At 51.7% G+C, this 128,934-nt stretch overlaps 2 protein-coding genes across 4 annotated transcripts in view; both read right to left on the bottom strand.

Moving 5' to 3' along the window:
* Positions 1-27,004: 27,004 nt before the first annotated feature.
* On the bottom strand, positions 27,005-93,322 carry MGAT5B (alpha-1,6-mannosylglycoprotein 6-beta-N-acetylglucosaminyltransferase B). Of its 2 annotated transcripts, none has more exons than XM_074160107.1 (17): positions 93,255-93,322; positions 86,663-86,775; positions 68,333-68,477; positions 56,820-56,932; positions 55,336-55,409; positions 53,739-53,909; positions 52,730-52,894; positions 51,897-52,066; positions 41,313-41,444; positions 40,286-40,419; positions 39,465-39,601; positions 37,666-37,821; positions 36,812-36,958; positions 35,121-35,237; positions 29,145-29,219; positions 28,356-28,630; positions 27,005-27,203 (listed from the first exon to the last, which is right to left on the bottom strand). In XM_074160107.1, exons 1-17 carry the CDS (start codon positions 93,320-93,322, stop codon positions 27,005-27,007), a joined length of 2,391 nt encoding a protein of 796 aa, XP_074016208.1. The 2 variants fall into 2 exon arrangements, with proteins under 2 accessions (XP_074016208.1, XP_074016210.1); XM_074160109.1 differs by having other exon boundaries at positions 39,471-39,601.
* A 28,536-nt stretch (positions 93,323-121,858) lies between these two features.
* The window catches only part of MFSD11 (major facilitator superfamily domain containing 11), a 17,375-nt gene continuing 10,299 nt past the window's right edge, over positions 121,859-128,934 (bottom strand). For both annotated transcript variants that reach the window (XM_074160105.1, XM_074160106.1), the window contains 4 exons: positions 126,267-126,392; positions 125,040-125,214; positions 123,898-124,033; positions 121,859-122,555 (listed from right to left, as the gene is read on the bottom strand). In XM_074160105.1, the coding sequence (XP_074016206.1) occupies positions 122,388-122,555; positions 123,898-124,033; positions 125,040-125,214; positions 126,267-126,392 (605 nt within the window). In that variant the 3' untranslated portion in view covers positions 121,859-122,387. The remainder of the gene's footprint in view (positions 122,556-123,897; positions 124,034-125,039; positions 125,215-126,266; positions 126,393-128,934) is intronic.

Below are 128,934 nucleotides of genomic sequence, written 5' to 3'. Positions count from 1 at the left end.
GATCAGTGGGAAGGGGTGCAGCAGGATGGGATCAGCAAGGTGGGATGCAGTGGGATGAGATGCAGTGGGATGAGATGCAGTGGGATGGAATGCAGCAGGATGGGATGCAGCGGGAATCAACACAGCAGAACAGGAGGAAGCGGGATGGGACACTGCAGGATGGGGCACAGGGGACAGGGAGCAGCGAGCCATGGGGCAGCAGAGAGACCGAGCGCTGGGGTCCCTCCCCAGCCCTGCTGGGAGCCCCCTCAGGAGCTGGGCCCAGGTCTCACAGCAGCCCGAGCACTAACGCTCAGCAAACAGCTTTATTCATGAGTGATGGATTTCTATTAATTAAGGAAGAACATTCCTGAGGAGCAATTAAACACCTAAGTAAGCCTCGGGTGGACAGACGGATGGGTGGTGAGCACCACAAACCCCTGCTTTACCAGGGCAAATGTCCCCTCACAGTAGAAATGGTAAAACTGAGCTAGCCAGGAAACTTGTCTTTTTTATCTTTTTTTGTTTAACAGCCCTTCTTCCTTTTGACATCTCTCCACCTTCAGAGCTTGGAAAGTCTCCCACTGCCCTCACAAAGGTCTCATGTGCGTGGCGGGGTCAGTGGGGTGATCAGTGGGGATCAGTGGCCGCTCTTGGCTGCAGAGCTGCTGGTTTGAATCAAAATCTCTTTCTATTCTTCCTATGACTTTATTCCCACTGCCTCATGCAGGAAAAGCACCCCATCCTGGGACAAGCCAGGCAAGGTGTCCACACCACGGTCAGGTTTGTCTCTCCCTTTCCCTGCTCCAGAAAAAAAAAATTTGGATCATTCTTTGCAGCATCAGGGTGGGGTTTTTTTTGAATGACCAAATAATGGAACAAACGTACGGGAGATATTTCAGCCTCCCAAACTGCTGCTGATGAAATGTATCCAGGAGACCAGGCTAATACTGGGAGTATTTTGAATAGATCAAATAATGATTGCTTTGCAAAGCCAGATTTTTACATCTCAGGCCTTGGGCAGGTAGAGTTCAAGTGCGTTTCGATAGTGTATTAATAGTGTATTAATGAAGCCCGCATACGCCACTCGCAATCTTCAAAGGCACTCTTGGTTTTGAACTGTAATTGTCCACTGAGAAATGACAAAACAAACAGCGATTACACTGGAAAAGGGATTTTAAAAAAATTATGCCAGTGGGACTGGAGCTCATAAAACAGCATTAGTGATATATACACATTAAACTGTTGCCAATTGCTGGAGAATTGAAAGCACAGAAGTGCCTTGTTTTCATGTTTTCTTTCTTTTTCCTGTTTTTATTATTAAATTTTTGCAGTGTGAGCGATGCCCAGGGATGAAGGCAGATGGTGCATCTGCAGCCAAACCCACGAGGAGCTCCCAAAACTTCCCCACGCTGAGCTGGGGGCGGGGGCTGCTCCTCTGGCATCCCTGAGCTCTCAGGAGCCACGGTCCCTGGAAATACCAAATAATTTCTCCACACCCAGGGTGCTCAATGTGGCCGCGGCACTGGGAGCTCCCTTCGAGCATCACTGCCCTTTAGGAGCAAAGCCACAGGATGTGCCCTGAAAACTGCTCCAGCCTCTCCAAAAAGATGAGAGCTTACCCCCAGAGGGGACGTTTTTATTAGCACGATGCTAATAATTCATTGTTTTTATTAGGGTGGCACCGTCCCTCTTGATGTGCGATCTGCAGAATTCTTTTCCATGAGATAATAGAACCCACGCCGGACTCTCTGTGCAGAAAACTGTTGATAACCACACAGGGCCATTTATTTTGCATGGTATTGTTAAAGTGAGAACACCAGGCAGGCAGCGGCAGCCAATTACTATCAGCTCCTACCTGCAAATAAGGAAAAATTCCCCTTCCTAGGAAGGAGAAAGAGAAGTTATGGACTGGACTCGGTGCTGCGGCAAGGCAAATAATAATAATAATAATAATAGTAATAATAATTTCTGCATCTGGAAAGATTAGGAGCTGCAGCACTCCCTGTCTGCTCCGCCGTGTTGGGTTTCCACCTTTATTTTTGGAGCATTTCTAGTTTCAGACCAGTTTCTCTTTACCTTAAGTCCACTTTTCTACTAAAAACAGAGAAGTATTTTGTTGAGAACTAACCTACTGTAATTTAAGTAGCTTGTATAAAAATGTTAAGCAGCGCATGGTTGCTGTCAGCTCTATAAAGAAGCTCTAAACCCACTGAAGCATTCGAAGGCTCTGGCTGCGGGGCTGGATCCAGCGCCTGCCAGCATCGCTACCCTCCCAAAGTGCAGGCAAGATAAATACTTCCCCGCATCGACATTTTCCACTAATTTAGTTCATTGCAAAACCAAGGAATTTGGGATGACAAAAAAATCAAAAAGCTCCTTTTTTTATTTTTCTTTTCCTGGCTGTGACTACAGTCTAAGTAATATATTAATTTTAAAACCAAAAAGAATATGAAAATTGGGAACAAAACGCTCAGCTTCCTCATTGCAGATAATACTTATCTGTTTAGGAAATCAGTTTTAAATGCATGCTTAGATAAGCTTATTTTTTCATCTGTGGCTAGCACATTTTAAATAGTTTTATTTAACTAATAAAACCCATTTTTTATGCTGGTTTTTAGGCGTCTTAAATTGAAAACCAATTTCCATCCGAATAGACCATGGCACACGATGCGAGTCCAAAATTAATAATCATCTCATAAAATAGAAATGCATCATTCCCTATATTATAACATAATGAAATGCAAACATGAAGAATTTCCATAAATGTACATTAAGCTACATAATTGCTTAAGTAACCTCACATACATAAAGTGTTTTCTTCTGTTTAGCAAAAAAAGGAGTTGTAAAAGAAGTAAACCTGCAGATCAGTGGTCACCAACCAAGAAGAATCGAGTTAAGAAAATAAAATAAAACATATAAATGAGAAACAAGATTAAAGCTGATCATTTAAACCAAGCTTTCTGCTTTGCTAATTTAAATAATGATTAAAATGGATGGCTGAAATCAATCATCCCCAAAGTCTTCAGCTTTAAATCTCCTTCCACTCCAGGAAAGGCTGGGGAAGGGTGGGGGGCAGCCCCAGCATGCTGGAGGGTGCAGTGGGATGTGGTGGGACATGGTGCGATGGTGCCAGGGGATCTGCTGTGGCTGTCAGGCTGATGCTGAACTCTCATGGGTTAAAAAACCTAAATTACAAGTGCCAAGAGCTGCTCAGGGTCATTAAATCCTTCCCGGCCCTGGCTCTGTCAAACGCCGCACACCTGGAAAGACACTTGTTCCAGTTGTTTCTGACTGCACGGGTCAAGGAAAGAAGCCGGGGATTAGGGGAGAGCTGGGGGGATTAGAGAAGAAGTGCTGTGGTGGTTGATGCTCAGTGTTGGTGCACGCCCCATGATTTCCAGGAAACTCTGGGTGGCCCAGAGCCACAGGGCGGGGAGGTGAGGTCCCACCACCCGGCAGCCACCAAATCCATCCCCTCCCACTTTTAATATGGGTAGGACAGGCAAGTTTTGTAGGAAAGCGTTAACAGGATCCTCCCACATAGGCGTCCTACCAGCCAGATGGGGCGAGAAGGGGCAGCAGACTGCCAGCCCCATGGCAGTGTCCCATCTACTAACCCAACCCGCCTCGATGGGAGACGGGAACCACCTTGCTGCTGGCATCACTGTTCGGGTACTGCAGGGAGCCTAGGGACATTCTGTGTTCACAGAGCCCCACGGCAGCACCCGCACCAGGACACCCCACCCCACAGTGATGCCACCACCTGCAGGTTTCCCACCACTGGGGAGCAGTGAGGGCTTCATATCCCTCCATACTGAGTTCCCGCGGTCCTTCATACTCCTCTCAAGGAAGTGTAGACCCTTCAGAGTGGATGGGGAGATGTCTGAGGAGATGATTTTGGATTTTAGCAGGGTCTGGAGCAGCCCGGGGGACATTCAGGGACACGGCAGTGCAGCTTCCCACAGGCTATGGCAGCATCCTGGGAAAATACTCAGGAAAAAAATACAATTCCTTCCTGCATCTCTCGCTCTGACTGGCTTCCAAAGCACACCCCCGCTCCCGAGCAAACCAGGCCATCTTTCTTTCATATGAAAGAGAGAAGCTCAGCAAGATGTAGCAATAATCTGTCGTTTTCTATTCCACTGCTCAGCGAGGAGCCTCTGGGGATGGCGGCGAAGGAAAGGGACCTCAAAATAGCAGCAGACTTTCTGTGCAGCTGGAGAAGCTTTCTGGAACAAAGCAAAACCTGGAATAGAGCAAACATTCCCCATCCCCATTCCTATCCCAAGGAAAGGGCTTGGGTGCAAGCGGCGTGGAATGCCTTATGTTTTTGTTTGGTTGGGAATAGCTAGCAGGACCTGCTAGAAGAGCTGGGAGGCTTCAAAGGAGTGTCTACCGTCATCAACCAGCTGTGACGCCCCAGGGCTGGGACTCCCCAGAGCATCTGCTTTGGAAGCTGGGTTTGCTTCTCCTCCCCTACCTACACGTTGCCCAGCCTCGTGTCTTGGCATCAATTTCTCCATCCATAGGACCTCTGGCCTTGGCAGGGGACTGCCAGTGCAGCCCTGTGGTCCCACCTGCACTTTGGACCCTCCAGCAGCTGACGGTTTGGGATTGAGACCAAAAAGGGCATTGGGTCTGAAGGAGAGGCAATCCAAGAGCATGTCACCCAGGGGCTCCCCCCAAGCCCTTGCCAGAGTGAGAAATGCTAAAAATGCCCCCGTCTCCTCTGGGAGGAGCACCTGGACACCAATGGCCAGGTTGGCTCCAGGAGATGAGCATCTGCCGTGCACGGCTGGCACAGGAGGAGCACACCAGGCTGCACCACACCAGACCCTCCCTGCCTTGGGACCGCAAGAGGGACAGGGCCACCCATCCCCACAGGAGCCACCACATCCCCACAGGGTGCTGTGCTGACCACTGGGGCAGCAGCAAAGGCACAGCCAGTTTGAAGCCCCCATTTGAAGCCCACTGCCCGCAGGTGGGACCACACTGATCTATGCCCGTCCAGTCCCCACCATCAGTCCCCCGCCATGCCTCCAAAATGAGACCTGAGCATCTGAGCTTCATACTCTTCATCAAATACTACAGGCCTTCGTCCCCTCTCCCTATTATTCTCCTGCTTCTGGAGAGAGAGGAGACGCCACAAACCAGCACAGGGAAAGCTGCTCCATAGCCAGTGCTGTGGGAGCTGCTCTCTGCTGGGGATGGGACAACAGAAGGACCAGGACAGTGTAATTCCTTCTGCTGGAACACACAGGCAGAGATTTGGTCTCTGGGAGGGACGAGAGGCACCTTTGCACCACCAGAGATGGAGCTGCCGTGATTTTTGGTTCCTGCCTGTCTTGAGCTCCGGCCACATCCCAGCTCAGGAATTTCCAGGTTCCTACCACCGCCTTGTTAAACCAAACTAGGCATAAGCTGAAAGTAAGCCGTGGCAAGGAAAGTGTTTGCAAAGCACCAGATGTCCCGAGTGAACCTTCTCTACCATAAAAAACATCAGCTCAAGGCTTTCTTTGTCTTGCCAAAAACCAAACGCTAAGGCTAAGCAAGGGCCGCACGTTGCCAAGGGGTATAAATTGGCACCTATTAGCCATCCTCAAAATAACTCTAACTTGTTTGACATAATGAGGTGATTAAATCAGCATGAGAAATTCTGCTTCTTGAAGCCAACAGGACATGGTGAGACTGCGTTTCAAATCTCAGTACAATTAGGGAAAAGATGAAGCGCGGTTTGGGGAGGGGAACATCTGCATGGGCTTCACTGAGCTCGCCATGCCATGCCAGCAGTGCCAGGCCGGGGTCAACAGGGGGTCTGCATCGACCCACAGCCCTGCCTCCTCTGTTAGTACTCTGAGGGCTGGGAAAACACAAAGATTGCCTAATACGCCTGATTTCACCCATTTTTCAGCCCTCCCAAACCCATTAGGGTATGCAAGGACACCGCTGCAATGGGTGCCAGCTCCAGTCAGCGACCTGCCACAGTCTCCCACACCTACTGCCCACGTTTTCCTGCCACCAAACTCTCGCTGTAGAAACTCAACGTGTTACAGCTGGTGTTACCACAGACAGACTTCCCCAGGACAGCCTCTGTCAGCAAAGAGCATTTCAGCAAAGAGTTTACTTTTGTTTCAGAAGACAGGGAAAAACGAGTAGGAAAAATGCTGCAGTAAATGAAAGGAGTTGGTGAAGAGCACCTGAGCAGCGTCTTGGGATGGTGTCCTCAGCTGCTGGAGCAGGAGAGCATCTCCATGCCATGATGCAGGAGAGAACCAGCCAAACACGAACACATGGATAAGAGCTCCAGAAATCAACTTTCTGCCACTGCCAGCTGACTCAAGAGCTCCCCAAGATCCCAGAGGACCTTCCAGACCCCCCAGCCCTGTGCTGCTTTGGGAGACCTTCAGGGTCTCCATGTCAGCACGGATCTGCAGAGCTCCACCAAGCCACCCACCTCCATCCCCCTGTACAGACATTTCCAGCAGATTCTCAATGACCTTCAGAAGGTTGTCTCTGCTTGGCCAGCTCTCGTCTCTGATGATTTGGTGCCTCTCCGGTTCCTGTCATGCAAATAGAGGGATGGTAAATCTTTGGCCAGCAGTAATTCACATCTAGACATCACAGGGACAGAAGATAATGAAGGTTTTTGAAATCCAATAGTCCCTAAACACTTTCAGGTGCTGCCTTTGCCTTTCTGTCTTCATGCTTCAGGGACAAATCATTCCTTACAATCTGTGTTCCCAGACCCTTTCGCCTGAACTCTGAAAAGGATTTCAGTTAGGTCTAGCGCAACGCGTGGTCATTTGTCATAAAATTATTTTTGTTCATTTATCTCCATTCTGCCTTTTCAAGTCCTTTTCTTGCGTGCTACTTCGGCCAAATTCCCAATTCCCTGAATTTATTATCACTATAAAATGGTTGCCTGCTCCACAGCATGACCTAGACGCGCACCCCACTGCGATGCTTTAGAGGCCTTCGTCTGTTCCTATGGCAACTGGAAAAAGAGGCAAGCACTGCAGCCAGCACGGGGATGGATCCTGCATGGATGCTGACACCCCTTCCCAGCTGGGAGGCTGCGAGGATGCCAGAAGAACATGGGGGGAAACGCGATGTTGGGAGGAATGGGGCAGAAACACATCTTCTGGTGTTTTCCCTTCCCTGGTAACCCCATAGCAGCTCTCTGCTGGGTCTGTGCATGACCCAGAGGACATGGCTCCACTGGGATGCTGGATGGTGCTTTGCTTTTTGAAGCTGGGGTGGGATGGAGACAACAGGCTCTCAATGGGACATGGATTTAACCATGGGGACATGGATGCCAGCCCCAGGTCACCCCGGTACCCACAGTGCTGCCCATCCATCAAGGCCCACCCAAGCCAGGGGGGTACAGGGACCTTGCACCGCACAGTGACATCCAGCCGGGTGACACAACGTCCTGTGGCCTTCTGGGCTGGGCTTGCTCTGGTTTCTTACTCTGTTTGTCCCCCAAGTAAAATACCTCACACGAACCCACTCTCTCCAAACCAACCATCTTCGCAATAAAGAGCTGCTCCTGCAAAATCTACTGCCTTTAACCTGTTGATAGACATTAACGCCTTTACTTTCATTTACTGATGTTATTCTCCTTTAATTCTTTATTAATTCCCACATCAGCCACTCCGTCAGTTGCCCGGGATCGAAGTGGAGCTGACAGGCCTGTAATTATCCAGGTCATCTCATTTATCCTTTTTAAAGGTTGGCAGAGATCTCACCTGGGAAATCAGCGGAGCAGATTCAGCTCTTGTTTTTGACACAGACACGAGTTTGGTTTTCCTCCTGCGATGGGTCCCTGCCCCCAGGCTGGGGGTCTTGCTGGAGTTGCCTAACCAGCACCTTGCTTACAGCCACAGGCACCATCCCCGTCTCCTGTAGCGTCCCAGCTTTTGTTAAAAACTGGGAAAACAGCACAGAAGGGCCCCTCATCCTCTCTGCAGCTTGCAGAGCATGAGCTGGGCTCTAGGAGTGACAATTCTCAGGTGTCACCACGATATACGCTATATTTCCTAAGCATCCCCTGGTCTGGGGTCTATTGTCACCTCCGTCACGCAGCAGGATGCTTTTCCTCCATTTCCCAGTTTGAAAACAAATGTTCAAAACTAAAGTAAGTAAAATTAAAGCAGGCAGCAGCCTTAACCCAGTTAGGGAAAACTGGGTTATTTCCTTCTGGAAGTAACAGTTCTCCCTGCACTGGGTGTTCATGGTGGTTCCTGACCCGATGTCCCCAGGGCGGGGGGGGGGGGGGGTCAGGGTGTGCCCCCTTCCCTACCCAGGGCAGTGGTGTCAGGGCCAGAAGCTGCCCCCACAAGGACTCCTGGTTGCTCTTTGGCCCAGGCTGAGCTTTTCCCCGTCAAACAAAATACCGTGAAGCTGCAAAGAAAATGAAATAGAGAGCATTTGCAGGCAGCAAACATCCATATCAGGGCTCCTCCAGCAGATAACTTATAGCCACCTATAAAAGCTACATACAGCATGTCTTTCCAAGGCCAGGCTGCTTTTAACACCCATCAAAAGACACCGAAAAAAAAAAAAGAAGCAAAGGGGGATGAACAAAAGCAGCAATGCTATGGAGAAGCGCCCTGGCTGCGTCGCAGGAGAGGCAGCCTGTTCACACACACCTATCCCCTTTGATCCCGCGCTCCTCGATTCTGATTTTTCACACTTAGAAAGGATGCTGCTTCTTCAGGCAGCGCCGTGAGCGACCGGCCGAGCCCCACGGGTTCCCGCTGCAGACGGTACAAAGCACTCGAGAGATGGATGGGAAAGAGCTTCTCCGTCTGCAGCCATGCGTTGTGGCACGCTGGCAGGGGAGATGGGCAGAAAAGCCCTCACTCGTTGCCATCTGGCACCCGGAGTCCAGGGAGCCGGGGCTGGAGGTGAAGGAGAAAATAGCTTTTCTGTTTACCCGCTTTGGAGGAAGGAGGAGGAGGCTAAATTGGGACCAAGAGCCGCTTTGCCAGCCTGGCAGGGAGCGCAGAGCCACATTTGTCACCCCTCCAAGACCTTCTCCCTGAAGGCAGATGAAAGAAATGGGGGGGTTTGGTGCTGGGATGCGCTGAGAACCAGAGCAGACATCACCAGGCTTCATCCAGTGTTGATCAAAACCCCTCTGGGAAGCAGCTTTATACCAAAGGATTTGTGTGGGATTGCTGTTCAGCGGCAGAAGGGGGTGTTACAAGCAAAGGCGCCGCAGGGAGGTTACCAGGGGATGAAAACCCACCGTGTTTTAATGCCTGAGGCTTGCTGGGGCTTGGTGGCATTTCTCCGGCTTTGTAATCCTGGTTTGTGCTTCCCAGCAGGTCACAAGCTGGAGGCCAAAGGCGTGAAACACAACGGGCAGCGTGGAGGAGGTGGCCCGATGGCGAGGGATGCTCTGCAGGGCTCGGCACGGCGGGGAAGGAGACAACAGCAAACCCCATGGCACCTTCCAACAAGGCAATGGCCTCCAAGCAAGTGTTTGTTTGCAAGTGGCAGAGCAAGTGCTGCTGTACAGCCCTGACAGAGGGAGCTCAGCACTGCTCCAGAGGCTGAAATTCAGGTCAAGGAAGGGATTCAGCCAACTATCTTCCTTCCCTCCACCTGAAGGCATGTTTGTAAGGTCCTAAGGCATGGGAAGGATCCCAGGGCAGCTCGGGGGATGTCACAGGGCTGTTCCCATCCAACACACTGAGCTCCAGATGAGCGGACCCCAGGGTGTCCACAGTGAGCTGCCAGGTGGGTGGCATTGCTCCAGCACTGCCGGCAACCTACGTCAAAGCAACATCAACGTTTCCCACCAAGACTTCTGAACATGACGTTCCTGCCTGTGCCCAGGCGACTTTGTTGTTCATCTCTTCTGGCTGCGAGATGCTCCTCTGCTCCTTTCCAACTGACCTTGGGCTCCTCTTCCTACTCGCTGCCTACCCCGTCCTTTTACCACCACCTCTCTCTTCAGCAGCACCAGGAGCCAGCAGCTGGAGCCAGCACGGACACCAGAGATGAAGGAAACCCACCGGGTCCCTCTGCCCTCCCTGGCCATGGCAGAGCCATCGGCAGGGCAGGACAGTGGGTTGTACAGCCCCAGCTCACAGCAGCTTTGCTGGTGCCACACTCCAACCTCACTCTTCAGCTTGGAGAACCACCACCCACACAGAAAGGACAAACACCAAGTTCTTTCTGAGCACGGCAGGCAGCATTTCCATGTGTCCCTACTTCTGGCACGATAAACCCTGGCACATCATAAGGAGGGAGACCACTGCTGTCAGAAAGGCTTTTAAAAAGCTTTGTTCGATACACAGGTGGTTGTTAAAAATCCCAGCGTCGATTCTCCGTGCACATCCCCACCAGCCCATCCCTCCCCGACCTCCCAAACCCGCCACTTCTCCAGCACTGGAATCCCTTTGTATGGCAGCATTTTATAGAATGCACTCAATATGAAGAAGCTATGCAGTAGAACTGACAGAAATGTCTTTTGAGCACACCTAAAGCTGCTTATTAACCAGAAAGGAGACACAAAGAGCACAAACTACTTACTGGGATATTAGGGCTGGCGTGTGCAGCCTGTGCGCAAGCCCCATCGCTGCCCGGAAAACTTCTCAGGAATTCAATAGCGCCAAGGATTTAATAGCTGCGGGGATGAAGCTGTGAAAAATAAATGGGCTTTGTTTGGTAGCTTCCTGCCACTTGTGGAAAACAGTGATTTCAAACGCTGGGAGTTTAAAGCTGGGTATTTTTTAAAATAATAATAAAAAAAAATCTAAGGAGATTTCCAGCCGACACCTGAGCTGTGAGATGAGCTTGTTCGGGAAGTGTTGGGGAAGGAGAGCAAGGCATTGGAAATGCTTGTCCATTCTTCCCTCCTGTGAGGGCATTAGGGCAAACCAAAAAGAGCCTTCAGCCTCGTGGGTTCTGCCTCGCTTCTCAGCGCTGTGCTGGGCTTGGGTGGGATATTGCTGCCAGGAGGTGAGATTTCTTGCAGGAGCAGAGGTGCGTGCGCCATGGGGTGAGCGTCAGCCCCACACCAAGGGACGGGGCAGGACAAAGTCTCTGACCCACAGCAGGCAGACTGCAAAGCCAAAGCCGCTCTCTCACCTGTGGAAACGCAGCCCAGCAGCGGGAGGAAGCATTTCCCTTATTTACAGCAGCTTCCTGGGACCCCAGGTCTGAATTGAAAGCGTTTGCTCGCTTTTCGAGAAGCTATTTACTCTACAGAGGAACGTACGGCATCTCCATAAATTTCAGCAATGTCCAGAGGGCAGCAGGATCAGAGAAAATGCCCTGACCATGAATCCATCAATCTCTTCAGGAAAGAATCAATTTTTATGTGCTTGTAGCTGTGGGGATTATTGTTGACCTTGTGAAATCATAAATAGAAGGCACTTTTGGCACAGTCCCTGCTTTCGTTTGGTTTATTTTTCTCTTCCTCTCTCCTCCACCTCCCTGTTTTTGGAAGGTAGCTGCCTGCTTTGCAGGCAGCCTGCCCACAGCAACCTCCCTTGGAAATATCCATGCATCCTTTTTTTTTTTTTTTTTTTTTTTTTTTTGCTAAAGGCAGAAGAGCACAAGCTCTTGATACTCCTGGGCTCCATCTCCTGCCAGGGGAACACACCCAGCCAGTGCTCGGGTTCACATCAGAATGGCCAGGCAGGCGAGCATGGTGCCCAGAGCCCCTGCAGGCTGTGAAACACATCCAAAGTCTCTGCTGCACTCAATTAAACTCTTACGGCTCTGCTTTTTTCACCGTGCACTCACAGGCTTCATGTTCCCAGGTCAAGCTGGGCTGTCTAGTTAAAGAGCATCAAATAAAGTGCATACGTCCATAACAAATGAGCTCAGAGTTTAAGTCATTACATTCTTAAAGACACCTTCAGCATCAAATCTGGCTCTGAGCGTGCTCTCAACCCCCTTTTATGGTCTCTCAAATCATGTGCATGCATGGGTGCTCTTCTGCAGAAGCAGCACAAACCCCCAAGAAACCATTTGAAATCTGCATCAGTAATCTAAAGGCTTTTGCAACAATCTTCCTCCTGCTCTCCCACCTCCCCAGCCTTCCCGCAGGGAGAGCTATGGGTTTCTTCCTACAGCAGGGCGGGTAGGTACTACAGCATCTCACACCAAGAGTGTCCGAGCAAACCTCCATGAAAAAAACTTGTCCTTGTCTTTGATTTGCACAATTCCACCCTGAAGCAGCATCACAGGGTGCTCTAAGAGCTGCCCCAGCCTTGGATGGGTGCCTGGTACCCCCTGGGCTACATTAGACAGACTCCGAGACTCCCCTTCTTGTTCCTTGAGAAAATTTCTTTGCCTGGTCAGCTAAGGAAACTGTAGGGATGCTTTTATATTTAGTAGATTACAAAGCTGCTAAGCTTCAAGAAGGACACAAACAAAGAATTAATACAAATCGAAAATGTTCTTTCCCCCCCCCCCCCGCCCCTGCCATGCCTTTGGGGCAGCCCTACCAGCTCGCTTCACGCAGGCTCTCTCTCGGAGCAAAGCCCCGGTTGTCAGCACCACGATGCAAGGAGCAGCCAGGCTCCTCCCGTCAGATGGACCCACTTTGCCTTATCATTAATTAACCATCTAAGGAAGCAGCAAATGTTTTTCCACATTACGCCTCGGTGGAAAAAAGTACTAACAACATATTTTAAAAGAAGCAGCTCTAATGCCCCAAAGACAGCAGCTAGATCAGGCCTCTTGCTTCTTCCCAGTTGGACAGGTTCCGGACAGGACAGCTGTGGATTTGGGGCGACACCCTCCATGCCATGAGCATCATCTGGCACCCCATTTCTCTCTCTTAGGGTGTTTTGGTGGTCAGAAGACAAGTGCTGTTCGGGCTGTCCTTGAGCAGCCCTGACATGGCTTCACGGTTCAGGAGGGTCCTACCCCAAGAGCCTTGGGGAAAGATGGTCAGGAGGGTCCTGGAGAGAATATTTCACAGCACTTCCCTTTTGCTGTTGCCTCTCAGCAGACAGAAGCAGACAGTGCTGCAAACATCTTCCTTCAGGTCCCTGCCACAGCTGCCAGTATCACCTGAGACTGGCACTTATCCTGCTTGAACCTCACCTTTCCTTCTCTTTTCTTTTCTCCCTCCATAATAAAACAGCAAATCTACCATTCCTCCACCCAGCTTTTGGCCCCAAGCACCTTTGCAGACCCCATCCTGAGCTCGGTGCTTTCTGCAAGGCAGTAATACGCTATTCCCTCATCCACATTAGTCATAAAAACAGGGCTCAGACCTTCATAGGTTTTAAAGAAAATGAGAGTGGGGTCTCACCCTCGCAAAGGACCGCACCGGTGCGGGGATGCTGCTCCCCTGCAGCCAGGCTGCCCCGCTCATGGGCAAACTGCTCTGCTGCTAAATGAAGGCAACGCAGTGCCCCGGCAGAATATGATGAAATTAATAAAGAAAATGCAAGGCAGCCAGCACGAGCAGCACTTCAATCAGGTCAGATTAAAAATTAAGTTTAAAAAATTTTTCCCAGATTCAAATCTAGTTTATCCCATTGACAATTCATGAGCAGCTCAGCTCCGGACAACAAGCAAGAAGAGAGGACAAGGGCTCTGCAGAGAATGAAGAGACCCATCTGGGCCCATGTCCTCCCTCTTCAGCACAGGACCAGGTTCTGGTGCACGTCCTGGGAGATGCTCAGTGCTGGGCTTTGTAGAGCAAACCCACCTGCGACCATCATGGCTGGTCCTCTCCCATGGGCACCATGAGCACCCCACAGCCAGGATTTAAACCCAGAATTGCCTTTTGCCAGATGCAGATCCAGATCTGGCAGGAATAGCCCTGAGCAGCACCCCAGGCTCTGCACGGGCACTGGATTGTGCTAATCCAAGAGCTCTCCCCCAGCTCATCTACCCTTGGGCATCCAAGTAGCAGAACTATCACAATTGCTCCCATAGCTCTCCCCACCTCGAGCCCCTGCAGCTGGTAGGATCCCTGGACAATCAGCAAGATTCATTGACCATCATCATTAACTCATGGCCGCTCTCAGAAAACAAGGGGAATCACAGCAAGCCAAGCCACAGGTCCCTCGGCCGACAGCCAGGAGCACAATGCCAGCCAACCCTGCTCTTTCTCCAGATGCACAGCCCGGGGTTGCCTTCCCCTTCTTCTCCGGCACCCAACCAATTAACTAAACAAACAAGGAAGCAGCAGTTCACCCAGCGCTGGCTTCTCCAGCACCTTGCTAGCAATCCTCCCTCGAATGAAGTCTAGCAGATTTCCCTGCCACTCCAGACAGCTTGAGGGATAAAAGTCAGCCTCAAAATCTGACCTATTTGCCAGCACCCATCCTAAAACACCCCCCATCTCTCCCCAGGCTGCTGGGGGCTGCCTACATGCCTGATCACCCCTGGGGCAGAGCCAGGTCCCCCTTCAGACAGCGTTTCAGCACTCTCTGCCCCTGATCCTGTTGCTCAGCTCCGTTATCTGGATGCCCACCCCATCCCTATGTATCTCCAGCTCGCCAATCACTCATGGCATCAGGGCAGCCCTTCTTCATTGGCACACACATATGCTGGGTGAGGCTGCTCCTTCCCCACACCCCCCGCGTCAGCCTGAGCTTCCCCAAAAACCAAGGACAGGCTGTTCCGCAAGGTGGCTAAGGCAGGATGTTGCTGTCACACGGAGCTGTGACCTGGGGTCCTCAGTTCTTCTTGCACGTGGAGACACGCTGCAGCCTCGCCCCGAAACACCTCTCCAGCTCCCAGGGAGCATCCCAGCAGCTTCACCGCCCCGGGATGAGCCACAAGGCTGGATCACGTTTCCCACAAAGCATCGCACCCTTACAGATCCCACAGGAACGAGGCAAGGCACAGGTTTTGTAAAACTGCTAAGGGGAAAAAAGAATGATATATATTTTACAGACCCATCTTCTGCACAGACAGGCAGCTCTTTGAAAGTCGGAGTGCCTTGTAAAATCTGGGTCAGTTTTGTGAGATTATTTTGAAGGAGTGGAAAATCATTTTGACAACCTCAAACTACCCCATTTGGGCTTTTTTTTATTATTATTATTATTCTTTCCCCCTGAACAAAGGGCCTCAGAATGACTTTTTGTCTTTATACTCTACTGAAGTTAAATCAAAGTTAAGACCCAAACAAAACGCCCCGAATGATTGGTGACAGAGCTCTGTGAACTCTCCCCGCGGAGCTGGTGGGGAGCAGCCAGGTCTCTCACCCGGACCAGCGCTGCCATAAATGATTAACTGAGTCACTTAAATCACTCCTGGTCTCACCGATGCTCCTCATTTAAGCCCAATTCCCTTATTTTTCCAGCCCCGGAGACATCATCTCGAGCGACATAGACCAGGGAGTCGTGTTCCCACCCAGGACCCACTGATGCCCTGTTTATGGGATGGGAATAAGAAAATACATTACAGAAGAGCATCCCCAGTGTGGGGATGGAGCTGGTTATACCCTGTCCTTGATGCATCCCTGTGCCCTGAGGGATGAACTTATTGCCCAACCACAGGCAGAAGCTGCCTCCAAAGCCACCCACCTTCCCATCACAGGCAGGTGGGCCAAAAGTGTTGCCCCACATGTGATGAGACCTATTTGGGGACACAAATTGAGGTGACAGCAGCATCACAGGGTGAGTACCATGGGTCTTGCTGCACCAGGATTTGCCTGCTTCAGCAGAGATCTCACCCTGACCAGCATCATCTGCTCTCCTCACCCACCACTCCTATTTCAGGAGTGACTAACCAAACACACATTGCTGTGACCTTCCCTAAATACAGCCCAAAGGGTGTAAGACGAGGCTTTGAGGAGCAGAGAGGTGGTGAAGGAGGTACAAGCCCACCCCATGGGTGGCAGATCACCCCCAGACTCTTTGGGGGGCTACAAGAGCCCTGTCTGTTTGAGGACCTGCTCCCACAGGGGGGGGCTCCCAGACTCGATTGGGCTGCACTCCCACACCAGGGTGCTGGGTGCTCCCAGGGCTCCAGCACCTTCCTGCACAGCTCATCAGGCTCTGCAGCACAAGGACTGCAATGGAGCGGGTTATAATTTCATTTCCCTTGCAAATGAGGCCCCGTTCCTTCCCCATCCCCTCATCAGCAGAGCCGTCATCTCCACCCCACTCCCCACCATCCCTCGCCGCCTACACCACTCACTTCAATTTGTTCACCCAGCCCCGACAAACAGCCATTTCCATTTTGCGAGGAGCCCTGGCTGTCGCTGTCTTGCAGACAGTTATCAGGCAGGTTTTCTTATTAATGAAGTTATGACAGTTAACTATTAATAACAACAGCAACTTGCTTTTCCAGCAGATGTGGTTCCCCGAGACCTTATCTGATGCCAGTTGCTGAAGGCCATCGCTGTATGGACATGCTGCTTAGGATGGGATGCTGCAATGGGCTAGTGCCTACGTAAAAAGGGGCTTTGTGGATGTGGGAAAAGTGCTGAGTTCTGAGATGTGGATGCAATGAGCTGGAGAACCCTGACAGGTCCCATCTCAACACTATGCTCCCCCTAAGCCCCGACTCAGCCTCACCACTCACTCCTGGCAGGGAGTATTTTATCCCCCTTTCCCAACCCTCCTGCGTGGTGGGGGTCCAACATCAGCCAGCCCCAACCCACGATCTTTGCCAAGACACTGACTGTTTTGCTATATTTAAACAGCCCTGGGAGCACTCTTGGTCTCAACAGACCCGTTCCCTAGAAAAGGTGCTTTTGAACTAAACCTGCTGCAGCAAACTAATTAAAAACAAGCCCAAAACAGTCCCAGGGAACTCAGAGCACAATTAAGACTGCAGAAAGCCCCAGAAAACAAAGACCCAGAGGTCCCAAATTCCCTCCCAGGCAGGGGATGGGTGCAGGCGCTGGGTGGGGGGCACAGGGGAGCAGCCACAGGGTCACACTACCTCCTGGAGTGGCACCTGCCTCAGTTTCCCCACTCTGGCTAATGCACAGCCTCCCACGGGGGATTCAGATCGCACTGACCTTCCAGAGAGAGCTATGCCCCGTGGCCAGGATCCTGCACCACCTTGGCTGGGAATCCTGCAGGGATAAGAGAAAGAACCATTTACAAGGGGTCCTGCTGCCCTCCCTGGACCTCTCCTCACCCTGACCCAGCCCAGCACATTGGTGTCCCCCCAGCCCACAGTCACCTTCTGCCCTGGCTGCTATCAGTACCTGGGTATTTCTGGGTGGCCCCAAGGATGGGCTTCACCTTCCCCCCCAGCCCTCCTCCCTGCAGAGGGGATCAATGCTGGTCCCGCTAGGAAAAACCAAGACAGCCAGCAGGATCCAGCCCCGCTTTCATTAATTTCTGTTGAATAATTAAACCCTGGGAAGTTAATACTTTCTGCTTAAAAACTCAGATTGCAGTGTTTGTAATTACTGTTTTATTGAAGCATTAAAAATTAAAGGGCATCCTGAGGTTACAGTTAGTGTGAGAGCTGCACTCAGCCCTGGGTTAGAGGAAACCAAGCTCTCGGGGACCAGCCCAGCAGTGAGGGGGAGGGCAAAATAGCCTCTCCATCCCTCCTCCTGCCATGGAGAGCAGGTTTTGGGGATCACCAGTTACAGAAGGAGAAACCCCCCAAACCTGGGGGTCCCAGCCACAAGCCCTGCCCAGCTCAGCCTGGTTCCTGAGACTCAGGCTGCCTATCTCAGGATGGGGGGGATCCCTGACAGCCCCTAAACCATCACACATGTCACTGCCAACACCACCCCAACCCTCCCCACGGTCACAGGGGTGGGGATACCAACTCACCAAAAGTCAGCCTCAGGTCCACCAACCATCCCTCCTTCTGCAGCCAGGCTCCAGACCAGCCTAGAGCCCCCCACCTGCAGCAGCACAGCCCAAAGCCCCTCTCTCAGCCCTTTATAGGCCCCAGCTGCTCCCACCCTCCCTGCACTGTGGGGTGGGCTTGCTGGAGGCCAGGCTGGCTCCAGGCTGCTGTGTCTGGACCCCTGGGAATAGGTAACGAGGGCAGAAAGGTGCTTTTAGGACCACAGCTTCAAGGAATCCTCATCTCCTCCCTACGTCTTGCATGCTCCCATCCCTTTGCCATCACTTCATCCCATCACAAGTGGAGATACTCAGTCTTGAAATTCACAGCCAGAGCATCCCCTGGCCCCATGGGACTGGGGCATGTCTGGGGCAGGAGGATGCTCTGATGTGGGGTGGCTTCCCAACCCCCTGGAGCAAGGGGGCACGGCCAGTGTCCCATGTCCGGCCAGGCAGCTTTGCTGCAGACAATAAATGGCTGGAAATGTTGGTGGGCATTTTCGTGTATGCAAAAAGATGAGTAGGTGAGTTGAAGAATTACCAGCTGGTGTTGAGGTGCTCATCACCCACACGTGGAGCACCCCTCTGCCAGCTGCCGGCGGGGAGATGCTGCTGGATGCAGGGGGAAGGCAGGGAGGGGACGTGGTGGGAGAAGGCAGAGCTGCTTCTGTGCTGTAGGTGTCGGGGAGGTGACCCCCCCCAGACCCCGCTAGCCCACGCATGCCAGCCCAGTCTGTGCTGGGAGCAAGGGCTGGAAGGGCATGGAGGCATCCTGGGATGTTTAAAACACTGCTGGGTGGCACAGTGAGCATGGACCATGAGAAGGGTGACAAAAGCCACCTCAGTCCCCACTGAGGACACCTCTTTCTTGCAAAGACAAGAGTCGGCCCAGGGGTGATGAGGCGTCCCTTGTTTTCCCAAAGTCCTATTTTAGGAAGGAAAACAAACATAAAACCCAAACAGGAGATGCTTTATTGGTTCTGGGTGGGGAGGAAGCGCTATTCACATCATGTCACATCACTGCTGCCAAGCCGAGAGCATCCCCTGTCCCTCCCGCTGCTCCCCCTGGCCCCACGTCCCAGTCCTGCTCTTCCCTCCCAGCCTCCACAGAATTTCTCTTGGGAGATGCTTGTGCCGCATTTCCACCCTCAGCCACTTTAATGCTTGTGTTTCTGCACAGTTCGCAGTCCCGAGTGTTGGCAGGTTGTGTGGCCGAGAGCCCAGAAATATCCATCAGTTCTTTCCCCACCAGCCTGTGCCACTCCAGTTTGGGCTGCTCGGTTCCCCAGTTTGGGGCTGCATTACTCCAGTTTGGCCCTCTGGTAACTCATTTTGGGGGATGTAGCAGGGGCTCAGCCCTGCTCTGGAGCATCTGACCAACCCAGCCATCCCATGCCACATGGACCAGCACCGTCCCCACAACCCAGGGACCAGCTCGGGCGGGATGGCCCCACAGACTCCCAAACTGGTTGCCATGGCAGCCAATTTTCAACTGTGTCATCGGTCTCCATGGCAATAAGACTTCTCCCTCCCCATCCAGGGTGGTGCGGTGTTGCTCAGGGGGTGCCACAGCAGCTCCCCCCCCAGCTTGAGAGCATTCCCTGGGTCCCCAGCAGCACCCCCCCAGTTCCCCCCAGCGGCTCTGCCCTGCAAGCAAACCAGTACAACCAGTGCAGCTCAGTACACCTGCACAGACAGCGTCTGCCTGGGTACCCGAGCAGCCGGATGGGGCACGAGCTTGGTGTGAACTCAACAAGAGACAACATCAATTTTTCTTCCTTCTGCCCCCCCTCGCCCTCATCCCTGATGGTTTCCCACCGCTGTCTGTTGTAGCTGGGGCCGCCTGGCAGGTAATTGGCTCTTTCTCAAACTGAAATAAGCAGGGCTGTAAACCATCCCTCTGGTAGGAGAAGGAGACAAGCTTTGTAAAATGACGCACGGCAGATGCAGATTAATTTTATTTTACAATCCTGTTGAGGATTTTGAGCTAGCCGCCGATACGGGTCTAAAAATACCATCGGGGTCCTCGAGTTTTTATTTTGCCTGTTCAACAACACTTACAACAAAAACACCCGACCGAAATAGCATCTACAAAACCAGACCGAGCCCCCTGGGAGCGATGAGCGATGGCAGGAGCTGGAGGTGGGGAGGTGCGAAGGCACCGGCTGCGCTGGGGGGGCGGCCGGAGGAGGATGCCGACAGCATCGCCCCTTCCTCTGCGGCAAAACACCCCTGCACTGGCGCTGACCCCCAGGATCCGCACGAGTTCTCTGGGGCTTTGGCTAAAGCTGAGCCAAGTGTAAGAAGGAGCATAATCCTGTGTTTTCTGTGCTGTTCAATACGGGCAGTAACGATCCTGGGAATTGCTGCGGCGAGTTTGTCTTCTCTGGGGCATTTAATAGAGCTTTGCCCAACCTGCTTTGATGCGTCCTGGGCTCTGGGCACCCTACATTTCCTTTGGAGACACGCTGGGAGCCAGCCCTTGGGGTGAAGCCTCTCCAAAGGGCTTCAGGGAGCAGTGGGGGGAAGCAAGGTGGGTTTGGAGCTCGGGCTGGGCTTAGTCCTGAGCTGCCACGGGGACTCCGAGGGGTCCAGAGCCCACTGGCACCGTGGGACAACAAACGTGACCAAGAGCAGTGCAGGAGGATGCTCCGTATTCCCGCCGAGATGAACCCATCATGGGAGGACACTGCTTAATTAACGTGCTCAGAAAAAAGAATAATAAGCAGATGTTTTCATTCAGGCTCTTTCTAGCATAAAACAGCAGTGGAGAAGGACAAAAAAAAGCCAATGAAATCTTCCCTCAGTTTAGTCTTCTGGTAGAAAACTGCTCAAACAGGAGCATGGCAGCCAAATTCGCCGTGTTCTTGGAAAAGCAGAGATGATGCAATCCAGTCAGTCACAAGGGGGGTCACTGGGTCACAGTGCCACCTCCCCACCTGTCACCCATCCTGGCGAGCAGCACATCAAGGGGACCATTCCCGGTCCAATTCCCCCTCCCCAGGGTGTGCCTGGGTGGCGGCGGTGGCAGCTCTGGTGCTGGGGACACCTAACTCCGTGTCCTCTGCTTTTATAATAAAGTTAAAGCAGATAGTGTGGTTGTTGCCTGGGGGGGGGAGGAGAGAGGAAGATGATTAACCACTATAATCCCAATTACTGCTTCTAATTGGGATTAATTTGTTGAGTTAATTAAGTGTGGAAATCCGTTGCCTCCCAGATTTCTTTAATGAACTTCTTGCTCCCAAGTCCAGTCCCTGCCTTGCCACATCTGGCCACAGCTGGCAGGGCAGAGGGCTGGTCGCTACTGTGTGATAATGTAGAGATTGTGGTGGCACTGCCACCAGCGGTGACAGCCAGCCGAGCTTCACTTTAGCACCCAGTTGCTGTTCTTCCTTTGGCAGAGATGGAGAGATGGCAGGATCTGGGGACAGGAACCAAGGTGGTCCGAACCTCAACACCAAACCTGCCCGAGCCTTTGCAGAGGGACAGAAATGTCGGAAGAGCCTGGGGAGATGCCCCATCCCTGGGAACATTCCAGGCCAGGTTGCACGGGGCTCTGAGCAACCTGATCAAGTTGACGATGTCCCTGCTCGTGGCAGAGGGGTTGGATCTAGGTGGCCTTTAAAGGTCCCTTCCCACCCAGACCCTTCTGTGATTCCGTGATTCACGTCTGCCCCAGGGCTGCACAGCCGGGCTCGCCTGGCTCCCCTGAGCCACACGCACGGATCGTGTCCCCGCTGCCACCGCAGCGAGACAGCCGGCACAGCTGCTGGCGCTCCCCATTATTTTTCTCAGCGCTCTCCTGAAAATTAATTAATTCAATCAATTGAATAAATAAACAATCCTCCACCCTCAACGGCACTGAGCCAGCTGTGCGCTGCATTGAGCTGCAGGAACGTCACCCGCTCCCAGGCTGACTTGCCGGGTCCCGGTCACAGCGACATGAAATCGGGGTAATCTGGGAAGGAATTGGGGCTGGCGAGTGAGGGGTTGAAATGCAGCAAAAAGTTGCACACACACCCCTGAAAGGGCTGCATTTCCATGCAGGTTGCAAAGTCTTTCCTTATTTCTTGGAGATGCTGTCAGATGCTTTGAATCCTTAGATGAAAGGAACTAAATTAGGGCAGATCGTTATTTCCCGTTTTCTGGTTTATATTTATAGAAAAGCTGGTAACGTCTGGTTGCTCGCTTTAAAAGCAAACCTCTCTCCTGTTTCCAACTGGTCTCTACTGGGAGCTGGGTTCCGGATGGTGAGAGGTGGTGGGAGCCCTCCGAGGGATGCTGAGGAGAGGGGCTGCGCACCCCGCCGGCCCCTTTCCTCCCGGCTTTCCAGTTCCAGAAGCCAGGTGTTGGGAATGACCACATTATTAATTTATTTTTGCCCCGTTGAATCCATTTCTGGTGGCACCTGCACCCAGGGACCCTGGCTGGGGGTGAAGCCCCACAGAGGCATCTAACCCCCCGCCTCCGAAACACTCCTCCCTCTCCCCCTCCTCCCAACCTTTAATTTTTCCCCTTTCCCAGAGGACCTGGATGCTGAGGGCCGGATCCTGGCTTGGCTCTGATGCTGCCCATGGGTGCTGGTGGGAAAAGCTGCATGCTCAGCAGTTTTGCTCTTGCTTTGTGGATGGGTCCTGGTATTTCTCTGCCTGCCTGGGGAATAATATTGAATGGGCCCTATCTCTCCTGAGAAAATATCGATCCAGAGTTTTAATGGCTTTCCGCTAACGAGCCACAATGAGTGTCACTGGGCATCACTGCTCAAGCTGATAAGAAAGGGAACACTCAACCCCAGAGCTTTGAAAGGGGGTTTCACCCCCCTCCCCTCCCCAAGTCCTTTCTACCAGAAAAAAGAAAAACGAAAAAGCAAGAAAAAAAAAAAAAGCAAAAGATTTCACTGCTCTTTTCACTCAATAAGTCTGAAGACAGGTTTTCAATTTGCTAACTTTCTTTATGGCTCTGGCTTTGCCAAAGGGAGGGAGAGATGAGGGAAAGGGACAGGAGATTAAATGCATTAGTTTATTTTGGGAAGTCTTTCTAAAGGGGGGAGAAAATAATAATAATACTACTAAAGAAAAAAAAAAGGAAAAGAAAAAGAAAAAGAAGCATGACACCAGGGAGACAGGACTCAATTAAAGCAAGACCTTGAAATACATGAGCCAGTAGTCCCCACCACGGGTCCATTAGACATCCCTGTCAGGCGGCATGCTTTGGTTACCGCAGGCTGTGTGGCAGCTAGATCCATCACCTGGGGAAATAACCACCGGTGCTTACATCTTCAGCAGCTCCTTGATCTAGCGATAAACCCGTTAGGGAAAATAAATGGGTTTCTCTTGCCTGGACTGTCCACATCGTGGATGCAATTTGCCATTTTACCTGGCTGCTGATAAGCAGGGGATCCGGAGGGAAAAGCCGCTTAACGATTTCCTAATAAAGCCCCAGATAAGAGCGGAGCAGTGCTATTACCTCCCTCCGGCTGTGATTTACAGCCCAGATTGCGGCTCCAGGAGCCCAGGGTGGGTGAGCCTCTGCAGGGGAAGATGCTGGTGTGGGGAGAGGCAGCCAGCCGGCAGCGGGATGCTGTGAGGAGACACCGGGGCAGGGACCACCCCCCTCTCGCCAGACCCCTCCGCTGCACTGGCAAGGGAAGGTTTTGATGCCATCAACATTAAAAACAGAGGACAAAAAACAAACCCCACCCTAACTCCAGAAAGAAATTTCTGAGTAGAATTACTAAGACAAGTGAGGCTCAGAAACAAAAATTGCCCCTGGCTCCATTTCTAGGTATGGAAAATGGATTTCCAGAACAATATCATTCTTTCGACACGCCTGTCCTGGTTTCACAGCTGCCAGAAGAGGAAAACAGGTTAAAAAAAAAACACCTTCCAGGAGGCTCCATCCGCTGCAATGCCACCAGAGATGCCATCAGATGGTCCATGTCCCCTCCCGAGCAGACTCCAGGGGATCCCCATGCACGTGCCCTGTTTCTTAAATAAACTGTCCCATCCACCCGCAGTCGGAGGGTGTAGCTAACAGCTCCTCATTTGATTTTTAATTGTTTGATTTTATTCGTAGTTTTGACACCGTTTCCCCTTCTCTACCCCTCCCAACTGGGGATTTATCCTTGGTAATTAGCTGCGGTAATTAGAATCTCATTCATATGGCAGCGCTTCAGCTTCCCTTTAAATCTTTTCCATGCTCCTACTTAATAAAATGTGAACTTAATGTATCATCCTTAGATTGCCCAGACGGAAGCATGTCCTGGCCGGGGAGACCGGAGCAAGCGCTGGAGACCTGCTTGGGCAAGAGCTCGGGAAAGCAGTGGGATGCTCCAGCCAGGGCCAGAAACAGGCAGAGAAAAAAAAACATTTCCAGATGACAAAACCTCTTCTAAGTCAGCTCCTCCAGGAGCTGCTGCTGGCCCAGCGGCTCTGTCCCTTGCTGCCACCTCTGTCTCGGGGTGCCCAGGACCAGCAAAGCTGCAGGAGCCGATACACCCTGAGCTGAACACAGCCCTGACACATGCACCCCCACAATTTGGTGCCAATTCTGCACCCAAAAGCCACTGTTAATATCCAGCATTGCTGTTACTGAACCAGCCAAGTCCCCACCTTGCCCCGACGTGGGGTTTTATAGACCAAAGCATCCCCCTGCTCCCAGCAGCTGGGGCTCCATGCGGGACAAGGCAGGAGGGGTTGCCCCGAGCACCCACACTCCGGTCCCCGTTACATCCTGCACCCACGAGCGCAATCACCGATGGGCCAAGAAGAGAGGCTTTTCCCCTGGCAGCATCCTCAGGGCGGCACCAAGTCCTGCTGATGGGGCAGAGACATGACAGGCAATACCAGAGCATTACTCAGCCCCATCACCCAAATTTACAGGCTGGCTTGAGATCCAACAAGGTTCCAGACAGATCATTATTTCCCATGACAGCGGCAAAGGTGAGTGAGCCGCCTTTTATTTCAGCTTGGAGAAAAATGCTCCTGCCAGGGGATAATTGGGACTCTCTGGGGCGGGAGGCAGGCACTGGGCTGCTGAAAGGTGAAGGCTATTTTAAAAGCAGCTGAGCAGAACCGGTGGAGAAAGCTGCCCAGGGAGCTGATGTGCAACGAGCGCTGCCTCAAGAGGCATCCTGAGCCTCTTCCTCTTTAAAGCTCACTTAGATGTCCTATAAAACCAGGTTTTATGTGGTCCTTACTACCCTGGGAAGTGAATTGTTGGTGGTTCCTGCTGGTAAATCCCCCGTGCCTCTTCTGGGCTGGCTCCTGCCCGCCCAGCACTCCCAGCAGCCAGGGCGAGCAGCACAGGAGCCTTTGCCAGGCGAAGCTTTGAGACCCAGATGAAAGGTGCCATAGAAAGGCACAAGGTATTGCTGTTCAGCTCTGCAAACAAGAGGTTTGCGCTGCTTTTATTTATACACACGCTGGCTGCAAGACACAAAAATTACTTAATCAATCCTTCCCCTTGTCTGGCGTCACAGGCAGGATGGAGGCTGCCTACACAATTTTGCACTGAAGATGACAAATTACTCTGGGATAATGGCAGCAGCTCCAGCTCCCACCTCATGCGGCACAGGATGCGGCCGGTCTCACCACGATGGGTTCGTGGGCTTGTGGGCTCATTTGAAGGGATACCCAGAGGACAGGAGCACCATGTGGTGTCCCCCTTCCCGGGGTCACAGCAGGGAGAGAGTGAGGGGAGCTGGGGGGAGAGCTGCGGTCTGCCTGATGCTGTTGCCTAGCTGAAGGAATGGGATTTTCTCCCCAAACTCAGCTGCAAGCCACCGAGCTGTGGGGAGGACAGGCTAGATGTGCCAGGGCCACGTGGCACAGCTCCAGCGAGCGGCTGGGTCACAGGGGAAACCTCACACACTCATCCTGCCATGCCACTGCTCTCCATCAGTCACCTTGAGCCAGGGAGGACAAGCTTGCCAGAGCCTGGGACCTTGCAGTGACACCACCAGGACAGGCTGCCACCTCTCCAGCCCCCCTCGCCGGCCAGGCTGGGAGCTCTTCCATGCAGGGAAGGGTTGGGAGGGAGTCTCCAGCCCGTAACTTTCCAGCCACGTGTTTTACGGGATGCGGGAGTCTCACTACAGAACGTTTCCAAGCAACAGGAGGGCTGAGCACCAACCTCACAGCAACACACTTTCAGCCTTGCTCTGGTGAGCAACGCTACGAAAACAAACCAGGTCACCCCAGCCAGCACGGGGACAGGCCAGAAGGGGAAATACTGGCAGCAGTGAAAACTCTCCTAAAGTGAGATTGAACGGCACGAAAAAAAGTTAAGGAAGCAAAGACCACGCATAGAAGATGGTTGCTTGGAGCTCGCCCCTTCCCATGGCTGCAGCATCCGGGGCGCGCAGACACGATGCTGCTTTTGGCCTCGGTCTGTGCCCACCAGTGATTCCTTTCGGCTGCTGCAGCACCTCATCCTTCCTGTCCCCTCATCCAAACCCCGAGCAGCCCCTGTGCCCCTGCTGCCGGCTCTGATGCCTCGGTCCCCAGAGGGACATACAGCTCCATGCACAGCCCAGTGGGGCGGATGGCAGCCTGGGGCTGGGGGGGGAATCGCTTCAGCCAACTCCACCCTGCCAGCAGCACCATCCCGGGGACCAGCATCCTTCCCCAGAGCCCTCCCCAGCCCCACCCCACCTCTTGTTTCCTGGGGGGGGCGTCGAGTCATCGCCAGTTCTTCCTGGGGGTACCCGTTGTGTCCATCCAACCCAGCTTTGTCTTTGGGCTTTGTCCTCCCCCAGCTCCACAGCCAAGGTGGGCAGCCCCCTCCCTAGCCCCCCAACACAGCTCTGCCCAATAACTCCCACAGAAGGACTGGGTGTTGCTTCCCCTTTAATTTACCACTTGTTAGGGGGAAGGGTTAAAAAAAAATAAATCAATAAATAAAACAACATAAGATGCTTGAAGAGGATGAAACCCCTGAAACTGCAGTCTGCTGGTGGCTTGTCCCGTTGCCAGAGGAGAGGAAGAGTGTCCCCAGCCCCTCTCTCCCCACCACCCCGTCCCAGCACCACCAGGTCCAGGTGGGTTCGGATGCGGTTGGACGATGCTCCTCGAGAAGAAAATGAAACCAAAGGTCAGGACATGGTCATTCACAGTTGACTGGTGGACGAAACAACCCCCAGAGTCTGACACCCCCGGCTCACCCGCTGGGGGGGACCTGTCCCACCTCCCTCAGCTATTGCAGAAGCTTCGAGAAAAAGCCACTCGTTGCACGTTGCGTGTCGCAAACACGGAGGTGGGGACACCAAGTCACAAGCAGTCCCTGCACAGAGCCACTTGTCCTTTGCGGTAGTCACGGCAAGGGCAGAGGCGCCGGTACTTGGTGTTGTAGCCTGCGCAGCTGAAGAGCAGCGGCTCCTTCTGGAGGTAGCACTCGTGGACGTTCTCGGCCACCGCCGGGTAGAGATGGTTCATCTCATACTCGGTGCTGTCGCAGGTGATGCTGAGCCTGGGAACAAAGACAGATGTGGGTCAGTTCAGGTGAGGAAGCTGCCTGGGGTTTCACTGAAGGGTTTTTAGTGCTGTTCTGTCCTTCCTGGGGAGGTTCCTTTGCTAAGCGTTGGGCAGGTCTCTGCTGATTGCACCAAGAACCATAAGCACTATGTTTGGCACCCCTTGGCTACACATGAATGCTTGTCACCACCCCAAGACACCATGCAGGAAGGGGTGACCCTTGCAATCCAACTCTACAGCCCAGAAGCCACCCCAACCCTTGCACGGGCCATGGATGGCTCAGGAAATCACACACAAAAATCCACCCATATCTTTTATATCCCCCCACTGACCAATAGGTCTGCCCGCTCTCCATGGACACCTCCTGCAGCAGCTAATGTCCCCTGGAAGGGCACATGAGTTCAACGGATGCCCATGTGTCCCCTGCTATCCAGAAATAGCCAGCAAAACCAGGGTGGGCATCAGCAAACGCCACGAGGAGCAGCAGAAATGGCCAGTGTGGATCTCAGCATCCCCCTCCTCCCACCTGCACCCCCGCCTGCAGATGGAGCAGCATCGCCCTCCCACCAACCCTTCTCAACCAGTGAGTCCCTGAGCCAGCTGCTTTTAAGGTCTGGAGGGGGACATGGAGAGGAGAGAGTGAAATCCAAGCCCCAGCTCTAATTTATCATATAAAAATGTCAGTGGGACTCCCATCGCCTGCCTGACCAGCGTGACAGCAATGGTAATGCTCGCATTTTAATTGCCCACAGAGCAGCACGGAGCTCGGTGGCAGATTTATACTCTATTAAAACTTCACCGCTGTGTGCTCAAAATGCAGTTTTATAGAGAAAGACATTAAAAAAGAGAGAAAGGGAGAGAGCATGGAGGAGGTGGAGAGAAACGGGGTGGGAGAGAGGTGGAAACGTGCCTGGAAAGGCTATAGGTGCCTTCTGAAGCACGAAGCTGGTCAAGGCCAACACGTGCAAGCGACGGGCTGCTTTGCAGGCAGTGCCTCTACCTACATCGCCTTGGGCATGAAGGCACCTCGATGGGATTTCAGAAGGGACAACACAAGGAAAATGGGTGCTGGGGATGGGGAGAGCAGGGGGAGCATCATCTGGCTGATGGCCACCACCACCACCTCGCCGAGAAGCTCACAACTCACTGGAGAAACACCTCCTTCTTGTTGAGGAACCTGAAGAAGGTGGGCTCACAGACCAGCCCATGCCGCCGGCACGTCTCGGTGCAGGAGTGCCGGGTCTCTGACACCCACACCTGCAGTGAGTCCACCGGTGGCCAGGCATGGGGGTCCCGGCTGGCACTGGGGGACCACACCAGGTGAGTGGCGTTGGGGGATAGGGCCAGCGGGCTCGGAGGGCTTTGCATAGCAGGACTCTTGGCCTTGGGAGGCAGAGGAGAAGACAACGTGGTGCAGAAATCCTAGTGGGAGAGAAGACAACAGGTCAGTGCCCAGTGGGACAAGGTAAGAGGGTGGAGATGGGGAAAGGAGGCTGCTGGTGGGACCAGAGGACACTTGGGCTGCTGAGTTTGCTCCTCAGCTTGAGGTCACCTGCATGCACAGATGGCATCTCCAGCTGTGGGAGATGAAGGCACTAGACCCATCTTCTTCTCCCAGTGCTGCCTTATTCTCTGCAGCAGAAAGGCCGCCACCCAGCCCCACCACCCCCAGCCACCCTCTGCCAACCCCCCCACCACCTTTGATTCATGACAAATCTCCCCCAGCCCCCATGTCCTGGTGTTCTCTGCGATTAGACCCCCACAGGGCTGGGACTCAGGGTCTCTTGCTGGGGAGTTGCACTGGGTCAGCGGTTGTTTGCCCAGGGCAACAGGGATGGAGCCATGGGAGAACAGGGATGGTCCCGCAAGGAGAACAGAGATGGTTGCCCAGGAGAACAGGGATGGTCCCCCAGGGAGGACAGGGATGCTCCCCAACCTGGTGCTGTATGTAGGCATGAATCCGCTCCAGCATCCCCTCGCAGGTGTACTCGTAAGGCAGGTAAGGGTCCACCTGTGAAGGGGGAAGAGCAGAGCACAGGCAGCAAGCGGGGACAGCCTTGCCTTTCTCCTGGGCCCAGTGGCACGGGACAGCAGTGGCCTGGGCAAGGGGCCTCCCCACCCACTGAAGCCCATGGCTCGTGTCTGTCCACCAAAGCAAGCAGGGCAGAAAACCAGGACTGGAAAAACTTATTTCAGAGTCACCCCCTCGCAGCGGCTCAGCAGCATCCCCCAAACGAGCGTGTCCCTGGCCCAGCGGCAGCACGGGTTCCAGGGCTCACAGGCAGGAGCAGGCAGGAGCAGGCAGCCGGGCTTGCTGCCCTCCAGTGGGGCCAGTGCGTGGCCATTGCCCTGGGGTCAGCGGTGCTTTTCCCCATGAGAAGAGCATTACCACAAGGGCTGCCTCACTAATGCAACCCTTCCCTCTGGGACAAATTATTTTTTAAGGAACTTTCTGCCCTGGGAAGACAGATTTTTTCGCACTCCCTTATTTTTCCAGACACGTTACATGAGCCACAGGACATCGGCACACGGAAGGGGCTGGTACTGGGACCCCCCGCCCCCCTTCCCTGCTGTGCATCTCTGCAGAGCTTCATGAAAAAGAAGGATTATAAGCAAAAACACCCCAAAGATAATTCACCTGGAAAACTGATTCTTCTATTTTCTGAGCTCTGCACCTCCGAAATAGCTATCTCCTTTTGAAGTAGCTGTCAAACCCAAGCTCAAAGGCTCAGTCTGCTGAGAAGATCCCTCTAAGCATCTCCCTGCCATAAATATCCCACCTGAGATCTCAGCAGGGCTGGAAATCACAGCTGTTCCGTCTAATTACAGATGTGCACGCTAATCAGGGCCAACACAATGACAGGCACTGATTCTGCCTCTGAATTGCTGATGGGCGCTCGGTTAAGCAGGGCAGGGTCCTCCACAAAGCAAAACTGCCTGTCTTGGTCACACAAAGCTTGTGCCAGGACGGGGGCTGCCTAGAACCTGTTCAGGGGAGACAAATCTCCCCTCGCTCAGCATCACCAATGCTCAGTCTCATCTTACCACTGCCTTGATGGCCGCAACACTCAGGGGCTCTTCTCAGGACCCCATTACGCCAGGCATAGTGCAGATGTAATTCTGTAAAACAGCCTCTTTCCCCCCAAAACACTGTGTGGTACCTGGTGGGATGTAGCCCACCCACAGAAGGATGGAGGCAGAGAGCCTCCCTGCAACGTGTACCCAGAGGTGATGCTCTGGGGGCAATCCACCCTGCCCGCAGGCTCCCAGTCTGGATCCAGGGGCATCAGGAGGCTGCAGCCCCCACTCATCCAGCCCTGACACCCCCATCTGCCCCCTCTCTCCCCCAGGGATTCCCCCAAAGACTCTCCCTCTCTCCTGCTCCCCTCTCCAGCTCTCGTTAGGATTCAGCTTGTGCACCCAGGACTGATAGAAAATACCAGTTTCAGGAAGATAATTGTTTAATTAAAATCTGACAGGCTTAGCCTCCTCTTGACAGTCACATTGTTAATGCTGCTCCCTGCACCGGGAGCTCAGGATCTCCCCGGAGCCCTGGGAGGGAGGAGGGGGGGAGCTCTGATGTGGGGACCACAGCATCCCACTGCCCGGTGGAGTGATGCACGGGATGCCATGGGAGGGAGCGGAGGGGAAGCCGTGAAGATGGATTTTGCCATCCTTTACCCCATGTGTCGGTGGGGAACACGGGGCCAGAGCAAAGGCACAGCACAGCGTGACAAACCAGTATGTGCTCAACCAGCCCCAGTGCTCTCCATCAGCCAGATGGGGAGTTACTGGTGCCCCATGGGGATATGGCCACGAGAGCCCTGGTTTTATAGTTCCCAGCAGGAGACCCAGAGCTGAAGAGAGCAATAAGTCTCCCTCGCTCAAAAGGAAAAGAAAGAGAAAAAAATATCCAAACATCATCAGACAAATAAGTAGAAAAATAATGCAATTCTCTGCCAGCACGTAACAGCAGGCTGGGAACATTTTAACCAGCTATTTTCGCTGTGATGTTTAATATGCCACTCTTTCAAGCACAGTCTGAAATGTATAATTTTCCATTATATTCCTGTATGTTTGACTTTAATATAATGAAGCCTTCTCCCTTCACTACACCAGAATATTGGGTCTATTAAATTGCTTGTGCGAGGACTATTTTTGACAATGGAAAAAGCTGAAGGCCAAGAAAATGGTGGTGCCTGAAAAACCTCTCTCCTTCTCCAGCCTCTAACCTCTGGCTAATGGCCGTAATCCATCACCGGGACAATCCTCCCGGCATCACCTCTCCCCGGGGGACACAATCTGTCTCTTGGCCCCGTGCGACTGTGCTGATCCCTGGGGTAGAGGGGTTTGGTGCTTCCATGATTTCAATTTTCCTTACAAATAGGTCAGGGATGTGAGCCATCAGGGAAACCCAAAACTGCTTCAAACGGGGATGAACGGCAGCGACACAGCTTGTCAAAAGCCTTCCCCAGCAGTTGTAGGGTGACCTGGAGTCGGTGCCACCTCTGAAAGGAGGAGGGAGGGGAGCACAAGGACTTTTCTTGGGAAAAAAAAAACGTATTGCAAACCCAAGCCATGATTCAGATCTCTCTCCAGAAGAAGTTTCTTTCAAGCAAATTTAGCCTGGTGTGGGACGCCGGCTGCATCTCAACTGCTTTATTTGCACAAATACGGCAGCCAGTCCCTGCCAGCAGCCCCGGCCGGCTCCAAACGCACCGAAGGAGCCAGGGCAGGGCTGTGGCTATGGGGATGGCACATCCTACCCCAAGCTGCAGCCCTGGGAGCCCACGATATAAATCAGGACAGCAGCACAGCCACGCCAGAGCGACCCGGCTGGAGAGACGTGGGCAGGATGGGGCAGCCCCAAAGTAACACTAAAATATTGCCAAAGCATCAGCAAATCCCCTAGAGCCACGATGCTCTAAACCAGGGCGAGCTTGTTTGTCAGCTTGGCCACATCAGAATTACTACCAAGTTCATGAAAACAGCTCCCAAAGCCCTTGAGGGGTTCCCGGTACCCCAGTTCCCAGTTCCCTGGTTCCCAGCGCCCAGCACAGCACGGTTTCTACTGGGAAAAGCTGACGGCAGAGCAAAGGAGATATCTCACAGCTTCCCACAACATCCCATATCCCCCAGAAACATTTTACTGAGTTTTGCTTGGAAGATGCAAAACTAATGCTGTGGGATAAGTGATGTTACAGCCATACAACACCAAAAAAGAGAAAAATAACATCAATTTCAGGTCAGTTTTCAATTTCCAGTGTTTCCACCCATCAAGGAGGGGAGAAATGCCGTGCTTTGGGTCCAGCAATCTGTTTGGGTTGGTGAAGCAAAGGGAAATGCATCATTTCGGATACAAACCTTCCTTTCAATAAACTGGCAGGGTATCTTGAAACAAAGGCAGGCAGATGGGAAACAAAACCGTATTATTTCATTCCAGTAATGTTGAAATGAAATGTTTTGACTGAAAAAATAAATTGATGGCGGTTATTCTGGAACACAGACAAATTTGTTTGATATTCTGCTAACAAAACACCCCATTTTGCCTTCAGAGAAAAAAAATAGTTCCTTGAAGCTCTAGAACCTGGCTGAGAATGGCAACACTGAACTGCCCGGCCCCCAGCTTTCTGCTGCTCCTCCTGCTAATGCCCTTGTTTTCAATTCCTGCTGTAACAAACAATATTTTAAAGACAAGATACCAAGGGATTCCTGAAGCCAAAGCCCATAATAAGGCTTTTAAACCCGTAAGGTAGGTCAGGTTATAGGCTTAATTGCCTTGACAGCATCTCTAATAAAGCAGACCTTTCTATACAAAAGATAAAAAAAGGGGAAAAAAAGGGGGGGGGCAGGGGGGAAGAAATTGTTGTAAGTTATTCACACTCACTCCCTGCTCTGCTTTGGGAGGATTTATATAATATCTTTAAAAAAAAACCTCAGAGAGGAGAGTTGTGGGATTAACCCAGCACTTCTTGGTAGGAAGGAGTAACTTCTCTCCAGAGTGACTGCCCGTTTTCAATGCAAGCTGGAGGGACATCAGCGCCTAATTTTATTAATTTGAGGCAAATTTAGGACTTCAACCTCCCAGCAGATGAGGCTGGGGTGCTTTGCGGGGGAGGGATCTCAGGGTGGAGGGTCCCTGGTGCCGCGGAGATGGGTGGCAGCTTTAGCTGCCCCGTGGTCCCAAGGGAGACGGAGTTTATCCAACTGTAGGTGATGTCTCGCTGGGATGGCAAACAGAGAGCAGCCATCCCGGGATGCTGTGCCGGTGTTACCGACACCCCTGGTCCAGCTTTGCTTCCTCTGCCCTCCGTCAGCTGTTTAGCAACTGAAGAAATGTTAATTAAGGCAGGGAGGCAAGAGGTGTTGTGACTGCACCACAGCTGCATTTACGTGAAGAGTGGGAATGGGGAGAAGAGTGGAGACAACAGCAGGTCCCCACACCGGCTCTTCCTGCCTGGTGCCCATCACGCCACCGAGTCCTTTCCCAAAATCCTTTCTCTCTTCTTTTTTTCAACCAGAATTATCATTAAGCATCTAAATGCCCTGGTGCACATCCAGTTGAGATTGCAGCACAACACAGCTGCTCAGGAGCCAGCAGAGCCCTTTCCTCCCCCCTTAATTCTCCAACCATTTTTAAATTATTTTAATAGCACCAGGCTTCACTATTTTCTTTCTTCTTTCTGGAAAATTTCCTTCCCTCTCCTGAAACACCAGCAGCTCCTGTCCACCCGCCCTCGGCATTGCCTTCACTTTGGGGCCATCTCTCCAGCCCAGATGGTGGAGGGTCAAGCACTGACAGCTGGCCCGGCAGCACAGCAGCAGGGATGTAATTATTTTTAATTTAATTTTAATCGAGATACTGGAATGAATGTGCAAAACAACAACTGTTTTCCGAAGTCGGGTTTGTTCGGTCTTTGCAAACTCGCAGAGAAAATCAGCACGAGGTGAGGAGCTGTGGCCATCACCCACGACAAGGTGCAAGACTCGGGCAGACGGGGTGGCCACATCAGCTGAATAGAGTCCCCAGACTGTCACAGACAGCTCCTACGCAGGGAAAAGCAAAGATGACACCTCTCCGGCCAGCATCACTCCTGTCCCCCCAAAATCCCACCCAGCACCATGGACCCCGCAGCCTGACGCAGAGCCCCTGTTTCACAGCCCATCGTCGTCCTCACGGGGGGACGGCTCATCCCAAGCGAAGCAAATCGCATGCAAAACGGAGATCAGCACTTTTCTCCCCTCCAGGAAAATTGACTTTAATAATCTGGACAACTTGAAAGGCTCCTGCCACAGGGCAGGAGGTAAATATTCATGAGGGAGCATTTCCAGGGTGGGCGCAGCAGGAGCGCTGCCTTTCCCAAGAGACCCACGCATCCCCCCCTGTTCCTTACATCCCTTCAGCCTTCACAGAGGCAACTCCTGGGGCTAATTCTATCAATTTGCTCAATTCAAATGATAACGATAAACAGCGAAATGGGGTAATGGCAGGCGGAGAGGTCGGTAGCTCTCAGGGTACTTCGCAGGGAGATGCTCTCTGGGTTTATCTTTGCTTCACACCAGGTCCCAGCACTGTGGCACATCTCCTCCAACCTCAACCTCCTGCTCCCAAACCTCATCTCCCTTATCTCAGCTTCCCCTTGCTTTGGGATTCCCAGGGGGTTCATCAAGGGCACGGCACTGCTCTGGGCAAACACCTACGATGCTCGGTACCAAAGCAAGGCGAGAGCACGAGTCCCCCTGAAGCTGCAGGAGAAGAGGGTTTCTGCTCTGCAAGTGCAAATAATTTCCAGGGTGAAACAGGGAAGGAAAAGCAATTAACGCTGGAAAAGGAGAGCCAGGCACCAGCAACCTCTGCTGATATCTGTCCCAGCAAACGCAGCCATGGGGAGATACCTCCTCCGAGCCATACCTGGGTCCTCATGATGGTTTTGATAGCAGCTTCAAACTCCTCGGAGTTATTGTAGTCGACAGTCCACACATGCGGCTTCCCGATGAAGTCTTCGGCATATGGGTGTTGGGAGGACACCTAAAACACAGCAGCGTGAGCTGGTTTTTGCAGTCCCTGCCAGAACGGCTGCTGTCTACCACCCGCAGCCGTGACAGCCGAGAGGAGCAACAGGCTCAGGCACAGACACGTTGGGTTTTAAATCATTGCACAGAGAGATGTGCTGGAAAAAAAAAAAAAGGTTTCCTCTGAACCCAGCTGCCCCCCGACATCAGGCTGATGCTCTAAAGTTCTCGCTGGGTTGGGATGCCCCATTCCCATCAACACTGAAATCACCTCCACAGCCCTCAATGTCCCCATCTCCGTAATCCAGGTACAATCTAACCTTGACCCGAGCCATTTGTGGGTCTGGAATGGCAAAAATAGACCGAAACAGCAAAGCTCTGGGAATACACCATGATTCTCAGGTTTGTCAGCTCCAGAAACAAGGCAGAGAGAAAATCCACCACCACAGAAAGCCGGGGAAGTCTGGCAGCAGAAGAAAGCGGTGCCGGAAGGAAGCTGCACCGGCTCAGTGCCACAGGCAGCTCCACACACTGGTACCCCGCGGCCACCTGCCTCTCACCAGGCAATTTTTGGGGATACACTGCTTTTGTTTCAGCCCCTGAGCTGCTGCAAGGCAGCCAGAGCACAGATCTAGGGACCTGGAAAAGGGACGGGAGAGGATGCTGAGCAGAGGAGGTGTTTCGGGGGCATTGCAGAGCGTTGCAGGGGGGTCTGAAAGCCTGCCAACTGGAGGAGGAGAGCCGTGTGTGCTCTCTGTTTTATTCTCCAGCTCACTGTCTTTTCCCATTCTTTGCCAACAGATTGATCGCCTCCTTCCCCCTCCAGCGTATAAACACCCTGGGGCATTTCACAGCCCTTGCCCCCGCCTGCCCTCCCAGCTCCCGGCTGAAGCACAACCACAGCACCCACCCATGATGGCTGCTAACACCCACAGCTAATTAGAGGGGTGCAGGGGACAGACACGGGGGTGCAGGACAGCCCTACCCCCCAAACCCACGATGGGGGCTGCTGAGCCGGGCTGTGGCAGGGCTGAGCCGGCATAGCCCCCCAGCAAAGCCCTGTTCAGCGAGAGTGAGCGTTGCACTGCATTATCCACTTTATTAATAATAAAAGAGGCAATTTTCTCAACCCTTTAACTTTTAAAGAGTTCCTGCTTCACTTAGATTGAATCCCCAGTGGCGGGCAAGCCTGGGAGGGATTTCGTACCCCTGCAACACCACGGAGGTCCTGGCGTCCTTCTGGGTGTACAAAAGGATGAACAGAGGAGCATCACCCCAGTTTGGGACCAGGGTATGGGCTGTGCGTGGACCTGGGCTGATGGGGACGGAGCTGGGGTTTGTTGTCTGCAGAAGCCTCCTGCACCACCAGACCCATGGCAGGGCCCCTTGCATCTAAACGGTCTGGATGGAGACGATGTGAGGATGGGAGAGGGGAACCCATCTGCAGGTATCTGCACTTCTGCACTTGGAGAAAATCTCACCCACCCAAAAAACATCTCAGTTTAGCAACTGCTATTCCCCAGGCTGGCCCAAAGCCCGGTGTAAAGGTGGCTCCATCCTGCCCACCCACTCGCCTCCTGCCAGACTCACCTCTCTCGACGTGGGCTTCCCGCGGAAGAACTCGTGATTGAGGGAGCTGTGCGGGGGGTTGAAACGCGCCTGCAGGAAAACGCAGCCGTTGGCGATGGCCTCCAGCGGGGCAGGACCCTCGTAAGGGAACCCAAAGCCAATGAAGAGCTGCAGAGGAGAAACCCATGTGCTGGTGAGCGAACACAGCCAACCCCATGGGAAATTCTCCCAAATAACCCACCAGCATCCCTCTCTGCTGCTCTGGTCCTGCACACCAAGCCTCTACGGAAGCTCCATGTGGTTCGACACCCCATAGATAAAGGTGCTAAAAACTACCCCCCTCTCTGTGGCTCACAGCCCACTCATGCAAAGCAACGAGGTGCTCAGGAGCCCCAAGTCTCACCACGGTGGTTACAACCATCATGGTAGCTCCGTATGGAAAAATACTGGTTTGCCAAAGCCATTTGGGCTGGAGAACCAACAGCATTTCCCCCAGATCCCGGCTGAAGGCGACCGGGATGCGCCCACACACTCACACCGAGAATCCCGTCTATTTTTATCACAGCCATAGGGATTAAAAAAAAAAACCACCCCACTTAGCAATAAATGAATTAATCAGGAAACTTTGTGCTCTGTCTGCGGACAGTCTGCAAGGAGAAACTCATCAGCCACATCTTGATTTGAAATGATGTGCTCTGCTCGGCTCCTGGCTAATTAGCCCTGCTGATAGCGCCTGCAAGCCTGGGAGGAGTGCAGATAACGGCCTCTACCCCCGCCTCCTCCTTTAATTAGGTTTTATTTCTCAAGGCAACCGACTCCTCGATGCTGGCTGGTTAGCAGGGGTCCCGCGGACACCCCGGCTGGCTCTCGCCCACCTTCGCTTTCCTCAGCAGCTGCTGGAATTCGTGCTGTGGCAGCAGCCCGTGGTTCTTCACAAACGCCGGGACCTCAGGTGGCCGCTGCGTCTCGTAATAAACCGTGCCGTGAATCTCCATGTACTTGTTGAGGATGGCCAGGAACTTTTCCTTACCCTGGGGAGGAAGGCAGAGGCATGAACCCCACCAGAAGATCAGGCTGACCCCCCTACATAGTTATAGGGGGAGATTTAACTCCCAAACCACTGTCCTGGAGCACCCATGATGCTTTCGCCCAACCCACACATTCCTTGGACACATGTCCTGGACTACTCAAGGGGATTCAGAGGGATGTTTTCAAAGATCAGAGCTTGCTAATGGCCTCTTATTCCAACTAACGAGTCCCCGGGATTTTCTCACTAAGGTTTAATCCTGTTTCACTACCTGGAAAATCAAGGGGGTCATCCATTTTCTTCTTTTGGAGACTTTTCCTCCTTTTGCTCTCCGAAGCAGCCTCCGTTTCAACAATTTCTCTACTGCAGAATTTTTTTGCTTGGAAAAACCACAAAGGGACTATCCTTTGGATGCTGCATTTTCAGCTTGTTCCAGGGTGGCAACAGGCCCCGAAAAAGCAGAGACCACGAGGGTTTAAGGAGGTATAAATGGGAAACTGAGGTTGGAAGTAGATGATCTTTAAGGTCTCTTCCAACCTAAACCGTTCTATGACTCTATAATTAGAGAAAACTCTGTATGTTGCCTTAAAGCCTCTCTAAATGAGGAAAGGTGGGGATGGGGACAGGATACAGCCCCCAGCTGCATGAACCCACATCGATCCCAGCAGTTTGGGAGAACCAAGCCCACAACAAGACAAAGTCAACTCCAGCAAAACCCTGTCTCTCATGGGAAGATGCACAGAGGTAAAGTCCAGCAGCAGCTGGTGTGGTACCGTACCTGCAACTGGAACAGCCCCAGGAGGTGCAGAAAGGGAAAAAAAATAGAAATAAATCAAGAGACAGTGAGAATTAGCTCTATTTTTTTAAGCCCTGGAAGGAAGAGCAGCTGGGTAGCTCTTGACAAGAGAGGAGAGAGTACACACATTCCCTTGCTGCTATAGCAGATGGAAGGGGCTTGTTTCAGTGGGGCTGGGGGTATTGCCGGTCTTTTAGCTCACTGGCAGAGCGTTTTGGGGCTGAGGGAAGAGCGTGAAGGGTTTTACCCCACATCTGCTGGCCTAGAGGTGGCCTCAGCTGGGATGCACCAAACGTGGCTGGGTGTGGGGACCCAACAAGGACCAGCACCGGCCACCACCAAGGACTGAGCGAGCCACCCCCCACCGCTGCCCACTCCTCTCCCCCAGGCATTACAGGTGCAGGCAGGAGGGCAGCACAACCCCCTTTCTCAGGGTACCTGAAAGCAGAGACCAACCATCCCCGGCACAACACAGGAAACCACCTGTGGCAATCATTGCCACAGGTTAATGGCAATGGTTAATGGCACAATTAAGGGCAATCATTGCCACTAATACATAAACTCATTGATAGGAAATCCTCAGTCTAAGTAGCCTGTTGGGAGGAAGCATCCCCCAGAGCAAAGAGCAGGGGACAGGGTCTCACCAGCCTCTGCCCTGTTTGCTTGGAGGCGCCAGACATGTCACATCACTGCAGCAGCCTCAGCTTCCCCTCTATGAAGGGGACAAGGAGTCTTCTCTACAAAGACACCAAGATCTGTGCCTCAAAAGCTCAGGGTAAGAGCCAGAGGCTGCTGCTATCCCCCAGCTCTGCCTACGAGTGCCCCTGCCCACCGGGGTGCTCCCCGAGGACACCCACCTTCCAGATGCTGGCCTCCTTCCCGTACACCACCGCCATGCTGCTCACTTTGTTGGACTTGATGAATTGCTTCTCCGTCTTGTTGAGCTCCTCCGAGACGAAGCCCATGAAGGAGTTGTCGGGAGTGTGAGCTGTGGACACCAAAGGGGAAAAGACATGTGGCTGGGCAGATGTTTTTGGGGGGCCCATTGCAGCACGGGGGCTGAGACGAGCCCGGCTCCAGAGCCTTGCTGAAGTTTGGGGGGGGAAATGGCATGAATCCCCAACCAAGCAGCTCCTAAAACACAGGCTTTGCAACCCACTCGAGCAGCTCTTTAAAAGGTAAGGCATTTTTAAGGCTGCCAAGTGGGCTCTATCCAGCCAGGAAAAAACAACGTTTGAGTTACCCAGCACCCAGTGAGTCACCGGGCTCCTTTCAGACAAGCGTATCTCCTTTCCGTGCCACAGGCAAATCCGAATCATTAAGCTGCCTCTCACCTGAACCCCAGCTGAAATAAAACCAGGCTTGGCAACCAAAACCACCCCACATTTCCCCTCCTGGGAGATGGAAGCAGTTCGGCTCTGGCTGTGCTGGAGCCAGTGACCCATCACAGAGCAAGGAGCCAGGTCTCTCTCCCTGGAGCATTTCTACAGCCCAAGGGGTGGCCAAGCAGGTTCAGGGGCTGCTTTCAGGCAGTGAGGAGGCAGGGGAAGAAGGAGCGGAGCCGGGGAGGATGGCACTGCCCATGCATCACCTCCGAAAGGAGGCAAGAGCCACTTCTGCAATGCCTGTGAGCCCCCAAAACCGCCCCACCTTGCCCCCATCCCCCACTTACGGAACATGGTCATAAACTGGGTGGGCTGCAAGTTCCAGTAGCCCCAGTTGGTGCGGTAGCCACGCAGTGTGGCATACTCCTCGTGGTTGTACGCCGGCTCCGTCCCAAAGGTATCGATGACCCGGACGCGGCACCTGGGAGAGGAGACAGGACACGGTTTGAGAATGTCCCACTGCCAGGAACATCTGTGGTCCCCAGGCAGCTCACCCCTCGGCTGCTCCCCGAGCAGACGCTGCAGGAACATCCCAAGCAGCTCTTCCCAACCCACCGCTCCCTCCTGTAATGAGCAACTTCCCTTTGCAGGGCTTTCATCTCTTTGAGAGTTGTGAGAATGATCTATCTCCTGAAGACTTGTTAATGCTTTTCCCAATATCCCGGGAATGCTGAGGCAGGCATTACCAGGACACGACCGAGGAGAGAAAGGGAGCATCAAGCAAGGGAAGAGCAAAACAAGCTGAATGTGAGAGCAAATGCATTTATAATAAAAGCAATAACACTGCTCGTCATTTTTCTCTCTAATAAAATTGTGTAGGATAGTGGAAGAGATGGGAGAAAACATAATAAATAGCAGGACTATCAGCACTAAATTAAATTGCATATTTTCCTGGCTGGTGATGTACCAGGAGACGATGACATTTGTCTTGATGCTGAAGGAGCCAGGGACAGGGGGCTCTGCTTCCTGCAAACAGAAAAGGCTGACGCTTCCCTCTGTGGTGTGGCCACCCCCCACTACAGGCACAGTAGCTGGAAGCACATACACACCCCGCCAGCACATACAGGGCTTTTTTAACTAATTCAGTCTCCTCTAATGAGGGTTTATCTTAAACACGGAAGGCTCCGGAGCGAGCAGACCACCTTATGTCATAGCAGCGGGGGACGCAGCATGGCAGAGCCAGGCAAAAATCAAAGGTCCAATCAAAGGGTCTGACTCCTTGGAGCTGAGGGCTATCCTTTGAGGTCATTAGCATTAGTCTTTGCTTGCTAATTAATGAAATGGAGAGTAAGAGCAGGGAGTGGCTTTGCTTACCTGTATTTCTTAAAGGAGAGCCCCATGTGCTGCTTCATCTGTTGGAGACCGTGGTAGTCGGTGTAAATCAAGTCGAAAGGCAAAGGGCTGGTCAAGGGGCAGTTTCCCCGTCCTGGCGGCACCCCTAAGTGACTGGGGAGAAGCAGGAGGGACCAATCAGCCCCCCGGCACCACAGACACTCATTTCCCTACCCAGTGTTTAACAGGGGCCATCAACCAGCTCCCCAGCTGATGGAGGGAGGGGAAGATCGTTCTCCTCTCCCCAGCTTGTATTTCTTGGGCCAAAAACCTGAGGTTCTGGGGAGTCCTGGTCCCTCCCCATCTTTGCACCCGCTCCCACTGAGTTCCTGCTCCTTGCACCAGGATGATGAGGCTTTTGCACAGCATTCCCAGCCAGGGCTCACCAGTATCTCATGCAACACACCCACTCCCCTGGATCTCTCTTGTCGGAGACACCAGATTTCGTTTGCTTTCACTGCAGTCACATCAGTGACAGACTTGTAAAGCCACATCTTTCCCTTCCACCCTGCCTGCAAGGCTCCCAGTTTAGCTGAAATATCCCTGTTCCCAGTCCCATTTCCCTCCCAGTGCAAACACCATGCACCGTTTCTCTTAATCCAGTCCCTACAGCTACCCACCACACCCCGGAGCACCCTCAGGTTCTCCTCAACGCTGGTGCCACTGCCTGTCCTTGGATGTTGTGCACATCTCATTAATAATTCAGACTTTTTGTCCCATTTATTAAATAGTTCAATAACACCAGGGCAGTCAGACCCTGGGTCTCGCTCGGTGAGTTTTCAGTCAGTTCCTTACAACGGCCCCTCTTCCCTCCTCCAGCAGATAAAATGCATTACGAAAATCCAGACAAACTAGATGGACTGCAATCTCTTTATCAAGATCATCAGTTACCTTGCTGCCAAGGTGATATGTGATTAATCTGGCATGATACAAGGCTGGTAAACCTGCAGCATGTCTCCTTCCATTTTCAATTACCTCTGTGAACCGATGAATCCCTTTCTCCAAAGCTGTTCCACTAAATGTACCACTGATGTCAGCCTGACAGCCCATCTGCTTGTCTGGACCACGCTTCCTCCTTCTCAGAAAAAAACCTGTGACACCTTCCAGCTTCAGCAGGTTTCTCAAAATCCTTGTAACATGTACTTGTGATTTCTGACTGCCAGTTTGTTCAGAAATACAAACGATCCACCTCTCAGTATCAGTGTTCTTATATTTTTTTTTTCCTCCTAAAGACAGTAATTCCTCACCCCCATAACTCCACTCACACACAAAGACCAACATGGAAAACCAAAGCATTGAGCTGATTTGGTCCACCCAGGCTCTGCCCGACTCCCACCACGCAGACGCCCTGTTTTGTTCTCAATCCTTCTAACAGGGCTGAGGAATTTATGTTTCATTTTGCAAGTCTGAGCTCAAGACAGTGTGAAATCTCACCCTTAGTTCCTGCCTGGCAAGATGTCTGTCTTTGTTTTCTTCTGGGCTCTTCACTTACTCTTAGCACCTATCTGGAGATGGGAATTTATCCCAACTATCCCTATAAGTATTTTCCTTTTTCTCAGGAATAAAAGTCCAGCCAGGTTTAAATTCCCAGGCTTTGAAGCCTTTACTCTGTGACATCTCTTACTGGTTCTCCTCATCTCTCATCATTTCCCCTTCTGAACCTGAGAATCCTCTTTCCAGCCCTGGATTTTCACTGTCGCTCAGGTGACGCTCAAATGGACCTGCAGCTCAAGGGTCCATCCTCTGAGGAGCACTCCCATAAAGTCCCCATCCCTTGCCCAGACCTACGACTATGCACAGCATTTCATCTATCCATCCCATGGCTGGTTGGGGAGGAAATCAATGGCTCTCCCACCCAGGGAACAGCCAAGTTATACAGTTATCACAAGCATTTGCTCTCCAATCTCTCACTAGTCTTCACCAACAACATCAGAAAGGTCGTATGTACCCAGTGAAACTGATTGGTCAATATAGGTACGATAAAGGTCTCCTCCTGGCCATATCCCCCTCTTCTTCTGATATAACTTGCAAGACCTTGAGTGTTGAGCACCAAGGTCCTTCTTCCAGCCCCACCGTGACCTCAGAGCAGTGAAGGGTCACCCCAAACTCCTGACCATGACCGTGACTCCAGAGAGTGAGTAAACGCGGAACCACATCGTTCTCCAAAGCCAGGAAAACCACAGATTTTCAATTTAAGGCAAAGAGCTGTATTTGCAGCTGCTTCGTTGCTCTTGTCACAAGGAATATAAGCGTCAGCTCAGGGCAGCCCGGCCGGGTCAGCCGCGGGGGAAACAGGCGGCAGTTTTATCACTTTTCTGCACAATTTTACATGACATGGCTGATTGGGAAGATGGCAGGAATAGAAAAGCTCTCACCTCCAACAGCCACCTCAGTATGATAAATAGGGCAACAAGGAGGCCCATCCCTCCCGGGGAGGCTGAAGCAGAAGGGGAATTTTTAACCCAGTAAAAACCTCCAGGATTTTATAGAGATGCAACGCTAAATATCACGTTTGCTCACATACAGGCTGCTTTTTCCTCAGTCATCAGCCAAACGGCAATGCTGATTTACACCAACCCGGTGCGGCACGAGAGCAACTCAGCTGATCCATAAATCTCATATTTAACTAAAAATCCCCAAACCATAACACTTCTCTTGCAGCATGCCCTACTCTAGCTCGTACACACCACAGGAGCCGCTGCGTTACAAATTCATCTGTAATTTTAAAAAGCCTTAACCAAGCTTGACACGGGGCTGTTGGAGACAGCAATTAGTGTATCTCGCACTGAAGCCTCCAAAAATACTTTCCACCGCTTAGGTAGAGCAGGTCTGGCTCCCCTGGCTCCCCCTCGTCACCGCAATCTGCCACGTGTCCCCTCTCTGGGTGTTCGCAACATGCCACATCCCTTTATACTCCCAGCACCAAGGCTGCGAGGCAGGAATAGATCTAAAAGCAGGACCAGTGTCTTTGAAACAGAACATCTCTCTCATTTATCTCCCTTATCCTTCCTAAACACTTTATAACCACTGGTTTTAATATTCCAATCATGCAAATCCAGGCTGCACCTCTGAGGTGGGGGGGGAGGGAAGGGATTTTTTTTTCATTCCTTCTTATTTAAACATTCTTTATTCAAGCTTTCATCATTTGCCAGTTAAGTCAACTAATTTTCTACTAAACCCAATTTCACTCATGGTTGGAGTGAAATTTCCCTGATTTTTCCTCGTGCCATGTACTATTAATGGCGCTTGAAATTACGCAAATAAAATTGATGAGCGCAAATGCCACCTTCTCAGCCAGCGCAGCCAAGAGATTTGTTTTTGAAAACCACTCGATCCCAGCTCCTGGAGAAACCTCCCCTCCCAGAGCAGCCAAGGAGGGCCACCGGCTCATGCCTCTGGAGCCCTGGCAGTTGACCCGATGGCTTGTCCCATCCCCACATCCAGGATTAGTGCCTCGGCTCAGCCCTGGCCCCTCTTTGGGAGGGAGCAGCCGAAGCAGCTTCAATCCAAGCGGATGCAAGCGCCGAGCTCACCCCTCCGCCAGCTGCCTCCACCAGCTGTGCCAACTCCAGAATAAATCTACAGCAGCTTCTTGTCCTCCTATTTTCCCCTTATAGGTACTTTAATCAACCAGGGGATGCATTCCCTTCCCAAGCGCGGTGCAGGCTCTCTGAAATCAGATGACTGCGGGGTTATCTTTACATCCCATTGACCTATTTTCAAATTAACCCCACGTTTCCTTCCACGTTATCACTCATGGGGCTGAAAAGTCCAGCACTAAATGGATCTCATGGGCATCTGCTGGCCGGCTGGGCCAATATCCTGTATTATATTTAATTGCATCTTCTCTGCCTGCATCTGCTGCCATCAGCAAGGCGGACTGCAGCAGGGGAAATGGAGGAAGGCTTCTGTCCTCTCTGCTCCCTTGCTTTCTCCCCGTCGACAAGAGCCCAGCAAGCACAGGGACATTATCCAGGGAATGAAAGGTGCCAGAGCCAAGCCCAAGCGCATCCCGGGGGTCTGTGACAAGCCCATCATGAGCAATTTAAAGTGCAAATCAGAGCCCGTGAGATGAACCCCCTACTGACTGGCCTCTGCTCCGAGCCTTTTCTCCTGCTCAAAGGGACACGATGACCTCTAAAGCGAGGTTTTCCAAGCAATTACAATATGCTGTTTAAGCCACCTGTGGTGGTTTTACTTTTGCAAAGCGCATCTGGGATGTTTCTATGGCCCATCATCAATCCCATGGGACACAGCCCTACCTGGCTGGGGCTGAGGAGGTTCAGTGATCAATTTATTTATTTTCAGGTTTCAACAAAAAACTGTGTTCCCATCATGGCAGGATGCAGTGCTTGCCGGAAACCTTTGCATCACGTTCCCAGAAGACAGCTAACACCAAGTTTTCACTGTTCAGCTGAGCAGCAGCAGCTCCAGTAGATCCAGACAGGAAGGATCCAGTAGATCCTTCCCCAGGAAGGCATTTTTTCTGGGCTGCAAAGATAAGCCATGAGTAGTGAAGACTGCTGGATGCTTTGCATCTTATAAGGGGATTGAAATCCTCCAGAAATGGGGAGTCAACATTCCTGAAGGCTGGGTTTGATCCAGGGGCTCCTGGTTGGACCATCTCCAGGTATGCTGAAACCTCCATCCCCACCAGCCCGGAAGGGCTCTGGGCTCCCACAGGGAGATCAACCCTATATAAATTACCCAGCGATTAATAAAGTTACAAGAACCTTTACGTGAAAAAGCCGAGGTTTCTGCAACAGCAAAGAAGCCAGCGAGCGAGTCGTCATTTGGCTACAAAATAAACATATTTCATGAAGGAGTGCAATTTAACAGCTCGGTAATTCCTGCTCATTTATGCACCTACTCCTTTTACAAAATGAAGTCCTCAAAGGTGGAAGAAGTCACTCCCCAATGCTCCTCACCATGGCAAGGCGGCTCAAACCTGCTCCTCATGTGGCTGCTGCCAGCGATGCTCTGAGCAGCCTCTTTGGAGGCACCAGGAAGATGCTGTCATTAAAGGGAGCAGCTTTTGCAGTCTCATTTCAAAGTACCTGGCTTTTAATTGCGGAGCTACACAGCTGCAACTCTTGGAGGGGAGGAGGAGCAGGGGAGGTGATGGGATCCACCATCCTCCAGCGAGAACTGCCTGCCAGCTGGGCAGAGTCAGACCCTGGGGAAGCAGAGGAGGGTGCCAGAGCAAACAGCTCTTTCTAGTCAGAAATTCAGCAAATAAATTGAAGAAACTTCCCAGGAAAGGGAAATAAATACTTGGGGTCCTCCAAGGAGCAGCAGAAGCTGAGCACCCATGCGCTCGCAGCGCCTGGACAGACCCTTGGACAGACGAGCTGTTCCTTGCTGTCCCAACTGCTCCAGCAGCTCAAAATGAAGGGACAGTTTTAGCCATGGACACCACTAGAGCAAAGCCAACTTGTACCCACTAATGTCTTGAACCTCTGCCTACCCCATCCCCTAAGATATGTCTGCTGGAAACATGTCCTGATCAAACTATGGACTGGAGAATCCAATAAAGCTCAGCCACACAGTGGTGTGTCCAGCATTTGTGTAACCTCTTGGGTCAGTCCTCATCACCTCTGTCTTTGCAAGGGTTTGAAGCAGTCGAGTACCCACCATCAGGGACATCATCTTCTCCCCGTGAGATCTGTAGCAAACATCCAGCCTTTCCGAAGCCCACACCATCCCGTACGCAACCCTGTCCCAACACAAACATCAAAGCCTGGCCAGAAAAACAACAACCCAGTAGCCCTAAGCTTACAGAAACGCTTGTTCTCGAGTAATGGGAACATCTGATGCTACGTTAAAGGCTGAGGTTTCCTCCCCACCAGCGCAGAGATGTTAAATCCCAAGGCCACGCCACGCAGCTCCATCAGGACCGCACACAACCGGTCACTTCTGGCTATTTCCACAAGCAATTCCTGGCTCCCCCGCACAACGTCAGGACTGTGTTTGCCAACTGGCGAGGGAAGGTGATGCCCGGAGCCTGGGCATCGCATGGGTTTTCATGTGAACAGATGCAAGAAAGAAAGACGCCTTTTATCTGCCAGGAAATAATTAGAAATGCCTTTGTCTGGACATCGTCTTTCCATTTGAACGTCCCTTTTTGCAGCCTGAGTACACCTCGGTGACTGTGGAAAGAGCAGGAAAATAGCAGCTATAATTAAGTGTGTGCCAGGCAATCAGAGGAGAGCGGCGGCAGCGGAGCTGAGCCTCGTCCCGCCGCGGTGCCGGCCCCGACACAGCCCGGCCATGCCGTCCTAGCACCCGGCAAGCGGCTCATCACCCGAACGAAACACTGGCCGCGGCTACTGCTTAGCAGGGACAGGGCTGCCAGCACGGGATACAAGCACGTGCTTAAAATTAAGTGCCTCGCCAGGGCCAGTATTAGGAGTCCAGAACTTGACACCGGAGCAATTAAGCTCCGAGAACACTTTGTAAAGCCCTGACCCTGCGAGTCATCAAATCCTGTTTTCTTCGACTTTCTGTCCTGCCTTATGAGCAGTTAATTTCAAGGGGGCCATTGCAAAAAGCACCTTCCAGCGTCGCTGAGATCAATACTCCCCGCTGCTCCAGCAGCGCACACCCCCATCTCCCGGAGCCTCTCCCTTAGCCTTGCAAAAGCAGCTGGAGATGCCGACAGGCCCATTCCCACGACCTAAGGATGGGGGTAGGAGCTGGAGGTCCCCACAGCACCCGTTGTGCCCCTTCTCCCGGGGGGACAGGCTGCGAGCACCTTCCCTGCCAGCCCCTGGGGCACGGGTGCTCCGGAGGAAGAGGCTCGGCTTATTGCGGCTTCTTCTCCGAAAGCGCTGCTTGTAATTTTCCAACATCTACTCATCCAACATCTTCCTCATTAACAACCCAGCTCAGGTCCTCCAGGCACTTCCCACTCCTCCCCTACCAAGCAACACACACGCACACACACAGACACACACGCCAGCCTTGATTCTCACTTCCCTGAAAACACATTTGGGCTACCAGAGCAGCAGAAGGGGTCTTCAGCAAGGATCGAGTGTTTGCATTCAGATTTGGGATGTTTCTTCCCTCCCTGCTTCAAGGCAGGGCTCAAAACGCTGCCAGCTCCCCCCGCTGCCCCGACCCGCCCAGCACAAACCTGGGATGGAACACAGCTCCTGAAATCCCTGCTCCAGCTCGATTTTGCTTTCCTCCCAGTGGATGCTCAGCACCAGCCCCCAGATAACCCTGCGTTTCACCCCTTGCCTCTCAAGACACATCAGAAAAAGCTCACAACTTCCCCAGGAAATGCAAAAGACGACAAACACCTGGACTTAGTTCAGCTACAAGAGAAAAATCGGCCTCGGGTAGGACACAGCAGCAGAATTCACAGGTCTTTAAGGTCTACAGGCAGCAGAAGACAAACTAGATAAGGCAGCCCTGGAAAAGCAGGGCCGATCTCAGACCCTACAGGGGCAGCTGGATGGTGCCTGGCCGAGCCATGGAGCAAGGCTGCAGATCCCCAGAGCTCCTTGGCTTCGCTCTAGATAAGCATTGGTCCCCCAAACCAGGGGAAGAACCGTTTGGCACCCCTGCTTTTCATCGCCTGGCATCTGCCGCTCTCCCTCTCTCCGCATGGAGACGTGCCCAGCACAACGTGGTCACACTCCCGACCCGTTTGCACCCCCAGCCCTCCATCACCAGTTTTTTTTTTTGGACCAGGGACTTACTTTTTATCCTCATTTGCCTGATCCCCAGCATTTCAGACCCAATCCTGACCACCGCCTCCGGGTACTGCTGCATTGCAATCAATATAGATGCTAATAATGAACAGCTCTCAGATAACTACCGGCTGAAGCGTACGCAGGCAAACCTCCCAGTGATCCCTTGCCAATGATCAATACACATAGAAAAATCAGCTCAGAAATTTGAAGAGACAAAAACCAAAAAACAAACCAGGAGAGAGGTTATTCCGTGCTGAATAATTTATGGGCACCAGCCTTTGCTCCGTGAAGGGCGGGAGCAGCTACAGCTCCGAGCCATGGAAGGAGCAGGGGGTGCCGAAGAAAAACAAACAAGCGGACTTAACATTTCACGTTGCTGGAGCAAAATATCCTCAAACCCACCCCGACACTAGTGCCTGTCCTGCTGCAAGCTCAGCAAGAGACACCTGGGATGGGAGAGGACAAATTTAGCCCTGGTCTCCAGCGGAGCAAAGCTTGGCTGCTTCGGGAGGTTGCTCAGGGCAGGAGGGGTAAGAAATCAGAGTACTTTGGTGGACCCTTCTACGGTGACATGGCTTTAGCTTCATCCCTGCACCCCAGCTCCAGCCCCTCGGATCCCCAGCTCTCTGCGTCCCAACCCCTCCTCAAAGCTGCAGCTACAGGGGAAGTCCCCTCCAGGCTTTAATGAAGTTCCAAGATTAACCATTAGCACAACTCATGATTAATTACACATGTTCTGCTAAGCCTCCCACTCACTCGTGGTCAGGAGAAGGCTTATCTCAGCACTCCTCAGAGCCACTGCTTATGCCACACCAGCCCAACGGCAGGGATGCTGCTGAAGGGTCTGCGAGCACCGAGCAGGATTGCTGCCACCACTCGGGGGGGACCTCTGCTCCCCCGCCAACACCCACATTACCCCATCTCTTGATGGGCTGCAGGAGGGTGCCAGCCAACACTGGACTTGGTCTCCAAAGGAACAGAGGGGACCCAGCTGCAGCCCCAGGTCCTGCCCCTGCTCGCCCACAGTCCCATCAACATGGAGGTGGACCCACAACGTGGGTGTCCAGCATTTAAAATATCACCAAAGCCAGGCACAGGACACGCACTGGAGAGGTGGGGACAGTTTCTATCCCTGGGACAGAGAGAAGTGCAGGATGCACAGCCCCAGCCCCTCTTGCTCCCCATCCCAATGACTAAAGGGAAGAGACGGAGCTGCTGTTCCCAGGCATCCCAGGTGACACATCCAAATCCACGTCAGAGAGGAGGTCTCATCACGGCCAACCGATGCCAAAGCTCCTACGCTTCTGAGAAAGGCGAAATACTACAGGCAGCAACGCAGCTCTCTCCAGAGTCACTCGCAGAGGGAAATGGATGCTGCAAAACTCCCGGTAAGACTCAGCCGGCTCCTTCCCCTCGTTAAGTGACTACTGTGAGGCTCTTCATTAAAAAACACAAACAAGAACCACACAACAACAACGCGACCCTCCCAGCCATTAACTTCTTTCATCCTTGAGTACATGGATATTATTTAGAACGTCAATTTAGCTCAGCACGCCATGCGGAGATCGGCGTGATGCATGCCCGCCTCTTTGAGAAGCTGCTGCCTTTTGCATTAGGACCAGGATTATTTTTTTGAGTTAATTAGTCGTGAGCTAATTCCGTTTATTAATTCTGAATGCCGCAGGGGCTGGGTTGGGAGTTTTTTTGTTGTTTTTTTTCCAGGACTGTTGGTTTTTTCACTCCCTTTTCAGTATGGCTCATTATGCGGCCGATGCTGGCTTAGCATCGCCCAAAACCTGCCCAGTCCCCGAGGCAGCTCCAGCCTTTTCTTGATTTATAACCCATCCCAATTTGCATTTTCCCTGGCACTTGCCCTCCACTCGAGATGTCTCGTCGGAGGTGAGGAAAGCTTGCGAGGTTACAGGAGGCAGCAGCATCAGCCCGGTAATAACAGAACTGCATCAGCAGGGGAACACAGCACACAGTTATCTTCTCCCTCTTATTTTTTCCATCTAATATTGGTCCCTTTTGGAGAGAGAGTGCTCCCTAAGGTGGCCCAGTGTAGGTGTTTATACATTCTCACCCTGCATCACCCTATATCCCACAGCAGAAAAAGCCCATCCCTCTGTGGGAAGTGCCCCGGCAGCGACAAATTCCCCCAGAGGTCTCGAAGCCACCAACAGCATCTCCTGAGGAAGGACACTTTGGTGGCTGCCACTCCTCTGCAAGGGATGCAGGTTATTTTTGGCAGCCGCCCCCAGCAGCAGAGCAGGGAGGAAGGGAGGGAAGGAAGAAAGAAAGGAAGGAAGGGAACACAGTCGCTGCTCAAACAATGCCAGCGAAGCCACTAGGGTCGAGCACAGTCGTGCACGGTGGGAAGAGCCAGTGACCTGCAGGACACCTGCATCCTGCAGCCACGAGGCCACCAGCCCCGCAGAGAGCATCCCTGGGGAGGGCAAAAGGGAGCCTTTCCCACATCCAGCCCTAGGCAGGTGTCAGGGGACACGGGTGATGCTGTGCACTGACAGCAAGGGATTAATGCTGCTCAGATCCAGCGCCAGGACCACAGGGAAGAGCCCTGCCCCAGACATCTCCACATCAGTCCCACACAAAGCCCTGCTGCAAAGCCTTAGTTTGCACCAGTCCTCCTCATGTCCCCGGGATGCAGAAGGGATGGGATCGATCCCAGCCGTGACGCTGGTGATTTGCACCCACCCAACACTTCCACCAGCACAGCACCAGCGCTGCCTGAGATGCACATGGGGAAAAGCCACCCCCGAGCCTTTGCAGATTTTGTGCTTTCATGCAAAAACCTCGAAAACCACACACACGTCGGGGGCAGACCCGGGACGGACCACACACCCACCTCTGCAGCTCCTTCAGGGAGACGGTGACCCTCAGGCTGTGTCCCAGGAGGAAGAGGGCAGCCAGGATGTCAGCCCACTGCACCATCTCGCCCAGCGGGCCCCCCTTCAGCACCCGCGGACTGAAAACATCCCCCGACTCCTCCGTCAGGAAGCCGATATGGATCAAGATCTGGAGGGACAAGGAGAGGGGTCAGTGCTAGGAAAAGAGGTGCTGGGGGGGAAGGGGATAAGTTGGGTTTTCCAGTCCAAAATGACTTAAGTTCCCTGATTCCCTCCAGCTCCTTTTGCAGGCTGTAATTACTCGGGGAAATCATTCAGGAGTAATGACAAGTGATCTATGTCCAATTAGCAAAGACCCAGAGTCAGAGGCTGCCAGCTCCCATTGACTGGCACTCTCTATCTTGGGGCCAGGTCCATGTTCCCAACGTACATCAGGGTCCATCCCATGGATCAGAGCCGGATCTCCCGGCACACAGGGACTAAAGGGCACTGCAAAAACGCGAAGGGGAGGGCCATCAACCTGGGCACCTCCGCAGAGGAGACGTGCCAACCTCCCTGCCCACTGCCAATGGTGGTATGCCAGTGGGACGTCATCTCCTACCCACCAGGACCCGTCTCCAAAATTCACCCCATCATTCAGGAGCGCTGGTCCTGCAATATCCCGAATGCATGCAGAGCCACGCTCATGGACCACAGACCGACCCTGCAGACCCACATGCTTCCATAAGTGAATTTTCCTCCCAGCCTCCTCATATCTCAGCTGTCTCCTCTCCCCATGTCCCCAACGACTCAGAGTTTCTGTGTCTGTCCCCATCGTGCAATTTGCTCGTACATGTTTCTGGTCCCTTTGCCGGTTCTTCAGCTTCTGCTCGAGGCGCCGAGCCGCCCGCAGCCACTGCTGGGCCAAGTGCCGGATCCTCTTCTTCATGAAGCTGAGGGACTCCTTGCCCGTGCCGATCAGCTCCAGGAGGTGAGCCAGGTCGCTCTGGAAAGCTGCCTAGGAAAGGAGCATGCTCTGCATTTCCAGTGTAGGGAAAACAGCTACAAGAGGAGCCCCCGGGCTGCCACAGGGGCTGGCGGAGGTTTGTCCATCACAGCTGAGGTGCTGTAGGTCCCTCCTGGATGGAGAGCTTCCCCGGTGCCACCAGACCCGACACCAGAGCCACTTAATGCATCAAATCCCAGGGGCCCTGTTGCACCCAGAGCATCTCGTGACATCCCAGATTCCTCAGCACAGGAAGGACACGGACCTGTTGGAGCGGGGCCAGAGGAGATCATAAAAATGCTTCAAGGGCTGGAGCCCCTCTGCTGTGAGGACAGGCTGAGAGAGTTGGGGGTGTTCAGCCTGGAGAAGAGAAGGCTCCAGGGAGATCTTACTGCAGCCTTCCAGTACTTAAAGGGGCTACAAGAAAGATGGGGACAGACTTCTTAGGAGGGCCTGTTGCGATAGGACAATGGGTAATGGTTTTAAACTAAAAAAAGGGATGATTTAGACTAGATATAAGGAAGAAATTTTTTACCATGAGGGTGATGAGACACTGGGCCAGGTTGCCCAGAGCGGTGGTGGGTGCCCCATCCATGGAAACATTCCAGACCAGGTTGGACAGGGCTCTGAGCAACCTGATCTAGTTGAAGATGTCCCTGCCCATGGCAGCAGGGTGGAACTAGATGGCCTTTAAAGGTCCCTTCCAACCCAAACCATGCTATGATTCTATGTAAACCCACATGTGGCACCGTGGCCCTGCTGGCTCTAGGAACATTTATTTCCAGAGCCTTGAAGCCACTGTCTCCCCCCAAGCACCCTGCCAGAACCAGCAGGACACAGGCTGTCCCCACCTTACCTGCACCCGGGGCAGTGGTGGGGGGGAAGGCAAAGCCGCCGTCCGGTTTCGCCAGGGCAGGGGAGGGCAGAACCACTCAACTTCGCTGAGGTAGATGAGGAATGAGCACTCAGTGCCATCCACGCCAAAAAACGCATAGCAGGGGTCGGAGGTCCACCTGGCCCTCATCCACTGCGAGAGGACAAAGAAACACATCGGGCTCATCCTCTAGCCGGGAAGGGATGCCCAGCCCTGTGAGATGCCCCCGCTATGGGCAACCTCTATTCTCCATCACCCTTCTCTAGCTGGGAGCTAGAAACAGAGGGCAGAGGGTGGATAAAGGGCTGCAAGGAGCAGAGGAAGAGCCAGGAGGGTTTGCTTGGGGCTTCCTGAGTTTCTAGCACCAGTCCTGGCACCAACATATGCCTTCGCCGGGGCACTGTTGTTAATCCCTAGGAAATTACACACTACAGGGTTTTCTTCTCGTTAGCTTTGCTGGGGAGCGAGCTGAGCTGCTGATCTCATTGCCCCAGGCGCAGCGGGGCCAGGGGGACAGACCCACCAGCAGTCCCTGAGGATGATTTCACACGAAGGAGAATAACCAGCGACCGCAGCTCCAATTTATCATCCCCCTCCCCAAGGGCTCTTGCCAGCCTCTTCCTTAATTCAACTATAAAAACAAATCTTCTCAGGAGACAGGTCGCTGCGCCCAATATGTAAAACGCAGCAATCACTCAGACAGGAGATCGAATTACAGCTTTCCACAATTAAATTACATTCCGAATTTACTCAAATTGTGGAAGTAAAGGATGCCCAGCACCAGGGGAAGAGGAAAATACAACACACACCCCCCAGTATCATTTTAATGTACCCTTCAACATCTTTTCAGGGAGACTCGGCCCTACAGAAGCCTGAGCTTGAAGCAGGAGGCTGGGAAGGGGAGGGAAGAGGGAGATGCTTTTAATTAGTTCATGTAAATATGCTCTCTGACAAAGCAATCATGGTCCCGGCCAAATGCCAGGCTGCGTTCAGGTGTAAAGAGCAGGTTGGGTCAGGCAGGACATCCTATTTGAGATGGAGGTCCTGGCCACCTTAACGAGATGCTCTTCTGTGCAACGCTGAGGTTATTCCCCAGACACCGGCTCACGCTCCAGATATTTGAAGCCGATGTGACAGCGCTTTCTCCTCACCGCGCTCCTGTCATTAAACACAGACAGCAGGGGCAGGGAGGGCTGCAGGCAGAGGTGGCCTCGCAGAGCTGATGCTGATGCTGCCTGCACACCTCCGGGTACCGTGGCTTCAGTGCTTCATACGACTAAAACTGATGGTATATGCCTTATTATTGGGGGAAAACAGTTACATTTGTATAGCAAAGGCTCCCAGAGGAGGTGGGACACTTCCCTTGTGTTTTCTTCTCTGCTTTCCACATCTTTGGCTCTGCTCCTTCTTCTTCAATGGGCTGCACCTTTCCCATTTAAAGCAAACAGTTTTATTCTGGAAAGCATCCCCCTCTGCACATCCCTTCCCATTTTAATCCCTGGGTTCGTTGCTTTGTGCCCTCCCCAGCAGCTTCCACCCCAGGAGGAGACCCTCTCCCAGACGGGGAACCCCAACTCACCTCCACTTTGCCAGCGCAGTCAGGGTACTTGGGGTCCCTGGGCACCTCGCACTGGTCCCTCCTGCCTTCCACCACTGCAGAATGAAAAATTGGGCATGGGGAGAGCTGGGACATGGCAGTGGAGCAGCTAGAAATGCTGAGAGGAGAGGGGAAGGGGAAGGGGAAGGGGAAGGGGAAGGGGAAGGGGAAGGGGAAGGGGAAGGGGAAGGGGAAGGGGAAGGGGAAGGGGAAGGGATCCCCCAGCACTTCCATCGGCACCACAGCCGGGCTGGCAGACAGCCCCATCCCACTTGATGGAGCAGGACACCAAGTTGTGAAGCATCTTCCCCCATGTCAGGGAGGAAAGAGAGGAAGCTTCCCAGCTGTGCTTCAACGCTGAGAGTGTGTTCCCTTCTCCTAAACCCCAGCAGGTCTCTTTATAGCACCTTCCTGCTGCTCTCAGCCTGGTCCAGACCCCGGCTCCCACCTATCCATGCTCCTGTTAATCACCCGTAAGCAGGCGCCAGTGTCTAGGAAGCAGCTGACAGCCTTTATGCTGTAAACTGGCAATAAAAATTGTCCTGCTGAGCTGCCAAGTGAAGACTCAACCCCCGGGGCTGGCTCTGGAATAAGGCACAAAAGTGGCTAAAAAACAGTAATAGGATTTTTTTTTTTCCGCTTTGTGGTTGGATTAATAAACGACACCACCCCTCCTATAAGCCCTCCTTTGCCTATGATCAAAAAACCATGAGGTGGAAGAGGCAATGGAAGCATCTTCTACTTGATGATGCCAGCCCAAACCTCGGGAAACAGGCAGCTGTGTGGAGAAATGTCTGGAGAGCACAGCTGCCCTCCCAACACTGCCGGGGCGGGATGGGAACATCTCTCCTGGCGCTGGATCCCAGCCCCTGGGCTTTGGATCCAAAGCCCCACATTTTTCTATCCAGGTGTTTGTGCTGGCACTGCTCCTTATTTTTAATTCTGCATTTAACTCTGTGGCATCTATTTCTGACAGCAATTCAAATTTGTCACCGTTCCTCCCCATTGCAGGCATGAGCTTCCCAGGTCTTGCTCATCTGCAGATTGATGTCCCTCGCTCTCAAGCCCTCCTGGGCCAAGTGAGGCAAGGCTTTTAGGAATGTTACTGCTGTCAGAGACCATGGAGGGTGGTTCCCTCTGCAACCTCCTTTTCTAGCCTTACTGGATGTAATAGCAAGGTGAGAGTTCTGGAAACCTCTGAGAAGGCTCAGACCGCACTCAGGACCTCCTCTCCTTCAAAGAGATGGTGTGACCATGTGCTGCATCTGCACAGAGTTGGACACAACAGCCCTAGGAAGTCTGCCAAAGAGATTCAGGTGTCCTACTTACTCCTGCAGACAGGAGTGAGTTGAGTAACCTCAGACCGGCATCCTTTCCCCTGCATTTTTACCAAATTTTTCATGGTAGGCTTGCAACCGTATAACACACAGGAGGTTTGGGGCATGGGGACCCCCGGGGACACTCACCTTTCCCATTCAGGAGGCTGTTCCGGAGAATCTGATCTACTTTTATTGCGATGTCTGAGACATTTTGAGCTATAGCTTGGATCCTCTCCATCAACCCGGCTGCTGGCTGGAACCTGGGGAAAAAAAACAAATAGATCCTGAAAACTTGGTATCTCCCAGGGGTGACACCCAGGGGTGCTTACAGCAAATCTGTCATCTTTGGAAGGTGGCAGCAGGTTGAATTTAGCTCCAGGATGCAACAAATACGGGAATGCCTGGTTCAGTGTGTGCCGGGCAAAGAGGTTTGGTTAAAAACCTATGTAAATCAGTATTCTGCCATTTTTCGCAGCGTGCTGATAAACACGGCTACATTTGTGCATTTTACACGGGGAAATATTAAATAGGCTGGAAAAAAATTCTTTTTCTTTTTTCAGATGCGCTATGTTTGAAAATCCTCTGCTGTGATTATTGGCCTTGCGGTGCATGCAGGAAGCCGTGCTGGGAAAAAAAAAGGGAGGGGAAAAAAACCCCACCAAAAATAAAGAGAAAGGAAGGCAAAACCAGAGGAGGGCTGAGGCAGCCCGGGGGCCTGGACCAGACTGCAGAGAGATGCAAAACATGCAGGACACATGGACGGTCTGAGCCAGCCTGTCCACCAAAGCCTTAGGGGAGTAGATTTGCAGGTCCCCTGGTGAGGGCTGTGCGGGGACAGGGTGTCGCGGCGAGTGTTGGCAGGAGCTGGGGTTGAGCTGGGTACGGCAGCCCCAGCAAAGCCCCAGCAGGGCTCGAGATCAGATTCCACCAGTTCGAATAGCTGCGGACGCCGTCTATCGAATTAAACCTCGCAATCAATACCGTCCCGGGTAAACAGCACCATTAAACTCATCTACATAACACATTGCGCAGACGGAGCCAGGGAGCGCTGTAAAGAGGCCGGTTGTCAATTAAAACCTGGTGAAATAAATAAAAGGGGAAGAGGGCTCAATCCATCAGCAGCGGTCCCCTGCCAGGCTTGACAAGGAGCAAGCTCTCCACCTCCAAATGCCTCGCCTGCCATTTCCACCACAAACAACAACCCTGTCTCGACGAGGGCGGTTATCGCAGTACATAATCTCCCCTTCTGCAGCATCTGGGTCATAAGTTTTTCCTCCTGCTGCTGCCGAGATCATTATAATACAAGGAAATGTCATAAGCAGTGAGCAAAAACCAAAAGGGCTACCTTGAGTACTCCTGGCACAAAAAATATGTGCTGATGTCAGGTCCTTCCCGGTGAAGTTTTATGCTCGTTCTCCAGCAGATCAGTGAACCCGAAGGCTGGGATTTAAAGTACCTCTGTCCTCAAGGCTAAAAAAATCCTAGTTTTATGAACCGATACTGCTTCAGTTGTTGATTTAAAGTCCATTCGCTAGCAGCGAGCAGCCCACATTTTTCCTTCTGGCATGGTTTATGACCATCAATATTCAGCCTGCATACCTCCACAGAGAGCCACATATCTTAGGCTTTTAAGAAATAATAATTAAATGCAGAGGACACCATTGCCCCCAAGTAACATTCAACCTTTGCAGAGAATAAACCCCAGGTACCCAGCCAGCTGCTGTAACCGCGGCAGCAGGGAGGTGGCTCATGAGGCCCTGGTAAAATATGGGCACAAAAATGACCTGCAATAAGCTCTGCTTGTCAGTGTGGCTCCGAGGAGATAAAATCCTCTTGGTCTGAGGGTTGCAGAACTCAACCAGCCCTGAAAGCTCAACAAACCCCCCATTTTTCCAACCCTTTTTTCCACCCACCAGCAGCTGTCGGACCAGGCAGGTGATGCACAGGCACTTGGTAAACAGGGAAAGCCGGGATGGGCAGTTTAGGAGCAAACATCCCAAGGATGCTGTGAATTTAGAGCCAGGGAATCGAGCCTCCGGCTCCAACAACAGAAGAGGGACATTGGCTTGGTGGAGGATGCTCCTCAGGTTGCTCCATCACTCATGGCAAGGAAAGAGGATGAGCACAGCCACAACAGCTCTGCTCCCAGGCTTCAGAGCACCTGCGTGCCCACCATCCAAATTCTGCCTCCTCCCAGAAGCTATCCCAATTCCCACTTGGGTCCTAACCTGCTCCCAAACACCAAAGTAATTCGGTGAAACCCAAAAGCCAAGAGGAACCTCGGTCCCCATCTCCTCTCTGATGACCTTCAGACCGCAGCTCAGCCAGGGCTGAGCACTGGGCACCCACAAACACGTTCAAACAAAGATCAGGATCTTTATCCCAAATAAATGGCTTTCTTCCAGGCTCAGCCAAGTCCTGCCAGAGCTCTGGCCACAGCAGCGGTTTCCACAGGATGATGGAACCTATGCCAGCTTGCCCAGCTCTTGCAAGCTACAGCTGCTCCCCAAACACAGAGATTTCAGCCCAAAGCCCTTTGACGTAAAATGTGTGAACATCACACTCAGACAGCACTCCCAGTTCTCGCAAACAGGGCAACCGTGCCGTATGGGCTCTGCAAGGCTTTCCCCAAAACACAGAGGGTTACTGCGAAGTGACACAAAAAATGCCCACCGTAGTTCTTGGCATATACTAAAATGATGGAAAAATGGTAGAAAACATCCCTCTGAAATAAGGAACCAGGCTCAAATCTCCCACCACTTGCACGCTCATCACCCTTACTGGTCAAACTGGTTTTCTCCAAATCCCCATGACTTTGAGGGAGGGGTTTCATGCTTTGGGGTGCAGAGCCATGCTCCCACGTCGGGAGCACTGATGGGTCCTGGCGTTAGCTCTAACACGGGCAGCACCGAGTCAGCCTCGGTGGTTTTATCCGCTGGGCAACAAGGCTACCACTTGAGCGGCAAATTTCATTTAACATATTAAAGAGATGACAAGAAGGTTAAGCACAAGTTACATCACCTATCATTACAGTGATGTGTCACCTGGGCAGAGGACAAGAAAATAAAACATTTAAAGCAAAACCTCAAACGCAAAAAGGCTTTCTGTAGTTTGTCAGAATTTGATGCTTTATTCTTAGTAACTAGAGACACTGGGAATTACAAGGTAAGTGGCTTATTCCGCTCAGTGACAGCGAGGCAGGAGGGGGATATCTCACCGTGTGTCCCCACCCGAGCTGGGACACCAGCACGGCCCCCGCCAGCCCGGCGGAAAGAAGAACTCGCTTCCAGCGCTACCGCTGCACTGCGAGAGCAACGGGCTTTTTTTTTCTTCCTTGTTGCTTTTTAGATTTTTCTATAGCGACAATATAAATGCCACCAAAATGCGCTGGGGCTGTGCCAGCTATTGAAACTATAGTAAATTACTATGGGTTTTCTAGAACAAATTTTTCCCTGGGACCTTAAAACCGTTTACTACAGCAAATACAGTACTTTTACTTCTAACCATCAATATTGATTTCATCTTTATTATTTTCAGATTTATATTTCCCCATGTTGATTAAGATTCAGATCACACTGTGCCTTATAATGCACTGTATACAGTATTCATCTCGTTTCAAAAACCGCTATTAAGATGTATCTTTCCCCACTGGCAGATCATTTGCCATATAATATAGCCGGAGGTTGAGTTTTCCTTTACTTTTTTATGCATTAATTTGGTTCCCTTCACTTTGTCTCTTGTCCCCAACCCCGCAGCAGCAGCTCAGATTCAGCCTGCTTATCCCTTTACAAGGCACTGTATTTTTATTGCCTTTTCTAAAAGTGGCATTATGAAAAGATGAATCTCTTTCTATTTGTGTGTTGTCTTCATAATACAAGCCCTAAACATATTTGCTTGCTCATCCGGTATTTCTTGCTATTAACTGGTGAAGGCAGCGGCTTTGGGAAGACCGATACAGATGGGAAAAAGCAGGTATTTTGAAGATAATACATCAACAAATGCAACATTCGCACAGAGCAGTTTACCAAAGGATTTCAACTTGCTCATTACGACGTCTGCGCTGCCATTTGCCTCTTTAAAGATTGATTATTTTTTTTTCCCAAAGACCCAAGGCAGAGCAGGAAGCAGCTGGGAAGCGTGCCCGGGAATGGTGCTGGGCTCTCGCTGCTTCCCTGCTCCGGGGACACCAATCATCCCTCAACGTCCAGCCCCACGACAGCCTCGCTCTCTGGGACAGGGAGCTGAAATCCCAGAGGGAGCACTGATGGATAACCCTTCCCAGCAATGGGAAAAGGGCCTTTCCCATCCTCCTGGCTCCTGCTGCAGCTTTTGAGGTGCTGCCTGTTAAAATAACTCCAGGGGTATCTCCTGGAGAAACCAACCCCTAGGGCACATCCCAGAGGGCCACCTTGCAGGCTCAAGCTCCTCTCCCTATCTACCCATCCATCCATCCCTCCCTCCCTTCCTCCCTCCCTCCCAGTGGGACAGGCTGAAAGTTGCCCAACACCTGGTGGTGGACAAGCCAAGGGGTCCCCAAAAATGTAGGGAAAAGCCCTCCTGTCCAAGTGCTAGATAAGTTAAAGAGGTGATTTAAATCTCTGAGAAGACAGAGCAATTAAGAGCTTTGCTCCTCTGGTGTAAGAGAATCCAATTCAACCTCATCAATTCCGGAGGCAAAACTTTCCTGGGGGATCCATGGCCTCGTGCACATCTCTGTATCCTCTCCAAGGCGGCTTGCACCCAAAGGGCTGGGAACCAGGCCTGCCCACAGGGAAAAGAGCAAGGACATGAATGGGTTACTGGGTGGCGAATGCTCTCCCTAAGATTTGGGTCACGGTCCCCCGGCACCGATGCTCCCAATAGCGGTGTAGCCAGCGAGGCAGCGGTGGCCGGGCGAGTGCCCCACTCACGAGGCTCAGCTGCCGGTTTTGTGTTTATTTGACTTGTAATCCTGGCTTTAATCCTCGTAACTCCGGTGCTGGAGCTATTACCCTAAGCTCGGATAAACAACCTTGGCTTGGTTTGAGCTGGGGGTCCGTGCAGTGCAGGGGCAGCACGTGGGGTACCGAGATGGGGAGCACGGGGGGGTCCCATTCCCTGCTCCGCTTGGGAAAGGCTCACACCCCCAGGGAGCAGAACAAAAGCCCTAAGCCCTGGTTGATATCAGCTTGGCAGAAATTTATAGTAGCATTACGGGGGGGGGGGAAGAAGTGCTGGTGAAAGGCAGGGGCTGATGCGTGGGACTCGCTGCTTTGCTGCCCCCGGCGTGGGCTCTGCCGGGGCACTCAGCTCCTCACTGCCTTTCCTGGCACCAGACACGGACAGGGATGCTGCAACCTCCTCCAGAACCACCTATCAGAAGGCCCATACAACTCAGAAGTGGGTTTATGCTTCACAGGCACCTCCCGCCAGTCAATGGGATAAAAATTTAAAAATAAATAAAAAAAATTTTAAAATCCCACAACAGCGTACGCTGCTTCCAATGCAATTTCTGGTATGTCCATATACTGCAATCTTTTCCATTACACCTCAGGGCTGAGACAAACAGCTCGGTCTCCCCTCCATGAACACCCGAATAAAGACCTGAGTTCGCTCTGGCTGTGTTTGCACTTGTTGGGAATTCACCCTGGGCAAATATCCCAGGGGACACGTTTTGGGATGGGAACATCCCTTGGGAACTCATCCAAAACAAATGTTGGATGATGCACGGGCAGGGCCCTGTCTGAACTCCTCCAAGCTACGAAATAAATCTCATAATAAATACCGGAGCATTTTACTCACTAAAATACTTCCATTTATTTTCATTTCAGTTCACTGCGGGTGACGTTTCTCACACAAATGCATTTAGAGGATCAGACCCAAAGCCCAGGGAGGATGCTGCCATTTTAGGGAGCTGGCAAAAAATTTCATTTAAAAAATGAGGAAAACCAACTTCTCGATCAAAGCCAGTATCTCACCAACACAGGCCAGCGAAGTATAACGAAGATTAAAATATTTTATGAGTGCTATAAAGTGCTGTGAGCTCCTTCCCAAGCAGAACACGAAGCCAAAGCCACAAGCCCAAACCTTCGCTTCCCCCCTGACTCCCAGAGCAGCACCGAGCCCAGCCACACGCCCGGCAGCAGCGGGTTTTATTTATGTGAACACGAAGGGTCACGGACAGGCGGGTTACGGGATCACTCACTTTGATATATGTTCATCTTCACTTGATTGGGGCATAAATCAGATCTATTTGCCTATGTGCTCGAGTAGCCTGATGCCGGCTGTGAAAAACCGCCTTCGGTGAGCCACAGAGACATCGCCAGCCTCAGCAGTCTCCACTAAGAGGGACCTGCCAAAAAAAATCAGACCAAAAATACCCAGTTTTGACCATGGCAGGGGATCCCCTGGACAGGATCCTCTCCCGAGCCCGTGCTTCTCTACGGCCCTCAGCCTCGTATTCCTTGCCAGCTGGGTGTTTCGTGGGCACGCTTCACTTCGTTTTGGGTTATTCTGGCAGCCTGTGTGCCCACCATCAGCACTGCCGCCACCCCGGACACCCCTCTCCATCGTCCCCATTCCCTCCCAGCTGGGGAGCCCCTCCGGAGGGTGCTGCTTGCTCCCAGCTGCTCCCAGATCAGGGACATCTGATGGAGGATTAATGGGATCTGATTTTCCTTGTAGGGTAAACCACAGCCTGGGCAAAGGCACCCCGGTGCCACGCTGCTCCCCATCCCACAGCACCATCACCAGCCCCCCCCGCCCCAAAGCCCTGGGCTCTGCTCGCCCCGGGGGCTTTCCCTGTGCAAGCCACCCGAGACAACACAACCACAGCACGAAAACGCCACCAAGAGCACTTTGCCTCCACGTGTTAATGCATCGAGAAGCCTCATTTGCAAAGCCCTGCATTAAAGCAGCCCCCAGCGTATCAATGTTTCAGGCTGGAAAAGCACAAAACAAACAGAAAGCGGAGCCTATGGCAGAATTAAGTTCAGGAAATTGAGCTGGAGGTGCTGGGGGGGGGCACAAGCCCGGGAGCAGGAGGGGAGGGTGTGAGTGACCTGGGCACACAGGGGCACCAGTATCCCCGTTGCGTTGGCGATGCCCACCACCCTCCCAACGAGCCCAGAGCCCCTTGGACAAGGTGGGGGCACAGGGATGGATCCTGATCCCCTGGCCACCCTGTTAGTGGTACACAGCCACCTCTCCGCTCTGCCTTAGAGGGAAAAGCTATTTATCTCAGCTGCCAGGCATGAATTTCCCAGTGCATCTCCTCCTCTGACCCTGATGGGGACTCCAAGAGTGAGAAGTCCTCCGAGAACCCCTGAGCTGTGCCTGTCCCCTCTAATTTAATGCCAAAAGCATCCAGGCCTGGGCTGGAGATGTCCTCAGGAGCTGGCAAGAAACAATTTGCCACTTCTGCCAGGATGAAACAGCTTGTGGGACCCGTGAGGAAGGTGAGCACCGGGGAGGAAGGCGAGCACCAGTCACTGGGCTCCCCTACCAGCCTCATCCCTGATGCTGCTCCCAGGCTGAGCTCCACTCCACAAAACAACCACCCAGCAAAGCCGGGCTGGGTCACAGGATGGCTCTTACCTTCCCCATGGGCTGCTTCGGGGCTCTGCTCGCTCTGGACAGCTTTCACGCTACGTCACACCAGCCTCACCTTGCAGATGCCCTCGCTGAGCCCCCCAGCACGCCGAGGAAATGGGGAGAGGACGCGTGGAGGGGTCAAACACCGCTCCAGGCTCACCTGGAGAGCAGGGAACCGCGGCATCTGGCAGCGATTTTTCTAAAGCCAGCTTATCAACGGCGACAATTCAGGAATTAATAGAGCCAGGCTGGCAGGATGCAGGAACATCACCCATTTAGTGTCATATTGTGAGACTTTTAATTACTGGGGGAATATGGAGTCATGTAATGATTACAAGAACAAATACTTAAAGTGTGTGGAAATTAACTGAGCCTTGGCAGTAATTAAGCTTGAAGATTAATCAGTCGTTAGCAAATAACACCCTTTGCAGGCTAACCACTATGTGGGGGAGAGGGACGACCAGGGATGCTGGAGCTGCAAGTCCTCAGACTTCCCCACTGCCACCTCCCCGTGGGCACGGTACAAGTTGGGGGCAACCTGGCTCCTGGAAAAGGGCTTCTCCAAGCCCCGGCGCTGTCGGGTTATGGGGCCAGCTTGGATCAGCCACTTTGGACCCCTTCCCTCCCAAGAGCTTTCCAGTGGGGGGACCAACACTTCCACTGCAAACTAATATTTCCCTTGCCCAGTAAATAGCTCTCCAGAAGGCTTCCACAAGTACTTCTAATTTCCTCCCCCTCTGATGATTTACGAGGGTTGCATTCAATTAACAGCGGTATTGATTCTTCTGCAGCTGACTGGCAGACTGCTTGCCCTCGTTAGGGAACCCATCATTTACCTTCCCGGTGTGGGCAGAGGGGAGTCCTGGGAGGGATGGAGAAGGGATCCAGCACTGCCCAGAGGCATAGTCTCTGTCCCCCTGCCCCAGTGTGACACCCCACAAAACCCCATGGCAGCTCTCCTAAGGAGGACATTGGACATTTGGGTCTTCTGAGAGTTTTATCTAAAGCACTGCAAGGGGCTGGTGGGATACATATGGAGGCACCTATAGAGTATTCAATCAGACAGCACCTATGGAGCAAGATAGATCTTGGAGCAAATTTCAGCCACATAAAGCTGCCTGCCCTGACACCTGGGGGGCTTTCCAAGGCAGATCGTTAATTACACCCTATTCATTTAAATTCTCCATTGCATTTTCCAGGGGGAAAAGCCACCCCTGCCCTCCCCCGGCGTGGCGCTGGAGGGGGACAATGCTCACAGGGGCTGCGAGTGATTAATTACGGGGCTATTCCATAAAGTCCACCAAAACCTTCACCTCTTTCATTTGGGCTCTGCAAACCCAAGTTCTCCCGATTTTGTCAGAGATCCAGCGTTAAGCAGGAGAGCACTTTGTGAAAACAAGAATTAATCCACTTTTGCGCAGGTGGAATTGCAAGCCCACGCTCGTGGCTTTGCTGAGCAGGGAAGGAGACGAAGGCGGCCGCTGTGCTAACCAGAGACGCTTTAAGGAATAAAATCCCTTTGAAATTAGCACCCTTTAATTGTATTATCTCTCGCTGACAGCTTCAAGTCGGTCACTGGTGATCAAAGAGAGACAGAGAAAGGGAGGGAAAGTGGAAACAAGCCCTTGGTGGAGTCTCAGCAACCTAATAATGAACAAGATCAGGGCATCTCTGCAGCCACGGGGCTGATCTGGATTCAGGAGACACAGCTCAGTCCTGGTGTGGTTGGTGGTGCCTGGTGGCCCTCAGCACAGGGTGTCCTCAGGGTCTGCAGCCCCTTACCCGTCAAGGGACGGGGACCTCAGAATACCTCTGCCCAGCTCCATGGGGTCTCAGCCCAGGTTTCACACCAGCTGCTATTCAATTCCCACCAGGATGCTCCACACGGCTCTGGAGAGCATCCTTCTGAGCAGCAGGGTCAGCCCGGAGCCAGGCTCTGCTCGAAGCAGGGGGGCAGATGAGGTGCATTGGTTCTGCACCCTTCCAGCTGCCTCCTGCACTCCACAAAGGAGGGCAGGGACCGGGACACGCCAAGAAAGGTCACTATGGATGAGGGAGCATGCCTGGCAGCAGAGACGGAGCCACTCAAACCTGCTGAGACCCAGCACAGCTGTAACACTCCAACGTGTCTCCTCTGACCACAGACCTGGGGGCTGCAGGAAGGAGGGGAGCGCTTGGGAAACACTTCACAAGTGTTTGCAAATGCTGCCAGTGCTTCATTACAGACCAGCACAGCAAAAATCCATCCACGAGAAACCCCTCCACAATGGTTGTTTCATCTGGAGATGCTCTGCCCCGTGACCAAAACCTGATCTTCAGAGGTGAGAACAAGGTAATGACACAGATCGGTTCTGATGCAGGACCAAGTGATGGGACTTGAATGCACTTAAGGGGTAATTTATATGGAACAAAAGGTGGTAAACTAGTTGCCCCTGATTTTCTGTTCATGAAATTTCTGTAATCTCAACCACTCAAGCCCATCTCAGCACATACGCAAAACCCGAGGCTGTTTCAATGTGCTGGGTCCATAAGGTCCCATCCTCTCCGGTCTCTCCAAGCGATGGCCCCAGAGTCACCAGCCACGTGGCAGACCTGAAAGGCGAGATCCCCACCCGCAGCGATTGCTGCCAGTTCACATAAATGCTTTTAAGTTTATCTCCTGGCTGCTGGTGTACAGAAATTACCGTCACCTGAAACTACTGGTTCTTTTAACAGGAGATTGGCCAAGAAAATCATCAAACGTGAGCGAGCGCCTTCCAGTCACTGGAGGTAATAGTCCTGTCCATTCCTCTCCAGGATTACTGTTGTTCTCGCACGCTTGGGTACCAGCCAGCCTCCTAACGGCAAAATCCCCAGCACCTGCCATTACCCAGGTAAATTATATTTTTCAGTGGTGGAAATTTTGTTACTTAAAAGGCAAGACCACGCACTCCGAGGCTGCCTGTGCAGCTTTAATTCACGTGTGCACGCAGTATGGCACAGCACAGCCTTTAATTACAGGCTCACTTACTCTATTTTCCATTATAGGCGCAAAAGAGTCTCGCAAGGAAAGCAAGGGAGAGAAATGGAAATGAAGATGGAGAGAGGGAGGCAGAGGAGCCCCCGCCGGCTGTCGAGCGGCAGGAGGCAGAGGTGGGAATGCCAGGCGGGAGCCATCGGGATGCGCCGCAGCTCCCGCGCCGGCTCTGGTGGCACGGCACAGAGCAGCGGTGACCACTGCATGTCACCTGCGGGCCACCCACCACTCACGCGTCACCTGTGACCCCACCTGAGCAAAATCTACGCTGGCATCTTCTCCACACCGCAGTTTGTGCTGCCCTGTGGTTTTTCCATCTCTGCCCTTCCACATCCAAGTCGCTTTAGTTACCATTTTTGCCGACCTTAGCGTGACAGCCAAATTAGTATTAATAAACGTTTAAAGGCTCTCAAAGCAAAGGGAAATGTCTCTTTAGTGAGAGGGAAGGTCTGACGGCATCTCTCAATCTGCTGACTGGGATGGATGCGGTGTGTGGATCACAGGGAGCCAGGATGGAGCTCTGCCCCGAGAGTGTTTCGGGGCCCAACAATTTGCTCCTATTTCATTTTAAAACCTTGCTCAACTCCAAGGCTGAACGTATCAGCCCTGGATCTCAAACAAGAATCATTTCCACAGCCACCTGAGGAATACGGGCACAAAGAAACCACCGTGAGATCGCTCTGGGATTTAATGGCAGAGGGAGCATAGCCCACGCACTAGGTACTGCTCCAGCCATCGGCCAGTCCCACCTCCAGCTCCACCACAGCACGGCGGTGGAGAGACACCCTCCCACACTGCAACACCAGCAGCTGGCAACAGGTGCTACAGCAAATCCAAAAAATCACAGCAATTTCAGAAACCCCAAAAGAAAAAGGTTCCAGAAACAGCAAACACCAAGACTGCAAAAGATCTTCCCAAGCCCCATGCCCTGGTGGGCTCCACCATCCCCACGTAGCAGCTCAGCCCAACACTGCAGAGCATATGAGGATTTTTTTTTTGCTCCTGCAAACCCCTCCTTGAGCCCAGCGCCGCTCCACGGGGTCTGCACGGGGCATCGGCGCGGCCGACTGACCTGTCCAGAGGGAATCGCGCTTCGTCCCCTTTGTGGAAGTCAGTGCTATTCTCCAGCCTGGCCAGGATGTCCATCCTCTTCATCAGCATCTCCAGCATGTCGCTCATTCGCCGCAGCACCCCTCGGGACTCCAGCGCGCCCATCACTGCAGGCACACAAAGAGCAAGCGAGACACAGTCACGGACTGGGGGCTGCCGTGTCGGACCGAGAAAATACCCCTCCCCACGGCTTCAGCCCCAAAACTGCTGGTGGTCCTGCATTCCCCAGCCCCGCTGATGGGCTCGGTGGTTTAGGAACCATCTTGGGTTCCTGCTGTCCCTGATATCCCCTCCCCAGCTCTGCCCACAGACCCACAGCCCCATTGTCCTGCCCGTGGGTTAATCCCTGCCTGTGCCCGAATCCCGCTGGGCTGCAGCTCCTGGTATCCAGCAGTTACACCAGCCCTGGATCCAGCGTCCTCACCTGCCTCTCCAGGGATAAATTCCTGACTTGTCCATCCCATCCAGCCCGTCCCAAGTGCTTGTGGCAAACCAACTTTATTCTCCAACCCTAACCAAGCAGACTTTCATTTTGCACTTCTATTTTTTCACTCTCCAAGACCCACCGAGCCCAGCATCCTGCCTTTGCCAGCAGCCTGCAGGCCATGCTGAAGGAAAAATCATGGGAAATGAGGCAAATAGGTCGTCCTCCCCCAACACATCCTCCCAGCAGCACCAGATTTTCCTGTTGCAGAGAAGAATTTCTTTGCTACCCCAAATCTGCTACAGGGTGGGTGCCCCAGCACTGGAAATAGCTCACTGCCGGTACACTGCATCTCATCAAACCCCCCCCAGGGTTTGCTGGGGGGAAAGCAAAGGGAAAGCAGGGAAAGCCCCCAATTCCCAGCCGCGCTTAACGCTCTGCTTCCCATGGGTTTGCACACCGTTGCTGTGCCGAAAGCGCCGGGGGACAGACGAGCTCCTGGCTCCCAGTTCGATCCGCTGTCTAGTGACAGGCAGCCCCGAGCCCGCAGCCAGGGAACAGAAAATAAAGCTCCTGTTTCATCTCAGCGCGGCTCATTTCACGTTAGTAATAACTTAATCAGTGCATAATCCCCTGAACTTCTCCCGTTTAGCTTATCTCCACCGTTCCACTCACATGTGCTTTTCAAGAGGCAGCACATATTTAATTTAGGGAGCAGCAGGAGGTGGGCGGGCGGCGCGGGGAAGGTGAGCGGCTGCCGGACACCCCAGGTGGCCATCGGGACTTACGGACATCTCCTGCATCTCCAAGCAGATGCAAAACCGGGTGCTGCAAAGCCAGAGGGTGGCTGTGCTGGTGCAAACCCTGCGTCCCCCACCCCAGCACTGCCAGCCCCAGCGCCCTCCCCACTCTCCCAGTAAACCACCCGCTCCAGATGCTGCGGTGCTGGAGCCCCAGATGCTGCGGTGCTGGAGCCCCGGCTGCCAGGGGTGGGTTCTCCAACTCTGATGGAGGGGGGTTGCATCGGGACCGCAGCCAAACTGGGGGCTTCGGCACTCGCATGTCCCCCTGCCAAGCTCCGGCCCCAGCAGGTATGGCATCACTGTGGTGGATTGTCGCTGTCAGACATGTGGCATGTGAACACCAGGGTACGAGCCAACCCTGAACCCCTCCAAGAAGCTGACACCGGGCCAGCCAGACCTCGCCAAGGGCCATCTTCCACTCTTGGCTGAGATTATCAGCAACACATTATTTTTTCCTGACGCTATCTAACAAAAGGGAAGAAAAATTGAGAGCAAAAGCAATTCCTCAAAAAAAAAAACACCCCGCCATTATTCATGGAGATTGAAACTGGGCTTTTTCCCAAACAATCCCTCACTCCCATGGCAAGAAGTCGGTGGCTTCTGCTTGAATTGGTGGGTGCCCAAAGTCCTGTGGCAGCCCCAGAACTCCCTGGATGGGTCCATGAACACAAGGAGCCACCTTTGGCCATCCCACCAGGAAGGTTTCCCAGTCCTCTGGGTGGAACGCAAGTCACAGCCTGTCCCATTAAGTGGTAGAAAAGCTAATGAACTCACAATTAAAAGATGCTACGGGGGGGAAAAGTGGAAACTTGGACCCTGGAGGTCAGTTTGTACAGGGGCCTCCCCAAACAACTGAGCAAACCGGGCAAAGATACAGCCAAGAAAGACAGAAAAGCTCCGAGATGGGCTTAAGTCAGAGAATCCCCATCAGTTATTTCCTCATGGGACTGAGTCCACTCCGCTGACATCCCCACCACGGCTGGGCTGTGTTCATGGCTCGCAGCCCCTGGCATCCTCCACCTACCCCAGGCAGCTTCCAGGACTGATCGCTCCCGGAACAGGGATTTCTGCCCAGGATTTGCTCCTGCTCTGACATCTCAGCACTGCCAGCAGGTCAGAGCTTAGACCTTGAACTCAGCTTTTGAGTGAGATGGAGACTGAGCATCCTTCTTGAACGCTCCTGTGCTGGTGGGTGAGTCTGAAGGTCAGGAAAAGGACCCCATACAACCCCTACAGCTGGGGTTAAGCTCAGAAGGACTTAAACCACAACCACCACGTTTCCACGGATGGAGTGGTGCTCCTGGCCCAAGGATTTGGATCCCAGCTTGTTCTGGGGGGGTCAGGCTGTGCTAATTCACCAGGAGGATGCAAGGATCATGCCTGGGAAAGCAATGGAGACACCCAAGAGCCGCTGCTGCTTCTGCCGCTCAGGGCTGGGCTCTCACCCCAATCTGTAGCCAGGCTGCATTCGTTTAATTACGAAGGCCTGTTTAGTGGGGCAGCTCATCTGAAATTTAAATGGCTGCTTGCAAAGCCCAGGCAGAGAAACAGCTCTGCCCCCTGATTAAAACCCAGACACACGTACAGAGCATGTCCCTGCAGAGGAGACCTGGGAAAAGCCCTTTCCCTCAGCACAGGATGGGTTACAGGAGCATCTCCAGCCCCACTAAGGGAGCTTAAGCCTGCCCTGGGCAGGGGGACAAGGGAAACTGAGGCACGGAGCTACACAGGGCTCACGCTTCCAGCAGGCAGCAGCGAGATGATGTCCATGGCAGGCATCCAGGGGTGCTCAGCGTCACATCCCCAGCACCCAAGCAAAGCTCCCCAGGGATCCCCCTGTGCTCGAGCAGGAGATAGAGATGGAGATTGCACCCACAGCCCAGGCCACCCAGCCAAGGATGCTGTTCTGAGTCCTCACCGCGGACGCACACCCCATAACCCAGCTCTGCTCCCAAATGGCTAAGGAGGAACCAGGATATTTCAACTGGGGAATGAAACCATTTACCCCCTGGATCCCGGAGAAGCTGGCAGCGAGCAGAGCCACAAGCCCCGGTCCCACAGCACCAGCCCGGCCCCCCTGCCTCTCCCGCTGGCTTCGCCGAGATTTCCCCTCGTGTCACTGCCATCATCCAATTTCCCAGCTGGTTTCAAGCGATTCCAGGATGCTTTTCGACAGCAAAGCTCACAGCTTTACTGTCAACAGTGAGCGGAGATATTCCTTCTCCAATAAGGAAATAAAAAAAAAAAAAACACCTCAAATCCTAAATAAAAATAGTAATAAAAAAAAAACCCTCAGCCTTCACTGGGTTATCTTCTCCGGCACCCTGCCAGAAAGCAGAGCTGTCGCGGGGCACATCTCCCTGGCTCTTGGAGACAAAGTCGAAGCCCTTCCTCATCAACACCTCTCTTTTTCTGTTCTTGGTCTTTTTTGTTGCTGTTGTTGTCGTTCCAGAAGCTTAAGGAGGATAACAAGAACAATTTGACATTTTTGGCAATGATTATTACATCTCTTGGAAAGTGTGTCTCATTAAAACCAAAAGAAAGGAGGAAAAGTGCTGAAGCGACTCTTTTAGAAATGCAAGAGCCAGGATTAATTTGTTAACCTGAAGCGGAGACCCAGGCCCCCGCCGAAGGGCTGCTCGGCTGCCTGGCAGCGGGTGCCAGCGGTGGGGATTGGGAGGATGGAGAGGAGCCCGGCCGGCACTGGGTACCCCCGGCTTCTCCCCTTCAGCCGGCGATGAAAATCCCCACGAGACTCCCAAACAGCACTGCGGGCAGGCAGGAGAAACCCAAACCCAACTCGATAGCGTGAAAACCCACTAAAATAGTCCTGCAAGATGCTCTTTTTTAAAAAAAAAACAAAAAAAAACCAAAAAAAAACCCCACAAAACACCACAAGCAAGCTGCTCATTACAAAGGAAAAATATTCTAATTACCCCGATAATCAGCAATGATGGGAAAGAAAACACCAATAAAACTGCTCAACAGATTAATTGGAGTTTGCTAAAGTATGACAGGTTTTTGACAGTTTTCCTGAGTGGCAGCCACTCTTTAAAGGCAATCACTGAACCTGACAGAGGTTTTCATAGCAGCACTAGGAAATAATGATTGCAATCAATCATATCTTACTGGATTTCATGAGACATGCTGGTAAACACAGCAGAGGGAGGAGAATTATTTATGGTGCTTCAGAAGAGCATACAGCTAAGTAATTGGATGAAATCAGGGAAAAAAAAAAAAAGAAAGCATCCCCTAAGGGTGATGTCTAGTGGAAGAAGAAATAGTTTCCCTGCGAAACCAGTGGAATAGTCAACAGCCAATCTGCTCAAATTTGGATGGGCTGAAACCCCGGAGAATTCATTAACAATACGCTCGTCTTTAAAATACCTTCTTGGAGCGAACACATCCCTGGGCAGGTGTCCCACCCTCTGCCATTACCTGCTGCTGAAACCTCCAGGAACGGGAGCCAGGATGGACGTGGGGGTGAGTTTTGCTACATGTGCAGACCTGGAGGCGAGAGTGAAGTTCAATGCCAGATGCCTCGGGGTGACGGCGCAGGAGAGCAGCTGAGAAAGCAGCGTTCCAGGCAGCGTCTCCAGCACGGCCGCGGCACGGGGCTGGGACCAGTGGAGATGATGCGGAGCGGCGCTGGCGAAGCCCAGGCTGTGCCACAGGGTGAAGGAGCACACGGGATGGAGTTTCCATGCTCAGGCATCGTGTTTTGGGATCCCGAGCATCCTCCCCACGCCTCCCCACCACCGCTCAAGCTGGGAGCCAGCTCCACCCAGCACCTCACAAGCACGGAGGGAGTGTGTGGGATGTCACCCCATCACACAGGTTTGCGTGTGGCACTAGGACACTTGAGCTGAGGTTTTCAAAAGGAGCTGGAACACTTTGGGAGGAGAAAAAAAATTGCATTTTGGAGGCGTGTTCCCTTTAGCTGCTTGGACTGATTCAAAGCTCCTTGCCCTGCGTAGCTGCTGGACCCAGATGACATCTCCCTGTCCCTGGGTCACTCGGCCCCATCCTGCTCGAGGGGTGTCACACCGCTCAGCGCTGGCTTCATGGTGAGGAGATGGGGAAAGAGAAACACGTAGGGGAAATGGTGCTGGAGCTGCACAACGGTGCTCGGCCCAACACATCCCTCGTGTTTTCTTCCTAGCGGGTGCAGGACCCTGGTGCCACCCCGCGGGTGCAGAGGTGGCATCTCGCCTTGGTTGCTTACAGGGAGCCCACCCACCTAAAAACCGGTCCAGTTTCAACATGAGAAAAAGCCTCCCTAACCCAGCAGCCACAAGAGCCCATCTCCCGGGGGGAGACCTGGGCCCACATCGGTGTGAACGGCGCCAAAACATCCCCCTGACATTTAAAATGCAATTCCACAATTTATCTCCGCTGTTCATAACGTGGCTGATTTGTTGTTGATTTTTCCCCCCACCACCACTTCTCAGACATAAGTCATATCCCTGCCTGGCTGTCTCGCAACAGCTCAACGCTCCAGTACAAGCAGGGAATTTGCTCTGAGATGGTGAGATATTACTTACGTCCATTGAAAATACCAGCTGAATTCATTTCAATCTAAAGCATCATTTGCTTTGCTTTGTTTTTCTCCTTTAAAGGACAACTTCAGGCTACTTAAACCCCTCAAAAGGACAGTGTACTTTTGAAGGATTTCTTAGAGAAGAAACTGGAGCATCCCCAGCGCAGCTGGACCCAGTTCCTCGGGTGACCGTTACCCAGGGCTGTCCCGGGGACCCCATCCTCCCAGAGGGCACCCACCCAGGCACCTCGGGAGCAAAGCACCAGCCCTTTGTGTCTCTCCTCCTCCCACGCTTCTCTATTTACTTTCACTATTGATTTTGATTCAAGCAGATTAAAAGACCAAAGAGCCAACTAGCCAAGGGCTCCGGCTAACCCTGACGCATAATCCATTAAAATCACAGCCTAGAGACTCAGCACTAACCGGCAACAAGAAAGCCCAGGACCAGGGTGGCAGCAATGGCCATCTCCCATCCCCATACCTTCAGCGCCCACCCTGGGGGAAACCTGCTCTGGGGACAGAGGAGGTCCCGCTGGGCGGCTGCACCCCTCGAGGGCACCCAGCCAGTTGTTGCCTCCAGCAAACCCACCCACATTCACCATTAAATTGCTATGGATTTATTATTTTAATTTATACAGAAAAAAAAAACACAGACCTGCTTAGCCAGTGCCCCAACACAAAAAGCACAAGGAGGCACACAGGGAGTTGTCACACCACCACCAGCAGCAATTTGCACCCTGAGAAGTCCACGGAGCAGCTTGGGGGCTGCCAGTGAAGCGGACGCTTCTGTACGGCTCCAGCTGCACCATCGATCTGCTGCTGAGCTGCTGGAAACGGCCAGCAACCAAGTGGTTCCTTGGTAATCAGCCAAATTAAGCAGCCTTAAGCCACCGGCTGGTAAAGTGGATTATGTCCCACCTGCCTGCTATCATCTGCCCCCTGGATTTATCCATCCCCTCATCCACTGCTGTGCAATCAGTGGCAAATGTGCAGCCTCAGGGATGTTTTTGCTCCTCCTCACCACATCCATGGGCAGGCAGAGCCCATCAGGCCCCGCAACACCCTGCACGGCTGGCTCCGGCACCGTGGGGCTGGCAGCCCTGTGCCACCACCCAGCCAGCCAGGAGCCAACCCTACTCCCGGACAGTCACGTACTTGGGCTCTGCTCTCCCGTGCTGCCAACGGCTTCATGAGTGATGAGCCATACCTCTGCTTTCCTTCTGCAGCTCCGCACCCCAGCAGGTCCTCCCCTGGGAGGGTGATGTCCCCCAGGAGGGCAATATCCCATGGGGAGGTGATGCTCTCAGCAGGTGATGCTCCCCGGCAGGATGCTGCACTAGGTTTCATGGAGGAGTTTGGTTAGAGAAAGGTCTTGAGGAAACCTCAGTCTCCACCCAAGGTGCCACCAGCCCTGCCTTCAGTTTGCTGCTTCGCAGAGCATGGAGGGAGGGTGCCAGGGCGGTGTCCCTGTGCCAACCCCACTGGGTCTGGGGTCTCACTCCCTCATTCAGGGCAGCCCTTCAGCTGCAGGACCCCGAGCTGAGCCCACAGAAGGGGCTCCTGCTGCTTCTCCAGCCAAACCAGCTCCTCTTGCCCCCCTACCTGAAAGGAAGCGCCTGTAAGAGCAGACTGCAGCTCTCTATCTCCATCCTAACACATGTTCACTCCCTATTTCCATATAAATAAGAAAAGGCAGGAAGCTGAGCAATACAAATAGACACTTAAATTCACAGACAGGAGCATTTCATTACCAAAAGGGAGAGTGCAGGGCTGTTCTCCCCAACTTTTCTTATTCCTTTCGCCCCCAAGCACACACCACAGACCTGGAGTCCCCCGTGGGGCATGGGAATGGTCCCACAAGCCCTGTCACAAGCCACCACTCTCCAGGCAAAATGAGCTTGGTCCGGCAGGTAGCTGGGGAAGAGGAGACAAATATCCACGACTTCAGCACAAGCTGCAGTTTAGCTTTTATTTATTTCCTTTATTTAACCCCATCTTTTTCCCCCTTCTCCATTCCCCTTTCACTTTTTTTTTTTTTTTAAGAAGTACCAGCAGGGTATTTTTAGTTGCTCCTCTATTGCCAGCCAGCACTATTTTAAATTGCGTTTTAAAGCTGTTCTGCAGTGCTCCAAACACCTCACACTGCAGGCGAGGCTTTCAAACTACAAGATTAACATCGATTTTAAATTGCTTCCTAAAACACAAGTGCTCCAGCGCAAGGCTGGCTCAAGGGCAGCTGCCGGTAGCACAGCCCAGAGGACACTGGGGTTCCCGGAGCACGGCTGGACCCCGCACCAGGCTGGATGCTGTCAGCACCGGGGGAAAAACTGCACCCTGGTTTTGCAGCCAGAACCCCCAGCTCCAGGCAATGAGCAGCACACACCGGCCCCACGGCAGAGGGGCAGCCCCAGAGCAGCTCCACAGACCCACAAGCCAGGGACCCCCCCATCACCAACCCTTGGTCTTTTCAAGAGAGGCATCGCTCCAAGGGCATCGGTATTTAACTCAACTAGTTCTCCTCCTAACGGCCTCCGTTGCTGACCTGGGGAAAATCATGTTATCAGGAGCCGATGCCCCAAGGATCGCAGGAAATCAGCCCAAATCCCTCGGGCAGAGGAAGGATTCAACCCAGCATTTGCGTACCCCAAAACCAGCCGGAGAAAGTCTTCAGGTGCTCAGCAGCACCATCACTCCTCTGGCTCCTCACGTCCAGCGCTCCAGCCCACAGCCTTATTTACAGTTGCCCCAAAACGCTATGTTTCAAAACCAGCAGAACTCACTAATTTTAACATTTCCAAAATGATTACCGTTTCTCCTTCAGCCAAAAAATATTGGCCAAACACTGCCGGGCATCCTGCCACTCAGTTTCCAGGGGTGAATAAATCATCCCCTTCCTTCAAACCCATCAGCCTCCGCCGAGCCTGGCAGCCAGATCCTTCCAGCAGCAGCAGAACGGGGCAGCAGCCCAAAGCAGAGCCCGCGGGAGCCAGGGGGCATTGGCAGAGCCATGGGACCAGCCTCAGTTAATCTCTGCCTGAGCTGAACCGAGCCCCGCTCTCTCGTTTAGGCCAGAGAAACAAATAAATCAGTGGGAAAAAACAGCTTTTACAGAGGCTGCTATGGTTCCCACTGTGCTAGTTTTATTTTCTGAAGTACCTGCTGCCTCGCGGGCTCAGGATGAATTCTGATTTAGGAGTGAGAAGGGGTAATAAAAGCATAAAGAGCCATTAACATTCTTCCTGGCCGTGGTGGGGTGTTTGCTCATCACACATTGATGGAAATGCCATTTGACTTCCTTACGAGCTATAGAAAATCAATTAATTGGTTTAATCATTCCCTGGGAGTCGCTGCTTACGGAGATAACAGAGTGCCGGGGCCAGCGGGATGCTGCTCCTCCCTCCTCCGACATGGTGGTGGCAGGGAAGGGGCCAGCACACACCACTGCACCCACACCGTCATCTCCGCTCCACCAGTTTAAGACTCATGAATTCACACTTCCACCTTCCAATAAGTTCAGTGGCATTATTTTTTACTTTTCTTTTTAAGCCTGCAGGCATCCAATTGCGAGCAGCAATTGTATCACACGGGCACTTCTTCAGTAAAAGAGACATGTTCCCAGGGTGGATTAAGTGTTAACCGCTGCTACAGCGGCCCTTACACCGCTTCTTACCCCTCTGTGCCCCACAAAGCACCAATCTGCATTTTACCCCCCCAGCGCAGCCCCGCAGAAGCGGGCACTAACCCCTGGTGTCACCTGGAGCCCCCCACGCATGCCTTTATTCTCCTTATTTCGACAGCGCTCGTTCCCCTGCCTGCAACAGCAATTTCAGCAATTTTAAGAGCAGTAAAGTTTTACACGTCCACTTTAAACTCCCTTCCCAAGTGTGGGTTGGAGACGGGAACATGATGCATGTTCACCAGCCCGATGGGGGATGCAGGACTCCGGGGTGCCCACAGGGACACCAGAAGAAGCAGACGCAGGAGAGGACACACTTTTAATCAACCCCCACTTCCTCCACCCGGGCAAAGAACCGGTCTGCTCCAAAAAGGTGCAAATTAAGGACACCCCTGTGTTGCCCATGGGGGTGCGATGGCAGGACCAACACCCAGGGATGCTACACAGCGGGCAGCTGACACCCACTGTCACACCCAGCATTGCCCATGGCCATCACCAGCAGCCATTCCTCAGCACAGAGCACCGCTTTAACCCATCATTAAAGAAGCCTCCCCACACTCAACGGGAAGAGCAGAATAAGTCGTTATCGCTGCCACGTGCGGCGTTATCCACTTAAAAGAGCCCCTGGAACCACCGAGCATCTGGCAGGAGCCGGCAGGGATCGAGTCTGGGTGAGGGGGAGGCAGGGTTTGAGGCAGGAAGCCCTCACCCTGCGTCTGGGCTCTGCCTTGCTTTGGCACCTCCATTAACCTCCTCCTCCCCACTGGTGCTTGGACAATGAGGAAGCAAGAGGACGGTCCTGAGCAGCGGGAGCTGCCAGAGCACAGCATCTCTGGGCCAGCCAGAGAGACGGACCCACCGCCCCAGCCTTCTTCTGGAGGAGGAAAAAGCAAAAGCCCACCTTCCTCAGCACGGCTCCTCGCCAAGGAGATGCTCCCAGTATCGACCAGCTCGGCTTGGCACTAACTTCGTGCAGCATCCGCTGGCTGCTCCGGCCCCTGAAGCTGCTTGGAGCAGCTTCGGATGGGACAGACGCAGGGAGGCTGGAAATGAGCCCCAGGAATCCAAGAGCTGCCCAGCACGCTCCTCCCCATGGGTGCCCCCTGGCTGGCACCCTTCCATTGACCACAGGCACCAGGAGACTCAAACCCAGCTCTGGATGCAGCAGGATGAAAATTAAGCATCGGGGACAGGCAGGATCTGCGTGTCCCAGCTGGTGCCAGGGAGGTGACACTCACCCGCTCACCCACACCCTCTCCACAGGGACACGCTCCAGTTAATGGCCCTACCGCCACTGCGGGAAGAGGGGATCGGAGCGGGGAACTTCCCGCTGCCTTTAGAGAGGGTTTCTATAAGTAAATTCTGGATTGAGATCGTGAGAACAGGCTCATCCCTCCGCCTGGACAAGCGCCCCGGGCGCTGCCTGCGGACAGTTATCCAGAGCTGCTCAGCAGACAACAGCAAAACATAACACAAGGAGAGGGTTGTAACTCATTTGGGAAAAAAAAAAAATAGGAATAATTAGCGCTAAGTTTGCACAGCAGAGTCTGCCCGGCTCCCTCCCCCCCCCATCCCCGTCACTTGGTTACACAAGTCTTTGCACCTCGTTCTCCTGTCGCCTTCACTGTGCATTAAAGGCAGCAAGATAAATTTATAAGTCGTGTGACTTCTTGAAAGCAAAGGGAACACGAGCATCCCTGGAACTGCAAAACACACGTCTGTGTGTCACGTCTCAGGGAGGCAGCAGCCCAAGCTCTCGCTCCCGGGTGCTCTCTCCACCGAGGTCGGGTAAGAAAAGGGGCTGTCAAAGCCACAAAGCAACTTTTGGGTATTTTAACCAACTCAAGCTCCTGCTAGAAGAACTATGTGCTTTGCTGAGGAGAAGTAATCAAGGAGCAGATTGGGATCTATCACAGGTGGCAGCGACCCAAGTTTGCAAATGGGTCCAGAAATTGCCTTTCCCAAAAGAGAGGGAACCGGGATGGGAGGACAAACACATCTGTGTTCTGCTGTAAAGTTCCTTCGGGCTGAGCAGCATCTTGCTGCCGGCAGAGAGGAGCCAAGTCGAGCCATCCCCTCTGCTGTCCTCCCTGGCGATGAGCCGCACGCAGAGGGTAAGCAGGGGGTCAGGATCACGCAACGCAGACCTTCTTCTTCTCCTCCTCCTCCTCCTCCCCTCCCAGCACGGCTGACCGCGAGGGAAGATGACAGAATTATTCAAGCTCACTCTGATCGTTAGCAAATCCGAGCTTGACCTTTCCGCATCTTCTGTAGAACAAACGGCGATGGTACCTGGCCACGCTAACCCAGCTGGGGAATGCTGCTGGAGCAGAAAGAAAACCAGCAGAGACAGGAGCGGGAGCAAAGGACCCCTCCGAGGAGATCATGTAGGTTCTCACATTTCTATTTGGCCTCTTTGCTCCACTCCTCGGGGAGCAATTCAAGGCATTGAAATAACATGAGATCCCATCACTTCACGGTACTATGACTCTGGAACGGTGAAGATGCCCTACAACAAAACCCCAAACAACCTTCAACATTATCTTCTGCAGCACAATTTCCACCCCTCCGACCTCCCTCCACCAACACCCCTGCTCTGGAGACAAACAGAAGCCACAAACACCGAAGTATTCAGCTGTGCTGCACAGCCTGAAACAATCTCCCCCTCTCTCCTCTTCTGTGTTCATTGATGGAAGAAATTGCTTTAAGCAGGTGAGACTCCAGGAACTGGAGCAAGCGACAGCCGCGGGAGAGGCAGAGCATTCCAGTAGCTGGAACACAGGAGGGGTGCTGGGTTTGGGGAGAGCGAGGCAGGATTTCTTCCAGGTGATGTTAAACACCATTTCCAGTACAACATGCCTTGGCTGCTGTCTGCTGGACCTCTCCCGAGACTCCCGTATCCCAACGCGACGAGCCAGAGCCATTCTGACACCCCAAGAGAGCAGCGGTGCTGAGCTTCACCCACAGCCTGCATCCAGCCCAGCAAGTGGGGCTTCCCCAGCAGGCCTTCTCCGTAACTTTTCCTCATTTATTTTTCTTTCCCTGCAAAATGACAGCGAATGACCAAATCTCAGAGCCTTCCGCAGCAGAAGCTGTTCTCTGGCCACCTGCGCTTCTGTGCCACGCACCAAGGGAAGCCCCCACAGACACTGCTGCAGTGCCCACCTCCAGACAGATTCCAGGTCAAGGCAGTTTACATCGCCCAGCTGCAGAAAGTCCCAGTGCTGTAGGACTGGGGAAACCCCCTGCCCCAGTCCACAATATCTCATCGGTGACCATGCCCTGCAGCCCCAAGGAGATCAGACCCCAAACCACATCTCAGCAACCTGGGGCAAGGTGCAAGAGCCTCGCAGAGAACAGGCTTCATCCCCGCTCACTCGTGTTTTCCAACTTGTGCTCTAAAATCAGCTCTCCCCCACCCTTGTCCTTCCTTTGCCCCCTGATCCTGTTCCCAAAGCAGTTGAGGAAACACAACGCAGGAGCCCGAGTGTGGTCATCGACAGAAACCAGCTGGAGATGCCGCGGGGAGCTCACTTTGGGGTGGAGAAAGGCAGGTGCTGAGCTCTCAAGCTGAGCACCAATCCAGGCAAGAAACACTTGAAAACAGGTTGAAGAGACAGTTCTGGAAAGAGTAACACACAGCTCCAGTGCTCAGCAAAGCACCGCTTCCCAAAGGCACCGAGACTCACGGAGCTCAGCGCGAGAGCTGCTGTTGCAGCACCCTGACCCCAAGCTCCGAGACAGCTCTAACCGCATGAACCACCCAAAGACTGGCATCAAAGTACCACCAAGGTCAGCTGAAATTAAATCAGAGCCCTCTTGCAAGAATCAGCAGCCCACAGGGAGGGCAGAGCTCAGCTCCAGCCACTCTGGGACACCAAGACCTGTCCTACATGTCCCTGGGGGCTGCAGCAAATTCCTCCAGCACCTCCTACCCTACCACGCCGGAACCAACACCAGGAGAAATGAGAAGTCTTTCCATTTTTTAAACCAGCTACAGCAGTTGCGGGCAATATTCCAGCCACATCTAATCATGTTTTAACGCTTAATAACCTATTTTCTGCCTCTAATCCCCTGCAGCAGCAAACTCCACCAGCGGGATGTACATCGCCGCCGAAACCAGAGCGGGGCACGGCCGCTGCCAAATCCCTCCCCAGCCTCGCCGCAAGCACCACCATTAAAGATTTTGGTGCGTTTGCAGGATCAGCCCCTTGGCCCAAGAGAGCTCGAAAGAAGGATGCTTGGGGAATTAAAAAAAAAAAAAAAAAAAAAAAACCAAACATTTTCAGTTCTAAAGAGGAGGAGAGAAGAGGGCACAGAAAACTCAGTCTCTCGAGTCATTCCCAGAGCGTCTCCCACATTGAAAATTTATAGACTTGGCTGTTTTTTTTTTTTTTTATCTAGATCTTTGTTTGTAGAACAAATTCTCTCGGTGGCCATTTCAAAACAAAGGAACCTTTGTCTGTGTTTACTTGACAGGAGCGGATTAGGATAAAATAACTTGTATTTCAGAAGGTTTTTTTATTTATTTATCATTAAGACGCAAAGCCTCTGCTGCATCAAGTCACCAAGCAGAGAATCCATCTGAGGAATGATTTCTGGCACACACCGAGAAACTTGGCTTTTGCAGAGCGCCTCTGAGAAGGGGATTCACATATAAAAATAAAATTAAAAACGGGATTAACTTTTGGACTGTGACATTATCCATTTCTCCTTTTCATGCTCCTGCCTCACATCTATCTTCATTTTGGTTTTGATCGGCTGCTCGCGGAGTTCAGAAGCCAGGAAAGCTCCGAGCAAGTCTGGGGTGTTTTAATAAGCTTCCCCTTGGACCGCAACACCCAAGGTTCCATCCTGGGCTGGTCAGGACACTCAGGAGGAAATCAGGACAGCCCCAGCCTGGCCTGGACCGTGATTTGTGGGTTTTACCACTTATCCACAACCCAACAGGATTTCCCCGACGCAAACAATTTTTAAGCGCTCGGGTGCTGGGCTTGACCCCCCCGGCTCTTTGCGTTTAAGCTCACGGGCAGCCTCACTCGCAGAGCATCGCTGCTGAGCCTGGCAGGACACGGGGAAGGAAGGACCGGAGCAAAGAGCCACAAAAGCCAGGATCACCCCCGGGAAGGACCACAGGAGCCATCACTCACTAGCCACAAATACACCCAACTAAATACAGCGGCTACGCTGGTAAAGCAGCCCGCACCCAGGGCGTATGGGGAGAGGATGCTGCCAGCTTGCAACGCACAATTAATCAATTAATGGATAACGCTCGAAAGGGCCCATTAAACCCAACGCTTCGGTGAGTCCATGCAGAGAGGAGAGCGGCAGCAGGGACCAGGCTCCTTCCCCAGCGGGACCACCAGAGCACTCCAGAGGGTTTCACACCAGAAGCCCAATCCCAGGAGATACTCAATCTGGGCTTCGATGCATGGCAGACCCCAGCCCGTGCACCCAGTAACTCCTCCGAAGCCAACATCCCGGAATCTGCCCAGGTTTGTGTGAACACTGACCCGATTCCCACCATTAGTCACATCAAGAGCTAATCAGCCCAGCAAAATTAACCTGCTCCTTCAGACCAGCATTGTGCACTTAACAGCAACAATAACAACCAGCAATATTTCTTGGGTTTCCTTGGGATCCATAACGCATGTTAATTAAATGCCAGTTCGTTATTCAAACAGACCTATTGAGGCTTCGCAGCACTAATAAAAAGCATATCCATTTCTGTTCCCATCAACCCGCACCGACTCCGGTGTGAACTCGGAGGTCTTCCACGTGAGCTCAGCATCTCCCCAGCCAGGAGGGACCTCTGGGGTCCCTTCCCCGACCTCCTGCTCCAAGCAGAGCAGACCTGAGGGTCCGATCGAGCTGTCCACAGCCTCACGTCGGCCAGATACGTTTTGAAAGTCTCCAAGGATGGAGTTTCCCCATCTCACCAGCTTCCCAGAGCCTTTGACTCCCCATTTCCCAGCGGCACCGGTGAGGTTGCCCAGCGTGCATCATCCCTCCTCCTTTTTTCTATGGGTGTGATAGTTGGTTTTCCCAGCCATCGGAGCCACCCCAACAGCCACAACCTTTCAAAGGTGACAGAGAAGGGCCTGCAGTGACATTGGCCGGCTCCTGTCCAGCTCCAATCTTGTACATGCCCTGAGGTCTCGGTCCTGCTCCGCTTTCAGGGTTTCTCACCCCGTGTAGTTGAGAACAGCTACATCATCATACAGGACGGCCAGTCCCTACGTACTGGTGTCACAGGACAGGCCAAACCCCAAAAGCCTGAAGCCAGTGTTAGAGAGCGAGAAAAAGCCTCTCAGGTTGTGCCTGCCAAGTCCCAAGGACAAAGAATATAACCTTCTTCCAACATGCCATCCTTCCTCCAGAGACCGCAGAGAGGATACTTCATGTTTCAAAACGGTGTGTGAGACCATGAATGAACCAAAGTCCTCCCCAACAAGAAACACAGCAACAGCCAAATTTGCAGCAATTCATCTGGAAGCAATACCTTGCTTGGCAAATCCATCCAATAAAGGGGGGAAAAATAAAAAAATAAAAATGGTTTTACATTGAATTGCTGAGCTTCCTAACAAAGCAGGACTTGCCTTCACCGGTTACAGACCTAAGAGACCAAAAGCTTGAAAAATTAAGAGGTCAAAATTATTTTTTTTCTTCTTCTTTAAATGAGACCAACCAGCCATTACCAGAAGTGACGTCCAGACCCGTGCAACCTCGAACCTAAAGCAGGAAGAGTGGAGAACTCAGAGTTGCAAGAGCCTGAAAAAGAAGGTTTCTTTTGATCCGGCTCCAGCACTGCCCTGACACTGTGTCCGGTAAATAAGAGACGCTCAAGGATGAGAATCAGTGGACTCAAAGATCTGGGTTAAATTGATGACAAGAATAAGGATGGGAAAAGCCGTTCCACTCCAAGGCATCCAGAAAGGGGATAAAGAAGCTGAATAATTTTATTTTTCTCTTGTTCAGCCTGGAGAAGAGAAGGCTCTGGGGAGACCTCATAGCAGCCTTCCAATATCTGAAGGGAGCCTACGGGAGAGCCGGAGAGGGACTCTTTGTCAGGAATTGTAGTGACAGGACAAGGGGTAATGGTTTTGAATTGGAAGAGGGGAGATTTAGATTAGATATTAGAAGGAAATTCTTTACTGTGAGGGTGGTGAAGCACTGGAACAGGTTGCCCAGAGAAGCTGTGGATGCCCCATCCCTGGAAGTGTTCAAGGCCAGGCTGGATGGGGCTTTGAGCAACCTGCTCTAGTGGGAGGTGTCCCTGCCCATGGCAGGGGGGTTGGAACTTGATGGTCTTCAAGGTCCCTTCCAACTCTAAATATTCTATGATTATATGATTTTTGCCATCATTTCACTACAATTTTAGTGTCCTCTGGGGTGGGACCAGGGGCTTCTGCAGGTTTCTGGAAACCTTTGCTGCTCTTTGCAGCACAATCTGTGCCACGTCTCAGCCCGGGCTGGTCCCACGGTTAATCAGTCCCTATCTGCCTTTCTTCTGGTTCTCTGCAAACTCCCCAGGGACACCGGGGCACTCCTGGGACAGAGGGCAGCTATAACAAGTGTCACTTATTCTTCCAAACTCGGGAATCTTTTCAGACCCATCTCCTTAAAAGCCGAGTTTGGAGAATGCAGTGGTCCGGGGGCTTCTGCCCACCCTCCTCACGTGCTGCTTCTCATCCCGAGAAGGAAGAAATCCCCTGTAACCAGGCTTCATTCATCAGCTGTGCTTGGCACGGGGACAGGGACATTAACACAGCACGCTGGCAGGGGCAGGTACCCTGACCACGGTAAAACATGCAGAAAATACCGATCCCGCAACCCGCTCCGGCTGAGGTCAGCCGGGCAAACACCAGCCCCTGGGAGACGGGGCTTAATGGAGTCGGTGACGGGAACAATTAGGGGAGCAGAGGGGGAGAAACGAAGGCACCGTGTGCTCCATCCACGGGGGAGAGAGCAAAGCCAGCTGCCACAGGCTGCACATTAATCTCTCTGAAAGTCAACTAAGCAGTTTACAAGCACCATCCGACTTCTGGAAACCACCACTTTAGTCCTCTCCTTCTGCAGGAAAGCAGCTAGTACTTCTTCCAGCACCGCAAGGAAAGCATTTAGTGCCCATAAATCACATTCCAGGCCATGCTGGCAAGCTCAAATCCCATGCTTTTGGTATGGAGAAGACCCCAGTGGCCTGACCAAACCTATCTCACCCGGCTCACCTGAGTTCAAGGGGCATTTCCCTCCATGCAATTCAGTTGTACAATTCCAGGCTGGGACCGCAGAGGGAAAAGTCAGGGCAAAGCTCAATTTGATGCAGCAACACCCTCCCAGAGCAAGGGCAGGACACAACCCTCCCACCATGGAAGCTGCCTCCTCAGCTGACTGCACATCTCACCAAAAAAGGTGTTTTAACAAAACTAACAGAAAATACACTTGCTAAGAATCAGAATATTTCTCGTCTACATTTCAGTACCTCCACAAAACCATGAGGCCTTTTATTTTTCCATCCCTAAGGAACAGTTTCCACTTCCTGCAGATCAAAACTGCCCAAAAGCACTGAACCCTCCCAAGCACCCAAGCCAAACCCTCAGCACACGGGATCGGGTGCAGCCAGGTTTTAGCCACACGGCTGCAAAAACGCCCCAAGCCACAGCAAGAAGGGCCAACAGGACCCTGAGCCATCCTGACATCCCCAAAACGGGTCAGGAGGGAGCCTTCAGAATGGAGGCATCTGAGCATCATCCTCCCTGCATCCCTAGCGCTTGTCAGCTCGGCTGGACTGTGCCCGTGGGGTTCATCGAGCATCCCATGGGACAGGACGGGCACGGAAACACGCTTACCTTCGGTCCGGATGGTGAAGGGGGAGTCCCCCAAGCGCTTGGCTGAGAACTGCCCTCCCAGCGACGTCATCAGGAAGCACAGGGTGAAAAATCCAATGCCCAGCACGAATATCCTGCGGGATGGAAAGCAAAGCTGCAGCGAGGTGTGACGAGCAACCAGCTCTCTCCTGGACAGCCCCGCCACCATTTGACCCCCCCAGAGTAATCCCCCTGCAGAAGCTGCTTTTTTTGGGGGTGTCTGGAAGAGGCAGCCGGGACAATCCCTGCCTCCTCCCCAGCTGCCCCATCCCCACGGTTCACCCTTTCCAGCCCAGGGAAGGAGCATCTCTGCTGCCCCGGCCCCACAAGAGCTCACCAGCACCTCACCCCAACCATGGCCAGACCCACAGGCACTTCATGAAGAGCCCTGAGATGCTTCTGCCCAAACCCTGGCACCAAGCAAACGGGTTTTGCCCAAGAACACCCTCCGAAATCCCCACAGCCTGCTCCAACAGTTGAGAGGGAGCAGAGGACTTGCACCTCCGGGGGGAAAGCTGAGCCAGACCACGACTGCCCATGGGATGCTCCGCTAGATCCAGCCCAGTAGCCCAACAGCCCCAGCAGGAACCACCACAATAAACAATTCCCATATTGCTCCTTGGAGAGTCCAGGGAAAAGAGAGACCTTGTACCTTCCCTTCCTCCTAAAGGATCTAAAAAAAAAACCACTTTTTTTTTTAAAAAAGGTCTTTTGTTCCCCTGTAACTAGGCCACTGGTATTTGCCATTGTGTCCAGCACAGCCTGCGCAGGCAGCCCCGTCCGTGCACAGCAGAACAAGGAGGGACACGCGCCGGCAACACACGTGGTGGGACCATCCCATCACCGCTTTGTTCACCCAGAGCGTGGGACGGGAGGGCAGGAAAGCAGCTCCCACAGGGACACGCTGGGCAGGATGCTGACCCACATCGCTCCCAGCCAAGCTTGCGGTCAGAGGAGCTCTCAGCACTGCTCCCATTCAGGCTAAATTCAAGCTCAGTAACTTCTTTTAGTGGGTGAAAAACTTGAAGGCAGGAGCTCCGTGCAAGCAGGGGGGTTCACGTGCACCAGGGAGCACAAAGCCAAGCCCTCCCGTCTCCCCGGCGTGCAAGCAGGACACGTTGTGCTGAACCACGGACACCTGGCATCTTGCCACTGCTCAGAGATGCCACCGCCGCCTCCGAGTCTCTGTGGAGGTGCAGCATCCTCCAACAGACACACGGGGAAAGCCCCGGCAGAGCCCCTGCCAGGCACCACGTACGGCAGCTCCCAGAGCCACAGCGGGGATCTCAGCCGGCCAAACCCAAGGAAAAATTCAGGGAGGAGAAGGAGAAAAAGACAACTGCCAGCCAGCCGCGTGAAACGGCGGGTTTGTCTTCAAAGAGACAAATCCTACGTGGGATGGGGAGCTGAGCAAGCCCTCGGGGGTGCCCGCTGGCGTTTCTGCCTCTCGCAGCCCCGAGCCAAAGGGAAGCAAATCACCGAGGGCAGGAACCAGTAACTCCACTTTACAACTTCACAGCACCATCCGCAGGGCTCAGGGGCCACGCACAGAAACACGGCGCGGCCACCCAGCGCCGAAACCAGGTTTTTCCAGAGAAAGGCTTGCAAAGGAACGCCACAGCCCTCCATCGAATCGTAATTGCGCAGTTAAAAGGCAGTGGATTAGGAACCAGCCACTAAGTCTGGGCTACACCGCGCCAGCATTGCAATTATCTGTTGCTGGAAAGGGCTGGCAAATAAAGTAACTTGCTTCAAAGCACTCATTAGCTACAGGAGATGTTGTGGAGAGCTGAAGTACAGCGTCAAGCAGCTCAAGAAGGACTGGGCTTCCTCAGGGAGATCTGCTGGAGGAGGTCCCAGGGCAGGTCCCTACTGCCCCAGCACGGCATAGCCAGGCTTCCCCCGCCTGGAGAGGCTCCTGAGCAAGACACGGTGCCTTCATGGGACCCCACCGGCTCCCTACCTCCATCCCGCCAGCTCCGACGATGCTCTCACACAGTCGATGGACCCAGGGCAGCTTTCCTCTCAGCATCAGGCAGCTCAAGAGCAAAGGGTTTCTTTCCTCTGCCTGCTCTGAGGAGGATCAGGCCTGCCCACCACAGACAGGCAACTAATCCCCATCCATCCCACGGATCAGCCCTGCCCCGTCCCCAGCTGGGTCCCAGCAGATCAGTGTCACCTGGCTCTGGACAAGCAGCACCCTGCAGCTCCCCATCCCCTTCTCACCTCCCTCCCTCCCAATAAGAGAAAAAGCAACACCCTGGGCTCATTAGCATTAATGAGCTCTGTGAGCAGCACACTCAACCCAGCGCAAACACTCACTGACCCCTTTGGAGACCCACAGCCAGGCTCCGGGAGAGCTGGGCCACCTGGGAGAGGGGACACTCAAGTGCATCCATAAAACTGCCTGACATCCCTGCGCAGATGCTCCAAGAGTGAAGCAGCTCAAGCCCCTTTTATTTCTGAATAAGCCTGCCCTGCGGGGTGGAAAGTAGTTTAAACAAGCTATAAAAAGCATCGTGCACTTGGCTAATCCAGGCTCCTGTCCCTGAAGACCTGTCCATAGGCACGTGCCCTACAAGCAGCCGCCAGCGGAGCACAGCCATCCCCTCCCCAGCAGATGCTGATGAACCATCAAGCTGCGGCGTTTGCACGTGGAGATGACTATGGACCTCAGCTCCTCTCCCAAAGCAGACCTTGGAGAAGGGTTTCCAGAGATTCGTGGTCCAGCTCCAGAAGGAACGTGATTGCAGAGGCAGCAGAGCATACCTGATGCTGCAAAGCAACGTGGTGTCCCATAAATTGCTCGGGGAAGGGCTGCTTCGGGGACATTAGTCCGTTCCCATTATCACACCCTGTGCCCAGCCACGCGGCACAGTGCTGGGTCTGGAAGAGGCTCTCAGGAACACAACGGAGGGGATGGCAGCACCCATCTCAGCCTTGGAGGGATGAATTCATCCTCAGAGCAGGAGAGGGGGAAAGCTGTCTGCCACGGCACCTCCTCAGGAGGAGAGGACAACAGCACAGTGGAGAAGGGACAAGCTGGAGGAGGAGGTCAAAACCCAACTGTGCCCCACAACCAAGGGTCCTCCCTGCGAACACATCATGGTACAAAACCCACCCAAAGGTCCCTTCCTGCTGCCAGCTGCCTCCTCCCCCAAGGGATGTTTTAACGAAGCATCACCTGATTAAATAATCAGAGCTGATCCTGCTCTTCCTTCTCACCCCTCCTATTGACAATATCTTCATCATTATGCGAGACCTTGTTTACACATTTTAATCTTCATAATTACACTCTGGCAAGGAGTGAAACACCAAGAAGAAAGAAAGAGGAAGGAAAGAAAGAGATTCCAACGTGATGTGTGCTCTAGTATCTCATTAGGAGCCACAATCTTTTTGGTTTTGACTGGATTACAGAGTAAGGGAGATGCAGGATGCTTTTTCCTTAAAAAAAAGAGGGATCAGAGCCAAACTGGAATTGATGCATTTAGGAGAGAAGTGGATCCAGCCCAGCAGCGGCACTCCAGGGAGCAGGGAGGTGGCAGGGATGGGCTCTCAGCCTGAGGACCCATCTCTTTTACTTTGTGCTGATCTTATCCACGTGGATAAAAATGCCTGGTCCAGCCCTCACTGAGCAGAAACTCCTTATGCAGAAAACAACTACCATGCGGTAGGTAAAACATACCAGAGCTCAGATCTTCCAAATTGTCCATCACATGCACTGCCTCCAAAATCAAGCCTAACTCCCTGAAGACCATGGAGCTCCAATGACCAAGTAACATCTGCCCTGCACGCTGGCTTTGCCTGTCATCACACATCACATTTAATTCATCACCCGGGCATGGGTTCTGGTGCCAAGTCCCTTTCCACGTCTTCCCCATATTAAACTATTCACAATTCTGGGTTCTGGCTTGATGCCCAAAAGAGAAGGAAGCCAAAGTCTCCAAGTCTTTAGTGAAAATTGGAAGTGATGTCACACTCATTGCAGACTTTGGCCCATGCAACTGAAACCTGGATGTGGCCAGGAGGGTCTGAGCGATGAGCTGGGGAGCGATGGGGGGAGGAAGGCCAGCAGCACCCAGTGGGACGGGGCTGTGACACTGGGACTGTCTGTATCACCCAGCTGGGACCTACAGGGAGAACATTACACAGGTGCGCGGGGAACACAAGGGCTACAGGGAAAGGTAATATCTTTTATTAGACAAGTTTTCAACACCCAAGTCTCTCGAACCCAAAAGCTGAGCCACAATTTCTATCATCGGCAGCAGCAGCCGGGCTAATAAAAGATACTCCCTCTCCAGCAAACCTTGTTTCGCTCAGAGCCCAACACCATCGCGGCGCTGTCAAAATGATGCTCAGCCACGGGAATCTTCCCCCGCGAAGGGGACCACAGTGAATTCTCTTACTGGTCAATGTCATAGACACATGAAAAGCCTGGCTTTGCTTTCCAGCTGACAGACTTGGCTGAACTCCCCGTGTTCTGCAAAACCAAAAGCTGGGTGAATTCTTGCCTGAATCCAGCACTGGCACAAGTGAAACACCTTTTGGGGCTGAGATGAAGTCAGAGCCATCCTTGGACATTTCTACAAACACTGATTTGCTCTCCCTCCCCTTCCTATTTGCTGCAGGCGCTTTCACAGCTCAGGGCTTTGCATTGCTTTGCTAAACATGCCTGGAGCGTGATTAATTAAATGTTTTGGTGCAAAGGGTCAGGTTTCCCGTTCACTGATGGCACCGCTGCCAGGAGTCTATACCAGGCAAGGGATCGCACCATGGGCTTCTGCAGAGCAGCGAGGCTTTGCCCAGCCAGCAACGAGCACCTGATCTACAGGACCCATCCTGAATGCCAGTATCTTCTCCTGCTCCGGCAGGTCATCCCTGACTCACATCAGCTGAGAAGGTGGGGTGTTGATTTTAGGGGAGCAGCGCTGATTTACACCAGGTTACAGCTGGAGTGGGGCAGTGCCAATGCTTACCCAGGCTGGGCTGGGGGCAAGGTGACACAGGACTGTGACATGGAGGGGTCAGGCTCAGCAGGACACCAACGTGGAAGAGGCACTGAGCTGGACACTGTGGGAGAGCTAGGGAAGGGTCTTGGCAATTTCTTCTCTTACCCAGGGAAAGCCGACTGGTTAACAACAGGGTAACCCCGCTGGTTCCAGTGATACTCGTACTGGTCTGCACTGGTTTGAGAGCAGAAGCCAGCCCAGGGCACACAGACAGGACCGTGGTGGGGCTCCGCTCTGCTACGGACACCAGGGACCCTCCAGCCTGCTGCTCTCCTGCCATCACAAACTTCTCATCCACACACATCCTCACCTCCAACGGGACTTTGTGACCACCCTGATCCCAGGTCACTCCTGAAGATGGGCTCTCCCTGCCCCAGGAGTGATGCCCGGGGCACTGGGGAGAGTGATGCTCGACCTCTCACTTCCTCACTACGGACTTCAAGCCCACTTAAGAAAGCAAACGGCCAAGCAAAGAGCACCCTGGGGTGCGTGTGTCCTTCCCACCTCTCTCACAGCCATTCCCCACCCCATGCTCGGAGCAAGCCCAAGCTGTGAGGACCCTTCGTGCCCCTGCTCCGCCATCGCTTTCCGACACCACCTTGGCCAAGTTCCCCAGCCCCAGGGCACTGGTGAGGGATCCAGCTGCAGGAATCCCTCCAGGCAAGCGGCGCAGAGGCAGACAACTCCCAGGGAGAGGCAGACAACATCTCCAAACCTGAGCACAAGCAAACAGAGCAAGAACATCCCTGTCCTCCTTCCCAGCTCCGGGCAGTGGTTTGGGCTTAGCACAAAGGCATCAAGAAGATCCCTCTGGGTAATGCCAGGTGATGCCCGACCCCCAAACACAGCAGGGAGGGCTGGCAACCACCATGCTGGGCTCACCCTGTGCTTCGCTCCCTGGCACTTTCTCCTTCTGTGGGTTACCAGTCCCTCTCCCCATAGAAAACCCAAGCAATTACCAGCATCTCCCATGTGTCTCAAGCCTAGAAACAACCAAAGCGCATCTCCGGCGAAACAAGGAAGCTGAAGAGCAAGGACTGGAGGGGGAAAAGGAATGCATGGAGGCAAAAACGGGGAGAGTTACAACATGGGGGGAAAAGCAATAGGTGGGCACCAGCATGCTGGTGCCAGAGGATTCCAAACTGGGATATCAACCCCAGCCCTGCTGCCACTGCGGGGCGGGTTTCAAAATCAGCCCGAGTGGATTTAAACCAGAGGAACCAATTCCCCCCCTGAGTACCAACATCTCTGAGAAAGATATTAAAAAAGACAGCGGCAAAAAGCCCTGTAATTAACCCCCCAAAAAAAAAAGATACCGGTGTGGTGAGTGAACTGGGAGCCAGCAGAGAGCGAGCGCTGCAGGACCAGCACACCGACCTGCGGGCAAACTTGCCTGGATCCCTAAGATCCTCATCTGGGCTCAATCCCCCCCACCCCACGGTAAACTACAGAAACCCACCCCCCCTCCCCGCAAAATGTGCTCCTACAACCGCTTCCCACCCGAGCAGGGCGTGGGGAGAGCCGGGAGGAGGGACAAGAGAGGGACAAGAAAATAACAACTTTACCTAAAGGGTCTCAAGGTGACGAGGCATCTTCTGACCATTATCTTCCCATCCGCGTTGACTGTGATCATCGTTCAAAGTTACGGGGGGGGAGCGGGGAGGGGGCGGCCCCCGCAGACACCCCCCCCAAAAAAAAACCCACCCCACCGGCGGGGCTCAGGGGGCGGAGTGCGGGGCTCCGCGGGGGCGCATGGCGGGGCGCGGAGGGGGCGCGGAGCACCTCCCCGCCCGCCCTACCCCTACCCGCTGCCGGCCGAGCCCATCGCCGGGCCAGCTCCGCTGTCGCGCAGCCCGTGCGGAGCCCCGCACCGCACCCCGCACCGCTCCGCGCAGCCCCCGCGGAGGCAGCTCCGCCCCGCACCGCCCCGCGGAGGCTGCGCCGGGCGCGGCGTGCCATCTAGCGGCTGCGGAGCGGGGGTGCCCGGGGCGGGGGGGGGGTTATTCCCTGGGGCGGCTGCCCCCCGGGGAATGGGGGGGGGAGAGGCATTTCTGGGGGGAGGATGGCCGTTTCGCAGTGGGGGGGAGGGGGGGCTGCATCCTGGGTGGGGGGGGTGACAGCCCGCAGCGTGGTGACTTCGAGAGATGGAGGTGGCCCTTGTTGGGAAAAGCGGGGGGGTCAAAGCACTGTGCGGCCCCCACGGGTGCTGTTTGCTTTTGGGGGGTGCGGGGAGCAAGGCAAGCCCCGCTTTTGGGGAAAAAGGGGGGTCTGGCTCTGACAGCACCTGCCTGTAGCTTTGCCCTCCATCACCCAGCTTTCTTCCTTGGGGGGTAACAGTCACGGCCCGACGTGGCTTCCCCATGTCCCCAGGCAACCCTGTGGGTGCTGCCGAAAGGGCCAGGGTGGCGTGGAGGGACCCGGAGGCGTCCTTGGGAAGACAAAGACGGGGCCATGAGAGCTGAGGCAGGAGAAGCAGCTGCTGAGCTCAGCAGAGGTGTTCCCGGCTCACGGCTGGAAGGTGACAGGCACAAAAAGCCTCCCAGTTCCTCAGGATTAAAGGAGCCGAATGTGCATGGAACCCAGAGACACCCCATTTCCAGCCCCCGACTCAAGGGGGGTGTGGGTGCACCCCACCAGCGGTGAGGGAGCAGATGCATCGCCCCATGGGGTACCCACAAAATTTAGAGAGAGCTGGAAGGAGAGCGTTGTCCTCGGTGTGCACGCTTGGCCAGGCTCCAGGACAGGACCAGGCTGTTTTCTGGGGGGGCTGTGGTACGAACAGGCCCCCCTCGTGCCACGCTGGCCGTCCCTCTCCACACTCAATACCACCGTGGGCACCATAAAGCAATAGGGTGACATCGGGGGGAAGCTGCCCCTTTGCCTTCCCCGTGGCTGGACGCTCTCCCCCCGCACTCTCCCAGCCCTTCTCCATCCCGCTCGCTTCCCAGGTGAGAAATATTCTTCCAAACCCCACAGCCCAGCACGGCTCCACCATCTGCTCCGGGAGGTCTGTGGACTTACTACAGCACCCTCCCAGCACCCAACCACCCCCTTTTTTATAAACTAATTGCGGGCTCCTCTGCTCGTGCGGAATCCCGGTGTTTTCCCATGAGGCTGATGAAGAGGAAAAGCCGTTTTACGACTGCTGTGATACCGTAACTCCCATTTCCATAGGGATCCCAGGCACTCACGCTGCTTCCTTCTCCCCGATGTAAACCAGGGCTGGCTTCGGTCAGCAGAGCTCCGGGGAACACGTGCTGCAACAGCATCAGCCACGGGCGAGCTCAGAGACGAAAGACAGCTGGAAATTTTCCACAAAACAGCACTTTCTCCCCATGAAACAGCACTTTTTGCCAAGGAGAAGCGAGAAGAAAAATCAAATCCCTTAGGGTTTCGTAAATACACAAGGATTTTTGTGTTCATCCCTGCTTTTCCTGGGCGGGGGCCAGGGAAGGAGTCAGTGCCACAGCGGGTCTGAGCAGGGCTGAGGCAGATGGACACACAGACTGAGGATCTGCAGAAAGGGTGGCTCAGAAGCAGCAGCCAGCGCTGTCAAACCACGTTCAAAGCCTTAGATCTGCTCTCCCTGACCTTCAATACAGGCAGCCCAACATCTGGGCAAGGACATCACTCCCCGAAGCCCATCCCATGGGGACTTTATGGACATGACCATGCAGAGCCACTGGGGTGGACAGACACCAAACTCCAGCTGGGGTGCCTCAGTCCTTGTCATTTTAGGTGTAGTCAGGAGTCTTTTGGTGCCTCTGGCCTTCTCCGCAAAACCACTTGGTTTTCTTAACCCAGCCTTTGGGAAAGGAGGGAAGCAGCAGACTAATGAAGGTGCTGTGGGCGTCCTACCACCCCTGAACTCCTTGCTCTTGCCTGCTCCCTCCATTCCCAGCTCCCTCCATTCCCAGCTCCCGCTCCTCTGACGGGAGACCCTCCATCCCTGTCTGAGCTGTAAAACCACCTTAAAAACCTGTTGTTTCCCACTCGCTGCTCTACAGAGCACCACTCCAGCCGGCAGCGAGCCCTTCGCTCTGAGCCCAGCTCAGCGGGATGGGGCTGGAAACCCTCCTAACGCACGTAAACACACAACGTGAAGTGGTCAACAGAGCAGCCAAATCACTGCCTCCTGCGTGCCAGGAGCTGGCTGCGCCTTCCCGAGAGGTTGGGAGGAAAACAGAGCATCCCATCCTGGGGAATAAAGAGCAGGGGACTATGAGAGTTCCAGCGTGGGGTGAATTTTGCTGTGGGACAGGACCCCCACACACACTCGATGATCTTAAAGGTCCCTTCCAACCTAGATGATAGTGAATCTATGATTCTATGATAGTGCTGAGATCCTTCTAGGCATCCTGCGAGAACCAGGTCATGCTAAGCAGCATCATCCCAGCAGGAAAAGGCCAGGGTATGGCAAGGCATGGTATATTAATTTTGTGAGTCTTAGGGGTGAGGGCCATCAGTGGGGAGAAGGGACCGGGGAGGAGATGGTGCCCCCCGATGCCTCCCTCCAGCCTCATCCCAAGTCTACGAGGGAGAGGGATTGTCCAGAGGTGGGGAAAGGCAGTATCCAATCTGCCCAGACTGGGAGGGTGCTGGTGTGGGCTGGGAGCAGCGGTTGCACCCGCAGTGCTGGCCGGGGAGCCAGGCAGGGCTACTTCTGCCGCTCTCAGCTCCTGCCAGCGCCGTGGCGTGCAGGATTCGTCACCGCGTGGATAGAAACGTGACGTTCACTGGCCCCACGGGGCCCTCGTCCCCGAGGAGAAGCGCTGCAGCAGACGGTCCCTTCCCTCTGCTGCTGCTTCGAACAAAAGCTTAATTAACTACCAGTTCACTCTCTGTTTAGAGGGATAAGTCTAAACTCCAAGGATCATAATAAAGCAGGGAATTATCTTCTTCGGCAGATGAGAAGCAGTGGCCCCAAAAATCAATATGCTGAAGTTATATGCACACACACACACTCACACGTGTATGTTTGTTATTATTACCAATAAGACAGCATCAGGAAATGGAGAGAACCAGCTCAGCAGCTGGTTGGTATGAAAGAAACCAGTTTTCCACCATCAAGAGCCCCTGCCCAGCCAGAGGTAGACATGGAACATCTCCGGTACGGGCTCCCAACAGCCACCTCTGCAGTCCTGCCTGTAACCCGGGGCAGAGCTGCGGTTCCAGCTCCGACACTGGAGCATCCTCCAGCAGCCAGGACTCACCCCGCACCACTGGCCCCGCAAAAGGACTCGGGAATTTTCAACTGATCTTGAGCAACCGTGTGACCGTGAGCCCCAAAGCTCCCTAACCAAGGTATCACTGGGCAGAATATGCTGGTTTAGACCACCACAACTGGAGAAAAGCTGTAAACCACCATAGATAAAGCTTAAAATACCATATTCCTGTAAAGGGCAGAGACTGACAGTCAGAGCTGCTCAGCTGAGGGCAGCACAGCCATGGCATCTCCAGACAAGTCACAGCGACAGCTTCTATGTTGGCTTTTGGTGAGCAATGCCCAAGCGCTACTGGGCACCCCAGAACCTTCCAGAGAGTTCCTTCTCCAGCCCAGGACCCTTCTTCAATGCTTTCCAAAGCCTGGGGCTCAGGCTCTGCCCATGTTTCCTCTTGGAGCCTCCTCTCGAGCCTCAAGCTACTGGGTCTTCATGGAAAAATAATGATCGCAGAGGAGGAGAATCACAGTAAACCACCGAGCTGTAATGTGCTACGACAAGCTACTTTCTCAAGCTCTTCCCGCACACAATTTTGCCCTTGAGATAAAAAATATAATTTGATTGCAGGAGCTGCAATGCCCAAATGCTTTGGGCATAAGATCACTTAGTCACAGTAACTTCTCCGTCCCCCTCAAGCGACATTGCTGGGGACAAGGCGCTCTTTATTGATATAAAACAACTTAGCGCCATCACTGGCTCAGCCTCAATTACTGCATTCACGCCTCTGTCTATCTCTGTAGCAACAAGGCGGAAAGGCTTCGAGCCTGGTACCGATCTCCTGCACCAGTGAGCATCACCAGCCGCCCCTCGGCACAGAGCTGTCTGCCAGCGCCGGGCTCTGGCTGTACTGGGGGCTACCGTGGGCACCAAAGGGCTATGATGCCTGAACAAGCAGGCTCTGCAGTGCATCGGGGCTTTCTGCCTGTTCCCAGCCTCCCTGGGGGCACCAAAAAGAGCCCTAAATTTGCTCATATGGCAGTATTCGGAGAGGGCACCGGGCAAAGAGCAGGGAGGGGGTGGCAGTGTCCTAAAGCCACCTTTGCACTCCCACCCACAGGATGCTCAGGAGCCACACGGGTCCCCAAGGCTGCTGAAAGGGGCCAAGAGGAACCGGGGAGGGCTGTGGCTGATGGGACATCTCCAGCAGCAAGCAGCAGGATGGCCTTGCTGCTGCCAGAGCACTGAGGCTGCGGGTGTTAAAGACTCACCTGCTGTTCTTAGAGTCCCCTGCGACGGCAGCCTCTGCAAGATGCAACGTTTCCCTTCAAAAGCTTGAAAACCAGAAGTGCTGCTCAGCTAGAAGACAGCTGTGAGAGTGCACCTGGCACTACCTGGGGGGTGTTTTACCCACTGCGAGGGTCCCTGGGGCTCTTCTCCAGTTTCTGGGGCTGTTTTCCAGTCCCTGGGGCTCTCTGCACGGCTGAGGTCTCGGTGGGGTGCAACGTATCCCCAGGCAGACGCCGTTCTCTGCCCCCTCCATCCCTAGGACAGGAGCTGGGAGCCCAGCAGTGATGTACAGCACTTCTGCTTAAACATCGGAGCCAGCAGCATCCCCCGGGGACAGATCAGGCGGGGGGGTTAGAGGCAGGGTTAGTCCTCAGCTCTCAGGCCAGGCTCTCCCAGCTCATCGGATCCCTCCATGCTGCCTGGGGAGCGGGAGGAACATTCCAACCCTCACCGCGCTGCAGCTGCCATCGACACGGAGTGCTGCAGGACACACAGCTCCAGGGCTGGGGTACCCGCTGGAGGCGCACAGCCAGGTCAGGTGTAAAACATGGAATTCTACAGCCGCCCTCAGCACAGAGCAGTGTCAGCACAGCCTTGCATGGGGAATTCGGGAAGCTCCTGCCCTTGCAAGCCTGTCAGCACAGCGAATCCTTCACTTCCATTAACTGCTAATTCACTTACAGCAGAGGAAAATAATAGAGGTAAGGATCACTCCTCAGCTCCCAATAGGATTATGTGTTTTGAGAGCAGAAGGGAGACTGAATTTCCCTTTCTCTTCTCGGAGAAAGAAATTAGTGCGTTTTTCTTATTGTGTTAATTAAAACCAGCAATGACCCTGGCCTCACCCAGAAGAAAACACAAAAGGTAAAAGGAAAGCCTGAACCAGCTTTATCGGTCAGAAAGGTTTCCTGACTGCCCTGCTGCAGAGGGAGATGCCCAGAGGAAACAAGAGCAGCAATTAAAAATTAAAGAGAGAGGGAGAGCTGTACAGCAGATTACTGAGATGTATTTATATTGCTGCAGTGCATGAAGAGGGCTGTGATTCCCCTGGGGGCAACTCCTGACACCCGCGGGGAGCAGAGACGCCCGCAGTCGTGACAGCAGTGGGCAGCTCTGCCCAGCTCCAGTCCAGGTGGGGACAGGGAAATAAAGAAGGGACCAACCCTGGGGTTGGCCCCTGAGAGCAGCAGGAGATGCTGAACCCCAGCTCCCAAGGAGAAGAGCATCCTCCCCTTGGGTGAAGTTATTTGAGGCTAAACCCCCAGGAAGTCCCCACAGGGAAGGGGACCGGGCAGCACATTCCAAAATACAGTCAGACCCGAGGGCTGGGTCTGTCCCTTTGCCGGGCAGACTTCTCAGAGCTGCCAGTTCAGGTTTGCCTCCGCCTCTGCCTTGCTGTCACACTCAGCTGAGCAGCGTTTTCCAGCCCGGCTCGGTCCCGGGGGGACACTCCATTGCTCAGCCATTGAATTAGCATCGAAAGGACATCGTGGATGGGGGACCGCAAGAGAAATAGGCTGGAGGAGCCTCCTGGGCTTATTAGCACATTACACCGAGCTCCTGCAGCAAGTGCTGCCTCCCCAGACGGTGGGTGTCCAGGGGCTGCTGGTGCTCCCCCAAGCCATCCCACTGGAGGGATTTTATATCCCTCGTGGCCCCACGGCTCAGGCAAATGAGCTCACTGACGTGGTGACATCAACGTGCGCAATTTGGAGAGGCATTTGAGCTCAAGAAAGGAGGAGGATGCAAAATGATGCACCACGGAGCCAGGAAAGCTTATATCTCCCCATGACAGCCTCCTGCACGGGCTTACTCAGGGGCCCAGGGTTCAAATCGACAGCCCAAAGTGAGCCCGGGGACACTGGGCAGGACATCGCACCCCCTGCAATGCATCTGAGGACTCCCCAAGCCGGGTGTCACTACAGTTAGCAGCAGGCTGCTGGAAGGCTCGCACCAGCATCAGCCAAATTAAGAGGGACAGGGCATGCCGGGCTTCAGCTGTAATTAAAGAAAATAAAGTCAGGGGTTAGGAGAGCAAGAACTTCCAGTCTTTTAATAACTGCCGGAGAGTTGCCGCTGCTGAACGGCGCTCGCAGCCCTTCCTGGGGTTTGGAAGGAGTTTGCTGCCTCTGCCCCATGTGCACAATGTTCCCGAGCCCAGCAGCCACAGCCTGAGCACCCAGAGGGGACCTGCGGGCATGTGTGTCCCCCCATGCCCCCATCACTTGTGTCCCATCAGAGTGGGGAGAAGTGCCATTGTCTCAGCCAAGGCAGCCCCCAAATGCTCCCCCCAAACACTGCCGTACCCCAGGCAAAGGTCTTCTGCTGCCAACACGTGAGCGTGGCTCTGCAGCGAGCACATCCCTCTGCGATGGGAGCCAGACGTCTTCATTTCACATCTCATAAACCTGTCCTGCTCCCTTGCTCATCTCTCGGCTACCAAAGCCCCAGCTCTCCACCAGCCCTGCCTCCTCATCCCAGGGAGGCTGGGGGGTGCAACACTGGGATGTCCCATGCCAGGCCCCGTTCCCCTCACCCTGTCTGTCCCCAGGGAGGGTACAGAGCCCACGCCATTATAACCAGGGGGGTGATACAGCCCTGCGGGCAGCCAGGGCTCCACAGGCTCCTGCGTTGCTTATTAATGCACGTTCATTATCCACGAACAGAGCATTCACCCGTGGCATCTCCGCAACACTGACCCCAGCATCTCTCTCCCCTTATCTCACATTTCTCACAGATAATGGGGAAAAGGGCTCAGCTGTTGCTGCTGTTGATCCCCAGGGCCTGGCAGGAGGAGATGGAGAGGGTGACAGTCCAAGGGAATACAGTGCTTCACTCCAGTAATAAACTGAGCCTCATCTCGCTGGGAGAGCTGCATTTTGGGGATGCTTGGGATGCCTCTGTGCTGGGGACTGGGCATGGCAGGATCAGACCCCAACACAGGGTCCTCTGCTGTCCTGTTTTGGACACAGCTGGTGGAAGGAGGGGAGCAGGAGAGTCCAGCGTGGGCTGAGGCTCCCTGGGGTGCCCTCATTGCAACGAGGACATTGGGAGCCTCCAGCTGGGTTTGGGGGTCCCTACCTCCTGCTGGGCTTTCCTTGCAGCCACCCCTTTGTGGGGTGCTGCCGGTGGGATGGACCCCCTCCCAGGCCCATTTCTCATGGGGCTCAGCCAAACCACTGCACCCCAACAGCCCCAAAACTCACAGCAAGCCCAGCACCAATGGAGGCAAACACAGATATCGGGCACAGGAGTCTTTTTTATCAAGCTCCTCTCTTAACTCAAAGCACCTGGGAGCCACCAGCACCTTCCTCACCCTCTCAGCCCCATCACCTGGAGACCAGCTCCAGGCACAGCCCCAGGAGCTGGTGGGGCTGGAGTTATCTGAGCACGGAGCAGCTGGGGGCTGAGGAGGAGGCATCAACCCACACTCCAGCCAGCACCGGGGGATGCTCGGGGTGATTTCTCTGGGTGCCCACCAGCCCTAGCTGTACTGAAGGCTGCGATGTCGGGAGGCAGAAACTGGGAGAAGTCTCATTTTGGAACCCCATCTCTGGCAAAAGACTTCAAAAGTCACCCAGGAAATCATATATTGTCCTGAGTTATTCAAATTCATAAAGCAACAATTGGAAAGCCCCCAGCTATGGGCTGAGATCATGCAATTAGACCATTAAAAAATAAACCTCTGAAACCCTCAGACATTTAAACCTGATAGGCCATAGGAAGAAAAATGTTCACTTTTCATATACAATGAGTGGAAATCATTTTAGATTTTTATATTATTATTTTAGAAGGGAAAAAAGCATATTTCAATCCAGTCAAGAGTGAAATTGAGTTTAACAACAAAGCAATTTCTATTAGTGGAGACCCAGGGAAAAAAAATACAGACGAATAGAAAACTCACAGAGAAATGTGTCAGACAATGGTGGAATTAGGAATTAAAAGCAACTTTGCTTTACTGCTGATAATATAAGCACATAATGATCTACCTCATCGCTAATGTGCTCCCTTCCCTTGTAAACACTGTAAAATCAAAACAGCAGAAAAGATTGGGATTTAATTCTGTCCCCCTCCCAGCAGGGAAGGGAAAGGGGTGCTGTGCTTTGCTGACCCCCATTAGGGCTGATCCACCTTCTCCTGGAGAGCGCCTGGAGCCAGAGCCAGGTCTTTGCATCCGCAGCAGGATGCTTTAGAGTCTGGGCTGAAAATGGGGGCAGCTGAGCCCCTGCTGAGCATCTGGGGCTGCCCTTCACACAGAAAACAACCCTCATGGGCGTAAGCAGGGGGACACGGGGTGCTCTCCACCCGGGATGCTCCTGCCCAGCCTCCGGCTGCCTGGACCATAGGCAGAAATGCAGGCAGCAGCCTGGCAGGGCTTGTGTCTCCAGTAGGCAACTGCTGTTGTGAAAGGCTCTCTAAATCCTTGGGACATTTCCCGATGTGCCTGTCCCCCTGCCACCCGAGGGGAGCAGTCCTTGCACATGTCCGGGAGCTTGGGCTGAGCTTCCCGTGAGGGACATGGAGCTGGAGCAGCCCTCTCCTCCCAGCCCCACTAATCTCCTTGGTGAATAATAACCTGTAATTAGCTGCTTCGTTTGCTTTGCTTCGGTGTGTGGCTTGCTTTCAGGATGGCCCCCTGCTCCATCACCCCAGCGGGGACAAGGGAGTAGGGAGAAAGGTGTTTCTGCCTCCTCCAGCCCTGGTGCCCCCAGGTGCATCTGGCCATCATGGATGGAGCTGCCAAAGGAGAAGACCCCCCTCCCCCCATGCTCCCACTGCCCATGATCGTGAGGTCCTCAGCAGGGGCAGAGGCACAGGGCGATGGATGGGCATCATCCCTGCTTGGGGGGGGAAGCAAAGGGGAGCTCCCGAAGCCAGGCAGACCCGCGCCACAGCCACAGCCTGGACCTGCCCAAAACCACCCTCATGGACACCAGCTCCTGACCAAATCCTGCCCTGCCACACAGGTTGTGCTTTTCCCTTCACCTCCCCATATATCCCTTCCCATCCTACTCTTCTTCACCTTCGCTGCCGACTGCTCACACTTTTGGGAACAGGCAATGCCCAGCTCTCACATGTCCCCCATGTGTCCCCTGCCACCACTGAGCCATGAGCAAACCCGAGGGTCCCCATCCCAGGTCGCACAGCATCACCGTGGCTTCTCTCCAGGACACCAAGGTGTCGTTGCTCTTCATCTTGAATCATCTCCATTGCCAAGGATCTAGATCGTTGGGTTAAAAATTGAAAGTTTGAATAGTCTAAAGTATCAAATCTTAAAGCAATTACGCTGCCCTAAATCTTTATTGGCTTTAAAGATTAGCTTCTCATCTCCAACGAGGCATCTCCACTTGTTTCTCCTCAGCAGGATTCACAATTTGAATATGGAGGCAAAGGAATATTGATCACGCTGTAGATTACTAAACGGAATTTTTTGCACCATTTCCTTTCATTTTTCTTTCTTTCTATCGTTCTTCTCCTACAGACAAACCAGTGAAGGTGAACTGCTGCAGGAGCCGGAGATGGGGTCGCCAGGCACTCTGTCACGGAGGCTGAGAGGAATGCAAAACTCAATTTCAAGCAAGTCCTGTTCCCTTTGAAGTCAATTAGGCAGCTCCCAAGGACCTTGGTTGAGAGGAGAGGGACGGAGGCAATCAGGGGGAGAAGCAGTTGAGTAAAGGAGCAGTAAAAGCACAGAGCAATTCCCTAAAATGCTGCTGATCCATCAGCTAAAATGGTCTGTGAAGGAAGATGGGATCTTGACACCTGATTTTTTACCATCCCTCCACCCCACCCACAGAGCACAGCTGGGGGACGCTGCCAAAGCCACCCCCTCCACGAGACCCCCACACGGTGGCACGTCTGTGACATGGCACACAGTGGGTTTTCCCTGAGGTCAGATCCAGCTGTGGGTTTGGGACCCAGATGTGTCCATTAGGGATGAGACCCCAGCCAGCCCCAGAGGACACTTATCCCCATCCCTTTGCTTCAGACTCAGGATCCCCCAGCACGATGGGGGTCCAGAAAGGACCATGAGGAACACAATGGCATTTTTGTGACCCAGAGGGGCCCTGGTGGGGATGGAAAACCAACCAAGAACAGGCAGTCCCGTGGGGCACGATGGTTTGGGTTTTTTCCTTTACATCTACTGACACACGAGGGAGGAGCACGCTGCTGGCAGAGCGTGTGTTCCCACATTTACCCACGTCAAAGCTGTCTCGGAGCCTGTCTCTTCTGAATTTCCAAAACCAAGAGGAGAAAATCAGAATCAGCAAATTGAGGAGCAATTGGAGCTGCGCTTGGTGTTCGTGAGGATTGATAAATCTCCTCCACCACCAGTAAATAACCAGACTTCACTCCTCGCTCAGAGGAGGGAGCATCCCCCCTCCAAACACCTGCAATAAGACACTTGCAATTACTGCTTTGTCTCCTGGAAACTTGTAAATAATTCAAACAAACCCTTTTTTTTTTTACTTTTGTTTTTCATTTTAATTAATCCACATAGAATTTTGTCCTCCAAACACAATCACAGCCGCGCAGGAACAGTAGGTAGAGAATCTCATTACCCAGCTTACCAGCCAGATCCTAGAGCCATTATTAATAGAGACTTCACCGCGTGAGGAATTAATAAAAGCCGATAGCGAGGGGGAAGGGAAATGCTTCTTCTAGAGTGCATCACCCTCTCCAACTTGTCCCCGGGATGTTTGATGGTTAGAGGTGCCGGGGGTTGTCGTGCTTTAGGGACAGCCAGCACCTTGCCCCCTGCAGCACCCGGTTGCTCGGCCCTGAACCCAAGTGCCACCTTCAGTGCCCATGGTCTGGGAGGGTCAAAGCAAGGTGAGGAGATCAGGAAAGCTGACTCAGCACATGCAGGGCATTGCTCAGACTCTTGCCCAGCCGCTGGCAGGAGGCAGAGTCCAAACGCATGTTCTCATGGTGCTACGTTGGTCCTTCCTTTCTCTCTCGCTACACCAGTTACACCAGGAGCAGCTGCATCCTCAGAGCACTGCCAGGAATTGCTCTTGTCTGGGGGTGGCAGTACGGAGATGCAACTGCAAATTCCCAGGTACCCTGTGCTGGGAGGAGAGAGCAGGACCATGTCCCCCAGCACCCCAGCTGTGGAGGGAGACCCCTGTGCCCAGCTGCTTTTGGGGTTTTGAATCCCACGTTTGTGCCCGCGAGACCCCGTGCTCGTGGCTCTCCAGCAGCAAGTCTCCATCCATCCATCCATCCATCCACTCACCCACCCTTGGGTGTTGGGTCCACTTTCTGGGTGACGCCACAACCTGGTTTCAGCTGGGAAAGAGTTAATTTTCTTTCTAGTGATTACTGTGAAAGGAATATCAATAATATCTATTGGTTTTAATTGTTGCTAAGTGATGTTTACACTATTCAAGGAATTTTTTTCAGCTTCCCATAGAGGCATAGACAAAAGGATGGAATGGCCAAGGAACATTCCATACCATAGACCTTATGCTCAGTATATAAATGGGGTTGGCCGGGAGGGGGGCGGGAATCCGTGATCACTGCTTGGGATGGTGCCAGTTCACTGGGTGGAGAGTGTGACCCATGCCATTATTATTATCGTTATTTTTCCTTTTCTGTTATTCTTTCTATTAAACTGTCTTTATCTCAACCCAGGAGGTTTTTTTTCCTCCCTTTCCCCTCCTATTTTCCCTCTTCCCCCCACCCTTCTCTGTGGGGGGAGATAGGAAGGGCTGAGCGAGCAGCTCCATGGTTCTCGTTGCCGGCTGGGGTTAAACCGCAACGCGGGGAGGGTGTTCCTGTAAGTGCCCAGGAAAAAACACCTCCTCCTCAGAGCACCCGCTGTCCCAGTGGGATTTTTCCCGGCACAAGGCATTCCGGATGGGGCAGCACTGAACATGGGCGTGCACAGGAAGGGACACCTTTCTCCTGAGGGATACTGCATGCACGGTAACGACTGCGGGGTAGGGGGGGGAAATGCCAGGATGACCCAGAGACAAGGCACAGCCAGGGCTGCCTGGCAGCACACGCTTATTCTGCGCTTTCTTTGCTTTCTGGATCTTCTCCCCTTGTTCCCCCAGACCCAAGGAGCACCGCGCTGGGCCCGCGGGATGCTGAGCTGCAAGGCAGGGAGCTGCGATTCATTTCTAGGCTCGGTGGCTTCTCTGCCTTGATCAGCCGCACTCAGACAAACAGCAGCACATCAATAAGCAGCTCTAATTAGAGGTGTTAATAGTGCTGGGAGCTGGGGGAAAGTGCACTGAGGCAGGAGGGAGAACGGTTTGCAATCTAAGGAGAGGAATGGGAGGAGCTGGGGGACCTGAGATACTCAGGACCTTCCCATTCTGCTGTACACCCAGCGGGTGAGACAATCAAGCTCCAGGAGCCCACACGAAATTGCCAGGGAAATATCCCCCGTGCTGATTATCTTGAATAATTTATGCAGATGTTATCATGCATTCATATTTTATGGAAGTCTTGCAAAAGCCGTGATCAGGGTTATTCACAACCATTTGCTTCAGTTCATCAGTGGCGGGTGCGGGGATGAAGCCAGCGGGCAGCTTACACCTTGGGGACACAGGGGTCAGGGCATGGAGCAGCACCAGGGCAGCCACGTTCTCAGGCTGGGTCTGACCCCTCCATCCCAGCATCCATCCCCCCAATACCTCCAGGGGACCGGCACTCCAGGGCAGAAGGGACAGGCGACACTGTCAGTCATGGACACAGCACTGCTCCCACCATGACCCTGCTCCTGCACCTCGCAGCCCCCTCTGGCCCTGACCCTGCAAAGCAAAGCAGCTCCATAACCCCAAGGAGGGACCCAGGAAAGGGACAGAATTGGGATGGATGAAAGGCCATTGCTCCTCTGCTGCTCAGATCAGTGCAACAGGCAGGACTCTTCCTGCCCAGGGCTTCCTGAGGCTGTGGAAGGGCATGAGCCATCCCTGCATCTCTCCACATCTCCCTCCACTTTGGGATCAGGAAAACTCAGCACCTTGACTCAAGGTCACATTGGCAGTGACAGTCACTGCAGGAGAAGCAAAGGACTTGGTGGGGAGCTGAGGGAAAGCAGGAAGAAGGAGGAACAGGTGGTGGATGGGATAGAGAAGAAAAGACAGGAGTAAGGGGAAAATTTGAAGAACCTAAAGAGGAGGTGCTCAGACCATGCTGGAAGAGAATGTGGCTGGAGGGAAGCCAGCCAAGACTCAGCAGAGCAGAAAGTCGGCAATATTAAAACAAAGACGCTGGATATTTTAATTCCCTGTGGCTCCTGCTCCTCAGAGGGCAGCAATGAGGACTGAAACACAAGTAGAAATTAAACAAGAGGCATCTTGGTCTGATTGTTCAGCCTGCAAAAGGCACAAGGAGCAGAGCAGAGGCACGGCTCAGAGGCTGGCAGAAAGGACTAGCAGATGTCCCCAGCCAGCCCCAGTGCCACCCCGGTGTCACACATCCCTGGGAGGTGCCACGGGCACTGCCTCCACACCGCCATACTCTGGTTTTTTTTGCTGTTATTTCTTTCCCTTCGGGGGAACCCCAGGAAGCCTTCGCTCAAGCCAGGCTGCCTCCGCCTGCGGCAACTTCCATCTATTTCAATTAGAGAGCCCTCCCCGAAACAGGGCCAGAAACCTCAGCTCCTGTCAGACAGAGCAGGGGGACGCAGACAAAAGGCCTCTGCCACACTTGGATCCGCTTCTCAGAGCCTCATTTATCATTTACCAACAGCACGGACGTGGCCAGCCTCCCCCGCAGCGGGCAGGGGACGAGCAGCACCTCGTCACCAGCCAGGGTTAATCAGGTTTGGCCCCTGCCAACAAAATCTCGCAGCCCGGGGAAGGAGCGCAGGGTGTATCCAAAGGCAAGCAGGAGCCTGGGGACTCACCCGGAGCTGATTTTCCTCCGGGAGCTCACATCAAGCTGTGTTAGAGCTCTGGTGATTTATTAGGAGAGGTAGCTCCTCGAAGCAGCTACAAGCCTGTAGTACAGGCATCTGCTTCACCAGGGAAGGGGCCTGACCAACGCAGGGCGATTTATGGGGCAAAAGCAGCTGGTTTAGCACAGGGTGCAACAGCGTGGGGTGACCCTCGGGGCTGGCTGGGGCAGGAGAGCTGCCACCAAGCCCAAAGGGTCCCTGGGTGGCAGTGTTTAGGGATGGGAACACCCCCATTTCCCCCCAGCAGCACAATGCAAAGCAGGCGACAAGCCCTGCTGCCAACAAGACAAGAAACAGAGGAGGCAGGAGACCACATCTCAGCTCCAAACCTACAAAGGAGCCTTTTCTTTTTCTTTAATCTTTTTTAGGGAAACAGCTTCTCCAGTTTTTTGTCTGGAGCAGCCAATCAAACCCAAAGAGTTGCATCCGACTGTGAGGGGAAAAGAAAAAAAATCCAGGTCTATTAAAAATGATGAAAGACACCTTGACAGTGTCCTTTTAATGTAATTAAAAACCTATTTAAAGGCATGCCAACTGTTTACTAATTAAACGAGTGCTTCATTCTGTAGCCATAATGAAAAAAGTAATTGCGATACTTTTAGCAAATCCCAGGTTTTTAAAGAAATAATTACTTTACAGAAAATCAGTTACTAAATTAAACCATTCTTTACCCACTGTTATTTTCACTCGTTTGCTCAGTTTGTGCAGCAGGTTGAATCCTGAAATTACCTGGGACAGATTTTTATTCTGAATAATGAATATTTCAAAGGAAATAAGAATAGAGAAAGAAGAAAAGTAAAGTAGGAATCGTTACTGGGTCCCCAAACCTTAATATGTAGCTGGAGGGAAAAGCGTGATGTGGTTGGAACAGACTGAAACGTGCCCGGGTGGCTGTAGACTTGGTGCACTGATGACAGATCTCCAGTAAGCCATCCCAGTACTGCTCTGCCACAACCACCAAGACAAATGAGGGCCACCAACAGAGACAAAACCCTGCAGCTTGGGCACAAAGGGTGAGACAGCCCTCTGAGCAGGATTGCCATGTTATTTGTGGAGTCAGCCATAGATTACACTGATCACCCGAGGATGAGAGAGGTGGTGGAGTCTCCATCCCCGGAGGTGGAAGCCAACTGGCCATAGTCCTGGGCAACCTGCTGTTGAGTGGCCCTGCTTGAGCAGGGGGTTGGACCAAATGACCTCCCAAGGTCCCTGCCAGCCTCAGGCAGTCTGGGATTCTGTGATGACCAACCCAAGGAGCAGGAGGGCAGGACAGATTGTCTCGTAGGAAAAGTGATGCTGCACACCACAGCCCTGCCTGCAAATCTCAACTCCGTGCTCAGATGCCATCAACAATTCACATATCATCTTTGTGCCCTACCTGCAAAACAGGGTCCTCAGCTTAGACCACAAATTGCTCCAAGGATGGTTGTCCCCTTGGTGAGCATCCACAGAGACCTGACATGCCACAGCTGCACACCCAGGCACTGCCAGCCCATCTGTGCTCCACTCAAACGGGTCTGAGCTCAAACACGGCAGGAGGGGAAAGGAAACCAAGCACTCCCACCCATGGAATTAATAAATACCCATCATGAGAGATTCTCTCCATCTCCTCCTTTCACACGCTCTCAAAAGCAATCCTGGCCAAGAGAGGTCTCTTATTTCTGTACCCGAGCACGCAGCACTAAATCGAACATGGTTCCATAAACCACCCGGCGCTTGTTTTTCCAGCCAAGGTGTGCACATGCTTGCTTCAGCCCAGCAGCTCTACATACCTCTTTCCAAGAGGAGGCACAGGCTTTGAGCAGAAGCCCACTAATCTGAGGTGACACCAGGCTGGATGTGGGGAGAGGCAAGAGAAGGCTCGGCGGTGACCGGGCATCTGTGCGGGTAGGCGGCGGATGGCTGGCTCCCAGTTGTGGGGTTGCGAGGGCCTTTGGTGGCAGATGGAGCATCTGATTGCATTTGCTGATATCGGATTAGGAGGCTTATCTTTGATCTCGACTTTCTCCTGGTTAGCCGGCTCCTCGAGGGGCTCTGCGGGGAGGTGTTACGAGAGATTTATCAACAAGATGAACTGCAATGCCAGGAAAAGCTACTTCTGCAAAATGCACTTTCCCTCTCACACATGGACAGACTTAAACCCACCCCGTTTGAACACACTCAGCATCTTTCATCCCCAGGGCACTTGAGCAGGTCTGCTCTTTCCCTCGCAGTGGGCTGGCAGAGGTTCATCAACGCCTACCCACCCAAGAGCCTCCAAAATATCTTTCTTCGCCAACAACGGCAAATGTAAGCACCTTAAAAATTAGGCACCCAGAGCAGAAGCAACTGTAGGTCACCAGCTTGTCCCCGGTGTCCCCAGCACCACAACAGCCTTTCCCCAGGGCCAAAATCTTCTTGGCTACTCTTGAAAAGGGGTGCGGGAACCCAGGTCTTTCCCAGTGCCGGGGAACAGGCAGCACCTCCAAAGATGTCCTGGTAAGGTGAAGGATTGGTTTTAATGCCCATGGGTTTTCGGGAGCTGGGTCTGACCAGCAGGCCAGCCCCCCGGCTCAGCTCTGCAGGGAAGGTGGATGCTCCCCGCTTACCTTACACAGCCCCCCCCAAAACAACCAAAAAGTACTTCCAGCAGCATCGTCTGCTCCCGGCTGCCCCTCGAGCTGCAGGGAAGTAGCAGACACAGAGTCTCCTCCTGGGTGCGAGGCAGCTTATTTGGGCTGCCTGAAGGTGGGCATCCCATCTGGAAGCCCAGCCAGCCCCCAGTGTGTCCAGCCACAGCCTCAGAGCAGGGCTGTTCCTGCAGGTATCACTCGCAGCCCAGGGAAGAGCTAGCTTCTGAAGCTGCACGTTGCTGGACAGCAAGTCTGAATAATTCATTTTCAAGCATTTCTCCTCAAACCCGATCCACCAAGCTTGCCTCGTGCTGCCCCAGACCCATCCTGCAGGTGAGGAAGCCAAGACCTGCTCCAAGGCATCTGTCTAAAGCCAGTAAAGAAGACAGGATTAGAAATTCAGAGCTCAAAGCTCAGCTCACTGGACCGCCTCGTCAGCAGCATACATGGGCACGGCATGAGGTGACACTGCTGAACCTTTGAGATAGATGTGACCTCAGCTACCAACCAAGCAGTAGCTACAGGGGAAGGAAGGAGCAAGGAAAAAAGAGATAAAGTGATGGGGGAGGCAGGTGAGAAGCAGCGAAAGTGAAGAAGAGAGAGGAAAGCAGGGAGGTAACCCGTACATTCATCATCCTGAGTCCACCATGGGAGTTTTTCCTTGTTTTCTCTGCAGGCACAAGTCTTCACTGCTGTTTTCTGCTGCCAAGGAATGGGGCTGCCCTGTTGTACTGGTGCTGTGCTCAAGCAGAGCGGTGCAGCCACCCACAGCCCGTGCTGCCAGCCAGGCTGGAGTCTGACCTCGGGATGGACCATCCACAGCATTTCAGAGAGTATTTGGCTCTGGGGAGGAAAAAAAAAGCAGATCAGGGCCAGCCCTACCCTTTCTCCCAGACTTCAGGATCTCCTGGAGCAGTGAGGAAAGGGGGAGGTAGCGCTGGTCACACATCTGCTCTGCCACCTCCTGAGCTGCCTGCTGCCGCCCAGGGTGTCCTATTCTGGCTAGCACGGTTTACCCCTGCTCCTTACACAGCAAACACAACGGGTGAAAATACAGCAGACACCCCCCCTGGATGGATTCTGGATTTTCTTTGCCAGCAATTCTCATCAGCTGCCGTTTCTCTGTGCTTTTAGACCTTGCTGCTGATACAAACCCCTGGCTCGTGAGAGCGCAGAACTCCCTTTTCCACTAAACTGCACATTCCTTTTCCCCCAACAAAACCACCCACCGATCCAGGGCACAGTTCTGCACAGCAGCACGTGCCATTTCACATTAACGCAATTATTTGTATTGCAGCAGCATTTGGAAAGCCTGGGCCCAGGTTGTACAGACACCGCTCCAAAGAACTGGCAACTTGACTGAACAGTCATTTATTCGTCTCTCTCTCGTGCTCACACGACACGTCTGCGTTGCACAGCAGCCGCCAGCCCGAGAGGAGGGTCTCACAGTTGACCCCCCCCAACAGCAGCGGAGAAGATTCGGCCAGAACCCAGATTCCTATGAAAGGAAGCAATAACTGAGTTCCCAGCGTAGGGGAACAGGAGTCTCCCTTAAACAATAAGCAGCCTGCTGCATGTTTAATCTTACGCTTCACTACAAGCTAAATAAATTGGTGTTTCTCTGAAACGATCGCCACAGTGCACGCTGTCTCTGGGTCTGGGAGCTCGACAGCATCTCAGAGCCCACGTCCAGGGTGAGCTGTCGAGATAAACAAAACCCCAGGTCAGAGCAGAACCCTTGGGTTGCCCCTTAGCAGCCCGCTTTCTCTCCCAGAATTAACCCCTTATCTTGTAAACCTACCTCCCCAGAGAGAGGTGTTGGGCTGTCTGGTCCCCAAATGTCATTGCAAAACCCAGTCACAGGTAACCCCCAGGGATACAGACCAACACACCTTATTCTTTCTTTTTTTATCCATGTTGCACGTGGGATATTTGCAATAAATGAGGCCCCAGGCAGAGGAAAAGTGCGGTAAGTGTGCAGTTCAGATTGCACAGGAGCCATTCCCCTGTCTGCCTTCAGACCCAAGGATGAAAAATGAATTCAGCAACCAAGCCACAATTACTCTCGGCTGGCTTGGGTCTGCCTTTGCAGCCGGATCCCAGCACAGACACCACTTAGCCCGGCCAATTTCCTGTGCTGATGCTTCACCCAAGACCCTGGTGGGAGAGACTCATTAATTACAGAGGCTGGAATTGCCTCTCCACGAGATAAGGGGGGAAGCCAAATGCAGGTCAGCAGCTGTATGTGCCCAACAGAGCAATAAACGCTGCCAGCGAGCGCTGCTACAACCCAGCCCTCACCGGGGATGACACGAGTGCTGCGTGCTCAGCTAACCCCAGCCACAGGCTGCCCCAGCTACAGGTCCAAAATGATGCCCTGGGGAAGAGAGATGCTGCCACGTCCCAGCTGTAGCCAGCTAGAAAAGGCTTCCTCGGGCTCTTAGCACCTGCTTATTTCCACCCACTCATCTGCAGGTGCTTCGCAGAGGAGGTCAGGAGCTCTGCGCAGGCACTGTGCCCCACAGTCAGCCAGCAGCCATGGGGACAGGACTGATTTCTGCTGTGCAGCCGTGACACTTCCCCACCCCAAAGCAGGGCAGGTCAGGGGGGGTCTCACCCCCCTCATCCACGGCCCAGCATGGACCCTGCAGCTTCATTGCTCTGAGCCTGGCCACCTGTGTGAAGGTGCACAAACCCAGTACCCCAGGGAGAGCCAGGCTTCTGATGAACCACGTTAAATGCAAAAAATACCACAAAGCGCCTCCCATTCCACACAATATCCTCGGAGGATGATACTCTAAAGCTCTTAATCACCTTCTTGAACCAACAGGATGAAGCTGCCACCCCACAAAGAGCTGGGGAGATTTCTGGGATCAGCCTCATCCCCAAATGCACATCCAGACCAGCACCCTGTCCACCAGTCCCTTACCAGCTGGCCATGAGTTTCCCACTAATACCAAACACATGGGAGGACCTGCCCTCAACTCAAGCTGGTTCCTGGTTTCTAGTGTTTACAAATTGGCTTAAAATCTCCCAGCACAAGGTCTAAGAGCCCTTCTGCTATTTCTGTGGTGGTTAATTATGACAACTGGGTTGTTGTACCTGTGCTGCAGGTACAACCACTAATTAGCATTACACACACCCTATGACCTCCCAGCACCCACAACCTCACATCTGAGCCACGGCTCTGCAGAAAGAGTTGCTACAGAGAAGGAAGGAAGAGAAAAAGAAGAAATAAAATAAAAAAAAAAAAAATTATCTTGGCCCCCAGCCCAAGCCTTTCTAAGATGCATTTTAACAATCTGCCCGCTGGTAACCTCCTGGAGTTACAAGGGAGGCTGCTTGTCAAGAGCTGACCTGAGCTGGATTTAATTGAAAGCCAGTTGCTGGCGACGGGAGCGAGATGGGAAAGGGCACCTTGGGGAGGCTGGGCACCGGGTGGCGAGGGGACAGGAGCGGCCGGGCGAGCAGACAGCACTCTGTGCAGCTACACAAGGAGAGTCACAGCCTGGGTTTGGAGAGCCCTGGGTGCTTTTCTCAGTTCCTGTCAGTTAAATGGGATCCAGCCCGTTTGCTTCGCTGCCTGCGTGCACCGAGCCTTCAGCAGGGCTCATCTGAGGGCAACGTACCACTCGCACACAGACCCGGCACCGACAGCACCCAGGTGAAGGCAGCAAGACCCTAAGATCTGTCTCACAGCACCTGGGCACAGAAGCCCATTTCAAGGTGTTTCTCCACAGAGGTTTTCCCGCAGCGCGGCCAAAAGCAGAGCAGATACAGCGCATTTCTCCCCGCTCCCCTGAACCACACAGCTCCCTCTGCTCAGGCCAAATGCCCACCCTTTCCATGGGCCAGCAAATCTGGGACAAGAGCCAGCCAGGGATGAGCTAGCATCTCCCCGAGGTTCTGCTGCCACTGGTCCTCAACCAGCTTCACACACCAGGGAGTCCCTCGAGCGCTCGGCAACCTGCCTCTGATTATCATCCCATAAAGGTGTAACTTCCCACCCTCAGACTGAAAGGCTCATGCTAAGTTTTTGGAAAGTATTTTACATCCCGGAGGAGGAGGAAGAGCTGTTGACAGCTCCAGGCAGCTCCCAGGACAGCAGCACTGCCCAGGGACTGGCAAACGGGATTAGCTGGGAGCAACCAACTGCTAATCCCAGCCCCACTGCTGAGGATACCTGTCGCCTTGGGCAGACCACTCCACTTACTGTTTCAAAATCCTCCTGTTTTGCAATATTTATCTCCTGCATGAAGTTTTTTGGGGAAGAATTTATTGGCAGAGGGAAAAACAAATCAAGTATTTCATAGCAGTACTTTGCAGTAGAAAACATCGATCAGTCTCTATGTCTACTATCAATACCCCAAGCCTTTAATTCCACCAGAGACAAAACAAGTTCATTTGAGAGTTTCAGTCAGTGACCCAGGAACATTATCATTCTTGCTAAATATAGCCTCTCATGAAAATATTGACCATCAAACTGTGTTTTCAGCTGCTTAGAATTTACCAAGATATTCCTGCTCCTTTTCCCTGCAGCCTAAGCACCCCCCTCCTTCAGACTTCGTTACCATCTGCAAAGAAGTTTAATTTTTAATGGTGCAACATGACCCTTCATTCCTTTTAAAATAAAGCACCAGACGGAGTGAAACCAGACCACACCAAGGCACGCATCGACAGCAGATGTGGAGGCTGCTGGAGCGAGGGACATGGCCATATGCAAACCAGTTCGTAGCCAGCTCACAGGAGCAAGTGCCTGTGACCATCTCGGGGCCATCTACAGTCGTGGTCCTTCTCCACTGGAGCCTGACAGACACTTCCCTTAACTAAAAGCGTTACAGGACACGCCTGGACCTCCCTCAGGACAAAGGTGTCTTATCCAAGAAGCACATCTGGAACATGAAGGTGGAACATCTGGAACATGAAGGTTCCAGTGTTGCAGCATTTCCAGTCACCCTCCCTTCCCAGTCCCTGGGACCGGTGGTTTATTTGTTTGCTGCAGAACATCATAAATATTTTTACCAGCTAGCAAAACTTTTAAATCCAATTGCTTTCTGCATGAAATGAAACGCAGAGTGCATAATGCCCTTTCCTTCCCCTACAGTCATTTTTTTTTTTTGTGTATCAAATCACAGCTTCAGCCTCAAAGCGGGAAGCGTAGGCAAGCGCCGTTCCACGCCGATCCCGATGAGCACCCGCAGGGGCGGCGAGCACCGTCCCCTGCCACCGCCTGCGAAAGGGCAGCACTCCGTGTCTTACCCACGCATCAGAGAATTTGCAGAATTAAGCTCTCACAAAGTATAATTATTATAATTATTCATAAATGTCATCGCGATCTGCCTGTGATTGCTGCTCTCCTTCACTCTGCGAGGAGGTAAGGATGGCATATGAATGCGAACGCTGCAACACTCATTTTTCAGACTCACTCATACCATATTTTCTCCAAAACTTCTAATTACAGCCCAAGTGCTGGTTGTTCCGGGGAGTTTATCACTGCTTAGTGCCCTAACGCACCAAGGGAGAGCATCAGCATCATGGCGTTTGCCTGCTGCCTGGGGAGGCAGAGGAGGAACCCCAGCCCTGTGGGGAGGAAGAGCAGCTACTTCCACCGTGCTGTGGGGTCACCTACACAGAAAACACCAACAGGGAAGCTCCAGCTGAGGAACGTGTTGGTTTTACCCTCTGTCAGGCCGAGCATAGGAATACACAACAGGTCATTTATACCCTATATAGATATTTTATAGAAATATGTATAACGGGAAGAAAGTTTAGAAATTTAATCTGAAAATTTTAGATGTGCATTTGGAGAAATTTCAGAGGGAAAAGGCCAAGCACTCACCGCTCTTCTCCACCTGCACTTTCCTCCATCGATCACGCTGCCTGATGAGGACGGAGGCACTGGCAGCCTGCGATTCTTTCCACTGCCCCTGCTTTTGGCACCATAAGCATCCTCCGCTGTTTTACTGCTACAGAGGAAATAATTTTTACTCCCTTAGCGCAATCATTCAGCACTGGAGCTGCTAAACAAGTGCTCACACAGTTATACTTTTGTAAGCACAAAACAAATAATGATGTATGGTGGCGAGGCTCTTTTAAACAGGTTATTATCCGTGTAATTGGTTGGGGTTTTTTGCAAAGATTAATAATCATAACAAACTCTGCAGGTCAGGTATTACCACAAGACGAGTGGCTCTGACAATAAGCAGTCACCACTGCACTCAGTAAGGATGCTTAATTGAAGGTAATTTCACTAAGTGACCTTACAAATAGTAATTTCCATTTAATATGACAGTACGAATGACTTTTTTTTTTTTTCATTTAAGGCACAAACCTTCTATTTTTCCCCCTTCATGTATAATTGCTGCATGAAGCCAGGACCGAATCTGCCCTTTAGCCACACAGTTTCCGACTGGACAACAGCCTTCCACATCTACATTTAATTGCAGATAAACAGGACCCAAAACCTCCATAATTCTGATTAATTTTCTGGAGTCTTTCAGACACACAACACTTATGAGAAAAATATCTAAGGTCGAGGGAAGGGATACTGGAAGCGGAACCCATAAAAATCTAACCCCAAAACACATTAGGCACATTGTCCTTTTAACAAGTTTTCAGAGGATGGGCTCTCAAACAGGAGAGGGAAAGAAAATGGGCTAGGACTGAAGCGGCCACCCTGATTTCTCTTAGACATTTCACTAGTCTGAGCCACAACTGGAACTAAGTGGTTCAAAAGGGCTGCTCAGCACAAACCAAACATTTTCATTTTCCTGGTGCCACCAAGCGCTTCTGAGATCCCTCAGTTCAGACTGTGTCTCCCTTTTCCAAAGCCCCTGGCACGGCTGTTTAAAACAAAAGCAATCCCGACAACTTAACAAGCGTATTACCAAAAACACTGCTTGTGATTCGCTTTTATTTGCACAGCTGTGACCACGAAAAGAAATATAGCAAAGAGTCGGTACACTCACTTGAAATCAGAGTATTCATAAGGACAATCATCGTGTGAGCCTCTTCTCAATTACCTCCAATTCTAACCTAGAGACACCTTTTATTAAAGCAAAACCAGCTTCAATCATTTAAATTAGGCTTCTGCACAGTGTCAAAATATAAACAAAAGGGAAAGAATAGCTTGCAGGAGGACATGACAACGGCTGAAATAACCAAGATAGCAGAGAAATATAAAACAAATACAAACTGAGTCAGTGCCAGTAGCAGCTGAATGTCCAAACTCATTGAGCAAAGCACCCCCTTCAGGTGCCTGCTGAGAATTATTCTCAGGTCCAGATTTGCTCTCTATTGCACTTTAAGAATGTTTCTTCCAGCCTCTCATTAGTGCTTCCCTGTGGTAATAACAAAACCCCTGAACTTAACACTTTGCAAAGCATCATTCTGATTTTTTTCATGAAAACTACAGCGGAATCTCACCCTTGCTTCTGAGCCAGTGTGGTCATATCAGAACGGCAAGTACCTTGTTAAGCAGCTAACTTCTCCATTTCATCTTTAAATTCGCCCATTTTTTATTATTTCTGCCAGCACATTAGAAGACTTACCAGGGAACAAGGAGAACATGGTATGAACTACTGCTGCCATTCAGTTAGCAGAAGCAGGGCTACAAGACTTCCAAGGAAAATAGTGGTGTGGCTAAAGTCTTCGAAAATGCATTCCACTCAGAAAATTAATGTTCGTGATTGTAAGATCTTCTCTTAACTAAGATACTTGCACAATTCGAGCGAAAGTATCTACTGGCATGATGTTAAACATAGTGGTTCCTATTTGTACTGACAGCAAACAATTAATCATTGCCCTAGAAAACAATCTTTGAGGCTCTCTCCATACACACCCACACTTCAAACAGCGGCAAGCTGCCAGGCAACCTCCCTGCCATTAATTACTGGCACTTAAGGCAGGCTGGTGTCCAGGAAACCGCGTTCTCCAGGTGAAGTAAACCTGTGGAATTCAAAGAAAGTCAAATCCGGTTAACTGACACAGAGTCCCCAATGTATGCTTTTTTTACACTTAAATTATTTTTCCATAAAGTTATACCAGCAAACTCCACCAGGAAGTTTTATTTCCAGTATAGTTTAAAATGGTCACAAAAATTGAAAAGAACTATCCCTGCAAAAGACTTCTTAATAACTGTATCACAGGAGGGTTTCTGCTAAGACAGGGACCTCAGTAAAGGTTATGGAGGGTTTCTGGTTGGGTTGGTTTTGGTTTTTTTTTATATATCCCTTCTGAGTTCATTGTATCTGCAGAAATTTATATATGAGAATTACTTATAAAGAACATTTTATAAATGGTTCTCTTCCTTATCTCAACTTGCTGACATAGATTTTACCTACCGAAATTAACACAACAGAAGTAAAAGCACATCACAATTATGAACAAGGTCTGCAGTTGTACAAGTTTTCTCTTTCCATACATTCAAATCAAAATGAAAACCAAGTGGCAAGACAAAAATATAGATATGCTTATATGATACGCATTAAAGACTAATTCGTAGCAGCTTCTTTGGCGCTCGAGTGTCAAGAATATCAGTTTTCATTTCCCCTTTAGGATTTATTTGAAAAACTTGGGGATGCAATACGTGAAGATATTAAACCTTAGCAACAACCTAAAAGGATGAGGAAAAAAAAATTGAAAGAAAGACTTATTTTCAGTAAACCCAAGCAACTCAATGTGTCATTTCGCTTATAAAGATAAAATCCCTAATATAAAATAAACCCACAGTACCACAAATACAGAAAAAGCCTTTTTTTCAAATCCCACATAATTTAACACTAAGCACCCAATTCAGATTGACATGAAACTGCTCAAAGGCCAAGGAGGTGAAAAGAATGGGGGCTGGTAAATATTGATAAAAGACTGAGATAGAATCCTAAATGGGTGTCAGCATTACTATACTTTATATTGCTATACCTAAAATTCTGACTGATCTAACAATTGTGTATAGCTAGGTGGATTTTTCTCCTGAAAAATCAAAGAAATATGAATAAGTAAAAGGCAATCATGTGTCATCATCTGCCTGAATAACTGAGAACTGTCTCTTCAGACCAAATGTCAAGTATACTATACTTGTATAGTTAGTAGTAAAAAAAAAATACAGCTATCCGTGATGCAGTTTTGAGAATTTCATGCTTTCTTGTAAAACTTGCCACAGAGTAATAACTCTTCACTTTAATGACCCAATAAATAGTTCTGAACAGCCTCCTAACATTATCTGGTATTGAGTCAGACCAAGCAGAACAGAGGAAAAAAAAAAAAGAAAAAAGTAAAGCAGGTACACAGAGGTACTGAAAATCTACCAGTCCTAGGTCTTTAGTATCCCTGAAAGTCAGTCTCAAAATGCCTTTTGAAACTACATAAACTTAGCAATTTTCTTTAATTTCTAATAAAATAGTTGATACAATTCTTGTATGGCAGAAGAACAACACAGAAGTTCATCATTAAAAGGAATCAATTTAAAAAGCAACCTCATGAGACCCGTAACCTAGCTACAATTAAATGGCATTGCTTTAAAAGCATTTATAAGTTACTCATCACCACAAGACCCAGGAATCATTTTCTCTCCCCCATGTACTGTAAGGCAAAATCGTTCCTTGTGAACTTTCCAGTCTTTCTTCCCTCGTTGATATGTAAGGAAAAACAGGTCCCAGGAAGAGCTCGGATGCAAAAGTCAGTAATTCCCTTCTCAAAAAAAAGCTCTTTATCCCTTTTGGTACCTGAGAGAAATAATCACTGGCAGCGTCCTATTGTCTATACCGTTTTTGGTGCTCAGTATATAAAAATAGTATCCTTCAAATTAAAGGATAACAGGAGTGGATAAGCGAGAGGCGTTAGAGTGCTGCTAGTCATATTAATCATATGTATTGATTGAATACTGAATGCTTTTTCAGTTTGTCTGACAAATTGGAATGGCTTCGGTAACCCCTCGCTCAAATGTGTGTTCTGTCTCATTCTCTTTTACATCATTCATTAAACCTCCTGGGAACACACAAAGGCTTTCTCTCCTGGCTGTCCTCGCAGATTCCTTCGCTTGCCAAATGTTCAGGTGCCCTCTCATCCTCCCATTAACACCCTACTGATCTCATGGCAAAAACCTGCAGTGAATTAAAAAATCCTTTTCTACATGCCTGTCAAACCACCCCTCTCTGCTGTTTCACTGCGCAGGAAGGGGGCTGTGCTTCATGGGAGTTGTGTTACGTGCCCTCCCAGAGCAAAAGTGACAGCAAATGTCACAGGAGATCCCACACTCCCCCAAGTTTAACCTTGGCTACACCTACCTAGTTATGACAGGCAGGAGCCACTGACACAGTACACCCAGGTGACTTTTTTTAACTTGTCTTTAAAGATAAGACATTAACATTCTGACTGTGCATTAAAAAAAAAAAAAAAGTTGATGAACAGTACTTTTCTAAAAATAGCTATATGGAGTGTCTAAAAACACCTTCTCAGTGTTCCATACCTGCTTGTGGTTGCATCTTGTTTGCCTGATAGACAGAAGTGTAACTGCAAGTACTACAGAGTCACACAGACGGATAAAAATCAAGGCGAGTTGCATTCACTGCCTGTATTATATCTTCTGTAAGAGTTTTGCATTAAAACTTAGTTACTATGCTAGTAGTATCCTTGTTTTTCATTTGGAAGAGTAAGATTACAGTACAGCTCAAAATATGTTGAATGAAACAATTTAGATCAAGCGTTCCAGGTATTTTTAGACTATGCAGCAGAATAAACACTGCAAGATTATTCTTACAGTTCACATTCCGAGTCTATTTGTACGTTTAAAAAGTTACCTTAGACAATGGTCCCACCACAGATTATGATGGAAATTTCACTGAACTCAAAAGAACTATTTGGGAGGCTGGGTTGGAAGCCGTGTCTTATGGTCCTTCATATAGCATTACCCTGAGAGAGTTTCAGCAGCTCTGCCAACACAGCTCAACTCCGAGATGCTGCACCAAGAGACTTCCCAATTATCAAGGGTGTGATCCTGTGGTCTGTGAAGTATTAAGACAGCTAAGGGTAACTTCTTCAAATGCTTGTAAAACCCTTCCTGTCACACTGCAGCCTCATTCTCTTTCTTAGAAAAAAAAAAAATTAAGAGCACATTAAATAGGTTAATAAGCAAATGGTTGGGTAAAAAGGATCTGGGTGATATAGAATAAGGAGGCGACATTTCCGACATAAATACTTCTGCATATCTAATTGTTGAAAAAGGTCAGTGACATAAATTGTTTTCTCAGTTGTGCAGATCATTTGGCAATATAGTGTACCTTATAAAAACCATCACTCATTCAATACAAGAGTTCAAGCATCTGCAGAACTGGAATATAGGAAAAATAATTTAGGGGGGAAAAACGAAACTGCAATTCTGTAGTGCATGGTAGAGTGAAATTAGGCAATTACATTCTGTGAAAGGTACATCTCGGAACAGAATTGTTCAATACATAGATCTCTACATTTCCTTCCATTTCTAATACCGGATTGTTAAGAACACGCATACCACTCTGCTGATTAAAGCAAGAAAAAAAAAAGCCTTTCAAGTTTGGTATTTTTTTTCCTCCCATGTTTCACATTCAGTTAAGACTGATGGTGATTTAGAAGTAGCTTCCTCCGTCTTCATCTCTGCAGCACCTTGATTTTTTTTTCACCTTCTCGCATCCCTTCACAATAAACGTGCCTGTTTTCCCTTTGGTTGGGCTAGACGTGGTATCTAGATCAAATACTGCTGTAGTCCGAGCCGCGGGCAGCAAGAGCTGCTGCTGCTTCCCACTCCACGGCAAAGAAGGTAATTGTTCCAAAGAAGCCCACAACCACCATGATCAGGAGCTGCCACTGCAGAAGGAAGTAGTTGCTGTAGAAATATGCAACTGCAGCACAGATGGACTGAGAGAGAAAACACAACGTAAGGAGATTTTCAGTGGAGATATCCAGGCTGGTATTACTATCCAAGGATTATCAAATTGACATACACAAGTTTAATATGCAACTCTTAGTAGTATGCTTCTGTAAAAGATATATAATCTTAAAACTTCATTATAGCCCCAACATATGCTTTGATATGATACACAACAGATTTCGTTTTTACTTGTTATTTAAATAGTGTTCACTGCAGAAAGTGAACACAAAACTCAAAGGCATTTGTAGCATCGCAGTTCTCTGGTATTTGAAAACAGTTTGTCTAGAAACGCCACTGCCAGGGCTTTAAGACAAAACTCAGAAAACTATTTCCAGTTTTACAGCGTCACAAGCTATTCTGTATATCAAAACAGCTCGAGGCTTTGACAAGCAGTGCTGCTTACTTGCAATCTATCCTTTAAAAGGTAAAATTTTCATTAGAGCTCATATAAAGAATCTTTATATTCCACATCTATCTCAAATTCTTACCTATCATTGAGAACGAGATAAAAACGCAGCAGTGTACAAGGAAGAAAAAAACATTATCTTTTTGAAGCAAGCAGCTGTCATCTTTTAAACTAGACACACTTTGACCCGTGCCCCCAGCAGTAGCTCGCTACTGGTGTGACCACGCATGAACAGCTTCAATGCTTTGCACTGCTGTTTTTCTGCCGATGCGATACCTCTGATCAACACAGATCCTGACCTGGGAAGTTCAGTACAAGATAAATGCCTGTAAGTGAAGTGATCTATGTTGTGTTTATATTGCATGAAGACATTTTTGAGTCTCCAGCCAGCACAGATGTATTTATTTTGGCATTCTGACAACTTAGGAACAGATAGACAAAAGAAGATTTGTTGTATTATTTATGTACCCACCTGAAAACTCCCAGTGACATAGTACATTGTCCACAAACCCTTCAACTACTATTTAAACAACTCATTTCCTTTTAACTCACCCCCCTCTTTCAAAGACTTCTTTGAGTAAATAAACTCAGCAAATTATTATTTAAATAAAAAACAAGGCTGGTTAACTGTACTAACCTTTTGACTTTAAACTACAGTTCCCAACACTTCTAACTTGTAAGTAATAGCAGTTTACAGCAGATTATATACTCAAACCAAGCTATATACTCACACCACGTTATACAATCAAGCTAACTCCTACCTAGAACACTTTTATCTCCCTGTGAGAGATAAAAAAAAACCAAAACAGGCTGAAATCCTTTGCAGAAGCAACCTAATTTTTCTGAGCTCATTAAAAAACCCAGCCCAGTATTTCCATAACATTCCAACAGTCACACTTTCAAAAGGCTGTGCCATGTAATACCTGAACAAACTTAAAGATGGCAAAGGCAGGAGCGCTGTCTTCTGAATACAAGAATCCTAAAATGCTGAGGAGCTGGGTGTTAAAGCAGCTGTCCCCCAGGCCCAACAGAAAGCTGCAGAATATGGCCACCTCTTTGCTGAAGGAGAAAATGAATCAAATTTAAAAACCATTCATTGAAACAGCTTACACATCTCTCAAATTATTTTTGGCAGACTTATTTGGAAACTGAGAATGGAAGAAAGTTATCAGACTTTAAATTTCACTGGGAAAGAACTGGAAACGCTTGGCTTGGCAAAAAGAATAGTTTTATCAGATTTTAATTTCTTGAATGCTAAGACTTCTGTTACCTGCAGTCAATTCTGCACTGAATTAGAACTGCTAAAAGAACTCATTTTGGTGCTTGGAGCCACAAAGCCCAACAGGCAGTGATTAAAAGCTGACACACATGGTGAGTTCATAAAAACTGCAGGAATATTAGAGAGATACCAATTCATTTTGCAGAGAAATACTCCAGTTAAATAACGAACAGTCACCTGCACAAGCACAAATGCCTATAATTGCAAGTTAGCACCTGCATCTGCACAAACTGACAACACCAGGTTTTCACACAAATTTTCAAAAATACACCCCAGAAGGTTGCAATGATGAGATAAGAAAATTCCCTATATTCTTCTCCTAACACTGAGCGGTGTAAGAGACAGGCATAGCATGGCTCCAGTTAGATCAAGCAGACTTTGACAATGAGCATTCAAAGACTTTGGAAACCAGCCAAACAGCGCAGGGTGGGTGCTATGGGCTGTAGTAAAACCGAGCCCCAAACTGCTTTAACATAAACTGAATTTCTAACACCTAGTACAAGAGTTGCTGGTCTCAACACTGTGCTAGATGTCAGAAATGTCAGTTCTCAAGTGGCAGAATTAGTACCAAACACCCTCATGCTTTTTATTCTTATGCCATTTCAATTCCTAAATTGAGCGCACGGCGGTAGAATATCTACCTTGAATAAAAACAGAATTCATGAAAGCTTTTTCTGTGGAGTTAGTCACTACACAGAAAAGCAGCTTCAAGGGTTTTTCTATTAGAGGAACAAACTGTTTATATACATCTCGAGTTATGCCAGCCAAAGGAAAAAGTTTACATACCTTGGAATCATATAAGCAACATCATCTGTTCCTTCCATAGGAGCAATAGGGGCATTATTTGGCATGTTGAAAAAAATTAAATAAAAGGCGATGAAATGGACAACGATGCCCAGCATCACAACAGGGTTCCTGCCAAAGCGATTGTTCTTGCTCAGTAAACCAAAGAGTCCTCCACCTGTATGAGTGGAAAAGATTAGAGAATTAAATCAGAACTGGAGATGTAAAGAATAGAAGAAAATGTAAAATACCACAAAAAAAAAAAAAAGGCAGCTGGAAACTGAGATTATAAGCTTCCCCATACTGGATAACTGAAAGATTGACAGACATGAGAACAGTCTCAAGGAGTCTGCCAGATCTGCAGCCCTACTTGCAAGTTGACAGAACCTCTGGGTTGCTAGAACCATCTGGGAAATGTGGGCAGGAGATTTATCAGATGATGCCAATGAAGACACTTGAACTTTCTGCAAGTACCTCCCCAGCAACCACTGTTTCCTCCAGTATTGCAACAGTACGAAGTGCTTTAGCTCTTTTAATTGCAAATCATGCATCTCTATGGATCCAAGCTGCTAGTAAACAAAGACAGTGTTTGGTTGGTTGTCGTTTGTTGGTTTGGTTTTTTTTTTTTAAAAAAAAAAACCCACAACTGCTGTACTTAAGTAAAAAAGTATATTATGCATTATGTATATTATTTTAAGTAAAAAAATATATTATGTAGTGAACATTACCTGCATTCAAATATCTAATTTAACACAAGATAACTTTTTTAAAGAAAGAAATCTTTAGTGCAATGCTTTTTTAATAAATTTAAAACAGTTACAATATCACTTAAGAAATAATGAAACTGTAAACAGAATATCAAAATTCTGAAAATTCCCCAATAACATTGTAGCCTACTGTTTCTCTCATTCTAAGCCTTACATATTCCTTTGCACTAACCCAAAAAGAATGCAAAGCCTTAGGATTCATAGTCATCTCTATTTCATATCCTAGTCCGTGCTAGCTTTACGTAGTGCAATGTCTAATTCACAGTGCAATAAGGAACTGACAATTTGGTTCCTTATTGTCACATTGACAATTTTCTTTCTAATATTTCATTTTTTGTTTCCATAATCATTGCTGGAAGCTTGAAAGACAGTATTCAGTTAAATACAAAAAACCAAACATGTTGAGTAACTATACCATCTTAATCCTTTTTTTTTTCCTATAAGGTAGTAAATTCAGACTCACCTAAGATTTCTCCAACACCAATAAAAATACCCGAGAGACCAATAAGGCTCTTCTCTTCACTGCCAAACCTATTCACAGCACCAATACATGTTCCATATACTCCAGAAAAGAATGTTAATTCCAAACCTTTGAAAGAAACCAAACAAAATTGATAATGAACTATTATGAAAGTTATTAAAAGATTCTTTATGTCTCAAGGCTGTTTTTCCCTACGGTACCTTTCAATTACATATATTCAAATGAAGTATGTGCAGTAGAAGCAATTAGGGAATTTCAAACTATGTAATTATGATATTCCCCTACGCCAGTTTACAAAAACTGTATTAGACAGAACACCGGTGTCACTAATTACTGTCACATGCACATAGGTTCAGTACTGCTTCTGTTGACACAATCTCTACTTAGAGTTTCTATTTCTGCTTTTCAGGAACTTTGGAATTTCATGTGTAAGATTCCCCCTCGCCCAAGTTATGGCATCCTAAGAGAGACTCCCTGCACCTCCAAATACCAAAAGAGCTCAGATTCCTAAAACAGACTGCTACTTTTCTATGCATAATGAACTAAAACTGAGAAAGAACAACTGCTATTTGTTTAAAACTCTTCTTTCTTTCTGCCTCCATTACTGTGAGGAAAGGTAACAGAGTTGAGTGCAACCAGCATGACCATAAGTGTTGAAAGACATTAGTTGCTTAGCTTAAATAAGTAAGTTGGAACAAATAATTGGAATAAATTACTTAGGGTTATAATATGGTGTGACTTAGCTGTTTGCCTAGCTTTACTGACCATGACTGGTTAGATTTGCTGAAGCCTTTACGCTGCAACTAATTTTCTTAGTCATTTTCCCAGCAGCTGGCACAGCGCTGTGTTTAGTCCTTTAGCATGAGGAAAATGTCGGTAACACACTGATGTTTTGGAATTGTTTTTCTCTAAGTCTAGGACTTTTCAGTTCCCTGTGCTCTGCCAGCGAGCACAGGTGTGCACGAAGTGTAAACCACAAGATAAGGAGGTGACAACCGTCAGCAGAGACTGCAAATCAACAGGATAAGAGCAGTCAACAGCCAGCCTGGACACAGAAAAGAATTCAAAAAGGTGCTGGAAGACCCCAGACCAAAAATCACCACTGGACTAAAAGATGCGTGAAGAACGTGACAAGGGTGGGTGTACGGATCACAAGGGCATCATTGCCCAGGGATTTCTTTGTTCAACACCCCTCTCTGGAGGCGCCCAGTCCCAGCTGCTGGACCTTTCAATTCAGTTACTTTAGTCTGCTGTGGGAAATCCAAGTCAAGCCTGAAGAAGGAGAGAGTGTGCCCGAGAGTAAGAGTGTGTGTGTGAGAAGTTGGAAGGGGCACCTATGGGCTCCCTGGGGTCACCCACTGCAAAGGGACCCCGGTCCGAGCAGTGACAGACACAGGTGCTGCACGTGTGACTCCTTGGATGGGGTGTGAATTCTCGGGCAGAGGCTTCTCCTTTAACAGTAAGCAACCATCAGTATAAAAACAGCAGTTCCTTAATAGAAAGTATATTTAAAATAATGCAAATTGTTATGCCTAAACAAAGAAAAAAAGTTAAAAAATAGAACTATTTCTCATTTACCTCCTTTGCCTTTTGCTACTGCAAAAATAAGGTCCATCATGTTCTGGTCTACATGTAGCAGGCTATCTAACATGGTATATGAACTGCGTAGCCTTGAAAAGGGGTGAAGTTTGAGCAGTTTTAATAATCCGACCATCAATCTTTGAAATAAAAGCTTTTATTGGCCTTAAAAGATTTTGTATTTTCCTACATAAAGTGGCAATACTGACCAAGAGCCACCAGATGGCAGCAGCTATTTTTTCCAAGCTGGACTGATTATTTTCCTGCTACCTCCAAAACCAAATTTCAGATTAATCAGGCAAACCCTGAATTATTCCCTTCCCGTGTTATCTTGCTTCACATTCCCATTACACTAAACATTTAAGAGGAATTCAAGTCAGGTAATTCGGGTTAACACAACATTGGAGATGCTGTGACATAACTTGTAACGCAGATTAGTGGCTGGTGCAAGCTGATTTTGTAGCTACTGCTGCTATTTCTCCACCTGAAGCTTCGGCAGATGCTACGAGAGTGTTTATAGTTTCTTTGCATCTAAGTTTTTCTTTTCACCTACAAGAGTTAATAATTTTTCATAATGGTGACTCTGAGATGAGGTTGTGAAGATGCATCTATTCTTCTTAAAATTTAATTTGATCATGAACAGAATTACATCTGAAACCAAATAAAGAGCAAGAACCGCCTCCACCCAAACCTGTTAAAGATCCCAGTAACATTTTTAGCATTTTTATAGTATTTTTTATTGAGGAATCACTTTAGTATATGGCAAAAATAAATGTATTTTTATTGTACAACTCATACCTTGGTCTAACAATGGCAGACCAGGTTTAACTAAAGTTGCTAAAAAGAGAGAGCTCTTGCCACAGAAAATACTAACGACAAAAATAGCTGAAAATGGCTAAACTTTTTCCCAATAGAACCAAGACTAAAATTAAGACTGTCAGTAATTTCCCACACCTCGATAAGGGGACACTGAAAGCATACTCTGCAAAAATAAGTTTAATGCAATTGCATTGGGTTTGAGTTAAACAATTTACAACCTATTTATAGTGTAATGCCAAATCCCATGAAAACC

This window comes from Numenius arquata, chromosome 17, assembly GCF_964106895.1.
Source record: "Numenius arquata chromosome 17, bNumArq3.hap1.1, whole genome shotgun sequence".
Classification (NCBI taxonomy): Eukaryota; Metazoa; Chordata; class Aves; order Charadriiformes; family Scolopacidae; genus Numenius; species Numenius arquata.
Note: the sequence above shows the minus strand (reverse complement) of the source record. Positions and strands in the feature narration are given on the sequence as shown.

Bases quoted from the DNA above. Each gene is read 5' to 3' on its own strand.
- MGAT5B (XM_074160107.1), bottom strand. From the start codon at position 93,322: ATGATCACAGTCAACGCGGATGGGAAGATAATGGTCAGAAGATGCCTC. The intron at 86,776-93,254 runs GTAAAGTTGTTA...TCCATCCCGCAG, and splicing joins GTCACCTTGAGACCCTTTAG to GATATTCGTGCTGGGCATTG. The intron at 28,631-29,144 runs GTTGGGGAGCAT...CTCTCCCACTAG, and splicing joins ATGCCTACATACAGCACCAG to GATTTCTGCACCACGTTGTC.